Source organism: Lethenteron reissneri, chromosome 8 (genome assembly GCF_015708825.2).
Source record: "Lethenteron reissneri isolate LAM-NWPU_2019-01 chromosome 8, ASM1570882v1, whole genome shotgun sequence".
In the NCBI taxonomy this organism is placed as follows: Eukaryota; Metazoa; Chordata; class Hyperoartia; order Petromyzontiformes; family Petromyzontidae; genus Lethenteron; species Lethenteron reissneri.
Window position 1 is genome coordinate 5,254,339 of NC_083786.1, and position 129,312 is coordinate 5,383,650.

Sequence of the window (129,312 nt, forward strand, 5' to 3'; positions counted from 1 at the left end):
CACACAGTTATACACCACAACCACTACACTCAGTTATACACCACACACACCACACTCAGTTATACACAAACACTCAGTTATAGACAAACACAGTCAGTCAACACCACACACACCACACTCAGTCACACACCACACTCAGTTATACATCACAGCCACACTCAGTTATACACCACACTCAGTCACACACAAACACCACACTCAGTTATACACCACACTCAGTTATACACCACAAACACCACACTCAGTCATACACCACACTCAGTTATACACCACACTCAGTTATACACACACACAAACACCACAGCCACAGTCAGTCAACACCACACTCAGTTATACACCACACACAAACACCACAGCCACAGTCAGCCACACAACCACCACAGTCAGTCACACAAACACCACAGCCAGTCACACAAACACCACAGCCACAGTCAGTCACACAAACACCAGTCAGTCACACAACACCACAGTCAGTCACAAACACCACATCCGCAGTCACACAAACACCACAGCCAGTCACAACACCACAGTCACACAAACACCACAGTCAGTCACAAACACTACAGTCAGTCATACAAACACCACAGCCACAGTCACACAAACACCACAGTCAGTCACAAACACTACAGTCAGTCATACAAACACCACAGCCACAGTCACACAAACACCACAGTCACACAACACCACAGTCAGTCACACAAACACCACAGTCACACAAACACCACAGCCAGCCACACAAACACCACAGCCACAGTCACACAAACACCACAGCCAGTCACACAAACACCACACTCAAGTCATCTTTGTGTCTCTATAGGTTTACTATACAGCCCAAAACTTGGGTTGCATGGCCAATCACACTACTGTGGCTTGTATGTCATTTTACACTTATGAAAAGGTACACGTCGTGACGCGGTTGATGTTACACCAGTGTCTTCGAAGAGGTGTGATGTTTGGGTCTCGAATAAGGCGTCTATTCTGTCTGTCCGTGTTGTGTTGTTCCATTCTGTCCACCACAGAGTTCTTCTGGGTAAATTCCAGCATGGTGACAGCAGTGCGGTCCCAGAAGGGGGATCGGGACTTGAGCCGGCAGTAGCTGGGAACGATGTTGAGGGCTTGGTTGATGGGGTAGGTGGTTGATGGCAAGAAACGTGTAAACTCCTTTGCAGTTTACATGCGAATATTTGGTAGAGAGAGAACCACTGTTTTACACACAAGCCCACCGACTCACACAGAGAGACATATTAAAATGCAGATACAAATCACTCGTTAGACTCAGAGACTGAAATGTGCTTAAACTCAGGCCTCAAGTGTAGTGAGTTTCTCACCACACCAAAGACATAGATCCCCTGTATAGCCTTTAACAGACTGTTGGGGCAATTTCTGTTAGCGAGTACCTATGAAGGCTGACACGGCACACGAAGGTACGGCCAGCAGCACGCCCGGCCGCCTTTATCTCCCCCGTGGTGATGTTTACACCACATCAGGTACTCATTTGAGGCTGAGTCGCACTCGAGGAGGCCCATGACCAGTTCAAATAGTCGTTACTGGTGCTGGCTGTGAGCGGGATCCGAACTTGAGTCGCAAGATATAGCGCAGCACGCTAACCGCTACACTACCGCTCCCCACACAGTACCATACACCACACAGCTGCTCACAAACATTATAACACTTTAATAATAGGTTTTTACCCTTTCCACTGGTACAAAACTGACACCTTTATACAAGGGATCATGTTTGCAATAGCCACAACACAAGCAGTCAAAATGCAAACAAAAAGAAACAACTCTGATAATGATTCGCAGCATCACCTCAATCGCCTCCTTCAAGAGACACTTAAAAACTCACCTCTACAATCATGCTTTTGAGCGACTCTGAGCTTGGCTCCGCGCCTCTGAGTTGCGGCCACTACGTCTGCAAATTTGCGCGCGTTACAAATTGTACTATTATTATTATAAGCACTGTCCTTGAAGTTGATTGGTCCACACCCGAGACAGCTTTTCTTAGAGCCTAGTCTCCATGATCCCTTGTATAAAGGTGTCAGTTTTGTACCAGTTGAATGGGTAAAAACCTATTACTGTATTTTGCCACTGCTAAGGGAGACCTCATAGTGTTATAACTCTTTATTTGCTTAGCACAAGTATAAGTTGCGGTTCATGAGTAATACACACAATTAACTTCAACGCCGTACGCAGGAGACCGACAGCCGTGCGAGAGTCGCAGCCTTCTGCACAGACAACCTCAGTCGAGGCACGCCTTGAGTATGTGACCATTCTCTTGGTTCTTTCGGTAAAGTCACGTAGAAGGGAAATAATAAAATAATAAAAATAAACCATAATAAAATAATCAAAATAAACCATAATCAAATAATATTATTTCCCTTCTACGTGACTTTACCGAAAGAACCAAGAAGATGAATCCCTGCAGTCACGAAAGCTTTAAATCGAAACTGTGACCATTATTTTCTGCAAACAGCATTTAATGTGCCAACTGTGGGCAATGGCAGCTGATCAGATCGCCACCTTTCCCACTCTAGACCAAACCCAGACATTTCTCAGTCAGCCTATAGGTCTTATCAAAACTGCGCAGCGTACTGTAATACTGTTCGGCACAATACCCATACCAGATCGCGGTACTAATCAGTTCCTGTAACTCGAACACAGACGCCAATTCCTGGACTGCCCGGGTCAAACCCAGGCCAGTGGCAACTTTGGCGCCAGCTCACGACGCTCTGCTCTTGCGGCGTTCATGAAATTCCTCGCAGAGGTCAGGGCCGGCTGGGTGATCTGCTGGCTCAACTCCAAAGTCTGCGTGAAATGCGCGGCTACTCCCCTCGTTAAAGTTTTTTCAATATTGTGGTGGCGGTGGCGACTCTGGCATCCGCAGCGCAGCACTCACACCGTGGCCAGCCTCAGCTGCTCCCCGCGTATGGCTGCAGGGCACAGGGGGGGGGGGGGTTCAGGAAAAGTGTTTAGGCAGGGGGCTTGGATAATGGCGACACAGGCAGCACAGGCACCATTACATGGACGAATTTGCTTCCCGTGACTTCGAGTGAGTTCTTGCTCAAATGGACATTGAGGCAGTGCTCATCTTCTGTTTACAGCTCTAATTCAGCGGTCGAAATTCCATGCTCGTATGGTGGGGGCAGGTATATCCATAGGACAACCACCGATGGCTTCCTCACAAAAGTAGAACTCATTTGATCAACTCTCGAGGGATGGAAGATGGGCTGAGTCAAACCCCAACTGGGATTTGCCACTTGTTCAAGTCCAGGCTCAAAACCTTCCTCTTTTTATCTGCCTATACGTTTTTCCCCCTCTCTATCCTTCGGTACAGCATCTAAAAATGCAGTCACAATATGAACCAAAATTGCAACCCACGACGTAGCTCAAGACACAGCATCCAGGCTCCAGAACTCACCATTTACGATTTCCTCTTTCATTAATTTCAGCTCCTTCTTGACTTCTTCCAAAATTTCCTTCAAAACATAAAGAGATGTGACAGCTGCGACCGGCAGTCTTGGGCCAGTGGCGCCACCAAGTCACTCGGCACCAACATCGGCCATGTGGCACCTCTACTCATTGCCGGCTTTTTTTGCGTAACTGCATTAAAAACGGAAAAACCTTATTACCATCTAGATTTGAAGCTTTCGTGACTGCAAGGATTCATACTCTTAGGTTTTTTCGGTAAAGTCACGTAGGTAAAAAATAAAAATGAAAAATAACTCTATTAAATCACGACGTTTCGGAGGCAACACAAGTCTCCGTCTTCAGGTGGGACCCACTTGATACAGTAAATTTGGCTGTGACGGTCCCACCTGAAGACAAAGACTTGTGTTGCCTCCGAAACGTCGTAATTTAATTCAGTTATTTTTCATTTTTATTTTTTACCTACGTGACTTTACCGAAAAAACCTAAGAGTACCTTATTACCAGTTTGCCGCATGTACAGGAATGTGCAGAGCAATAAACATCACAAGTTTTAGCGTCAAGCGAGAAACAAAAGGAGATGCCATGGTGTTAATGGTCAATCCAGCACCCATATCTGTCGGAGAGGGGGGGTCCTTGGCTGTAAACATCTGGCAGCTCACCGGCATTGGTTGAAATCGGGGAAGGAGGCGAATTGTCTGCTAAGTTATTTATTTCGTTCATAATATCCTATACAATGGCACTGGTGATAATTTTGTGTTAACATTAATTGACATATTTAACCGAGATGCAAGAAAATCCCCATGAAGACAGATGGCATCTCATTGTCCTGTGCGAGCCTCGGCCTACCAGCTTCAGCCTCTCCAGGTCAATGCCTTCTGCTCCCCTGCGCACACACGCGCACACACACACACAAACACGTTCACATGGATAAAAACGAGCGTGAGCAGCGATGCGACACTCGCGTACATGACGCAGACGTCGCAAACGGGTTTTGATTCCTTACCCGTACCCGGCCGCACCAGGGTTGCAATCGGGTACCCGTACCCGTACCCTACCCGATACCCGGCTACCCATACCCGGCTGGGTATCGGGTAGGGTACGGGTACGGGTACCCGATTGCGACCTCTGGGATGAAGCCATGTTGCAGGCGCGGGTGGGTTGATTCTAGGAACTTGAATTGTGAGAAGAGACAAGACGTTGGGAAATGAGTGACAAACAGTTACTCACCAGTGACTCACGGCCTACCCGTACCCGGCCGCACCAGGGTCACAAACGGGTACCCGTACCCGTACCCGGTCGGGTACGGGTAGCCGGGTATCGGGTAGGGTACGGGTATCGGGTACCCGGTTGCGACGCTCGTGTACACGACGCAAGCAAGAGACAGTCCCCGGGACTCACACGTGGCTGCACTCACCCTGCTGCATCCTGCTGCTGCCAGTGCAACCGCTCAAACCTCCGGGGTGACTCTCGCCTGCTCACGAAACCACACGACAGACAGTTGTTTTTTTTCGTTGAAATATTTCAACCTGGCTAATCCCTTGAGATGGAACATCTCGTTTGCAAGGGGTCCCAGGCAAAGGCAGAAAGAAGGCAAAGGCAGAGGAAAGACAGGAGCGCACGATGGCCAGAATTCCAGATAATGCAGATTTGAATTTACTCAAAACACGTATCTGCTTCTCTCTCTGAGAAGCATCCACCAAGATTTCATAATTCATCATCAGCAGCCATGATCGATCCAATGTGAGATGAAGGCCTGACCATGCCGCCACCATCACCTCTCTCACGAACCTGCAATGGAATGATCCATCCAGCACCTGCACGTGAACTGGTATCATTGCTCCATCTCCCCGGTGGAGGTCTCTCAGATGCGTTCCATTCCAAGGCTGCCACTCCTCATCGTCCCTTGTATGTATATTTAACTTTTTCGCACCGTACATAGCCAACCCTTCCAGCGGTGACATGTCCTGCTCAACCCCACTCACTTTTATAACAGTTGGGATGATGTCTCTAACCTGCGTATGTTCTCTAATTCATGTGCTCGTTGGTCTGTCTCTCGATGAAATTCCAAGCGTGCATCTCGGCACACCTTCCAATTTGTGTTCTGTATTTTTCATGAATAGCCGCAGCGCTTCTGATTCATACGTCACAGCAGATGGGGTGCATGCCGTTGAAACGCTTGCTTTTCGAGGCACATGGCTGCGTAACTTTTCACCATCAAGCTGGGCTTTTTAAAAGCGCCCTACTCTGCCCTCGTCCGCTGATTTGTTTCATCGGTTTGACGTCGGTCAACTGCACACACGGTGAGGCTGCTGTGGGAGGTGTCCTTCAGTGCCTGCGCCTGCACCACAATGTCACACCCACGCCAGCCCACGGCCGGGGTGACTCTGCGTTTGATGACGTCGCCAACATTGAGAGAGAAGAGGCGGTCACGCTTAAGAAACTCCAACAATGAATGGCGACTGTCCACTATTGCTAGGTTATTGTAAGAGCTTGGGGAAAATAAGACGGCGGGAGGAAATTACACAGTCGAGCAGTGCGAGGGGAGATGCAGAAACAGAGTTTCGAAGACATTCGGCAAACTCAGTACACTTGTGACAACGCAGCGATGTGGACACAGGAGAATTACCGGGAGACAATGGGAGACCAGCTTCCATTGACGGCGCCGGGTCTCTCCCATGGCTTCCTGGCACTGTCTGCCACGCGGAGGAGAGGAGAGGAGAGCAGCGTCACTCACAGAGCCCAAAAAAACGGGCAGCCGCACACACTAGCGCAGCAGCCAAGCGTGGTATTGCTCCTGTTAACCCGATAACGTTGCCACTCTGAACGCCCATCGTCTACAATCCACAAAATAATCCTCACCTCCATTGTAGAGGATATTATCAAAATGAATAAGGAGACAATTCGCCCCCTTTTCATATCTGTTTTTCACACATCCTATCAGCCACGCTGCCTTCAAGGAGTGAGTTATTTCAGCAGCATGTTTTCAACACAAGCAAACACTGGTCCGTTTTCAACATTCAGTGTCTCCTCAGCAGAACCATATCCTGGTGGACATTGCCAGGTGTTTATAGCCAGGGACCCTCTCCATTCGATACGGGTCCACGAATAAGAACGATACAGTTGCTCTCTAGAGATTCGCATGAATCAGAATGAATCTGCACTCGGGTTGAGAAATGAATGGCAGGCAGTGTTACAGTGCACAAGCAGCGTCAAGTGTAGCTCCCGTAAGAATGAGACTGGAGCGGAAATAAAGCAGCAGTGGTGAGCGGTGGCAGCGCCCCACCCAGACTTCAGAAGCCAAGCAAATGCAGACGCTCACTGGGGGTGCTGCTGCTCCTCACTGCGTCCCCCCCCTTCTTCTCTTCCTCCTGTACACCCCACACATCACCTCTGGTTAGCACGGTTGGCTACGTACGGTGCAAAAGAAGGTCAGCATGCATCACGTGACACCCCACAAGTCTAGTGACACACCACGTTACCTGCGTATCGATGGTTACATTTTAACGTGCTATTTTATAGAGGGATGGTGTGTTTTCTTGGTGTGGTCTGGGACTGTTGTTTTTCTGCCTTGCCCAAGCTGTTGTTGTAACTGGCTGACCCGCCCCTACTGAACATCTATTAAAAAAACAGCTTCATAGCTCATCGGATTCCATCGGATTCCTCCAGGATAAATACAGATTCTGATTCTAATCAAGTGACACCCACACAGCACGCGGCACCCCACACATCACGCGACGTACCACACATCACGTGACACACCACACATCACGTGACACACCCCACATTCGCACGGTCGGCTACGTACGGAGCGAAAGAAGTTCAACATACACCACACATAACGTGATACACTACGCATCATGTGACACACCGCACAGCACCACCCCTATACCTTCACTCTCACTGGTGTGTGCGCTAACAAGAGTAGCGATGTACCTTGGCAGCGTCTGTTTTGTCCTTGTCGACATCGACTTTCCCTTCAGCGATCCTCCGCCTACGCAGAATGTAGACCCCCGGCGCGATTTGTCACGTATCCAAGTGGGAGGGGGGGGGGAGATGATATCGAAAGGGCTTCACCAAGCCCAGTGGCTGGCGTGGTGAAGCATGGTGAAACAATAATTGCATCATCACGGGGCAACTGTTAATTGCGTGCGTAAGAGTTGTCCTTGCGGAGCTGCCCTGTGACGGGCGTGGCGGCACGTGCGGACCGTACCTGCGCGCCAGCAGGGCGCTCATCTCCTCCATGAGGCTGCCGCCCGCACCATCGACACCGGCGGTGCCGTTGAGACGCGCAGCTCCCTCCCCCCTCTCGCACTCGGGGCCACACTCGGGGCCGCACTCGCGCTGTCACAAGGGCAAAAGCGGCGCTGGAACGACTTCTCGAACTCCCCCTCCTAGCCATTAACTCAGCGGTCCCCAACCTGAGGGGGTGCAGGCTGTGGCATGGATACCATGCAGGAGAAATTTGGAACGCACGGGGAAAGTCAGCTCCACGTTGCTGTGACAAAAACACCAATATACAATATACAACATGAAACACATGCCTCACGGGCACTGCGTTGATTAGAGGCGAGGGCACGTGACCTTTGTGTGTGCTGTGGCCTTAGTAACCTAGGGGGCACCACTGGAATAAGAAGGTGAGAGCTAAGAGGGCAGGAGCCAAGAGTGTCCTGGGCCACCAACCGACAAAAGCAATAACAGAAATAAAGCAAAACAATTAACCAAATAGAAACCAGCGCAAAAACAACAAACTACTAATTCGTAAAAGAAGAAATAGAAAAAGTACAAAAAACGGTCAGTGAAATCCAGTTACAGAAACAGCGTGTTTTAGGATGATCGTCACGCCCGTGGGTAAACGCGCATGGACACGGGGAACAGAAGGGGCCCGGCCATAAGAGCGCCCTCGCCACCCCGTGCTGCCCCGTACCATCCCGTGCCAACCCGTGCCAACCCGTGCCAACCCGTGCCAACCCGTGTCGAGGGATTCGCTATCACTCACGTGCGGAGTCCTGCGGAGCTTGGCAGCCGAGAGGGCAGATGCGAGGCTGCAGAACGGAGTCGGGGAGAGGCCGGGGGAGGTGGGGGACGACACTCGCCATGGAGAGAGGCGCACGGGCGGTGGCGGCGGTGGGGGCGGGGGCGGCGGTGGGGGGGGCGGGGGGGGCGGGGGGGCCGCAGATTGCCCCCCCCCAGCGGGGGGCTCAGTCTCCTCAGCTGCACGACCGCAGACGGGGAGCAAATGAGTGGCGCAGAAAACAGAGTGGAGTGCAATGTGACACTCTCACTTCGCAGGAGCAACATCGTCTCTGGGAAATTCCGTCTGAGTCTGGTGTCTGTGCGAGTCTGCTGTCCGTGTGCATTTGTCCCATTTTTCCCGGCGTGGACGCAGATGTTTCCCTGGTTTCGCGATCGGATGCTCACCGCAATCGGACGACGCCTCGGAGTCGACGGAGAAGGAGCTCGCAAGCCGTGGGTGGCGGATGCGAGCGTGGGCCGGGCGCTCCAGCCTCGCCGGCTCCGCTCCGTTCAGCTCCAGCTGTGAGCTCGCCGGGAGGTCATCGCGCAGGCCATCACTCCCCACGTCTTCCTCCTCTCTCCTCTCCTGCTGCTGCTGCACCGGCCTACGCCCTGCGCCGTTTGCGGTGCGTGCCATGAGTGGGCTGAAGGGCACAGCGACGGGCCCAAAGGGCCGGAAGCCTCGGGCCCTCAGGAGCGGTGAGCTCACCACGATGGGGGGGGAAGCTGGGGGCGGGGGGGTTTGAGAGGAGACGGCGGTGCGGGCCAGAATATGGGGGGCCCCTCCAACCGGCGTGGGTGAGGGAGAGCTCTGGGACCTGACCCATGGTCGGGGACCTCCGCAAGGCCTCACGGGGTGAAAGGCCGAGCCCAGAGACGTGGCGAACTTGGAGGCCGAGTGGCGCAGTGGGGGGTCCGGGGGGCCTGCGGGGCTGCAGGACGCGGCCCCGACGGAAGAAGGCGAGGGGGGTCCCCCGTTGAGGGGAGCTGAGCCACAGGGGATGATCTCTGACAGGGGGGAGCTCAGGGGGAGCTCTGTGGTGGGAGCTCTCGCCGCTGTTTACGAGAGAAACCGAAAACATTAATAATAGTGCAGCATGCCGCCCTCATTCCGTGCTATTCGTAATGCGAAAAACACCGCTTACTTTTCCGCTATCAGATGACAAACACGGTCTGCGACTCATTAAAATAACGTCCTACTCTAAATGCCAACGTGTAACATTAGACACAATATTCCGCGGACATCGCTGCTCATGGCCCCGTCGCACAAAGCGCAATCGCGAGTTAGCAGGGCTGGGCACGACGGGCGCTTACATGTCGACGTCTCCGCGCACCGCTCCCCCGACCTGGCGCCGTCCGGTAGCGACCCCGTCCCTGCCTCCCCTCCCGTAATCTGCTGCTTCCTCAAATTCTCCTTTCTCCCTGTGTCTCCATGCCTCGCTTGCTCGGGCCATCTGCTGCACGGGAAAGAGTTCAACAGCCACGGCGCAAAGGCTGTGATCACGAACGTCAACCGAACACGAAATCTTCACCCCGACTAAAACACCACCACCGGCCATGCGACACCGGGGCTCACGTTAGGGCTGGCACTCTGGTTACAGCTTAAGGGGAGTAAGGGTTAGGGTTGGGGCACACCACCCACGCTGCCACCACTCACTTTACAAACGGCTTCATGAGGATGGCCGAGTCTGAAGAGCAGCGCTCAATTCGCGGAGCTCAGCGCCACTCACGCCGTCTCCTCCGACTGCGACGCGCGCTCTCACCAGCGCTCGGTTATTTATAACCACAGACCTCACGACATGACACGGGCTCCACACAGATCACGACAGGGGCTCCCACACGGCGAGACTAATCTGGGACCGGGATGCAGACCGATTCAACAACACCGATTTAAGTGTGCGGCTTAAAAGAAAGTTTCCATTAGACGTCGCCGGGTGGCTTTGCGTGTTCAAAATGGCCCTATCAGGCCTCCGAGCCAGCAACCAACAAGATCCTGGGTTCAAATCCAGGTCTTGGTCACTCATAATGAATTGGGCTCGTTGAATTAAGCGAAGCGACCTGATGCGTGAACTCATGCACATGTGGCTTAATAGATATTACTTCGCATTATATTTGGTTTTAATTTTACTCCTTTAAAGATTTAGGTTTATTTATCCCTACGTACAGAGCGAGATAAGTTTAACATACATAGGTGTCACAAACAGGGAGGAGTGGTGGCAGAGTGGTTAGCGCACTGCACTAGAAACCCTGCAACCCGAGTTGATTCACGAACGCAGCCAACATCAGTGGAGAGATTTCTGAACCGGTGGGAACCCTCACTCAAAAGTGCACATCACTGCACAATCTCACACCTCTCCCTCACTACAAACTCTCTACGACTGTTCACCACAGCACAGGGTCCCACTCTTGAGGTCCTACCCACAGGGGCCCCCCACCCTCGGGGTCCCGCGCGTCACCTGCTGTCCCCAGGAGGAGTGCCCCCCCCTTGCGAGTCCCGGGCAGCGACGCAGCCCCGCGTGGTGGATGAGCCGCTCCGCGTCAGTGTGGGACCTGCGTGGTCACGGGGCCCTCGTCAAGTACCGCGCCACCTTGCCCACACCACCGCAACGTAACCACAACTCGCAACACAATCGCAACAAGCACGCATCTCGTCCGATAGGGCACCGGCCGCTTCGTTTACTCCCTGTGCCCGGTTCAAGCCTGGGGCTCATTTGGTTGACCAGGTCTCGAAAGAGCAGGACCAAGGTCTCATTGGTAAGAGAAACTCGGGTCACCCACAACACAAACGCATTCATGTAAACGCAATGAAGAAAATCGAAATCGGAGAAAAAACAACTGCGTTACAGAAGAAATCTTAAGCATGAATCACATACAAGGCAAAATTAAGTCAAAATTGAATGTAATTGCCTAAAAGGAAACTTCGCTCAAATTATTTTAAAAAACTGAAGAGTAGAATGAGACCTCACAAAATGGAGAACGAGGGAAAACCGTGACCCCTCAATCACAACACACTCGTCTCGCCGCAGTAGCACTCGTACGACACGGAAACCGCACGAACATCGAAACCCCCGTGGACAGGAACGCAGTGGCGGTGCGGTGGTAAAAGCACAGGGTGGAAAGTGGGAAACTCACTCATGAGCACGATGTCGGTCCTGCTGATCTTGCGCACTGGGAGCTGCTGAGCCATGGGCATTGCTCTCGCCAAGTGGGGCCGCAGTGGACGAATCGGTGGTGACGGCAATTCCGCTGTGACAGACGATGGCTCCGTGCCGGCGCGGTCAGCGACACGCAGCTGTCAAACGTCGCGCGACGTTGTTGAGCAGGAGGCGGCAGCAGCACGCGGGCGTCGGGTTACGGATATGTTTTTATGTTTTTGTGTTTTCGTGTTTTTGGCCGGGAGGGCTTTATAGGCGGCGCTACGCTGGGCGGGATGCACGACGAGCTTATTTAAGACGCGTCGCCAAAAATAGCAACGTCAGCTGCCACGGCGTGGGTTCACGCATACGTTCACTCACACGTTGACTCGTAGAACACACGTCACGTCGTGGTACACAGTTGAACTTGCAGAGACATAAAAACGATCTAAAGGAAAGAATAAAATGTACGCGGATGCTGACCGCACAAGCGCAGAACAGACGCTGCCATTGGCGCACTCCTCTGGACTCCAGGGATCGAGTCGGGCAGGTGCGGCGGTATGCTCGAAGAGACAGGACCCCCGAGTCGAGCGCCAGACAAGGACCCCCGTGTCTGGCATCGAGCGACTGGGCACGCATCCAGCACCGTGCAGCTGATGGTCTCCCAGGAGGGTTTTACACATCATAGCCCGGGACGCGTGGAATCTGGAGTGCGCCGGGTTCATGGAGCCAGAAAATACGCAGTCGACGCGATTCCCAAGGTGCAGCGGGGAAAGCGAGGGGCCGTCCTGACCTCCTACGAGCTCAGCCGAGGCCTGATGCCTTGGGCCAATGCCTCACTCAACTCTATGGAGAAACCCTCGGCGATGCCGTCACCTGGAGTGGCACACAAAGGCCTTAGAGGCAGAACATCTGAACGCGGTGCTCTCCAAGCCTCCACAGGAAGTTACTGATGGAGCTAAGTTGAAGCAAGATGCATCATCCACCAGAATTGTCTTGATAGAAAATCAGCGATGGCAATGAGCGATTGTGGTCTTATCTCAATATTTGTATTGAAATCGGTGTGAATATTATCACTGCTGGCCCGACGGTAGAGCGAGCGCGCGTGCAATTGGAAGGTCGTGAGTTCGAATCCTGTTTGGGGGTCGTCTCGGCCCATCATCTCTACCTCTGGAGTAAAAAAAAAATTCATCACGTGGGGAAGTCAACGGTGTTGCTCCGTTTGCTTTCGAGGACCTGGGCAGCGTAGCAGTTATGAGCAGCGCGCACACAGCCGCAGAAACACAAACCACGGACACGAGGACACCGGTAACCCAAGGTTTATTCTCCGGTTAAGGACAAAGTCAACAAAGCCAAACTACTGAGCGGGAACCCATAGATCCCATAACATGAGATTCATGTGCACCCTGCATCTCCCCAACCCCATGCCAGGAGCTGCCTGCATGGCCACGATACCTATGAACACACAGACATTTCTTTACTTTATTAACAGACTCATATCCCCCCCGCTGAATGAGATCAGTTACTTGTGTCACTCCGACATTACTGCTGGTCCGAGAATTAGTCCGGGATTCGTGTCCGCGTATTCGCCAAAGCAGTACAAATGGAAACACCGTAGTCGATCGATCAGCAGGTCGCATGTGCAGGGATAAAGTGTGGGCACACCCACCTCTTCCAACACACACGTCTGTTCAGCGTGGAAGAGTAGGCCAAATACCATCTAGAGATCCGTCTGGCGGAGGCCACTGCCACCAGCCGCGGTTGCAGGGCTGCACCTTTATCGCCAATGCCTTGTCGTTAAGAGGCCCCGTGAGGCGTCGCCGCGAGGGAGAGGCCTGTGCGGTCACTCACCCTGGTCCCGGTGGAAACAGCGCAGCCTCGAGGGGGGACCAGCAGGGGCGACCCGGCCACTAACGAGGGCCCTAGGACCCCTCCCCCCCTCTACGACAGTCTCGCAAGATGCAGCAGCAGCAGCAGTCTCGCAAGACAGGAAAGCGACACCCAGGGTACAAATCAACTTTAGCGCTCCGGCAATCAACTGAAACGTCAGCCGAACCGATCTCTCGTTTAGTTTCTGGAATGTGGGGGTGACGACGCGACGAGTCTCCCCATGTTGTGTCGCCACCGGCGTGGCGCTGAATTCCGCGTGGACCACCCGGCCCCGCCGCCTCCGCCCTCACCACAACCTCCTCGGCTGCTGCACCCGGATGTGGGGGTTGGCCAGGGGGTCGAGCAGGGGGTCGCTGTCGGCCGCCCCCCGGCCCAGCTGGCTCATGACCAGCAGTAGCGTGAGGAATGCCAGCAGCCCCAGCACCAGCAGCACAACTCGGCGCTGCCTCCGGGCACCGGCCACCAGAGACGCGTCCTTCCTGCGCGACTGCGGGGCCGACCGTGACCTGAATGCGTGCGGAGAAACAACGCACCGTCGCCAATTGGCAAGCGCCCAGATGCCAAACCGAGGCGACAGCCCGACAGCACGCGAAGGTGGCGATGCAAAGCACGCTCACCGGAACCAGCGGGCGAGCCACTGCAGCGCCGGGCGTCGCCGGTACTTGTCTTCGTCCGTGTCGACGTGGATGCTCGTGGATTGAAAGGGCTCCCGGGCGGTCGCGTCGTACACCTTCCTCTGCGCCGATGCCACCGGGCTCGCTGGAGGCAAACGGAGGTGAAGCAGGAGAGGAAGACGCGAGCTTAAGCCTTAAACCATGATGCCTTTCGTGGCGAATGCAGAGGCGCACACATACACAGAATTCTCTGCGTCTGGTGGCAAAATATAAACGCAGTGATTTGGAGAGCAACACTGGTTGGGCTGTGTGATGTGGTGAACATACTCTGGTGATGTAATGATGTAAGTTGTGTGGCGATATGAGTGACGTGATGTGATATGGTGCATGATGTGAGTGATATGATCTGAATGATGTGATGATGTACACCACCTGTGTGTTCGTCCCCAGGGCTGTAAGCGATGGCTGGTGCTGGGTCACCCCCGGTTCCACTCAGGGGTCCTCCATCTCCCACTCCCCGGGCCCCCACCGTGACCCCCCTACCCCCAGCCCCATCCTCAGGCTCTCCGCGCTGCTCCTGCATCGCTCTCGTTCCATCTGATGCTTTCACAGAATGCACGGCACAAACGGTTTACTCACAAGCTTCGTTATCATTATGCCACTCAGTTACCCAGAAACATTACGAGTCTCAAAGACACTTTTTCAGGAAGTTCCTGAAATATTTTGCAGTAGGGGCCAATGTTTCCACGTGTTATCCCAATTGAGTAAACTGCGGGTAATTTTTCACCATTGGGATTTTTGGCCAATACCAATTCCACTATGTGTTTATTTTTAATCATGGGATTGTTATTGGATTGCTTTGTTTATGCATGTCCTGCCGTTACCAAGTTTCTGTAACCGAGTCCCCATCCAAAATGAGCAATTATTGCCCAACGTATAAAAACCTAAATTATTGGAGAAAACAGATGCAGAATGGGGAGAGAACATACAAACTCCACATTGGGATGAGCCAGAGTTGGAATCGAATTCAGGCGCTTCTTGTTGTGAGGCACGAGTGTTCCGACTGCGCCACCGCCCTGCCGCCCAATGCTACAATTCACAATCGCTTCATGGAGAAGGCAAACGGGCGCAGGGCGATCAGATGTCCCCTCACAGACGCAGGACGAGCGTTACCGTGAAACGAGGACGATGCCGGTGGCCAGTCCTGGTAGTCGGTGACGTCGAGCTGGGCTTCTTTCGAGGTGGCCTCCGGTTCCTCGATCTGGTTGCAAGAGAGAGACTTGAGCAGCACACAGCGAGCATTTGCACTCACACCACCCTCACCATACTCACACCACACTCGTACCACACTCGTGCCACACTCGCATTCAAATCATACTTACACCATACTCATACCACAGACACCACAACAACAAAAGACAAAGATCCCCCATATAGCCTCAACATACTTTTGGGGCAAGTGCCGTTAACGAGCACCTATGAAGGCCGGCACGGTACCCGTGGGGGTGGGTGGCCAGCACCACGCCCGACTGCCTTTGTTTCTCTAGTGGCGATGTTTACACACCGCACCAGGTACTCATTTAAGTCTGAGTCGACCTAGGGGAGGCCCAGGACCGGTTCAAATAATCATCACTGGTGTTGGCCGTGCGCGGAAATCGAACCTGGCTCGCAGGGTTCGTAGCACAGTGCGTTAACCCACTACACCACCACGCCCTCCTCACAAACGCACTCGCACCACACTCATACCACGCTCCCCCTTACCACAGAGAGGCCCAGACCCGCTCGGGCCCAGTTTACGGAGCTGAGCTGAGCGCGGAGGGCCGTGGCGACGGGCCCCGCCAGGTTGGGCGACGGGAAGATGGGGGCCTTACAGCTGGGACAGCAGTACCCGGCAGGCGCCGTGTTGGGGGGCAGCTGTGCCGCCATGGTGTTCAGGCATGCCCAGTGAAACACATCTGCAACACACACGCCCGAGGCTCAACTGTGCGGCAAACAGGAGGCCCGGTGAGCTCCCGAGACGAATAATCCATTGGGAAATCTCACAGTTGAGCAGTGCAGCCCTTTGTATCGGCAATGGCCTATGGAAGCGGAGAGGGGCCATCCATAAATGACGTCACATGATTTTGGACGATTTTTGACCTCCCCCCTCAAACATGACGCCACAAAGCTCTGCCCCCCCCAAACCATATTTCCATTTAGAAAATAAACATGCTTCAAATCGCTTTAAACTATTGTCATTGTAGTGCGTATTTAATGTGGTGCTGCACTCTAATGTTGTAGGAGAAAACATTTATGAAAATGTCTATTTAATTAATTCATTTAAAGTTGCGCCTTTTGATGTGACGTCACATATCTCAACCCGTTACACATCGTCACAAATGTCCGTCCCCCCACCCCTAGGTGCGTGACGTCATTTATGGCCGGCCACCATATCACATGTAACAACCGTGGCGATGCCTTCTTCAAGTCACGTACACAGACAGAGACGCGCATCGATCGAGCTGTGGCGAATTCCAGGTTCACCGGTGCAGCTATGTCGAGGGCTCTCTGCGTGCGGACCAACACTCACCGTAGCACATGAGACGCACGGTGTCTCCGCCGGCGAGCGCCGTGCTGCACAGTGGGCAGTCCGGGCTGTAGTCGCTGTCCTGCAGCCATTGCAGGTAGGACTGCACGATGCACTGCGGAGACACAGAGAGAGAGACACAGAGAGAGAGACACAGACACACACAGAGAGAGAGACACACAGAGAGAGAGACACACAGAGAGAGAGAGAGACACAGAGAGAGAGAGAGACACACAGAGAGAGAAACACAGAGAGAGAGAGACAGAGAGAGAGAGAGACAGAACCAGAGACACAGAGAGAGAGACACACACACAGAGCGCAGAGACACAGAGAGAGAGAGAGACACACACAGAGAGAGACACAGAGCGCAGAGAGACACACAGAGAGAGACACAGAGCGCAGAGACACAGAGAGAGAGAGAGAGAGACAAAACCAGAGACACAGAGAGAGAGACACACAGAGAGAGAGACACAGAGCGCAGAGAGACACACAGAGAGAGAGAGAGAGAGACACACACAGAGCGCAGAGACACAGAGAGAGAGACAGAACCAGAGACACAGAGAGAGAGACAGAACCAGAGACACAGAGACACACAGAGAGAGAGAGATAGAACCAGAGACACAGAGAGACGTAGAAACAGAGACAGTTAAAAAAAGGAACAGGTAAAAAGAGACTCACAAAGAGGCTGAGGCACTGGGACCGCTCGGCGGAGGTGACACAGGCGAAGAGCTCGACTGGTTACCCCGCCCGCTGTATGCTGATCTGAGTAGTCAATTACCCGACCGGTCACAGACGCGGGGACTGCTCTGCTCAATGCCCCTGTTGTATCATTTGACTGAAGACTCCACTGCTCGCCAGTGCCCACCCAACACGACGCTCGCCAACGCTCCCCCCACCACCATCCCTCGCCTCACTCTTCTATACGGACCCGTGGAGGATGACGATGAGGACGATGGGGACGATGGGGACGATGGGCTGCGTCAACACTCCGCGCCTCACCCCTAACCCAGGGGGATTGGGGAGATGATTGCCACCTTGTCCACCAGGACAGGTCTGTCAATGAGGCCGCGTCTGTTCGAGCGGCGCCGTCACCTGCGACAGAGTTCAGCCCCCGCCAGCACGGAGATGCCAGTTCCGGGACATCTCGGCACCAAAACAACGACGGTCAAATCCGGGCAGGTGGCAACCTTCGCCTCACGCTCCCTCGCCTCGAGTCGCTCGCCTCTCGTCCCTCGCAGCGACCCCGTGCCACGCCTCACCTTGCCGTGGGACGCCGCCAGGCAGTGCTCGCAGACATTGACGCGGTGCTCGAAGCAGAAGAGGTTCGTGACGCGCCGCTTCGGGCATTTGCAGAGCCCCATGCCGCTCGACCCTCCACTTCCGGCTGCCACGTCTTCCTGGTGTGACGCGCTTCCGGCGCGTGACGTCGCGCCGACCCTCCACGTGGTCTCGGTGGCGCGCGTGCCGCCACCGACACGCCCACTCGGTGCAGGTGACGCCCACTCACTCATTCACTCACTCATTCACTCACCAACACTCACTCATCCACTCACTCATTCACTCATTCACTCACTCATTCATCCACTCACTCATCACTCACTCATTCACTCACTCATTCACTCACTCATTCACTCACTCATTCACTCACTCATTCACTCACTCATTCACTCACTCATTCACTCACTCATTCACTCACTCACTCATTCACTCACTCATCCACTCACCACACTGCAGGTCACGGCCACTCATTCATCCACTCACCTCACTGCAGGTCACCACCACCACTCACTCATTCACTCACCACTCACTCATCCACTCACCACACTGCAGGTCACCGCCACTTACTCATCCACTCACCACACTGCAGGTCACCACCACTCACCCATCCACTCACCACACTGCAGGTCACCACCACTCACTCATCCACTCACTCATCCACTCACCCCACTGAATGTCCTCTCACTTTTCCTTCTGCTTCTTCCCTGGCTCAGCTCCGCTTTGAAATTCCCTCCCATCGTTTATTCCCCAAACTTTTTTCACAATAACCTTGATCAATAATCTTGATTTAAAGCTTTCGTGACTGCAGGAATCCATACTCTTTGGTTCTTTCGGTAAAGTCACGTAGGTATGAAATAAAATAGATCACGACGTTTCGGGCACAACACAAGCGTCCGTCATCAGATGGGAAAGCATGGTCTGCTGCTGATGCTGACTGTTTTAAAAGGTTTGAAATTGGTGTATCCCAAGGGTCATAAAGAAGTGGCTGGGTCGAGATTTGGGGGCCTTTAAAAAAATCTCAGATCTTCAGATTGTTTCTGTACTAAAGCTACTTATGTACCAAATTTCAGCTTTCTACCTAGTCGGGAAGTACCCTAGAGGGTTTTGAGACATACATCCTTATTTACATACAGATTAAGGTCTTTATATAGAACAATGTTCTTGTTTGGACAAGGCGTGCATCCATGATGTTGTGTAGATGTAGATGTACCGATGCCGGAAACAGCGTGCTTATAATTACAAGCCTACGGGCTGCACAGAAGTCTAGCAGCCTGCTTCCGTTATTATTTAACTTATCTGGCCCATGCCTTCCGATCACTCCAACCCAGCTGTCTGCGTCATGACTCACCCAGGCATTAAAGTCACCTAACAGGACTGACTCTATCCCAAGGGGCCAGAAGGTTATAGAAGGCAGCTGACTCATCGCCCTTGTCTGCATCCCTCCACTGATGTTCATCTTCGGTGGGGGTGTAAGCAACCACCACCACGATTCCTCGCCGCTTGTTGATGGGGAGGCGAGCCCACAATAGCCTGGGACTTACAGCTTAAAAAGGAACACCCCTTCATACATGACATGGGCGTCAATGTCGGGACAATCCGGAGTGTAACGGTGAAGAAGCCGAGATCGTTGTGTACCGAGGTTGGGCGCAATGCGAGGTGGATCCATTTGGTTGGTGATGTGGCCCAACGGGTGGAGCGAGTGGCAGCTCGCAAGTGGAAGGTCGGAAGTTTATATCCAGCCCATACGAGCTGGGCAATCACGAACTCCAGCGGCAGTACAGCACCAGTGGCTGTCTGGCTTTAGTGGCAGTACAGCACCAGTGGCCGTCTGGCTTTAGCGGCAGTACAGCACCACTGGCTGTCTGGCTTTAGCGGCAGTACAGCACCAGTGGCTGTCTGGCTTTAGTGGCAGTACAGCACCACTGGCTGTCTGGCTTTAGCGGCAGTACAGCACCAGTGGCTGTCTGGCTTTAGTGGCAGTACAGCACCAGTGGCTGTCTAGCTTTAGCGGCAGTACAGCACCAGTGGCTGTCTGGCTTTAGTGGCAGTACAGCACCAGTGGCTGTCTAGCTTTAGCGGCAGTACAGCACCAGTGGCTGTCTGGCTTTAGCGGCAGGACAGCACCAGTGGCTGTCTGGCTTTAGCGGCAGTACAGCACCAGTGGCTGTCTAGCTTTAGCGGCAGTACAGCACCAGTGGCTGTCTGGCTTTAGCGGCAGTACAGCACCAGTGGCTGTCTGGCTTTAGCGGCAGGACAGCACCAGTGGCTGTCTGGCTTTAGCGGCAGTACAGCACCACTGGCTGTCTGGCTTTAGCGGCAGTACAGCACCACTCGCTGTCTGGCTTTAGCGGCAGTACAGCACCAGTGGCTGTCTGGCTTTAGCGGCAGTACAGCACCAGTGGCTGTCTGGCTTTAGTGGCAGTACAGCACCAGTGGGTGATGAGCTGGTTCAGGGTTGGTGAGGCACCGCTACTAAAATTCCTGCCCCTCCACCCCATTGCACCGCACTGCCTGATCATCTACCGCTCGCTTCTTGTTTACAAGGATCCAGTGTCGCCTCATGAACGCCAGTTAATCTCGCGACATTACAAAAAAAACACAAATTTCTAAACTTTGAACGTTTAATATTTTACAAAACATAAACATGTCATACATTGCACTCCCACCGTGAAAAAACTGAAGGGGGGAGGAGCCGAGAGGAAAAACTCAAACACAGGAACAGCAACCCCACCCTATGGTCTGGGCCATCGTGGCCAGGTCAGCCTTGTAAAAGAGTCTGTTCAGGTTCTTAGTTGGTAAGATAATTAACTCTCCGACTCAGACAGAGGAAACCCAGACCGATTACATTCTACGCAGGCCCATTGGTGTGCACCGTCCCATACGCCTTCAAAAGTTGACGCAACAACATCCTCCACTGTCGTGTGAAGTGAGACGAGTTCCGATCGGCTGGGCCGCGCGCCGCCCTGGTCACACGGCCCTCCGATTCGCACCTCCGATTATCGTCGTTGTATGTACGGTGGGAAAGAAGCTCAGCAAACGTACATACATGCCCCTCAGCCATGAGGCACATGTATGTACGGCTGGGGTACGAGGGACCCTCAGAGCACAGGAGTCGCAGTGATGGTGTTGGCGCCGTCCGTGGAGGTCAGGGAAGGTGGCCACTCTGGGGCCGCCGGCCCGCGAGCACCGACCAACGGGAAGGGAGAACCCGTGGTGTCTCTACCCAGGCCTCCACCTTCCCTCTCCGTAGAGGACGAAGCAGACAGTTTTCTTCCCGCCTCGCCCCCAGGGTTGCTGTAGAAAATGCTGTACAAGTCCTTGGCGTTGGCCGTTGCCAAGCAGCCCTTGGGTCTCTTCGTGGAGTGGGGCTGGTGGGTGTCGGTGTACGCACCGGAGGCGATGACTGGGGGTGGCTTCACAGGGATGGCCAGCACCGTGTGCACCTCCAGCTGGGTGCCCGGCGCCGATTCCTCCTCCTGCTGCCGCGCTGCAGAACTCCCAGCCTGGTCGCTTGCGGGTGCAATCTCCAACACCGTCTTCAGGTGCTCTCTTACAGGGCTCTTTGCCACGGCAACCGGCTGAGCCTCGGAAGCCTGATTGGCACCTACGGGAGGCGCCGTTAGCTCTTTATTCCCACCTTCCTTTATGACGGGCAGGGGTTTCCCTGCGCCCTTTGAGCCAATCGAAATGAACTTGTCTAGAGAAGCCGGTTTGTTCAAGGAAGGGGGGGCGACAGGGCCTTTGCGAGCGCTTACTAGAGCCATGGAAAAGTTGGGCCTGATCTTGGCCTGGGTGGGGGTGACACAGGGACCCAAGGAGGGTGTCCACTGGGCCACAGGCGCCACCAAGGTCTTCCCCGAGAGCTTAATGGAAATCGTCTTGCCGGACGGCCTGCTGTCTGCGGCCTCCTTGGCGTGGCTGGGCTCTGCCATGGCGCCGCCGTTCTCCTCCTTCCGGTCTCTGGCGGCCCCGATTTGGTCGTCCCCGCTCGGCATCACGCCCTCGGCCTTGTCCCGTGGCGTGGTGCGGTCGTTCTCGGCCCTCAGCGAGATCTTTATGGGAGCTTTGGGGCCCAGTTCCACGCCCTCCACGCAGTTTTCGTCCAGCTCGGCAAGCTTGCTCTTTTCCTCCTCCTCCATTTTCATCAGCTTCGCCTTGTTCTCCTCGGAGATCCTCCGTACCGCCTCCATGCGGTACCGCCGCTCGGTCTCCACCACCACTGCCTGTTTGGTCTTCCAGCCCATTATGCGCCGTGGCTCGTACACCCGGTTGTCCTTCACCATTTTCTGCCAAGGGCAAATGGTGGCACATTGTCCATAATAAAGTTTTTTGTGGGTTAAATCGCGTGAATATAAAGGTGTCGTTAAACCCGCCACCACCCGATACAGCCAACTATAAGGAGTGGCACATTGTAGGAGCCTCTTCTCCTCCGTTACCCAATGTGTCCCAGACATTCCACGTCGAAGCCAATGCTATACTACGTGACGCCTTTATGGGCGGCATAGCGATGCAGTCATAACACTGGGGCCTCACAGCAGGAAGCCCTAGGTTCGATTCCCGACTTGGGCACCTTTCTGTGTAGCGTATGTAAGTTTCTCCAAGTTCTCCAGTTCACTCCATTGTAAAACACACCCATTCACTATGTCACTATGCAATATTACCTGCATATCAGTCAATTGGAAGTACAACAAAGCGACATCAACCCCTCCAGTGAAAAACCTGGTGGCTTTCCTGGGTAAATAAGCAGAATACAAATTCAGATTGGACACAAACAGGGCTTACGAATGACCGTGAGACGGAGGCGCTGCCGTATGGAGCAACGAGTGGATACCTGGTAGTTGTTGTTGTGCTTCGAAGACATCACATGCTCCTTGGCAAAAGCTTGGTCCACACAAAACTCTGCGCAGAGCTGGCAGTAATACCCCAAAATGGGCATCATAAACTCCGACCCTGCGCACGCGTGCACGGAGTTACGCACCATCACCATCACAGCACTTCTGCAAGGTACACCGGAATCACGCCAAACCCGCAGAGTGACATGGCTCCTCACGTGCGCCGGAAACGGCTCCGGTTGGGTCTCGGCACCGGTGCAGGGGACCGTGTCTAAGCGTGGGCAGGCGAGCCGTGCGGCAGGCGAGTCCCATGCGGCGCAGGCGTACGGGGTGGTATGGGTGACTCGTGTGATGGTGTTTGGGTGACGCAGGTGAGCGTGTCACGGTGACTATGAAATGGTGGCGGTGAGCAAGATGCTAGGCTCACCTTTAGCTTGTGACCTGCTCTTCAGCCGAGATGGTTCCTTCTGTTGCTGCAACCAATCCAACTGCTGCTGCTGAAAGACCCATGGGTGATGATCGGGGTCTAGAGTCTGGAGGGGGGGCGGCAACGGCAGCATTACTCAGCTCACTCGCGGCATCGGCACTGGCGCATCTCAGGCTCCCGGGGGCGGGCACGGGAGCCGTGCTGCTCCAAGCAAAGTTGGGCCCCGCCGGGGTAACCGCAGCCATCGCTAGCGCTATCACGGCGCCCTCATGCTGCATCCCGCGGTTGTGCCGCGTTGCGTACGGTCACGATGTCTAAACGTTGCAAATCACCGCAATGGAATTGTGAATGCGTTTTAGACACGCTTGGCCATGAGCGCGACATCCGCGTGGAACATCTGCATTTACAAACTTCCAACGCTGTGGAATGTGGTTTCATGTGAGAATATTGGAACTCTGATGTTCAGAGCCGAATCAGTAACCGCAGACATGGACTGCACGGTGTGAGCAGAGAAATCTCACGAAAGTCAGAGTGAATTCCTGCTGCTGAAATGACCATTCGTGTAAATTCCACATTACCACGGTGGGTCAATCTCTCTCCATAGGACAACCACTAATGTCGCCCCCAGTAATACAAATACGTGCATCTGTACTGCTCTGTAATGTGAAGAAATGTCTCGGAACACGTGGTTTTTTTTTCACCATGGGATCCCCGAAATGGCAACTTGTGCTGGCAGACTGATGAGCCAGCATCAGTCTGCCAGCAGGGGCGATGATTGCCAGCTTATTCCAAGTAGGATTTTTGCATTTTGTTTTTCAAATTAAGCAAATTTGGATCCGTACTAAAAGAAATCAAGATTCAAATCAAGATAGAAAGAAGGGACATTGCAAACTGGAGATCGCCGATTCGATTCCATCTCTCAGCACGGCAGCTTAAACAATGAAGGCGAGTGTCCGAAATCTCCCCCCTCTCCTCAACCTGCTGTGACCACTCATCAGCAGGTTTAACGGAAACACCGCAGTCAGTGGATTGGCAGGTCGTGTGTGGCGTGATACAGTATGGGTGTTGCCTACCGCTTCCAACACATCTGGTCAACGTGGAAGAACAGACCAAATACCCTCTCTCTAGAGCGGCTCTGCAGAGCTCCCTCTAGTGGGGGCCCTTCCGCCAGCAGCGGCGCAAGCGAGCGATTGCAGGGCTGCACCTTTACCTTTCACCAGCTGCAGAATGTGGAGAGGAATTGGGTGGAGTTTCCGTCAGGTAAAACAACCCCAGCTTGAACCGCGTCCCGCACCCCCCTACCTGGCGATGCTTCCTGCTGTGCAGATGCTGCAGGAACTGCGACAGGGAGTCAAAGGTGACGCTGCAGTTCTCGCACCAGTGCTCCCCAGCATCGTAGCACGTGTTGAGGGCGCAAGGCAGGGCCGACATCTCCTGCCGCTCCAAGGACGACATCTCCTGCCGCTCCACGGACGACATCTCCTGCCGCTCCACGGACGACATCTCCTGCCGCTCCACGGACGACATATCCTGCCGCTCCACGGACGACATCTCCTGCCGCTCCACGGACGACATCTCCTGCCGCTCCACGGACGACATCTCCTGCCGCTCCACGGACGACATCTCCTGCCGCTCCACGGACGACATCTCCTGCCGCTCCACGGACGACATCTCCTGCCGCTCCACGGACGACATCTCCTGCCGCTCCACGACCGGCTTCTCCTGCCGCTCCACGGACGACTTCTGCTGCCGCTCCACGGCCGATATCTCCTGCCGCTCCACGGCCGGCTTGTGGTGCCGCTCCACGGCCGGCTTCCGCTGGCGCTCCACGGACCGCTTCTGCACTTGATATGCGGCACCCCTGAGCTTCACGCCCTTCTTTGGGAACGTGTTCATCTCGGCCGCCAGCTTCTTCATCTTGTACGCCACCACATCCTGCAGCTGGTTGAGCTCCAGCTGCTGCGGGATATCGTGGTTATCCTTCGCCCTGCTACAGTCCCGCAGCAGCTTGACTGTGAAAAGACAAAGATCCTCTGAGTAGACCGCACGTGCCATTCCGGGTATATCGCCATTGGCGAACACCCACGAAGGCCAACGTGGTGCTCGATGGGAGGGGTTTGGTGGCCGATACTGCACCCGACCATCTTTAGGTCCCCAGTACTGTGGTTTACACACCGCACTAAATACTCATTTAAGGTTAAGTTAACCTAGGAGAGGCCCAGGGCTGGTTCAGATATTCGTAACTGTTATTGGCCATGAGCAAGAATCGAAGCAGTATTGCTGCATTCGTAGTGCAGCACGCTAACCACTGCGCTATCGTGAACCACACAAAGATGTCCCAATACAGCCTTAACAGACTGTTGGGGCAAGTGCTGTTAGCGCGCACCTATGAAGGCCACACATACACACAACCAAATATACAGGCACACGCGAAGAGGCTATGTGTGTCCTCTAGCAGGGATTGGTTTATATGCAACAGGTGCAATCTAAGTGAGAAAACCTAATGTGCCACACGCCGCGGCCTTAACCCCATCAAACAGAAGCCCCATGTTACCAGCCCTCGGCCACTGCTTCCCTCATCCCCCGAGCCCCCACCCTGTACTTTGCCATTCATGCCCCAAAGCATGGGGCCAAATTCAAGTGGATGCGAGAGGTGACTGGGGGTAGCGCAGAGGTCGCAAACGAGTTTTGATTCCTTACCCGTACCCGGCCGCACCAGGGTCACAAACGGGTACCCGTACCCGTACCCGGCCGGGTACGGGTAGGGTACGGGTATCAGGGACCCGATTGCGACCTCTGGGATGAAGCCATGTTGCAGGCGCGGGTGGGTTGATTCTAGGAACTTGAATTGTGAGAAGAGACAAGACGTTGGGAAATGAGTGACAAACAGTTACTCACCAGTGACTCACGGTCTACCCGTACCCGGCCGCACCATGGTCGCAAACGAGTACCCGTACCCGGCCGGGTACGGGTAGCCGGGTATCGGGTAGGGTACGGGTATCAGGTACCCGGTTGCGACCTCTGGGGTAGCGTAGTGGTGACACTCGCGCCTCGCAGCAAGAATTGCCCCGGTTCAATTTCCAACTCGGGCACATTACTTTGTGGCGTTTGTATGTTCTCCACCAGTTCTGCATGGGTTTCCCCCTCGTTCTAGCTAAAAACCAAACACAATCGGGTAATGGCCAAACATCCCAATATTACCTGCAATTTGCTGAAAGTAGGATTACACACAGCAGTAACATTGTCCCCCCTCCTGCAAAAGCGTGGCAGTAGCTCTCCTTGGTGAGCAAGCGGAATTGTGATCCCGATACTGTGGGTACCTTGCTGACTCTGGAGCTTGTTCCACTCCCTCTGCAAGTTATTGAGGTGCATCTCGTCCTCGTCCTTGTCCTGCTGCCCCTTGGTCAGCACCACACACACACGACGCACGCCGTTTAACATCCACGAACATTACACGACATGCACAAAAAAAATATCCCAAAACTTGTAAAAATATGAATATGTTCTTGTTTTAAACGCAGTTGCTGAGCACAGACCTCAAGGCCTAGTGGCCACCACCAAACAGCACAATCAAAGTCGCAATATGAGTGAAACAGGTTTCTTGAATAAGAGCTTGGGGAAAAGAGACGACGATGAAGGAAGGAGTGGAGTAGTGCGAGGGATGAAGCAGAAAGAGAATTGAGGTGACCTGCAGTGTGGTGAGTGGGCGAGTGAGTGCTTGTGAAGTTGAGTCCTGCAGTGTGGTGAGTGTTGTGTTGTTGTGTCCTGCAGTGTGGTGAGTGGTTGTATTGTTCTGCTGTGTGGCGAGTGGTTTTTTTGTGTCTGCTGTGTGGTGAATGGGTGAGTGAGAGGGTGGATAAGTGGGTGAGTGGTTGTGTTGTACAGTCGGAGAGACCCAGATTGCCAATTGGAGTAGCCAGTGTTCGATGACCATGTACCGACCCATGGTGTACGGACTGCGGTGTGTGGACTGCGGCGTACGGGCCACGTGCCAGTCGTGCGCGTCCACTCACTGTAGCCGGGTCAGAGGGTGGGGTGGCCCTGAAGCTGGCCTCCGACACGTGCGCACCCTTTGAACCAGGCTTGGCCTTCGTCCTGCAAAACGCCATCGACTTCTCCGCCTTGTTGTCCACCGTCTCGATGACGAGCAGGTTGGGCCTTGCCACTGATTTCGGTAGACCAGCCAACACTCGGGACGGTGCGGTGGTGGCCGTCGGGGTCGCCGGAGCGGCCGGGGAGAGCGAACGGGCGGCCAGCTCCCGTGCAGGGAGTTGGTACGGGGGCCAGGCCGAAGCAGGGCTTTGCTGTCCGTACGGGGTCGGCGGCTGCTGCGCCACTATAGTAGCCGTGCTGCTGCCCGTGGCGCTGGGAAGCGCCGTACTCAGGCGTTTTGATTGGTTGGGATGCATGGGGATGCGGGGCACCCTCCACCGCCTCCTCCGCCCGCTTGCGCTTCACGTCCCTCCTCGAGCCCGGGCCACTCGAGTCCAGCGATGGCTCCACGTGGCTCCTGCTCACGTCGGACGAGGGTGGCTGATTCTTCACAGCTAGGACCAACTCGTCCACTAGGTCCGTTTCTTTCTTGTGGCCGATGGCCTTGAGGATGTTGGCCAGCCTGGCGTAGTCTTCTGGTGGCCGTTGGAGGGGGTCCGTTGTTTCCAGGTGGGGGGCTCGCACGCCTCCCTCGTCGTGTTTGTCATCCCCGTACAGAAACGTCTCCCGATCCTCAGCATTCCAAAACGCCTGCAGGGAGGAGACCCCGTGGAAGTCGCCGGGTCCGCGCTCCCCCGTGCCCTCCCTCTCCGCGGGCGCTGCGTCTCGCCATGAAACCGCGTCATCCTTAAACCACGAGCGGTCTTCGTAGTGACGACGCACATCGTCGTGCCATGTCGCGCCGACCTTCCACTCCTGAGAAGCACAAGGCAACATGATTCACGAGCAGCCACGTGGCAGATTCTCACGAGATCGATAGCGGCCAGGAAACAGCAGTACAGCAAATGGATTCTGAAGCCATCTGCTCAGACGCCCTAGGCTCGATTTCAGCCATGTCTATTCAGGTCGGCAACCCGAAAAGTATTTTAGCACTCGGCAAAACACAATCAGCATACCTATCACTGTGGCTACCAGTTGCGCGCCTACTCCATCTCACAGCTATCAGGAAGACATTCAGTGAGGGATCAATTCCCGCACACACTTCTGTACTCGCCGCTGCTCGCTCGCTGCGAGATGTACTCATGGTCACGTGGCTCAGCTCGAGCTTGAGCCAATCAGTTTCCTCCTCCAAAGACGAGTTGGGCGAGTGGCTCAGCCACTGCTCTTACACAGCTCACGAAATTCCTGAGCGTGGCCAAGACCGTGCTCAGAGCCGGTTCGAGTCAAGCAGCGTGGGCTCTGAGCCAGCTCACTTGAGCCAGAGGAGCCAAGCCCGAACCGAGCCGTGACTGAGAATAAGGTACTCGGGTACCACGACGCACCTGCGGAGTGCCCGTGTCGGGCTCCATGCGCCGCTTCAGGATAGATTTCTTGGGGAGCGCGGGCGCCTCCTCAGGGCAGTGCAGCGCGTATCCGCTCTCCGGCGAAACGGCGCGCGGCCGGCTCGCCCTGCTCGCCTCCACCTCCCACGCTGGCAGCCGCTCCTCGTGGGGAAGGTGCTGCTCCTGTTGATCCTTCCAAACTCGTGGCGAGTCCAGCTGCCGCTCATTGCAGTCCAGCAGGAAACTCTCATGCTCCCTGGATTATATCGACAACACCCACAACAACAGCGGCAGCACGAAGAATGTCCCTACGAGTAACAGACGCGGAGATCGCTACTGCAGGGCGGTGGTGCAGTGGAAACGCTCATGTCCAACTACAAGAAGTCCCTGAGTTCAATTCCCAACTCGGATGCCTTTCTGTGTGGAGTTCGTATGTTTTTCGCAATGATGAACAATTACACCACAATTCACATTATTGGAAAACACATTGCCACCATCGCCCCCAATGCGATAACTTGGCAGGATCCTCATTGTACGAGTCTTGAGAATCAGCAAGGCTGTTCTGAGTAAACAAGCATAACAATACAACTGTTGTGTTGTTAAAGACGACACCAAGGCAGTGATTGTCGGTGCAGACGCCAAACGGTTTATTACGGGCGTTCGCCTAGCCTTTGGGGAAGGGATAATACAAGACTTTGGATAAGCTAAATCTCCCCAGGGGAAAGGGTACTGGGAACCCCTACGCCTCCCAGGCTAACGGGCTGTTCCCACAGCGCTGAGCGATGGTTCATCCAACTCGGCCAGCCGGGTAAAGTAGCCCCCCCTAGCCTGGTGCTATTTCTCCCCTACCCTGGGTCCCCACTTCCCTACCGCTCACGAACCCGGCTCCTGGCGAAGACCCCGTCCACGTCACCGGTCCCCCCTCAAATACCCCGAGGGGACATGACGTCACTCCTCCCGAGGCGAGTGTGACATCTCGTCACCACTCTACTCCTCAACACAAATAATAAAACGGAGTGACCACGTCTCTTGAATTGAGGAAGGTTATTTTGAAAACTTATTTTGGGAAAAGAGACAAGGGGAGGGAATTCCAAAGTGGAGTAATCCAAGGGAAGAATATGCGAGGTGACCTGCAGTCTGGTGGGTGGGTGGGTGAGTTGTTGTGACCTCCAAGGTGGAGGTTCAACACCGTGTGGATGAGACAAGACATTCGGCTTGGTAGACCAAGTCCTCAAGATGGGCGGAGGCATAAATGAGTGAAGTTCACAGAAGCAGTAACCGTGGTAGTAGCGATAGAAGATTGACAAGGCAGCGACTGGCCACTAGTGAGCCTGAGGTCTGGCAGGGATCTTCAGAACTCCCAAGTTCTAAACCTTAAGAATGGACGCACACACACAGACACTGGATAGTGTGAATGTAGACGTGCGTGTACACGCAGTGGTGGCTACGCACGCCTCCTGTAATCCAGCACTGTACAGGTAGTCCTCTACTTACGATGGAGATGCGTTACGACGACCCCATCGTAAGTCGAAAATATCGTAAGTCGAAGATGGCCTAGCCTACCCAGGAGTCTTAAAGAATGGTGATAATTTAGCAAAACAGACCAATTTACAGTACCGTACTGTATAAACTATATACTGTATGTATTTATTAATTACAATACTGTATTGTATAGTAAAATGTAAGGTAAAAAAACCAAGGTAAATTCTTAGCCTACCTATATGAACTGCAATTTAATAAAGTTTTTTCAGGAAACAATCCTATCTGCTATAAAAACGTTTAACATGCACTGAACGTATCGTATCGTGGTAACCTTTAAAATGAAATCGCTAAAGCTACGTATCATACATGCATTGAACGTATCGTAACGTATCACATTGTACTGTACTCACCAAGATTCTGTCCGTCGTCTGCACACTTGAACGATGTTAGGTTGTTGATGGAAATTTTGTCGTATCGCTATCGCCATCGCAAGATCGAAATATCGCAAGTCGGACCATCGCAACTCGGGGACTACCTGTATAGGCGAGCGTTGGTGGATCACAAAAATGCTGTGAAACTCCCTTCATGGGGCCGTCAAGCAGCCGTGCCCTGGCTCGCCAGAAGGCGGAAGATACAAAAAATCCAACTCCACTTGTTCCATCAGTACGCGTGGGTTACCCCCCACACTTCATATGGGACTGCAGAGCTTGGGCGATTGTTGGAAGTGCCTGCTCACCGCTCGGCTGTTGCCTTGCCTCCTGTATGTGGTTCCTCCTCGCGCCTGTGTGATGTCCTCTCTCTGTACAAGAGCGAGCGAACAAACACCGAGTGACGCGGCGTGTTACAACTTATGGCGGTTATCATTTTATCCCGGGTGATTGTGGAGAGGGGCACGAGTGTCGTGGTGGGCGCTTGCGAGTGTGCGAAGGCGCGAGCGTCATGCACACCTGCCCAAGGCCGTGCGCTGCTCGGGGAGCCCCAGGCGGGCATGCACGGGCACCGGCCGATGGGTCGCGACGTTGGTCTGGTAGCGGTCGTTGCCGACCGTGATCCGCAGGCTCCCCTCGATGGCCTGGTTCCTGTCGTAGTGGTGCGGCGAGCGCCTCTGGGAAGCACAGGGTGACAGGGCCGGCAGGGACAACACTTGAGGAACATGCGCAGGAGACTTGCACACACGTGCTCACCGGGGGTCAGTCACCTCCTCCTTAGCACTCTTCTTTCCGTGCCCTTGCAATGACTTGCCATGTTACGAAGCTGTACAAGTTTTCATTATACTGGTAGGAACCTCCTGGTTACACCAGCCCACAGGGGATTATTGTGTCCGTCCGTCGTGCAGGGAGGGGCTGGGTGGGGAGGGAGGGGCTGAGTGGGGAGGGGCTGGGTGTGCTGGGTGGGGAGGGTGGGGAGGGGCTGGGAGGGGTGGGGGTGGGAGGGGTGGGGCTGGGTGGGGAGGGGCTGGTCACCCCGTGGTGCCCTTATAAAACTCAACGTTTAACCTACTCACACCGGCTTGTGCCCGCCCTCACAGTCGGGCATATTTGCGGAATACACCACGTCACCGTTGACCCTGGCCATTGACCGAGCAACCCAATATTCCTACCAGCTCCCTCCGCAGGAATGTGTTGATCGTTACTACCATGGGTACTGTTCGTGTGAACTTTGCTCATCGATTCCTCAATGTCGAGGACTCAGTCCACATTACAGGTCACAACTCAACCCACTCACTGCACTAGAGGTCACCACACCTCTTTGCGTCTGTCCATCGCTCTGCTCCTCTATGGAATGCCCTCACATCGTCTATTTTCCCCAAGCTCTCATAATAGCCTTGCTCAAGTCAAGAAATGCGTGGCCTCTCATCCAAGATCGTGCTGTTTGTTGCTCGCCACTTGATGGTTTGGGCCTTCGGGCCTTGGACTCCCCACAACTATGTGGATATATATTCTTGGTTCTTACGGTAAAGTTACGTAGAAGGGAAGTAATAAAAAAATTAACAATTAAATGTGGATATATCCACCAGGTTCAAATGTCAACCGGCCGTGCCCACGACCATCATGGAACTTTCCGCACCAATTCTTGGTGCCCTCATTTGCTTGCTGTCCATTTTTACATTCACTCGTCGACACGATGCTGGTGGCAGCCAGGGCAGGAGACCTTCATCCAGGCAGTGCACTGACCATGGCCAACGATGACAACAACTGTACCAGAGTTGTACACATTCTAGACTCGTTGTACCGAGACGCTCACATGCAGTCAGACATTCAAATCTGCGCGTCCCAGGCCGGCCACCTAAACAACGCATCCACTCAGGAGACTCTCTGAGTTACCAGCCACGTGGCGGCCACTCGGCAGAGACGCACCGGGCGTCCCCTTGGGGGCTCCTACCCCGGGGGGGAAGCAGTCCCAGAGCTCTCGCCCCGTGCCACCAACCCACCCCCGACTCCCACGGGTTCCCCGGGCGGCTCCGAGCCCAGGCCGGGCTCGAGGCCCGTAACCAAGGGCCTCAACTCGGCGTGGCCACCGCTGCCCGCAGGGCCCCGTGGCATCCCCGTGCCCCGGGGAGGACCAGAGGCAAGGGGACGGAGACGGACTCGGGACCCGAGGGGTATTCACGGGAACCCAAGCGGGGGGGGGGGGGGGGGGGTCTCCAGGGTCACTCAGGAAACGAAGGAGAAGAAACCGTGGGGTGCGGGGGGTGCTGTGAACCACGGAGTTTGGGAAATGAAGAGGCCCCCGTGGCCACTCGGGGCACCGAGGGGGCCCAGTGCGACTCACGGGACTCGGGGAGCGCGAGTGGCGCCGCCAGCGCTCGTGTCGGTCTCGGTGCCGCGGCCTCGACCGCGACACCGAATCCGTGGCGCCTTCTCCTCCACCTCCTCCTCCTCGCCGCGTGGACCGCACCTCGTCGGGCTCGGGCCGGTAGGGCCGCCCGTGCCTTGCGGGGTTCATGGCGAAGTCCGCGGCAGACACAGAAGGAGCAGCGCGAGGTTGGGACCTGAGAAAGCCAGCGGGGACCGGGTGGGGATCCAGCAGAGGAGACGGCGGTCGGCGGAGGCCACGACAACAGCGGGCAGGGCGTGGAGCCTGCCACCGTGTGGCGAGCAGTGGTGAGTTACTGAGGAGTGGTGGCGCAACGGTTAGCGCGCCGAGTTCGTTTCCTGATCAAGGCCACTCACCCCCCACCCTGAGGAAACCGTGGCCGTTTCACTCGCTAAACTGCCCAGGGAGGAAAAAAAACCTCAGGTGGGGAGATGTGATGCCTGGGATGAAACTTGGGGTTCCCCCAGGTATGTAGACAGGGCCCAGGTGCTCATGTGGTGTGACAGGAGGGTGCTGAACTATAAAAAAAATTAACCCGTAAAAACAAAGTTTTTCACTATAAATCCTTTATATGCGTGGCATCAGTTTTATTTTATTATTCAATTCTGTTTTTCTTGAGTAAAAGTTTCATTTTTATCACGTTGGTATTTTAAATTAAATATTTTTTTTCCTAAAAAGTGGAAAATTTTGGAAAAAAATTTTCACGAAAATAAATTGTCACGCACAACGAGTCTGTGTGCAAAATGTCAGCTCGATTGGATCACGGGAAGTGGGTTAAAAAAACGACCGAAAGATTTGCACGGTTATAAGCGCGCAAGCAAGCGAACTTAATATAAAGGATTTAAAAACAAACTCTTTCCAATGTATTGCATCAATGGCTTTGTCCATGACAACATCGTGATCTTGATACGCCAAATATGTTGTATTTATGATAATGGGACAAAAATCGTACAGAATAAGATAAAGCAATGGTATGAAAGACATTGTTTATTAATTTTATTTACCTCGGAAAACCTCAGAACTCGAGACTTTTTTCATGAGACCCCTGCATTTGGATGTACGGAAATTTTTATTTATGAATGGCACAGGGGAGGTAACTACAGCAAAAGGAAAAATCCCACAAATACGAAGTTGGGTAACACTCAAAACGTTCCATTGCTGCATTATCATCTTTTGACCACCTCGCAGCATCTTAAACCGACAATAAATACCTGATTCTGTATTCCAAAGCTGTCTTCCATTTCAGTAACAAGAGCTCAAATCCTGCTTAGATTGAGATCCGGCAAGATCGGATGCATTCAAGGTGATTTAATCATAGGTAACGTGGCAATGCGATACAACATATAAATGTTGAATCAAACCATGAGCCTGAATCGTGATAATTCACACCTCTAGGAAGCAAATCACTACCTGATAAACACAGGCCACATGTTACATAAGGTTTGATCACTTTACAAGTGTCATCAAGAATACTAAGTTTCTGCAAAAGAATTACGACATCAAATCAACACAAACTGAATACAAGTTTAATAGCTACTTTAAACGTAACAACAATGTTTGCATGCAACCAATGGAGACCAAACGGCCTATTCACATTTCATTATTATACTGCACACAGGAGATGTATATGGTTCATGAGAAAACACTCAATGAAGCACTTATCAGAAGTAAAATATTATTGTGGAAAATGTAGAGATGATTTCTCTGCAACACTCAACTCCATGCTTGACTGCCAGCTTGTGTGATTACAAATCCAAGCCGAGGGTTCATTTATTTTTTAAAAAGGGCAAACCTCGTGTCTCTTGCAGGACGGTAGTTACACAGGATATATAAATTATATTTACATGAGGCCAAGACAAATACAGGTAAACTACCTCAATATTAAATTATCTCTGTGTACATTACTTACATTTTTCAATAGCACGGTGGTGTGAACACACAGCAATAGGCAGCAGAAATGGTATTATAGTTACAAGTTTGTGTTTAACCTGGTGAGAACTCAGGAGACAGGGATCGATGGATTCGCAAAGAACTTTGGTTGAATCAATGCTGCAGAAATTATGCACTCCCAAAAGAACGTGTGGCTGATGTGATGTGCAAAAAGTACTTTATTTTTTTTATATGGGGGGACAGATATGGAAAGCAGGTGCATTGTCTGCTGATTCATTTGTAAGGGACCGGAATGGAAGGTGAATGGCCAGCCTGCACCGATCAGGGTCTTGTGTTGACATGCAAGGGGTCACCACCTGGTAGCACAGTTTCAGTGAGGTTATTTCAACTGCCCTGGAGCCTGAGTACAGAAAATAATTGTAAAATATGGCAGGCAAAAATTGTAGCAAGATCTGAAATGCCGTAAGAGGAAACGCATACAACTCGATGCAAGGTCGGTATCCGAGGGAGACTGCACATCTGTGGGCGTGACAGCGGTTGCTTGGTATTGTCTATACTATCACTGCCCCAGTAAATAAACAGCCAGCACAACAACCTCAATGTTGATTATATTTGTTTATTGTTGTTATCAATGTATTTTATATTAGTGTAATTAATAGTCATTATGTTAATTGACTGTTGGTTATCAGTTGACAATCGATTTCCAAGTGGTCCTGACCCACCCCTCCTAATTTCCCTTAGAGATTTGGAGTTATGACAAGTGTTGGTTTGCGACAATTCTAGAAATGTGCAAGTCGTTCTTCGCTCAGGCTCTTGTACTTCACAACACTCCACACCACAGTGTTGTTGTTTTTTCTGTTGCTTCCACCATAGTCCAGCAGAGTCCATTTTATAAATACCACGCACATGGCTCTGCGACTGGCATTGCACCGCAGGCGCCCTCCTTGTCCAGGATACCACGTCGCCGCTTTGTCCCACATTCCAACACCCACGGAGGTTGTGTGTTGTCCTGGATATGGGTGACATCATTGGCAAAAACGTTAGTGAATTTAAATAGATGGTGATGAAGGTTCTCACACTATGCGTGGCACACACAAGCAGACAGAATGTCAACATGTACACCGACCACAGCCCAAACAGCGCACTTCACAAAAATCGAGTTTAACACGAAATTATCTTCAGCACTGTTGTGGAGATCAGTAACAAAATGAAAAAAGCAAATAATTCGCCTACTTCCCATATATATATTCCTCCGCAAATGTTTTAAAAATATATTGTACACATCCCGCACCTCCGATTATGCATGGTTGGTTACGTACAGTGCGAAAGACGTTCAACATACATCCCATCAGCCACATCACCTTCTGAAGTGCAACATTTTTTCAGCACTGCTTCAACGCAAGCAAACTCTGGACTCGCTTCGCCATTCAGTGTCTCATCAGCCGGGTCAGGCTTGCTTAAGCCACTGCTGGTGAACTTCCAGAAGCTTATTGTCAAAGACCCTCTCAGTTGAATGTGGATCCTCGTTTGATAAAAAAAAGATATCACATCGCTAAAAAGGTTTGCAGTGATGATGATCCCACTTTCGATAACTTTTTAGCATCTACTGCCTGTAGAATACTTCATTTAACGTCTGTACTGACACTAAAGTTATCATAAATACATTATAAAGACAAGTACAGGTTCAATCTTGACTTAAAGCTTTCGTGACTGCAGGAATTCATATTCTTTGGGTCTTTCGGTAGTCACGTAGATAGGTTCAAAGAAAATAACAAAAAACTACGACGTTTCGATCGCCCGGTAAAAGGGTAAATTACCTTACCTTGCCGAGGCCTACTATCCCTGTGATACACATCGTCCTGCTTTGTACAGCTTATTGAAAAGCAGTTGCATTTAGACGCAATATACTGTGCATATAAACTGCATTTATTAAATGTATTATAGCTTTACACTTTACCGTGTGTTCATATGTATGCATGGGATGTCCCTATTAAATGGCCTGGAGGTATGGTGTTGTACTGTGCAGCTCAAGACTGTAAGACTGTGATTTAAAATGCGTTTCACCTCGCCGTTTGTGATCCCGCAAATAATATCGACAGATAACACCCGCCCCCCCCCATGTGGAATTTCCTTCACCTACTCAAGGTCTTGAGTGTGGACCCCACTGAGACGATTTTTTGTTTTAAATATATCATTTGGCAGACCCCTCGAGTGAAACGTCTTGTTTGTAAGCATGTCCAGGGTGTCAGTTTGTACACACAGCACATGTAACAACACACGTACACACATTTAAACCTGAAGCTTACATAGTCTACGTTTATACACCAGTCAAGACACATAAATAATTGAACGGTGCACACCACCTGAATCATATGGACTGTGCTCTACCCGTAACAATCGTGTTGCGTGATGTATAATACATATTTAAATTATCAGAAACTGACAACATAGTTTCGCGAGTCTGGGTGATTGTTCCATACTGAAGCAGTTCTGCGTTTCTCACGTTGCAGCATGTAACAGGGTGAACAAGATACAGATTATTGCACGCGATTCACCAGTGTGTTACATCTGTGACCTCGTGAGCCTTAACATCATGCAATGCCTGCCTTTGCCGAGTATCGCTCTACTCCTGTGGCCGTGCGGCGGCCGTGCGGCGGCCGAGTGGGGCAGACGCCACCCTCGCCGTGCTCTGTGGTGAAGAGATCCAGCAGGTTCAAGGTGCAGGGGGATGCTGAAGAGGAAGAAGGGGATGCTGACGAGGAAGAAGGGGATGCTGACGAGGAAGAAGAGGAAGACGACGCGTCCAGGTGCACCACGCTCAGCTTCTTGGTGCAGAGCACGCAGCGCCGTTCCAATCCGGGAGGTGGCTGGGGGCCCAGCATTGCCACTGGCTGCCCATCTGCCCTGCGCCAGCTGCGCTCGGCTCCGCTGTGATGGGCCAAGCGCTCACGCTGCCAGATGTTGTGGTTCGGCGCAATTGCCATGACCTGCCGTGATGCCCACGTGCTTTACCAACATGTGGTGGTACTCTGAAGCCACACGCGGCACTCCCAAATTAGTACAGCAAATTCTCTACATATCGAATGTATGTTCGCTAATTGTGTTTGCAGAGGTTTGCGGTATGAATCCAGCAGGTCACCCTGGTTAATACTGCAGTGTGGATTAACCATAAAATGCGTGACGTATGCTTCACAGTAGACCTTAAATATCCCATTCATTTTAAGAATATGCCAACGTGTGTTCACGTCATGGTCCAATTTTGAAAAATTACACAGCAATTTATTTAATTGGGAAATGCATAACAATCTTTGCTCCGACTGCAAAAACTTGGCAGAACTCTTCTCACGAAGTCTTGAGATTCCATCAGTCTTTCCTGATTAAACAAGCATGATCATTAATAATACACCCAAACGACCAAACCCCTCACCATTACCTCTCTACCTTCTACACACTCACTACCCACTTCAGCTCATCGTAGACACATTCCACAACACCTCCTCCTCCTGTCCACACCTCTTTGCAGCAGCGCCAGCTTACGGCAGCACGATAGTCCATGCGTGCCCAAAGCTCCTCGCGCCACTTGAGGAATTCTGGGAAAGACTTTCTCCAGCCGTGGCCCAGTGCCCAGGGGAAGATGTCATACTTGAACTCCTCCTCATCCTCTTCCATGTCATTGGCCAGATACCTGCACAGACGTGCAATGCTCTAGTTTTCTGCCAGTCACGCAAAATATTTTAAACAATTATTTTTCCTGTATTCTTTAAAATATAGACGCAATTATCTATTGCAATTGTCTATGTATATATACAATCGTGGGTATTTAATGTAATGTATGTGTGTATGCATGTGTTTATGCAACGGAAATCAACGTGTTGTGCTTGGTGGTTACTTGGTTCCTCAGCGTTTAGTTAAATGACGTTAATTAACGGTGTGACGAGACAGCATCGGACACATTTACTCACAGAGCCAAGAAGAAATTTGTGCGACTGTATTCAGAAGTCTTGAAGCCAGCCCTCTTGAAGTAGGAGAACACCATGGCGAGCAGGTACTGAGAAGAGCAATAACACGAATGCGTTTACAAGTCATTCAGGATAAATCAGCATAATGTACACGTGGCGCTCTCTCTCTCTCTCTTATCTGTGAATGTGAATTGCTTCACTTCAAATGTGTCCCTGGTTACCCTCCTATCTGAATCACAATGTGATGCAAAGCTATCAATGCAAATTTTGACTTAAAACTTTCGTGACTGCAGGAATTCATATTCTATGGTGCTTTCGGTAAAGTCACGTAGATAGAAAATAAAATTTAAAAAATACAAATATACAAAAAATCTTTTTAAAATATATAAAAAAAAACTCACGACGTTTCGATCGCAACACAAGCGGCCGTCATCAGGCGGAGAGACAACCACTTGTGTTGCGATCGAAATGTCTTGAGTTTTTTGGTTTTTTATATTTTAAAAATAATTTTTGTATATTATTATTTTTCTTTTATTTTCTATCTACGTGACTTTACCGAAAGCTATCAATGCTGTTCTACTCTCTTCTTGCACGTGAAAATGTGTTCAGGAACTCAATACAATGTCAAGGTCTGTTATCCACGACGTGAGGGCTTCAGGAGGGTGAGAGACCATAGCCTCCTCGTTGAGTTTAACCTGTTACACGTTTTCATGTTATGTTAAACACAACTACAGGAGATCATCGATTATCTGGCGCCTTCAGGGGGAGGGGCGCCAGATTTTCTACCTAGTAAACTTAGAAATATAATGCAATACAACACAGAGAGTCGGCTAGTGTTGACTATTATGCTAGCCGACTCTCTGTGTTGCATTGCATTATATTTCTAAGTTTACTTGGGGTTTTTTCTCATTCATTCGTACCTGATGATGATTGCTTGTGTTGCAATCGAAACGTCGTATTCTATTATTTAATAAATTTTCTTTCTACGTGACTTTACCGAAAGAACCAAAAAGTAATTCCTGCAGTCACGAAAGCTCCAAATCATGTTATGGGCCCTTGAAGTGAAAAATCTCGGATTTTCAGATTTTTCCTGTTGTGTTCCTAAAAGCTACATATGTACAAAATGTCAGCTTTCTACCTTGTCAGGAACTACCCTAGAGATTTTTGAGACATACAGATTAAGGTTCTTATTTATACAGAAAATAGCTTACTTACCACTCCAATATCGAAGACTCTGCATGGGGTGATGTACGTACTATAGTCTTGTTTCAACAATGTGTTTGACGATCGCCGGACTGATGCAGCCTTTAGACTGGTGCTCCGGCGAACGCCAAATTACACGCACTTTTGGCCAGATCGCATTGTATAGTTTTTATTACTGACGTTATTAGCCATTGAAAACGTATATACTTGCAGTATTTGCATTGTTTAAGTTATTGTATGTCGTGTATAATACTGTATATATTTGACACTGAAATAAACATGAATCTAAATACATCAGATGTTCACCCAATGCTAGGTTCTGTGGTTACAGATCTAAATACAGCAGATGCACTTACCTTGTCCGATAGTCTAAAGCAACTGTCCATCCATAAAAAGTCCTGTATCAGATCATCGTCTATAAAGGCAGAACACAAGCATCATGTCGTTGCAGCGTCCTCATTTGGACACGGTCTGGGTGTTGCAAATCATGCACCACGAGGTTTGGTCATGTTACGCACGCATTTTCCCCGACACCTTTTAACCCAAGCGCAGTTTTGCGGCTTGGGCTCCGTGTGAGAATTGAGGGGGTGCTCATCTCCTGTTTACGAGTCTCTCAATTGGACAATCTCTGTGGACAAAGTAGTACTAATTGTATCAACCCCAGAGAAATGATGGGCTAAGTCAACCCCCCCCATCAGAATTTTTACTTGCAACCTTCTGAATGGGAGCCGCTCGCTCTACTGCTGAGCCAACTTGTCAGATAAGCAAGCAACTCTACTTGCATGCTCCTCCAAGATCATAAACTGTTCAGGAGTCGAAGCTCTTGGAGGAGTGTGCTTGAAAAAATGCATTCTCAGCACATGGTCCAACTCTGAAAACGAGCACGAGATGACATAATTCCCTACCAAACAGCCGGAAGAAGGCCGCCATTTCCCCGCGCTGTATTATTAGGCTGGGGCTCGCGCCGCGATTGTTCACATGGTTTTTGCCACCGTCCTGGCGCAGACGCCTCCGAGATTGTATCGCCACGGGGAAGTACTGGCGGACGTGGCTCCGCTTGCTGCTCACTCGAGAGTCATGGAGGACTCCATGCTCCATATCACAGTGCCTCATGACCCCAGCCGGCAAGACCTGTCAAAATCTGATCGTACACCTCACCACACACACACCATGCCAACACTCCACACTCTCGCCAGATACATACCGCACACAACACTCATCACATACACACAGATGTAAAGCAAATCACAGGCAGAGAGTCCAGTTCAGATGCCCTCACCTGGCTCTATCCTCACCTGGCTATATTCTCACCTGGCTCTATCGGCACCTGACTATTCTCTACTAGTTCTGCTCATCATATTTGCAGTCCCATAAAATAAAAAGTTTTGCTTTTATTAATTTATTAATTACCTTTTTTCTGTGAAGTTAAATATGGAGAGCCTCACTAACCTTAAAGATTACACAGAAGCGGTGCACGTGTCATTGGCACGAAATAGAATATTGCTTAATCCAGAAAAATCGAAGGTGCTGCTGGTTAGCACACAGGTTCAGGGGGCAAAAATTGTGGGAAGATCAGGTGTGGCGGTCGCAGACTCCAAGATTCAATTTTCTACTCATCTAAACACCCTCGGCTCCAAACTCCACCAGAATGTCGTTTGATCACCACGTGAAAAATATAGTCGGGTCCTACAATTTTCACATCAGGGTTCTACGACACATTTGACCACTATTGAGTCGTGTAGCATAATATCGGCAAGGCTTGATTCTTGCAACTCACGACTCTTCGGGACATCGGGCAAAAACATTATCAAGCTGCAGTGTGTACATAATTATCTGGAACATGTTGTGAGAGGTACTGGAAGATCCGACCATGTCCATCCACTGCTCGCCAAGCTACATTGGCTTCTGGTTGACAAACGAATATATTACACGCTCCCTCTCATTACACAAAGTGCTTGCCACGAATGAACCACAATACCTTGATGATCTCGTTAAGGAGCATACACCATCACTCAAAGTCCGGCTATCCTCACAGTGGCTTTGGTCTAGCCATCGAACAAATTCAGTCACTGCATCGTGCGCTTTCAAATGCGCTTTCGCGGCTGTCTGCAACGCTCTTCTGATATTAGGAGGCCACTGCAGCTAAGCATTTTTACATCTAGATTGAAAACGAATTTCTTGAGAACTCTTGTTTGTGTTTAGTTTGTTGTCCTTCCTGCACATCTCCGATTAGCAGTTGGTTATGTACGGTGCAAAAGAAGTTCAACAAACACTTATGCAATTCATTGTGCACGGTTGGAATTTAGTTTGCTTAGTCTGTGTTAGCCGCTGATGTTGTGACGGGTTTCTTTTTTCATTCCTGTTGCTCTATACCCCTGTACCGTTCCCATTATGCTGCAATATGCAGATTGATTGTTCTCATCTGGCTCAACCCTCACCTGACTCTGCCGTTCCTTGGCTCTATCCTCACCTGCAACCTCTGGCTCTGGTGATCTATGGGGCAATTCAGGACTCACAAGCTCCTTCAAGACAGAATTACTTGATATTCACCTCGGGAGGTCAAAAAGGTGCGGCCCTGCAATTGCATGCCTATGACACTGCTGGCGTAATAACCTCCACAAGAGGGCATCTCTCGGGGACTTTGCTATACTCTTCAACGCACAGAAAGTACCCACACCGCAATTCTGCCACCAAATATCCGTAGAGACATGCAAACTGCATCAACCACCGAGCCCATCAACCGAGACCTCAACAACGTTCCTCGGCTCAAGTCCCAGTCCCAATCCCCCTTCTGGGACCGCACTGAAGTCGCCATCCTAGAATCTAACCCACAAGAACTCTGTGGTGAACAGAGCGGAACAACACGTACGTCCGGAATAAACGCCTCGTTCGAGACCCAAACATTACACCTGCTGGCTTTGAATTTCCTCCTGTTACATTGCTTTTATGGCTTTATTTTGGTGATTTCAAAAACGTGTTTTGGTTTGCCCATGTTTGTTTGTTGTAGTACGGAATTAGACTAATGAAAAAAATAATTAAATACAAAAGTGAAAACTAAATTAAATCACGACGTTCCGGGCGCAACACAAGCGTCCTTCATCAGGTGGGGACCACCACAGCGAAAACAGTTGCTGAGGTATGCCGAAGAGATGGCTTATTATTTTAATTGTATTATTTTCACCTACGTGACTTTACTGAAAGAGCCAAAGAATATGGATCCTTGCAGTCACGAAAACTTAAAATGTACAATTAGACTGATGACTTTAATCTAAGTTGTCTTGTGGTTGTTGTTGTTGTTTGACTTGCATCCCACTGGGATTTTTCACACAGCGTTGGTATACGGTGCTTTTTCTGGAAGTTTTTGCTGTTTTTTCCTGGATTTTTCTGTTTGCGCGTTGTCACTTTAAGATGTTTTCTTGTTCATGTTTTTTGTTTGTTGCGGTTGCACCCGATTCAAGAGCCGAATGGCTCACAGGGCTATACCAAATAAATGAAACCGAAACTCCTCAAAGACACTGGTGCCACATAAACCGCATCAGAACTTCAACAGGCTGATGTAGCACATCTCCGACATGAATGGGAAATTAAAGACGCAAGTCACAGCAAGTGTGACCGGCCATGCAAACCAAACTACCATACAGCAAAACCACTGTAGTAGTCTGCGATTCTACATTGGAGCAGCAAAACGACACGAACTCTCCTGAAGCTTCTTCTTGGTTCTTTCGGTAAAGTCACGTAGAAGGGAAATAATAAAATAATAAAAATAAAACATTATAAAATACAATTCTCACGACGTTTCGGCCACAACGCAAGCAGCCGTCCTCAGGCGAAGAACAGGTCTGTCGGAAAGAGAGCGTCTGAATGAACACCACCAGGCTTGGCAGCGTATATTTAAGCTGCAGGGTTAGAGGAAGGGCGCCTTGACAAAGTAGTTTACATATCAACAGAGGAATTTAGCATATTTATGGAAAATGCAGATATGGGATTAGTCACTACTTGTGGAATGCGTAGGAGGTGGGGGGGGTCTCAAAGTCATATTATGCTCGTGTATTATGTAGGATTAGCAGTAATACCGGGAGGAAGTAGGGTTAGTAGGATTAGCAGTAATAGCAGTAATAAAAGGAGGGAATTTTCTCCTGAAGCCCTCTTCGTCGTGGCCAGAAGACCTCAACATTGGCGCTTAACTCAACATCATATTTCTGCCACGCTCACCAGCACGCCACGACATCGTTCATCTCCTCTGCTTGTTAAGCCGGATTAATGAACAATCGTGTCAACTCGACTATCCCCCATATTCTTATTTATTTACATTTTTCTTAGGTGTTTTCGGTAAAGTCACGTAGGTAAAACATCAAAATTAATAAAAATAATAAAATAAAGATCACGACGTTTCGGAGGCAACACAAGTCTCCGTCATCAGGTGGGACAGTCACAGCCAGATCAGCTGCATCAAGCTTCAAGTCTAGAATCGATTATCCCCCCTCAACTTTCCACAACTATTAATTATCGGTCACAATATTATTGGTTCAAGAATATGAATTCGTGCGGTCACGAACGTTTTAAGTCAAAATTGTTATCGTCAAAGTTTGCTGGATGGGAGGCTCTGTCATTACGGTCTCGGTCGTCATCCTCCGGCTACCCGCGGTGTCACTTTTTTGTGGGTTCCTTAGAACTGCGAATTCGCCGTTGTGGTTTAAAGCTTTTGGGTTAATTTGGCTGCAGCAAATGTCCACGAAAAAGCCACTTGGTTGAGCGGTCACTTGTGGCGAGGACGCTCCTGAAAAAGCTAAATAGCTCGGTGTGGCTTGACCTGGTGAAACAAAAAAAAGTTGTTTAATTTATAGGTTGTTTTAGTGATTTGCCGACCTTTTCTATATTTCGCACTCTGATCGTGTTGTTTGTTCCGAACCAGAATATTTATACCGCGGGAATCCAACGAGCTATAAAAAAAACTCTTTTTTTTTACATATCCAGTAACGTTGACCCGCCCATAATGGTCATCTGTGAAAAAGCGCTTTATAGGTCATCGGATTCCTCCAGGGATAAATAAATATAAATAAATATTCCGATTCTGAACATTTACCTCAGCGCCGCCGGTACCTCGCCACTTGCTTCGCGCTCGCCGCCTGCTCCGCGCCGAATAGCCACGCCCCTAGCAACGCCCCCTAGCTACGAGCCATGAGCCTAACAACGCCCCCTAGTTACGAGTCACGCCCTCAGCAACGCCCCCTAGCTACGAGCCACGCCCCTAACAACGCCCCTTAGTTACGAGCCACGCCCTCAGCAACGCCCCTAGCTACGAGCCACGCCCTCAGCAACGCCCCCTAGCTACGAGCCATGACCCTAACAACGCCCCCTAGCTACGAGCCATTAGCCTAACAACGCCCCCTAGCTACGAGTCACGCCCTGAGCAACGCCCCTTAGCTACGAGCCACGCCCCTAACAACGCCCCCTAGTTACGAGTCACGCCCTGAGCAACACCCCCTAGCTACGAGCCATGACCCTAGCAACGCCCCCCCCCCCGGTTACGAGCCACGCCCCTAACAACGCCCCCTAGTTACGAGTCACGCCCGCAGCGACGCTCCTTAGCTACGAGCCATGACCCTAACAACGCCCCCCTGGTTACGAGCCACGCCCCTAACAACGCCCGCTAGTTACGGATCACGCCCGCAGCAACACTCCCCTCGTTACGCGCCACGCCCCCTAGCAACGCAACCGACTTTGGTCACGAGCCACACCCCTGATTACGCCCCTTTAGGCACACACCGTGGCCCTATTACGCCCTCCTAAAGTGGGCCGCCTCCCTCAGCCCCTCGGCTAGACGAAGCGAGTTGACGATCCGCCCAGCCAGCCCGAGACCCAAGCCCCTTTCACCAATTCAAACCCCCCTTAGCCTGGTGCCAACTTCGGTACCCACCCGGGCAACCCGCGCACACGTGGAGCACGAACTGCGAGTACAGTACGCACTGTACATACAACACGTGTGTAACAGAGTTGCAACACGCGCGCGCCCACGGGGCAGAACCCAAAACAAAACCCGGGCCCGACCCGGAACAGCGCGGAGCACATGGAGGCCGCGGTGCAGTGACAGCCACAGAGGAACAGCAGCAGAAGCGGCACGTTCCTCGCAGCGACACACGCGGGAGAATTTGCACCATGTTCACAAACATCTCTCACAAGATATGGCCCAAATCACCCCATCTCGCAACTCCAAATCTAAGCAGTTGCCTTGCATAGTGCTTGGATAAGTGGCCATCGTGCACGCACACGTTGTCACAGGGCTACGTGGCTGGCAATAAAGGGTAGTGGTGGCAACATGCAATGTTTCACTACGACTACGTTCTCACTCTTCAACCCACACAATTAGCGTGAAGTATTGTCGTATTCACCCACAACCCACACGCATGCAGAGACCCTCATTGTGGTGTTTGTGAGCCAGACCCTGCTGCGAGCGAGCCGGACCTCATCTTCTTGGTTCTTTCGGTAAAGTCACGTAGAAGGGAAGTAATAAAATAATATTTTTATTTTAGTAATAAAATAATATTATTTTAAAATAATATATTTATTATTTTATTACTTCCCTTCTACGTGACTTTACCGAAAAAACCAAGAAGATGAATCCCTGCAGTCACGAAAGCTTTAAATCGAAATGTATATTGTTCTGTTTTGCTAAATTATCACCATTCTTTAAGACTCCTGGGTAGGCTAGGCCATCTTCGACTTACGATATTTTCGACTTACGATGGGGTCGTCGTAACGCATCTCCATCGTAAGTAGAGGACTACCTGTACAGTGCTGGATTACAGGAAGAAGATGAATTCCCTTCTACGTGACTTTACCGAAAGAACCAAGAAGATGAATCCCTGCAGTCACGAAAGCTTTAAATCGAAATTGAGCCGGACCTCGCGAGTGAGCCAGGGTCGTGCGAGATGTGGGTCGTGCGCAACCTGAGCGTTTATTACGAGTTATTTGTAATGTTGTCACGATTGGTGTTGTCATGATTGGTGTTGTTATAACAGCATTGTTTAAACACAATGGCTAGATTGTGAAAACAGTCCGATAATACTTAGTGCCAGGCGCATTTCAGCTTTTAGCTTGAAAATGTCGATACAAAATTTGGAGTTTGACGATTTGCACCAAAAGAGTGCAGCCTCTGGCTCCGGGATAAACGCGGACAACACAGGGGCACACTTCCTGCCGTCGCAATTCTTCAAACGCATTCACCTGAAAATATAAATGACTAAAATTGTTCTTACCTTTAATTTACGCAGGACAACTAATAAGAGCCTCTATTTGCCAATGTTTAAATAAGGATAACCATGGTGCTCAAACATGTTCTAAGTTGGCTTTTTTTTACTTTTAAATCAATAAAAAGGGATATACAACATAGTACAGCTTACAGGTTAGTCATTAACTGAAAAAATATGTACATGTGAAAAAGCAGTACACTGGAGTTAGCACAGCCCGCGGGGGTCTCCACTTCAACTAACCGCACCGGCTACCTTTGATATCAACACAACCATGACAGGAACGATGCGGTAATCTTACATTGCAGAAACATTCCTGATTTCAGTCTTTGGAGGAAGTCGGGTGTGGAAGGAATTTCACTTTTCATTTCAGTTTCTGGGGGCTGCGCGCGCTGCCAGGCGGAAGTGACGGGAGACGAAGACAGCTTCTCTCTCGGCACAGCGTCCACGCGCTCATTTCTTCCTGGCCTTGGTGTGCGTGAGGATGTGCGACTTGAGGTTGGTGGACTGCGCAAACTTCTTATTGCAGCTGTCGTACGGACACACGTAGGGCCGGTCTCCCGTGTGGATTCGGATGTGCGTGCGCAGGTTGAAATCCAGCGAGAAGCGCTTCCCGCAGCCTTCGAACGTGCACTGGGAAGACACACGGAGCGCCACCACCGCCGCCCGCTGCACGGCCAACCCAGCACACGAGGCGCGACACCACGAAGGCCCTGCCGCTCGCAAAGTGGCGGCGGTGGCGCCGGTGTGTGCTGCTCACCTGGAAGGGCCGCTCTCCGGTGTGCACCAGCTGGTGCCGCTTGAGTTTGGAGCTCTCGACGAAGGCCTTGCCGCACTCGGCACACACGTGTACACGCGGCCCGTGGGTGTGCAGGTGTTTCCTCATTGCCGAGTTGTCGCGGAACATCTTGGTGCAACCCTGGGCAGAAACATCGACACCACCCCCCCCCCACCGAGTTCATCTCGCCATGACACACGAAGTCGTGAGCACAGCCAGAAAGCCAGCAAGTCCACGGATCTCTGTACGAGTCTGTGGATTTCTACGCGAGCTTATGGACGCCACAGATGCAGAATCGCACGTACATAGTCAGAGCCATGAATTTCTTCCCCACAGATGGGGTGCAATGGGTCAAGTTGCTCCCATCGTCGCATGCAGCACACACACACTCGCGCGTGTCAGGATGGAGCCCGAGTGAGCTGGAGGCTCTACCTTGTGAGGACAAGCGATTGTTTTTGACGAATCCACTTCGACGTCGGCTACTTTGAGAGGCTTCATTCTGAAAGAGATCACAGGCTTTGGATTATTAAAAAAAAACTTCACTCATGAATCTACAAGACAAAGTATTATCATTTGTATTTACACTCGTTTACCCATGAATGGCTCACCGAGTCTCAAGAATCCCTTTCCGGAGGGTCCTGCCAAGTTTTCGTAGTCGGCAGTGACGATTGCTAAGAAAAGCGTGATGTCATTTTTCACATTTGAACTCTGACGCTGGTACACAATGACCTACTCGTTTTCGAATGACGTCACATGACCTTTAATGTTTGTGGTGAAGAATCGTTTTTCTTGGTTCATATACACCACAGTTTTAACCACGGTGGCCTACCATATACAAACCGGGAACCTGGTAATGATTAGGTTCGGGTTAAGTTAAGGTAATGGTGAGGGTAAGGGTTTTACGTTAAGGTAAAGGGTGAGATGTTAACTGCCTCGCCTGGTATACAGGGGTCCTGGGTTCGACCCCAACCCTGACACCTGTATATTTGCACTAGCATAAGTACCCTGGCGTTGCCCAGGTGAAAAATATATTTCTTAATAACCTTACATATATACACAGATGGGCTGCTACTCCTGCCCCCCCCCCCCAGCCACGATCTCCTCGGCCGCTGTGCAGTAATATGTACGGCCTATAGTGTGGTGGGGTGTCGAGGCCTAGTACCATGCAGAGCCTCCGGCCTCGCCTAAATTGCCCACCCGGCTGAGGCTGGGTACCGGGGCCGTTACCCCCCCCCCCCCCCGCGCTACAATAATACTGTCTAATCGCTATAATTTTATTATCTACCGACCCTATAATAGTAATAGCACACATTGGGGTGGGGGGGGAGTGAAGAGGACGTGAAACTTTGATGAATTTACCTCAGAGTCGCGTGTTAATGCGTGCGCATATTTTTAACGGGAATTAAAAATGGCGTCCATCCCGCAGCGAATGCGTCGCTACCCGTTGCCAGGGGCAACCGCCGGACCAATCGCGTCTCGCAAATCCCTCACATTTCGTCCAATGAAACTGCGTATGGTCCGGCGACACACAGACAGACAGATAGATTTGTGATTTTATATATATAGATGTTCTCCCCGTGGCCATGTGGATTTTTTTCTGGGTTTTCTGATTTTTTTCCCCCCCACATTTAGAAACATGCATTTAGAGTATTGTCCACATAAGCCACTTTATGAAGCTATCATTTGTGGCCAGCTCACTTCTGAAAAGAGCTATATAGATTAATAGGGCCTTACCTGCTGAAATAATAAATAGTTTAATAACAGCAATGGTTATGTTAAGGTAATTGTTTCTAGTAGTGGTTAAGTTAATGGTTACGGGTAAGTTAAGGTAAAGTTTATGGTAATGGTTAGTCTTACGTTTAGGTTAGAGTGACATTAGAAGGATAGTGTAAGGGTGAGGATGAGTTGTGTGTATGTATGTTGAACGTCTTTCACACCGTACATAGCCAACCGTTCTAATCGGAGGTGAGAGTTATGGTGAGGTGTGGGGTGAAGTTAGCGTGGTTATGATGAGTTTGTGATGAAGGGAAAGTTGAGGGTTAAGCTGGGGGTTAGTTTATGGTAAGGTTTGGGTGTGTATTGAGTGAAGTTTTTGGTAGGTTTGTGGTAACTTCAGTATGAGTTTAAGGTGAGTTTACAGTGAGTTCAGCATTCAGATGGGGTAAGTTTACGCAGAGTTTGGGGTGCATTTGCGCTGAATTAGAAGTAGATTTGTCGTGAGATTGTGGCGAGATTTGGGTATGTTGATGGTGATATTAGGTAACTTTCCGGTAAAGTTGTGATGAATTATGGGTTTTGTTTGATTGCATTGAGGGTGAAGTTTTGATGAGTTTCAGTTAAGTTTGTGGTGAGTTTGGGGTAAATTGATGGCGAGCTTAGGATTGAGTTTATAATCAGTTTGGGTTGTTTTTAGCGAGATTGATGATAAGATTACGTCGATTTTGGGTTGAGTTCAAGGTGACACTATAGTTAGTGATGAATGAGTCTTGCTGCGAGCTTGTGGCCAGTTTGCGGTGAGTTTGCGTGAGCTTTGCTTAAGTTAACTGCAAGTTTGTGGCAATTTATGGCGAGTTTAGAATAAATTAGAAATCAGTTTGTGGTGAGATTGTGGCCAGTTTTGTGATGAGTTATGATGGGATTAGAGTTATTGGGGAGTTTATGGTGGGATTAAGAGTGGCGAGTTTTTAGTGGTGAACTTGCCTCGCAAACTCCGCCAGCTGTTTGGGGTCGGCGAGGTCGATGCCGGGAATCCCGGGTGCCGACCCCTTGCGCTGCTGCGCGAAGTGATGATGCACTTCGTCCACCTCGTCAAGCACCACGGAGCTCTGCGGGATCACCTCCTCCACCAGTGACATCTCCTCCATCTCTGACATCTTGTCTTCTGCACACAGGACACGGGGGATAGCCTCAAGCCTCGAACCATGACACAGGGATGACTGACGGAGAGAAACAGAGAGGAACAGGGAGAGGCTACAAACAAAACATGAGCGAGGGAGATACAGACGCGAGTACATACAGAGACAGATGAGACGGGCAGAAACAGAGAGTGACAGAGACGGGGGGGGGGGGGAGGCCACAGCTATGATGAGCCTGGGGAGAAAAGCGAAAATACAGACACACAGACGTACACAGAGAGGCCACGTGTGCAGCAGTTACCCGAGGCCCACACGGTGACGGAGAAGTCTCCCTCCGAGGTCTTGATCTGCACCTGCTTGTGGTCCCACTTGGCCGCACATTTGGCCTCGGCCTCTAGGAGGCCCCCCGCGCCGCGCTTGGCGCCGCCGGCGGGCGATACCGACGCCGAGATCTTGTTGCCGCGTTTGTGGACCCCGCTGCGCTTGAAGGCCTTGTGCTGCTCGGCCAGGGGCTCGTCGCCCAGGCCGTCGTGGCCCGCGGGCACGGGGATGAGGATGTGGTCGAGGCTCACGGCGTGCAGCTCCTCGCCCACCACCTCTTCGTGCGTCTGCACGAGGATCACCTCCTGGTGGCGGACGTCATCGTCGTCGTCGTCGGCACCCGAGCCCAGCGGCTCGAGGCCCAGAGACTCTTCGTCGTCGTCGCCCAGGGAGCCGTCGATGGGGATGGTGACCACCTCGATCTCCTGCAGCTCCACGATCTCGGCGGGGATCTCCACGCCGTCCGCCGTGATGCAGATCGTCTCGCTTGATGTCATGGTGGACATGGTGGTGGTGAGTGAGGTGGTGGTGAGTGAGGTGGTGGTGGTGGTGAGGTGGTGGTGGTGGTGAGAGAGGTGGTGGTGGTGAAAGAGGTGGTGGTGAGTGAGGTGGTGGTGAGGTGGTGGTGGTGGTGAGTGAGGTGGTGGTGGTGAGAGTGGTGGTGGTGAGAGAGGTGGTGGTGGTGGTGAGAGTGGTGGTAGTGGTGGTGAGAGTGGTGGTAGTGGTGGTAGTGGTGGTGAGAGTGGTGGTAGTGGTGGTGAGAGTGGTGGTAGTGGTGGTGAGAGTGGTGGTAGTGGTGGTGAGAGTGGTGGTGGTGAGAGTGGTGGTGGTGGTGAGAGGTGGTGGTGAGAGTGGTGGTGGTGGACCAGGTTGGTGAGTGAGGTCAAATATGGTGGTGGTGGTAGTGATGGAGATGAAGTTGCTGGATCGGAGGCAGGTGGTGGGTGAGGAGGGGGAGGTGTATGAAGTCAGAGAGGAGGTGGGTGAAGAGGTGGGTGATGAAGTCGGAGGGGAAGGAAGTGGTGGAAGAGGTAGGTGGTGGTGGTGGTGGTGGTAGATGTGGAGGAGGTGAGAGAGGAGGTGGAGGATGAGTTGAGAGTTGAGGAGGTGGGTGAAGTGGTGGAAGGGGAGTTGAGGGAAGAGGTGGAGGTTGAGTTGAAGGAGAAAGAAGAGACGGAGGAGGAGGGGGGGGGGGTGTGAAAGGGGAGGACAAGGCTGAGGAGGAGAAGAAGCCGCGTTCCGCTCGGGGCCTGAGGGCCGCGCCAGGCCCAGCACACCACTTGACGTCACCGTGACGAAATGTGACGCCACGCGACGGGCCAGGGCGTGACGTCATGTCATCGTCGCGTGACGTCACGGTGTAAACAGTCCTGCGCGCACCCCTCCAGACTCATTCATGCACCGATCAGCTCGGGTTCATCGATTTGCAGACCCATATATTGTACTCGCAGATCCATACTCACACAGATCCAGACCCATAGTCAAGGTCTCGCAAGGTGATTCATAAACTCACATAGACCACGGACACACACAGTGACTCGTCGACTCAGACCAACCCCTCACAAATGCATACTCACAGACCCACTCACAGATGCACTTACACCGAGACGCATACTTACTCACACTCTCACACACCATAATACTGGTAGGAACCTCCTGGCTACACCAGCCCACAGGGGATTATTGTGTCCGTCGTGCAGGGACGGGCTGGGTGGGGAGGGGCTGGGTGGGGGGTGGGAGGGGCTGGGTGGGGGGTGGGAGGGGTGGGGCTGGGTGGGGAGGGGCTGGTCACCCCGTGGTGCCCTTATAAAACTCAACGTTTAACCTACTCACGCCGGCTTGTGCCCGCCCTCACAGTCGGGCATATTTGCGGAATACACCACGCCGCCGTTGACCCTGGCCATTGACCGAGCAACCCAACGTTCCTACCAGCTCCCTCCGCAGGAATGTGTTCTCAGACCCATACTTCGACTGAATTGTTATAAAACAATTCTCAAGCCCAGCGAGTAAACCACTCGTGAGATTTCGCTTAATTTTTGAGTGAACTTTAGCCAATTACAACATCGCATTGTCCCACTCCCCCGATTACAAGGCCATCTACGGGAAGTTCTCCTGCTAGTGTAAAGTCAAACATGCCACGGGGGGGGAGGGGTGAAGATCTCATCCACCACCTCCTCTCATCCAGCTACTCTCACATCATCCCCCTCCTTCATCTCCACAACCTCCCTCCACCCTCGTACAAAACTGCAACAAACTCCACGAGCTTCTTAACAAACACACTTTATTGGTCAGCAAATCACCAGCGCAGGTGTCTCCCATCATAGAGGGCAGCACGTATGTAGTGACGACGTTCATAGAAGTGGCAGAATAAGTGACAGACAAGGGTGGGGGTCACGGGCGCAGGCACCACGAGAACAAGTGACTGTATACTACTTCGAGTTTGCATGTTCACCCCGTGGTCGCTTGGATTTTTCTCCAGGTCCTCCGTTTTTCCCCTTCACGTTTAAAAAAAACATGCTGTTTAGACCATTTGGCCGATACAAAATTCCACATAAGCTGCTTCGTTAATCTATCATGTGGCCAGGTCGCTTCTGGATAAAAAGAGCTGTTTAGCTCAGTGGGCCTGACCTGGTAATGAGTAAAAAGAGAGTGAGTTAAAATAGAACGCACAAAATTGTGAACACTTCAGTTCTGTTTTCTTGGTTCTTTCGGTAAAGTCACGTAGAAGTGACTTTACCGTGCTGCCTTCTACGTGACTTTACCGAAAGAACCAAGAAGATTAATCCCTGCAGTCACGAAAGCTTTAAATCGAAACTTCAGTTCTGGTTAACCGACCCCCGTGTAACGCCGAGTAAGCCACGCTCGCAAAGGACGGCCACATCTTCATCAGGTGAGGTTGTCGATGATAACGATTTAACTTATTTACCCAGAAAATGCTCAGTCTCACGAAGGTCGTGCTAATTTTTCCATAGCAGGGGGCAGAGAATGCCGTCTTTCACAATTGAACCTCATGGCGGTACCCCGGCTCTCGCATAATGTCCGTGATGCAGTCATTTTTAGTCTGTTGATGGTCGGCGATGTGGCAATCGACTCATCTCGACGAGCTGTACACGATGCACCACCACGGTGCGTACCGCGAGCGTTCAGGGTTTCGGCACAATCGTCCTCGCTGTTTCGACATCGCGGAGTGGCACTGATGTCGGATTGATTGGTTACCCCAGTTGCGGAGTTAAGTCCCAGAAATAAAATATTTAATTGCCTCGACCATATTTTATTATTTGGTACCCCGGGGTACCGCCATAAGGATCAATTTAAGAATAGTTTATGGTGGAATCACCGCTACAAGTAACCAACCACAGTTAAGTAATCCCACACTGCTGTCTGAAATCCAAGTGCAGCCAATAATCCCTGTGCTGTCTGGAATCCGGCATTACCACCAGCAATCCGTGTTGCCTGCTGTGATTCCGTGCTGCCTGCAATGCAAAACGCTGATCGAGCAATGCTTGCTAGTCGAGTTGTGGATGAATTTAGCATCGAACGAGAACCGATATCCTTGCCTAGAAACATCTAACAGTTCACTAAGTGGCTCAAGCAAGCCCAACTCTGCTGACGCGACAATATTTTGAAATCTTGTTGAAATATGCACTCCCACAAGGCCGTATGCCTGATGAGATGTGAAAAAAAATGTCCTTCATTATTTGTCTGCTTAGTGCTCTACGCCACTGCAGATTTATTTTTGCTAGAAAACATTTTAACTCGAGCAGCTTCACAGCACTCGCTCACCGCAACGAACACCCACGAGCTTCACACACACACACGAGGCGGCACGTCACTTGCACAGGTACCCCGCATCATAGAGGCCAGTCACGTTATGACGAGGTCCGTAGTAAGGAGGTGGTATAATTAACAGTTATAGACGAGGTGGTGTCACGACCGTTCTATTCTTACCAGTAACAAAACATCGGTCGTAGGCACCTATGAGAATGAATAATCACTCGCAAATATGAACATTTGGTTCCCGGCATACCGACCATTGTGTCACGAGTAAACCACGGTGGCTAAGAATGACTTAATCTTCATCAGATGAAGTTGTAGATGATGACGACGATGACGACGAAGATGACGACGAAGATGACGACGAAGATGACGAGGATGACAGTATGTGTGTGCCCACAATATTGGTAGTGGAGTTTTTGGCACGGGCGGAATTCCGGGTGCCCTGCGTCTCTGCGCGTCGCTGCCGGACTACGCTCATGCGGGCCCGGGCGACTCCCCCTCTCCGGCGTAGGGGGCAACTCGGCCGCGCAAGCGGCCAGCGGCGGTCCTCGTCCAACTCCCTCTCTGGCGCCCAGTTCAAACCTCTCGCCCGAGAAGTCGATGCCGATGCCCCTTGGGCTGAATTGGTATGGGGCACAGAGGGAGGACACAATCCAAAAAGAGAGACATTTCGACTTTGTTGTCCTGGGCATTATGAGTGATGCGTAACTGTGCGGGATGTGGTGCGCTGCGCGGCGTTAAGACACACCGAGCTGCAATCTCTCTCTCACGATCTCGTCTCTCTCGGCCTTTTTCTCCTGCCCTAGCGACTCCACCATGCGATCGATGCAATTGTCGAGGACGAGGGAGGGCGTGCTGGATGTGGGGCTTGCGCGGCAGATTGGGCACAGCTCCTTCTGCTTCAGCCACTCCTCGATGCAGTTGCGGCAGAAAGTGTGAGCACAGCTCAGCGTCGTGGCCTGCACCACCACCACCACCGCATCGCACAGGGGGAGGGCCACGCCAAACACTCTTAACCCAAACTTACGGCTCTTGCGATACAGCAGCAGGAGTGCATTCATAATAATAATGAATCACCTGTAATGTAATATGATTAAATCGATAAAACCATCCAAGCAGCAGTAACAGCAGCAGTAGCATCAACAGAAGCAATAACATCAGCAGAAGCAGCAGTAACAATAGCAACATCAGCAGAAGCAGCAGTAATAACAGCATTAGCAGCACCTGAATGAAGAGCTCGGAGCAGATGATGCACTGCAGCTCATTCTCCATCACGTTCTCAAAGGAGCAGATCACCTGCTTCTTCTCAGTCTTCTCTTGCTGCAGCGGTAACAACAACAGCAGCAGCCATAGCATCACCGCCAGCACCCTCACCACTGCAGCAGCGCCATACGCCAGGCGGTGCGGTGTTCCCCGTCACCAGTTGTCAGTGGAGTAGCGTGCATGCTGAGCTAAAGTGGAACCAGTGTGCAAAATACGTAGACTATCTGCCTCCTTCCCACATCTGTTCCTCCACATGAAGAAAACTATGTTTAGCACATCCCACCGGCCACACGGCATTCTGGGAGTGCATAATTTTATAATCCTATGAAACTGCACACAAACACCACTGTTGAAGCCACACACACGCACGTGCATGCAGTTCCCTGCCGTCAACTGCCGTCCGCACCTCCAGCTGCATCTGCTGCTCGCGGAGTGCCAGCTGGTTCTGCCGCTGCCTCTCTCTTTCCTCCGCAAGCTCACGCTGCAGACGGCGCCACTCCCGCTCGCTGCGCTCCCCCACCGCGTCGTCCTTGCCGGGCTCGCACGGGGCGGCTCCAAGCCAGCGCTTCCCTCGCTTCTCGTCGGCAATTCCCACAGGGGAGGGCCAGGGCTTCGCCGCGGGGCCGCTCCGCACACTCTCACAATCCCCTCCATGTCCTTCGCCCTTCTCCGCTGCTGCGCTCTTCAAGGTGCTTTGCGTGGGGTCATCCTCTTCCCCGCCGCCGCCGCCGCTCCGCGAGCTGCCTGGGTTTGACCTCCGAGGGAGGTCGCCGGTCGACTCCTGCGTCTCTCGTGATGGCGCATCTCCGAGCTCCCTGGCTCCGCTATCCTGGGAAGGGCCTGAATGGGCGGCGTCCATTCTGGGTTTCTTGCCAGTGAATGGCCTCGGCTGGTGGAGGACACTGCCGACCGCACACGCTTCCTCCTCACGCTTGCGTTTCTCGGGCGGTGAGCCCGAACTTGACGGCGCTGGCGACTCGGCGAAGCAAGTCCGCAGCGCCGTGCGCACCACGCGGTACTCGAACTCGGGGCTCTCCTGGCTGTCGAGGCGCACGCCGATTTGCACGGTGTCGCCCGCGGAGAGCACGCGTGGCGTGCCGGGATCAATCCGTTCCCCGTTCACGTACACGCCGTTGATGCTCTGTGAAACGCAGGCAATGCACATCGCAAATGTCTATTACTATTTATTGTTATTATGCTTGCTTAGTTTTGAAAGTCTTAATCTCCTTCAACAGATATAAGTTATAGATGATGATGATGATGATATGGTGATTAGTATTTTCAGGCTTGTTTATGCAAAGGTTCTGAAAAGAGTTTACAGTAGGGACAATGATTGCTACGTGGTAAGTAAATTGTGGTGTAATTTTTTCTATTTAGAAAATTTGGACTGACGCCAGCACAGAGTGGCCTACTCTTGCAAATTATACAGGAACGTTATTGTCCGCTGCAAAGCAGATGGCGTGTAGTGTTTTATGATTAAATACACACCAAAGTATTAACTAGGACGGACTGCCAAATTCCAACCACAAACCTATGCAACGAGTAGCGGCCAAGCCACTGTTGAGCTGAGTCATAGCCCCAGCAAAGCACAAGCGCAGTGGCGCACGGTGGGCAGCCTGGGTGCAGAGATGCTGAATGAGGCAGTATGGCTGCACCTGCAGCAGTTGCATATTTAGTAAATATCCTGTAATGAGATGAGAGCCCAAGGAGACAAATCTCTCAAGGGAGGCCTGGACCACAAGAGGCAAATGGAGCCACGCAGAACCGAGTAATACAGCACCAGTGTCATCTATCACGTGGTTCGCCCACTGTGCTATGAACCCCGCAACCAGAGTTTAATTCCCAGCACGGCGGCGAGTGATATCTGAGCCGGTCCTGAGCTACCCCTTATCAACTAGCCAGTGTGAAGACTGACATGACATTTAATTACCCAGAGGTAATTAATCTCTTATAACCATTTTATACTGGCATATCCGAGCCATGCTAGGGCCGTGCCAAGCCAGCATGGTGTGGGTCAGAAAGCACGGGTTGCTTTTCCACTGCGCACAAGCCAAGCCGTGCTGCTGACGTCATGCGCAATTCATGACATCAAGACCAGCGTAGACGCCGACGCCTACGAGCTGCGCCAACTAACGTCGCACACATTGCACAACTCACTATCCCCACCCCTAGCCCTGCTTGGCCCTAAACCAGCTTCATGTGTCTTGTAAGGCAAGCAGAGCACGATTATATAAAATGCCAGTGGAAACCCGACCGTGCTGCACGGGCCCTGCACTGACGCGTCTCGGATGCACGAGCGGGAATGGAGAATTGACGAGCGCTCTGGCCGGGCACCCCAGCACATCGGCGCCATCGTACCCGGCAATCGGTGACGCTCCAGCAGGGCTCTCGATGCGGGGAGGCTCCTGGTGCGCAGCGCGTGAACACGCAGTGTTTGCGCGACACCATGAGTGGGTACTTAAGCGACACGAGGCGCGCCGTCACCTCCATGCCACGGCCACACGCCACCTGCAGCCACACGTTCACAACGCGCATCATGACATCACAACGTGGATTTATATCCATATGGGTTGACAGTGCGGCAAGGTAGCGGCGCAGTAGTACAGCAGATCATTGATTATCCGGCTTCCAAGATAATCCAGCACGCCCTTCCCCCCAAGGCCGCCGGATAATCGATGATCTACTGGAACACTCGCGTCTCACAGCATCAAGGGTACCGGTTCGATTCCCGACTCGGGCGCATTTCTATCTTAAGTGTTTATCTTCTCCCCGTGTTCTTAAGAGTGTGAGTGGAGTGTGAGCGTTATGTTAGTGTGTGGTGAGTGTGGAGCTTTGTGTGTTCTCCCCGCAGTTTTTCATGGGTTTCCAACGGGTTCTCCCAACGTCCTCCTACAACTGCCACCATATACAATGTCATTGCCATTTACCAAACCATCCAAATGCAGGACCCTCTTGAAAACGAGAATTCAGACTCGTAACGTGATGCAGCATTAACGCTCGTTACTACAACTCAAGCTGGAGAGAGACGCGATCACAATTGTTGAGTGACAAACTCGCCCGTTACTCACCCAGGCCTCCCACATAGAGGGCAGTACTAAGACTACCGGTCAGGGTGGCCCTACTTACTACTTGCTGTACTGCCTGCCACGGGCCACCTCCGAGCCACGCAAGTTGTGAGTCTGGCGCTCGTGATATTGTCTGCGTGACCCACCAACCCCACGGCCGCTGTGCCATCACCTCACCATCATCACCACCTTCCTCGTGAAAATCATCTACTCCACGTCACCACCCTCTGCCCTTCACCACCAAAATCACCCCCGACTTACCAATCACCGCATCCTCCCCGCCATCAACATCATCACTGTCACGTAACAACATCACCGTATCACTACTACCGCCTTCAGAACTATAGCATCCCTTCACCGTCACCACGACCACCTCCAACCCACCATTATCACCACCACATCACCCTCCTCGTCACCACCACCACATTCCCTTCCCGTAATCACCACCTCGGCCATCATCAACCACCTCTCGCCGCCGTCACGAACCGCCGCCCCGAGCGCACCTCGTCTCCTGACAGCAGGATCCGGCCCTTGTGGTGGCCGATCCGCTGCAGGTACCACTCCTCCTCCTCCTCTCCCTCCTCCTCCTGCTCCTTCTTTTCCTCCTCCACCTCCTCCTCGCCCTGCGCCGTCGCCTCCGCGCGTAGCACCGCGCCACCCGCCGCCATCGCTACTCTGCGGACCCCCTTTCGCCACGTGACCGGGCCGCCGGACCACGTGACGCCGAGCGCGTTTGGAACTCGGGATGATCGATTTGGGGTAAATATCTAATTACGATTTTTTTTTCTTCTTCTTGGTTTTTTCAGTAAAGTCACGTAGAAGGGAAATAATAAAATAAAACATTATATAAGGTGTTTATTATGTTTTATTTTTATTATTTTATTATTTCCCTTCTACGTGACTTTACCGAAAGAACCAAGAAGATGAATCCCTGCAGTCACGAAAGCTTTAAATCGAGATTTTTTTTCTGACAGATATTGTGATTTGATTTGCGATTACATTTTTAAAAGTCAAGCTTCAGTTCAATATTCACTGTGTAATATATTTATTTAAATGTGATGGAGCATTACCACATGATACCATCAAAATATAAACTGCTCTGTATATTCTAATGCAAGGATGAGAACTTAAAATATATGAATTGCTTCCAACATGCCTTTATTGAGATGTTTTAATTGAAATAGAACAATAAACATAGAACAATTGTTAAGTTAAATAAATAAAGTTATAATTTAAAAAACATTCCAATAAGAAAGTAACAGGACTTTTCAAATCGCAAAAAATCGCAGCCTTTGTGATTTGCTAATCGCAGTTGCAAATTTCGATTTTAAATCGATTAATCGTTCAGCCCTATAATTGGAGCGTGCCCGATGCCACGAGCCACCCCTACCCCCTACACAAGGGGTGGGAAACCTTTTTTCTGCCAAGGGCCATTTGGATATTTATATAACATCATTCGCGGGCCATACAAAATTATCAACTTAAAAATTAGCCTGTTATATTTGGTCAAACATTTAATTAACTCACCCCTAATGCGATGGCTGGAACTGCTTCTCTTTGACGAAGCGTGTGATGTTAGCTGGTATTGATGATGTTGCTGCTACTCTCAACTGCTTTTCCAGGTTTTCTCCTAGATTTATTGAATTTCGAGTCCCGCCCGCGGTTGCCTTGGCAGGGCCACACCAAATGATTTCGTGGGCCTCATACGGCCCGCGGACCGGACGTTCCCCACCCCTGTCCTACAAGAATGAGAATCTCGATTTTTATCCCGGAGGATTCCGATGAGCGTTGAAGCTCTTTTACCACAGCTGTCAAAAGGGGCGCGGGTCAGAAAGTTCAAAGAAAACCTCCCGCCAGCGAGTTATGTTACTCACCGCCTTCACCAATGTGCAGTCTTATTGAGGGCCCTGTGTTGTTGTCTTGCTGTGGTCTGGGACTGTTGTGGTTTATTCTTGAAAATGTATGGTTATTAATTTTCGGACTTATAATACAATTTGTACCCGTGTACGTTCTTTATTTTAATTGGTAAATTTACGTTTCGTGACTCGCTGACCTTTTCTCTATTTCACAATACAATATCGCTTTTTTGTTGCCGTTGGAAACTTTCCTACGCGCCCCGCCTGCCGGACGACATCGGTGACGAAGAGCTTCGGAGCTCATCGGATTCCTCCGGGGTGAACGCAGATGGCGACGAAGTCTGTGGAGTGACCGCATGGTTTAAACGCCGCGCTTAGATCCAAAACGCGCGGGGAACCGGGCCGGTCTCTCTCCCTACGTGGTGCTCCCTCGCACGAAATCCAGCAACCCCGAGAGCCCCACTCCCACCCGTTGTCGGATGATTCGACTTTTGTCAGAAATGTCACTCACCGTTGCGTCTACGATCGGTCTCCGAGCGATCGAGAGCGTAGTACGCTTTCGCGACCAATATTATTCATAATAGTTGTTTTTTTTTAGTTAGATCGCGTTAATATAATTGCGTCGTGAAACCCGCCACCACCCAACAACAGCCAATTTATCTTCTTGGTTCTTTCGGTAATGTCACGTAGAATGGAAATAATAAAATAATCAAAATAAAACATTATAAAATAATTCTCACGTTTCAGCCACAACGCAAGCAGACCTGTTCTCCACCTGAGGACGGCTGCTTGCGTTGTGGCCGAAACGTTGTGAGAATTATTTTATTATGCTTTATTTTTATTATTTCCATTCTACGTGACTTTACCGAAAGAACCAAGAAGACGAATCCCTGCAGTCACGAAAGCTTTAAATCGAAATTTAACAGCCAATTTGTAAGGTGTGTCACGTAACCAAAACATTTCTTACTACAGGTCACCCACCATACGTCAATTGTGATTAACTGTGAGCAGAGAACCGATACCTGCTATTTTCGTGCACACAAAAAACGGCAGGATGTACAAGCACAAGGTGCATGCACATTTTGATTACCCTATGAATAACCCAACCGGTAATGTATATCCATAGTAATTTATATTCATTAATCAATCCCCCCCACCACACTTTTTTCCCTTTGGACCGGGTTGGCTCACAAGTAACATCACATTCATCTCCTCTATTTGAGAACGAAACAGGGTTTCTCCACAAATCTCGCCTGATGATGCTCGTTGTAATGACTGGCGAAACGTCGTACTCGAATTGTAAATGTAGTGTTTACTCTCCAACACATCGTGTGCCGCACTAGTAAGGAATTGTCATGTTTTGTTTAATTGACAAACCTTATTAATTGGCTGTCCAGTAGTGGCGGTTTTAACAACACATTTATATTTACGCGATCAAACTTAAAAAAAAAACTTATGGATCGAGAGCTTTGTTCCAAAGAGTCACTTCGCGGACATGTTGCCCATCTTTACGCTCAAACTCCAGGAAAATTGCGCACTTAAGTTGTCGGTTGACATTCGGAGTGGACTGAAACAAAATTTTGATTTAAAGCTTTCGTGACTGCAGGGATTCATCTTCTTGGTTCTTTCGGTAAAGTCACGTAGAATGGAAATAATAAAATAATAAAAATAAAACAATAAAATAATTCTCACGACGTTTCGGCCACAACGCAAGCAGCCGTCCTCAGGTTAAGAACAGGTCTGTCGAGAAGACAGAGTCTGCGTTGTGGCCGAAACGTTGTGATAATTATTTTATTGTTTTATTTTTATTATTTCCATTCTACGTGACTTTACCGAAAGAACCAATAAGATGGACTGAAACTCGCTGAATAAGGGTGTATGGCAGCAAGAGCAGTTTATGCGAATGCTGTCGCAAGAGGTCACACGTTTGGCGCTACGGTCCTTGGCTATGCATGAATGTCCTGCCAAGTTTTCGCAGTAGGGGGCGATGTTGCTGTGATCCCAATGGAATAGCTAATACAAGTTACTCTGCATTTGTTTTCGCGTACAAGTAACCATAGAACTCATGCAGAATTGACAGTGAACGAACAACCTCCACTCACAAACAGCAAGGCACCAGGCCCTGAAATCGAACCCAGGCGCTTCTTGCAGTGAGGTGCGAGTATCATCAATGCACTGCCACCCTGGGTCAGCAAGCGACACGCAAAGACAGTCAAACGCACGCTCCACCGTGGCGTCTCCAAAAGCAACTTTATTCGTAATTCAAAAAGCACGACAGCTCGCAGCGCCAATGCGCATCATACGACAACACGTAACACAACAGTTTGACAGCATGACAGCTCGCAGGTTTCCGTGCAGATCGCAGTGCACAGCTTGCGGCGAACAGCATGGAGCACAACAGTTTGCACTCGTAGCACGCAGCTACGATGTGCAGCAGGACGTTCGCGGGATGCAGCTTGTGGGCGCAGCTCCATCAGCAGCAAGCAGCGGCAACAACAATGTCTTCCAACAGCAAGAAAGGAATGAGCCAACGTGGGAAGAGGCACATGTGCGGCTTGTGCTGGTGGCTGGCTTGAAAATGTGTTATTGTTGAATGTGACAGCAGGATCAAATAACGAGTTCGCTAATTGGTTACTGATCAGTGTAAGAGTTGGTTCTAATAACTGGTGGGCTAGAGATAGGGCGAGAGTTTGTGTGGCTTCACACTAACCACTCTTCTCCCGATTTCAATGGATGGTCCTTTTAGTTTTTAGTCTCTTTTCATTGCTGTGTCCACAAGGCCCACACAACCACACGGCCCGCACAGAGGGCACAGCCTGCAGCCCTGCAGAGCCCGCAGAGGGTGCAGCCAGCACGGAAGGCCCCATATGTCCTCAACATACCGTGCAACAATCCACTTCCTGGCAACGCCGTGCCGTTCTCAGGCATCACGGTAAAGTCTCTCAATCCCCCCCCCCCCAACTGCCTCATGCCCAACCCCCAAAACCACCTGAATCTCCTAGATTACACACGCAGGGGTCACGTTGCGAGAACACCGTGTTTCCTTCTCCACAATCAACAGCAATTATCTCCAAGGCAAATAGAAATGTGACATGAGCAGCTTATTTTAGGCTGTTGTGTGCGGTTCTGGTTGCAGCCTGTGAGTAAATTATCATCATCCGAAAGGAAAGCGGTTTAAATAATTGTCAGCTCTTCTTCACGCCCTCCAAATAAGCTTAAACACTGGCAGAAGTGCATGAACATCGCAAATCAAGTAAAAAAGACAAGAAGCGTACGTACATCAGTGCACAACGACCACAACCGCCGCGGCACGGACACGAAACAGGCAGCGCAGAGGCCACTCACTCGGGGCCACTGGGACCCTGAGGCCACCGGAGGATGATTCGGAAGAGCGCCACACGGGTTTGGCCACCTAAGCCAACCCGGCTCAAACGGGCGGGCCTGACGCACCGCAAGCACCCCCGGCGGCTCCTTCGCTCCCCTAGGGCGGGACGGGGGACGCGGGGGGTAGAGACCCCGGGCCGGGAGGGAGGGGGGGGGAGGGAGGCCACTACTCGAGGCGGCCACCCTTGAAGTGGCGCTTGACGCGCGAGTAGGGCCCAAGCGAGTCATCCGTGATGAAGTCCCACAGCACCTTGACCCAGGAGTCGTGCTGCGGCAGGTCCTCGTAGAACTCGGGGGCGATCTTCCTCACCTGGCACCGCACGAACGCAAACATGAGTTTAAGTTCAATCGTTATTTAGATTATTCCGCTCGTTTAGCTGGGAAAGCCTCACCCAGTCTCAAGACTTCTTTTTCAGGAGGCTCCTGCCCATTGTTTGAAGTAGGGGGCGATGTTGCTGCTGCTATGTGATCCCAATTGAGTATATTATTTGCGGGAAATGTGCATCTGGATTTGTGGTCAGCACCGGTTACATTTTATTTTTACGCTCGTTATTTTGTTGCGTTTATTAACTCAATCTGTAATGGGCATTGTCCAGTGGGAAACACTGTACATAATACAACTGTATTGTCCATAATATAAGTTTTTGGGTTAGAATATGTAAATATATAAATGTGTCGTTAAAACCCGCCACCGCCCAACACAGCCAACTAGTAAGGGTCGTCACGTAAACAGAACATGCCAATTCGTCACTAGTACAGAACACATTTTAATGTTGTGGCTTGATAACCCTTACTAGTTGGCTGTGTCGGGTGGTGGCGGTTTTTAACGACATATTTATATATTCACGCGATTTAACCCAAAAACCTCTTATGGATGATATTGGTCGCGAAAGCCTACGTATTAAAAACAACTGTATTGCATGGAAACAAAGTTACCACAGGTTAAGCTTCTCTGAAATTACAGTCCCAAGTTACCACATTTAAGCGAGTTGTAAAACTCTCCATCATGCTCCGGAGAGCTCGTTTCCAGCCACTGGTTGTACAATTCATGCAGGAGAGTCTTCCTGCATCACAATAATTCGGCCGGGTGACTCAGTGGTAGATGTCCGTGAGTTCTAATGCAGGTTGGAGTGTTGACTCAGCCCATCGTTCCTCTGGGGTCGATACAATTAGTACCACTTTGTGAGTAAGTCAACAGAAATAGTCCTCTGTATGTACTTGCCCCTACCATAAGAATCCCGAATATCCACCACTGTCTGACACACTGACTCACACACCGACACAAACCCACACGAATTCATACTGGTGCTCACTCACACACTGACACAACAAAGATCCCCTGGAGAGCATTAACAGACTTTTGGGCCAAGTGCTATTAGTTAGCATCTATGAAGGCTGGCACCGCACACGAGTAAACGGGTCGCCAGAATCCTTTGTGTCCCTTGTGGCGATGTTTACACACTGCACCAGGAACTCATTGGATGCTTAGTCAACCTCGGGGAGGCCCAGGACCATTTGAGGTAATCGTCAATGGTGTTGGCCATGAAAAGGAATCTAACTCGGGTAGCTGGGTTCATAGTGCAACGCTGTAACCACAACACTACCACTTCCCACAGCACACTGAATCCATCCCAAGTCCTTCTTGCTCTTAGGCACGAGTCTTAGCACTGTACCACCCTGCCACCCACATTACGTGTCTATGTGCGAGTCTGCGCATGTGTGCTAGTATGCGAGCACGCACGTGCGAGTGTACGCATGCACGTGTGAGTGTATGCGTGTGTGCGTGCATACGCGTTCATGTGTGTGTGTGCATAAGTGTGTGCGCACGTATGTATGAGTCAGCCTGGGCCTGGCTCACCAGAGGCAGCCGGCAGCCCGGGATGCTGGGGAAGTCGTGGTGCTCCATGTGGTAGCCCACGTTGAACGTGAGCATGTTGAGCGGCCCGTAGTAGGAGTACGTCTCGTGGCCCTTGAGGAACATGTAGTGCTCGGCGATGAAGTGACCCGAGATGGGGTGCAGGCCCATGCAGAGCAGCGAGCCGGCCACCATGTACACCACAGGCTTGGCTCCCAGCAGCGCATACACCAGCGCGTTGAAGGCCACCTGAACAGCGATGTTGATGAACTCCATGTGGGTGAAGGGCTTGGGGTTGATGCAGAGTGGCCGCACCGTATAGAAGAGTGGCTGCAGCAGGATCCACACGAGCTTGCGTGCCGTCGTGCAGAAGAACCAGCCTTCGAAGTCCGTGGGGATGTCCACGTCCACGCCGTCCGCACCCAGGTAGCGGTGGTGGTCCAGGTGGTACTTCTTGAATGAGATGGAGTAGGGCAGGCCAATGGGCAGGTTGGCGAACATGCCATACCAGCGGTTCCACTGCACACGGCTGCTCCCAAAGGCCACGTGGTGTGCGATCTCGTGGATGGCCAGAGTCATTGAGTGATTGATGCAGCCTCCGAACACATAGGCCCAGAAGATGACCCACTTCCACGGCAGGTCCTTCACCAGGTAGAAGGCCACCAGCTGTGCTAGCACCATGGCCAAGATGATCCACTTGAGGCGGGGGTCAGAGCCCATGAGGGTCTTGATCTGCGGATATTTCTCTGTGGAAGGCATCAATCGGGAAATGTATGTTTTTATGTTGAACTTCTTTCGCAACGTACGCACTCAATCGTCCTCATCGGAGGTCCGGGGAAGGACAACAAACTAAACACAAAAAGCAGTTCTAAAGAAATGAGTTTTCAATTTAGACTTAAAAGTGCATAGCTCCAGTGGCTTCCTAATTTCGGAAGAAACAGCCTTCCAGACGGCCGCATCTGAAAGCGTGTGATGTGGCAACAAAGCGCGCGACGTGGTCACATAGCACTCAGCGTTTGCACACAAGCGAGAGCGTGTTTTGGGAATCACACAGCGGCACCAGTCACTGTGTGCAGGCACCGTGGAGGTCAGCTATTACTCAGTAGCGTGCCCTTCACGGTAATTTAAACACCTGGCATTAACGGACAACTCTTTACACAGCGTAGGTAAGGAGCGCTTACCAACCAACGCTGCTGAAAAGAATTGTGTAAGTAATGTGGAGAAGTCGACAAGAGCAGTCCTTAGGAGTTTTTATTTTATTTATCAGGTAAGGCCCACTGAGCTATATAGTTCTTTTTCAGAAGTGACCTGGACACAAATGACAGCTCAACGAAGCTGCTTATAGTCGCCAAATTGCTCTAAATGCATGTTTCTAAATGTGGAGGTAAAAACCAGAGAATCCGGATAAAATTTCACACGAACACGGGGAGAGAAAACACGCAAACTCTAAATAGACAGCAGGCGTCAGGGTTGGGTTTGAACCCACGATCTCCTGTATACCAGGCGAGGTTGTTAATATCTCGCCATCCTCGTGCCCTAGTTTGTGAGTGTGCAAGGTAATGACTGAGAATACTGTATGAATGGGCGAGTGAGCAAAGTGGGTGGGTGACTGGAATGGGAGTTAGAGCGTAGCACGCTGCGCTACGAGTCCAGTGACCCACGTTATCATCCAGTTAACGCCCAACACCGGGAACTTTTATCTGAACTGGTTCCGAGCCTTCCCTGGGTCGACTCGGCCTCAAAAGAGGCCCTGGTGCAATGTGTAAACATCGCCGCTATAGAGATAAAGACGGCCGGGCGTGGTTGCTGGCCACCCACCCCCTCGTGTGTCGTGTCGGCCTTAATAGGTTTTCGTTAACATCACTTGCCCCAACAGTCTGCAAAGGCTATGGGGGGGGGCATCTTTTTCTTAGGGCGAGTTGTCGTGACCTGCAGTGTTGGGGGCGAGTGGTTGAGACGTATGGGTCTCGCTTTGTCCCGAGTGTTCAGCACGGAGGCGAGGCCGTGCCACTGCTATTCAGTGGCCTGAAATCAAATGTTTCGCTCCGGATGACCGCTGCCAAGTATGATCTTGTGTTTTGATTATAGTGTGCTGATCTTAAAGGTGCATTGAAAAAATGCTATACTCCTGCTGTTATGGAGTGACTCATGCAGCCAACTATGGCTGTAAAGTTTTGTAGTACATGTTATGATCACTGTTACATTACTTTTATAGCTTTATTTTAGTGATTTCGAAAACGTTTTGGTTTAGCCATATTTGTTTGTTGTAGTACAGAGTTAGACTGATAACTTTAATCTAAATTGTCTTATGGTTGTTATTGTTTGACTTGCATCCCACTGGGATTTTTGCACACAGCATTGAATTACGGTGTTTTTTTCTGGAAGACTTTGCTGTTTTTTCCTGGATTTTTCTGTTTGCGCGTAGTCACTTTAAGATGTTTATGTTTTTGTTTGTTGCGGTTGCACCCGATTCAAGAGCCGAATGGCTCACATGGCTATACCTAATAAATTAAACTGAAATGAAACTGTGCACAGGGCACGAGGCGTGCGAACGCGAGGTGCTCGGTGGATGTGGTTCAGACTCTCATCCCCCTACACCGCCCCCCTCGAATGCTGTGCGGGAGTTCAACACGGGCCACGCGGCAGGGGCTGTCGAAACTGCTGAGACTTCTCACATTTGCAACAGTTTCAAAGGTCACCAATCGCAACAGCTTCACCTACTGCAGATTAAATTGGCTTGGGTCACCGATTGCGTTGTACAAGCCGTGACGCGTGCGGATGCATTCGTGCCTGCAATTGGGCTCCTCCATCTATCCCGAGTTGTCGCCTTCCCAAGTTCTCGCCTGGACGAGACTCAACAAGCTTCACTCGCCTACGCCAGGCTCGTGGATGCGCGCATTAACAACAACAACATCGTCGTCTTCAATCACGGTGGGACGGACCCCACGGTGGACGAGGGAATCCCCAGAGCGCAGCGATGACCGCCCGGCACCGGCAGGCACCGACCTCCTCCTCCTCGTAGCCGCGTCAACGGCGACTCGAGTGGCCAACTGAGCTGACTCAGCGGGGCAACTCCCCTGCCACTCCCGAGAGCCAGGACCCCCCCATTAGACCCCCCTCTAGAGTCAGACCCCCCCCCCCTCCTAGACACTTCTAGAGCCCCCCACCACGATAAGCAGAGCCCGAGACCCTCAGCTGAGCTCCCCCCCCCCAAAGACCCCCTCCTACAGCCAGACCTCCCCAGCCTTGCAATGTGAAACAACCCAGAGACCCCCCACCCCGCTCGCCTCACGGGCCCGAACCCCCTAGACCCTCTCTAGGGCAAAACCCCCTCTAGAGCGAGACCCCCTTCCCACCCGCCTCGCCCCACGACTGCCCCGGGCGGCTCCTCTAGTCGCTGACCGGGGAGGCCCCCCACGTTCGCAGGAGGCCACGGAAGGCGCCGCTCGGTGCGAGTCGCGGCCTCGCCGGCAAAAGCGTCGTCCGCGTGTGTCCCATCCCCCCCGCGCGGAACCTCGCTACGTACCCAGTATCTGTCGGCGGCGGTCGGCGTGCGGCTGCTCCGTGTAGCTCCACGTGAAGTCCGCCGAGCGGGAACGCGAAGCGCCCATGGCGGAGAGCGGAGAGACGCGGCGGGCGGCGGCGGGGAGGAGACGGGGGCGGAGTGACGTCACGCGGTGGGCGTGGCGGGGAGGAGACGAGGAGGAGTGACGTCACGCGGTGGGCGTGGCGGGGAGGAGACGGGGAGGAGTGACGTCACGCGGTGGGCGTGGCGGGGAGGAGACGAGGAGGAGTGACGTCACGCGGTGGGCGTGGCGGGGAGGAGACGGGGCGGAGTTACGTCACGCGGTGGGCGTGGCGGTCTCTCGCGAGCCACGTGACGCGGGGGTCGTGGGGGGGTGGGCACGGAGGGGAGGGGTGGGGGCCTGTGGTGAGAGCCACGGGGGGTCAGCCACGTGATGATACCGGGGGCGGGAGAGGGGGGGGGCACGTGACGATGCCGGTGGGGGGGAGAGTCACGTGACGACGCGGGGGGGAAGAGGGGCGGGGCGAGCCACGTGACGATCACAGCCGAGCACGTGATCGCTGATCCATCTCCAGCATGCCGCCCGTTAGCCACGAGGTGGCGTCAACGTCAAACCACGGTGCTTGTGCCAGGCTCGGTGCACTCTGAGCTCACGTCAAGTGTCCAAGGCTCGCTGCTGATAGGGACAGGCCCAGGTGCCATGGGCTGACTGCCTGAGATGACTGGCAGATGCACCACCTGTGCCCCCCACTGTGCCAACTTGCTGCGTCCGTCGTGAGCGTCGCTCCTGCGCCCTCTGCTGTTACTCCTCACCTCTCAACTCTCCTATCGTTATTCCAAGCACTCACCACCACCACCCACCTCATCATCCCAGCACTCACCACCACCACCTACCTCATCATCCCAGCACTCACCACCACCACCCACCTCATCATCCCAGCACTCACCACCACCACCCACCTCATCATCCCAGCATTCACCACCACCACCCACCTCATCATCCCAGCACTCACCACCACCACCCACCTCATCATCCCAGCACTCACCACCACCACCCACCTCATCATACCAGCACTCCTCACCGCCACTCACTTTCACCAATACATTTCACAGGGGCTTATCCACGCCTCCCATGGTGACACAGTAATTAATGGGCCCATAATTAGCCCCTCACATTAATCCTCAGCGAATTGCTACTATTCGGAGACGCGAGTGGATCAAAGTGGCGAGGAGTGGAGCTCCATTCGTGGTCGCAAGAGAAACGTGCATCCTGGATTTTTCTGTTTGCACAAAGTCACATAGTCACTTTGAGACGTTTTCTTGTTCATGTTTTTTGTCTTTTGTTTGTTGCGGTTGCACCCGATTCAAGAGCCGAATGGCTCACAGGGCTTTACCAAATAAATAAAACTGAAACTGAAAACTGATTGCAACCACCAACGGTACAAACCGGCCACGTGGCTCCCTGGTAGAGCGAGTAGCTTTCAGCAACCCTGAAGGTGCGAGAGTTCAAATCCTGGTTGGAGCAGATGACTCGCCCTATCATCATCCCTTCTGCCGGGGTCGATACAATGAGTACCAAACCATGTGGGAAAACAGCCATTGTTCTAGAGGGCGTAAGAACCCCCGCCATAGGAATGCGGAATTTCCACCACCGGCTGTGCAGGCCAGTAACCAGAAGATGAGCACCAATGAGTCAATGGTCATTTAAGCATAAAATCGCTTTGACTTTTTAATGAAAAATAACCTCGCGCACAAAGCGACACGCGCAACGCAGAGCGTGAAATAATCGGTGAGTGCCGCGTAGGGCCGACCAGGGGACCGAGCGTGGGCCCGTGGTGGTGGCGACGGTGGAGGTGGAGATGGAGATGGTGGTGATGGAGATGATGGTGATGCTTATGATGCTGGTGAATGTGGCACTCGGAGCTGAAACTGAGACACGGTGCCTCTGCTCCAGGTTTCTGCAGTGGAGTGAGATGAGAGGGGAATGCGTGTGTGCGTGTGTGTATGTGCGTGACTGCGTGTGCGTTGATCACGACGTGAAGGACCACGGCTGCACGGAGGTTGCGCAGCGCTCTCCTTGCTACCTGTGCGTCACGAAGCTCAACGCACGACAGGCACTCTAGGGGGTGCTGTAAAGTATCCGTCAGACAACTATAAATATCTCAGCCAGTCCAAACTACGGCAGGCGAGAGGCACGTGGAGCCACTCGGGGAAACGCGGAGCCACTCTGGGAGACGTGGGGCCCCCGGGAAGACGCGGGGCCGCGCGGGGCCCCAGGGACCAGCCTCCTCCTGCCCCAAGCCCCGTGTCGCCCTGGAGGACGGAGCCAGGTGGAGACCGAGGACGCTGTCCCCCAACTCCGACTCCTCACGGGGGCCGCGGTGGCGACGTGGAGCCGCTCCTGTTCAGAGCTTCCCACCTCCTCCTCCTCCGACGGCCATTGCACCTGCGAGGAGGAGGAGGAGGAGGGACGCAAGGCATTGGGACGCGACGCATGGCGAGTCCAGGGTCGCCGATGGGTTAAGAAAGCGCCTGCACTCTACGTCCACATCCCGCATGCTGCACGCTTCACGAGGGGGCAGCGAGGGAGCAGAGAGGTGGAGAGGGGAGGAGGGAGGCCATGCCTGTGGCAGAAAACGAGGGTCTGTCAAGACGGGCACTCAGCTAGGACATGAGAAGAAAGATTGGAGGTTTTGGCATGAGACACTAATGATTGTGTTATTGCTCTGCTTGTTTAGCCAGCAAAACTTCACTGAGTATTAAGAACCTTTTTCAGGAGGGTGCTGCCGGGTTTCCCAATTGAGTCATTGGCAATGTAATTTTTCAAATTTGGACCGTGACTCTAGCACACAATGGCCTACTCTTATTTTAATAATGTTACGGAATCTTTAACGTCCGCTGTGAAGCATATGGCGCCACGTATTCTAACAGCTCATACCGCAGTAGAGTGGGGAGTGGTGGCGCAGTGGTTAGCGCACTACACTACAAACCCAGTGCCCTAAGTTCGATTCCCATTCATGGCCAAAACTGGTGACAATGATCTGAACCCATCTTGAGCCTCTCCTAGGTCGACTCAGCCTGAAATGAGTACCTGGTGCTGTGTGTAAACATCGCCTCGAGAGAGAGGCAAATGCAGCCGGGCGTGGTGCTGGCCTTCATAGGTGCGACTCGCTAACAGCAATTGCCCCAACAGTGTGTTAAGGCTATAGTGTGTTATTGTGCGTGTGTGTGCGGGCGCAGCACCTGCACGTGTGTGGGTTGAACACGCGGCCTCGCCGCCGGCACCGCGCGTCTGTGGCTTTGCACGCGCACTGACACGTGCGTGCGTCCTGCCGGTAGAGGTGCGCGTGGCGGGGGGCACAGGGGGGGCACCCGGGGGCACTGCGTGGTGGCGGGGTGGCAGCACAAAGAGCACACTGGTATCACGATTGCGTGGCTGACAGGAGAGATCCGCGTGGACCTGATCGGTCGGCTAGGTCCCGTAACCGGCCGGGTCATGGTAACGAGAGGCGACGCGAGGTGCCGATGCTCAATGGAGGTGGCACTCATCTCCTCTTCACGCCCCTGCAGAGCCAGTGGTGGGGAAAAAAATCCACATTCCTCTGTCGCCTGTGACGGGGGCGAGTCCATAGGACAAATGCTGTTAAATTCGCCACAAAGTGATTCTTATTTTATCGACGCTGGAAGAAGGGTTGATGGGCTGAGTCAACCCCCCGCCCCGACCTTTATTTGAACTCTTGACAATCTTGTTGCTGCGAGTCGATCTGCTCTAACAACGACGTCAGCAAACCCCACACACCACCTCCCGTCCTGTGGTACAGGTGCAAAGCAGTGAGGCTTTCTCAAATGTGTTCGTGTTGCCCCATCGACCGAGCGATAGCCCTGAAGACGATTTGGTAGAGCCATCGTTCTCTCGTCCCCGTTCTAAATGAGAAAGCGCGGTGGAATGGACGTCGCGCCAGGCTAGGTGCACTCACCTGCTCGGCGGCTTGCGGCCGTGTTTCTTCCGCTCTCTCCGGACACCCGGCTCTTTCTTCCCGTTGCGACGCGGTGTCCGGCTGCGAGCGAGCAGAGGGACACACCGAGACTCTCGTGAGTGTAGCGCGCACGTGCCCCGTGACGGCCGTTAACCACGACCGCAACGTTCACAACGGCCACGGAACCAAACAAAACCGATCGGAGCGACACGCGCAGGTCACGCACCCTCACCTGTCTGGCGCCGGCTGCTGCTGTGACGGCGGTGGCGGCTGCTGGGCGGGCTCCCTGCGAGGGAGAGACGCGAGTGAGACGAGAGGGGACCCCCTGCAGGAAACTCGCACTGCACGCCCCTTTACCCCGCATCCATGTGTGTCTGTGTATGCGTATATGTGCTCACGAACAGAACTTGCCCCAACAGGCATTGTGGGCTATGTGGAGGGGGGGGGGGGGGCCTTTGTGTGCGCGAGTGTGTGATTGAGTGAGTGGGTGAGTGCTTATGGCCAGTTCTGGTTTGGCGGCGGAGGTTTCACTCAGAATCAGTTGAGCGCCATTATCTTTTCATCGGTTGCACACTGCTGTGATGAAGCTACCTAGTATTTTGCTCCACAAGAAGCTCCTAGTCTTCTCAGCCACAGCTATATCCTCCCTTATCTATGCTTGTGAAACGTGGACCCCTCTGAAGGAACATCTGTTCCGGTTTGAAACATCCAGGCTGGTCTGCTTACGATCCATCCTATAATTAACCAGACTGGATTTCGTGAGGATGGGATTGTGTCCAAACATTTGGACGCAGTCCCATCAGTGAGCTCCTCCAGTAGGCAAGGCTGCGTAAGCCCACATGCCCAGCCACCGCATGCCCAAACAGCTTTTGTTCGGCTGAACAGATGGAACTAAACGGATGCACCACAGGCGAGAGAAGAGATGAGACTGATGTGGTACAGGAGGATGTGGAGCCGATTGGACTTGCCGATGACTGGTAACAGCGGTGTCAAGATCGGCCTCGATGGAGGAAGCTCATGAAGAATGCTACTGGGCAGTCGAAGGCAGTCGCCTTCCATCAACAACGGAGGATGGAGGAGTGACGCTCATAACAACCAACGAGCGGAGCAACGGGCAGCTAAAACGCAAGTTGGCACAATGGGGAGCACAGGCGGTGGATCTCCCTGTCATCTCAATCAGTCAGCACCTCGATGTGTACCTAGCCTGGCACAAGCACCGTAGTGACATCATGTTGTTCAGTGAGTGAGTTTGATAGGTGAGTGAGTAGGTGAACGAGCGGTCCGCTCACCTGCACTCGCACGCCGTGTGCTCCACAAACGTCATTTCCTCCAGGCGATGATCCTGGAGCGGCCTGATCAGCAGCACCTGGGGATGACACGAAACGGGGTCAACGGCACGCGGTGCCACACCAACCATCCAAACACCCAACCTTCCCACCATCCAATCACCCATCCTTCCAAATCACCCAACCTCCCCCTTATATCAACAAGCAGACAATTTGCCTCCTCCACATACCTGTCCCTCTACAATCAGGGGTGGGGAACGTCCGGCCCGCGGGCCGTATAAGGCCCACAAAATCATTTAGTCTGTTCCAGCCATTACATTACGGGTGAGTTAATTAAATGTTTGACCAAATGTAACAGGCTAATTTTTAAGTCGATAATTTTGTATGGCCCGCAAATTATGTTATAAATATCCAAATGGCCCTTGGCAGAAAAAAGGTTCCCCACCCCTGCTCTACACAAACAAAGGTATTTTTGCACATTCTCTCACAAATCATGAGCGCGAATCATTTGTTACACAATACCTGCCGATGGAATCGGGCCGCTCGCGTCAAATCCAAAGCGCCGATCCATCACGGTCATGTTGACTGCGCCACAGTGCAAAGTGCCGCCTCGCTGTGTTCTTCAGTGTCTGCTGTCCCCTCTGAAGTAGGGCCCTTGCCCAAAACGTCAGCCTACCGCATGTGTTTTGTTACAGAGCTGCGGGCTCGTGGTGGTTGGCGCTAAATGCCACCGCGGGGGCGAACATTGAGGCGACGATCAACAATGTTAGAGCCAATCAGAATCCTCGCCTGTGGAACAGCCTGTCGGGGGATCTGAGGGCTTCACAATCATGAAGTTATTTTACGTTAAATCTTAAAACTTACTTTTTTAGACTTGCTTTTACTTAAGATTATTTGAAAGTATTGTTTTTTATTAGCAATTCAAAATGCGATTTTGTTTTGTCTGGAAATTGCTTTTATTGTTCTTGCACTTTAGTCTTTTAACAATGTTTTATTTTACCTGTACAGCACTTTGAATGGCTTCTTTTGCACGAAATAATGCTATAGAAATAAAGACTTGATTGATTGATCCTATTTCATTATTGCTGCCCACGCCTTCGTTTTTCACTTAGTGTTCCTGTTCCCCCCGTAGACTGGAGTATAAGCACATCACGAATAACAATAGCGATAGGTATACTGGATGCAGTGTGCCGGATGTGAAACAAAAATACCACATCTTTGATGAATCACCGGGGGGGGGGGGGGGGTGGATCTCGGGGGCCCTGCCGTGCGCCCCTTCTCACCTGCAGGGTGACGTTGGCCGTGGCCGTGGCCTCGCATCGGGCCGACTCGTCCCCGCAGCAGCCCGAGCAGCGGCGCAGGGCGACGCACGCGGGGCGGAAGAACCACTCCACGGCGCCCGGCCGCTCCGAGGCCACGGACACCATGCGCTCCGCGGGGCGGCACTGCGAGCGGCGCCACACCTCCTCCAGGCGCACCACTGGGTGGTGGAACATTCGCCGTTACACCGGCCGTGCGTACGCTCAGAGACACGCGCGCACTCGCCACGAGTAGACGAGCCGAGAAGATCCGGAGCTTCGTCTGACGCGACAGGCCAGGCAGCTTTCACACAGTTAGTTACGCAGACCATGAAATGTCGCCTGACCGATGCGAAAGTGAAAAGTCCTCTGTTGCCAAACCGGAGCTGGTCATAAGCACCATCCCCATGTAAGGGTACTCCTCGACTCTCCAAAACTGCCCCTTCACTCATGGGGAGGGGAGGTGGTGGAGTATTTGATGACAGCAGAAGAGTCTCGAACTCTTTCCCAGAGTGAGCAACAATTGCCTTATGATCAGCATACTTAACATAATTGACCAATCGGGAGCCACATCCCTTGACCACACTCACGCATCGATCAGCCGCCCATTGTATTTGTACCAGATGGAAATTCTTCTGGTACAACCATGGAAAGCTTCGTGAACTACATGGTCAAAGACGTTAAACAGTGTAGGGACTAGAGGACATCGCTGTCACACCCCAAGGTGAACAGTGAATGTCTCCCAATTCCCGGCTATGCAACTTTACCCAAGGCCTGCGCACCATCATGAAGGCCCTTAAGGATTGTGAGCAGGTCAGGGACCCTGAAAGCATGAATAATAACCTAGATCCCTGGCCTATTGATGGTAGCATAGGCCCTGGCCAGGTGTGTACGTACATGTGTGCACACACCTGCGCACTCACCTGGCAGGGTGAGTTGCGCCCTGTGCCGCACGCGGCCGAGCCCCGCCTGGAAGTGACACAGGGAGCACGTGAGGTCAGCTGGGTTCGTGACCTCCCTCGTTTCACGCTGCCACTCGCCAGTCTCACGCGTGAGCCGTGGTGCGCGTGTGTAGTGTGCACAGTTGCAAGGTCACACAGAAGAGACTCATTGTGACCACACCAAACCGGGAATCTCTGCTTCTGTGAACTGGCACGGTCTTTCAAAATAATAATGATCAGCCATGATCGATCGACTGCTGGATGAAGGCCTCTCTCCCCAAGCCACCACCACCTCTCACGATCCTGCGATGTGACGATCCATGCAGCACCTGCAGGTGAACTGATTTAATTTATCTAACTCCCCCGTGGAGGTGCTCTCAAACGTGTTCCATTCCTAGGCTGCCGCTCCATTATTATTTTTGGCTATGGTCCCTTCCAGATGTGCCGTGTCCTGCCCAAGCCCCACTCACGTCTCTGAACCGTTTGGGTGATGTCTCAAACCTGCTGCGTACGTTCTATAATCCACACGCTCCTGTATCTGCCGCTGTATCATTCTCGACGCGAATCTGCGCACGTGTCAGTGTTTGCTCTGCGATGTTCAGCTATGACTGCGCGCGTCTGAACCATACCAGCGCTGAACTAATTCAGCCAAACGGACCCGAGTCTCAAACACACTTGCAGGAGGGTCCTGCTCCATTGGGATGTTTGGCTATGAGAGTTTGGACTCATGCCGGAGGAACCGGAAGAAACCCCACCACGCGGACACGGGGATGACGCTCAAAGGTCCACACTGGCGTGTTCGTACACCCATTTGCGGCACTGCCATCGCCTGATCGTCTCGCAGCTCAACAGAGAGTTTCACAAATCTCTGTGTGATCCACAAACCCCTGCCTCCCAAGCGCGAGTGTCACAGGCGTGCAAAGCCACCGCGGCCTCGTCAGGAGCACCCGTGTGCGGCCAGACACGAAAATGATCGATCTCGACTGTGCTTCATCACACTCTGTAATTACAGTCTATGTGCAGTCTACCCCAATGTTTGTCGCAAATAGATTTTTTTTTGGGTAGATGTGAACCCCTCTGATGAACCCCAACGCGGCGTTCACGTCGATTAATCACCAGGGGCGCAAGGCCATATTTCAACGGGGGGGGGGGGGGGCTTTGCAAGATACCACTGTGGGCCCCCCTCCTTTCTCCCGACTCACTCTTCCTGAAATAGCTGCGAATGTTTTTAACCTGTTTACAATGTTAGGCTATAACTATATATATATTATTATAGCTGCACCGTGTATTAGGTTTAGAGGTAGACAGTCTTACGGTAACGGTATTGATTAGAATAAAAATTGTAAAGGTGCAATACTCACAATTAAGTTACCATGCGTCTTGCTTTCATGCCGGTCAATCGGTTTAGGATTTCCTCAAAGGGGGTGGATCGCCCAACCCGATTCTCTATTCGGCTTTGGTCCAGGGGAGACCGCAGGTACATTTTTATAATAAAAAAATTCTATTAACATGTTTTTACTTGTTGTGGCCGATTGGGCCCCTATGCGTCGCGTAAAGCTGCCGTACACCTCCAAGTTGCGCCCCTGCTAATAAACCAGGTCGAGACCGCAGAGAGGCATGCTCTGAGGGCTTACACCTGTGGAACCTAATTTGCCAGAAGAAAAAATATGATAATTGGTTGTTTACCCTTTTATCTGGCAACAAAACTGACACCTTTTTTACAAGGAGTCATGTTTGCATAGACCACAATACCTGCAGTCGTAATGCAAACAAAAAACACAACTCTGATAATGTGCACTGTCCTTGAAGTTGATTGGTCCACACCCGAGACAGCTTTCCTTAGAGCCTAGTCTCACATGGACAGTGCATACATTATCAGAGTTATGTTTTTTGTTTGCATTACGACTGCAGGTATTGTGGTCTATGCAAACATGACTCCTTGTAAAAAAAAGGTGTCAGTTTTGTTGCCAGATAAAAGGGTATAAAACCAATTATCACGGCTTCCACCTGGTTCAATGAAGGAGCTCTCTGCTTTCTCCTCGTCTGACACAGTCGGACCCGGTTCATATTTAGGCAAAGCGTTTTGCGGCTGCTCAAATGAGCAGCGAGGCATTGGTGCGTCGCGGTGGCGAGATGTTAACTACCTCGCCTGGTCTGCAGGTCGCGGGATCGATCCTGACGCCTGTTGTATATTTGGAGTGTACATGGTCTATCTCCCCGTCATCGCATGCATTTTTCTCTGGGTCCTCCGGTTTTCCCCTCCACATTTATAAACATGCGTTTAGTGTTTGGCTGCTACACATTTCCACGCGATAAGCTATCATGTGTCCGTCGCTTACGAAAAAAGAGCTCGCTCAATATGCCTTACCTGGTAAAATTGAAATAGTTTAGTTTAAATTAAAAAAACAGTTTCGTTTAAAATAAAAAGTGTAGTTTACTTTCAAACCTCAATACAGCCATCCAGAGACAGTGGCGAAAATTCCGCGGTCATATGATGACGGCAAGTCGATCTAAACCACAACCATTGTTGATCTTCCCCACAGGATGATACACTACTTTATCGCCCCGGAGAGAAGTATGATGAGCTGAGTCAACACCCCCCAAACCCGGCTTTGAACTCGCGAAATTCCAATTACTGCGCGCCGCCTCTCGCTCTCTGGCGTTAAATATCTCCGGAATGAACCCGCGCGTTATCGTCTTCTCGGTAACCACACACGGCACAAACAACTTGGCCAGCGGTGGTTTTCATGAGAGCGCCGCCGTCGTCGTCGTGCGTTATCCCATCACCAGATGGCACAGATCACGCTCCCCACCCACGCTCATTAACCACGTTCATTATCCACGCTCGTTTGCCCAACAGCAACCACGCGCACCTGTGCTGTGGCCGCGAGCAGCAGCAACAGCAGCAGCACCAGGGGCCCGTGGGCCCCGTGTCGTCTTCTCCACATGGGGGGCCGTGCCCCCCCCCGTCCGCCTCCAACTCTCGAGAAGCGGGGTCGCTACCCCGCGGGCCCCATGTGGACCCTGGGGCGAGTCGGTGGAGTCGAGCAGGGCACCCGGCGTCCCGGCGAGACGAGGGGACAGGTGGCGACTTCTGATGTTGGTGGCGATTCGGCGTCTGGGGGGGCCGCCAAAACGTCCCCGGCGTGGAGGCGCCGTTCTCGCCCCGGTCTCCTTCTCCTCCGCGTCTCCCAACTCACGTCTACCGTGGTCGCCTGGCGCTTAAATAGCGGAGCGAGTGGAGAGGCGGGGCCCGGGGTGTGGGGGTCTCACACCCTCACCTGTCCAGAGAACCCCAACAATTCCACCCCCTCTCTAACTCGCGCAAGACAAAGATCCCCCGTATAACCTTAGCGGACTCCTGGGGCAAGTACCGTTTGCGAGCACACTTGACAACACACGAACACGCTGGCATACCAACACTGACACACGAAGACGCTCGCACATTGACAAACACACCACCACACGCACACAGACATACCGACACTGACACACGGACATTCCAACACTGACACGCGCATCGACACGCGGACAAACCAACATTGACCAACACACACACATTGACATACGGCTACACCAAAGATGACACCATGACACATTAATAGTTACCATGCAGTCAGACACCAACACAAAGACACGAACGTATTGAACAGACAGTCTCGCAGACGGACACGGTCACCCACACCACACGGTGACACACCAACACATTCCGACACACTCCCATTCACAAACACAATAGTACACACAAAAACAAAGACCTCCCGTACAGCCTTTAACAAACTTGGGGCAAGTGCTGTTAGCGAGCACCTATGAAAGCCGGCACGGCACACGACGGGGTTAGTGGCCAGAACCATGCCCGGCCGCCTTTGTCTCCCCAGTGGCGATGTTTACACATCGACCAGATACTAATTTCAGGCCGAGCCGACCCAGGTGAGGCCCAGAATCGATTCAGATGATCGACACTGGTTTTGGCCGTGAGCGGGAATCGAACTTGGGTCACCGGGTTCACATTGTAGCGCGCTAATCACTGCGCCACCGTTCCCCACACGCAGGCACCAGCACTTGACGCTCGCGCACACTCGCGCACACTCGCGCCCCTCTTCCACTCTCGAGCGCTTCTCACGCGCCCAGCGCGGCCCCCACTCCACCGGGGGGTCCAGGCTCCACGCCTCGAGGGCCCTCGACCGCGCAGCGTCCCGGGAGGCCCCACTACGGGTAGGGGGTCGTCGTGGTGGCGAGAAGAGGTTTTGGTATTAAAAATAATGCGGCCCGTGGCTCCAGCATTGAGGCCAGGAACCAGAGGTCGCAAACGGGTTTTGATTCCTTAGCCCGTACCCGGCCGCACCAGGGTCGCAAATGGGTACCCGTACCCGGCCGGGTATCGGGTACCTGATTGCGACCTCTTGGACGAAGCCATGTTGCAGGCGCGGGTGGGTTGATTCTAGGAACTTGAATTGTGAGAAGAGACAAGACGTTGGGAAATGAGTGACAAACAGTTACTCACCACCAGTGACTCACGGTCTACCCGTAACCCGTACCCGGCCGCACCAGGGTCGCAAGTGGGTACCCGTACCCGGCTGGGTACGGGTAGCCGGGTATCGGGTAGGGTACGGGTATCGGGTTCCCGTTTGCGACCTCTGCCAGGAACCTTGGGGTCAAACCCCGTCAGGTCCTAGTCGCCGCGCAACAATTGGGACGACCTCTCGCTGCACGGGTATCATTAGCGTCGACGTGCATGGAGGCAACATCGTAAATAAGCAACAAGTCGCCTTCTTCCCAGATCACCACAAGGAGGAACGGGGGTCGATGCGACTCCAAGCCCACGCTGGAGCCACTTTGGCCATGGAGTCTGTGATGTAGTTGCGTGGAGGAGCGTGTGGAGCCGCTGCTAGGAGGGGGGGGGGGGGGGTGGACGGGACATGAGAGGAATTCCTGGCGTTCCGTGCGGCTATCGGGCCCACATCTCCACCCGCAGCCGCTGATTCAGGCAATTGTGCACCTGCCAGCGCCCGTGTTATCACGCCGCGCAGAGCCACAACACGGTGGGGCCAGCACCATCCCGGGTCCCCACCTGCGCCTGCCGTGTAGAAGCCACGGACCGGGGTAGGAGACGGCTCCCACACCCTTCTCCCCAGCCCTGCCCGGCCCCCCCTCATCCACACCTCCACACCTCCCACCATTACACGTCGCTTATCCAAATTTGATACCCGGCGAAATGCGCCCGGATAAAGCCATCACCCCTCATATCCCAACAGCACAACGCGCACGTGGGTGACGATTTTATTCATGTGCGGAGAGAGAGCGTGAAGAGACGCATGCTTAAAATTACACCGAGACAGAGCGAGGAACACATGCATGACCAAACACACGCACACGAGACGAATGAGATTGTGGATTTGGGTCGGACACACCGCGATAAGGGACGACTATGGTTGAGGCTAACAATAGACTAGCAGCTGAAGGACAGGTCGAGCCAGAGAGAGAACACGTCTCCCTCCTCGTGGAGATAGAGCGATTGGAGGAATCCATCTGCGCGCGACTTGTCGCGTAGTGGAACTGCGGGGGACGGCGTTGACTCGCGAAAGGTTTTCGACCAGCAGTGGATTGATCGTGGCTGGTATTTTTTTGGGTGCAAAATGTGGATGTGAAACCCGTGTCCGAGCGGTCGCGAGCAGAGCAGCGTCACACCGGCGTGGGCGAGCGCCTCCGACCCGAGTATGCGTCAACCGAGCGGCTGGGTGCACGGGAGGAAGCGTCACCGCCTCTGCGTTGCACCCAGGGCCCTTCTCTCCCTTCTGTCGCTTGCAAAAGGGACATTGCTGTGCATCACCACGCCATGGGCAGTCACGCTCAGCATTCGTGCTTGACAACAAAGACAAGAACGCACCGAGATACACTATTTGGCAACAAAATCCGCCAAGACGTGTGGTTCCAAACCAGCCTGGCAGCCTCACCGTGACATCACCGACTTGTGGACCAGCATCAAGGCTGTTGTGAAGCCGATATCTTGGACCCAAACAAAAACTCAAAACAACGGCCCGCCCGTCACCCCACCTGCCAGCCAGGGCTCTCCGGTCGGTGATGTAATGTTGTGTGGGAGGGGAGTTCTGCGTTTGCCATCGCTCACTCCCAGCTGCCACGAGCGCCGATCTCGCTGCCCACACGCCTCTTCTGCACTTACACTCAGGGCATGCCTGGCACACGCGTGCGCGAGGGGCATGCCTGGCGCACGCACTTGGCACAGACGCGGCGTGCTTGGCGAACGCGCCGATCGGTCCGCGCGTTCACCGGGATTATTCTGGAATTGTGCTAACAGACAGCGATGACTCTGCTGCGTGTCCCTACATCTCAGTCAAGTCTGACGGATGGCGCAGGGGCGTGGGAACCGTGGTGACTCAACTTTCGAGGAACAAGCGCGTGGCCAAAAGATTTCGTGAGCGCGCGTCATCACGCCGGGGGGACACGGGGGGCTGTCTCGCTGGCGCCCGCACCACCCACGCCAGTGCCTCGTGGTTGGCCGAGGGAGCTGGATCACCGTCACGTTGCGAGAGGAGTTCTGTAGAGAGTACGAAGCCACCTTTTCTAAGTGCACAGAATTATTATCGCACCGACGCAGAGGAAGATATTTCGCCGGCACCCGCGCCACCACATCCTGGCAGTGCCGTGCCGCTTGCTTGGCCACACGGTCACCACGGCCGCCCGCGGGGTGAAATCTTCGCAGTCCTCTCCACCGCGAAACACGACCCTCCACCACACCCGGCACCAGCGGGCTCTTTAACGCTTTACACAATCAACACGTTCTCCGTTACGTAAACATCTGGTAATCGCGCCTCGTGCCAATGTTTAATTTGCGGTGCGCACATTCCCACCGCCCGCAGACGGACGCCGTGGGGCTCCGCGTGCGACTGTTCGCGTCACGGCTCAGCGACCGCTACAGTGGCCGAGCGTGGAGAGACGCGCGATGTAACGCAGACCCGGCCCCACAACAACCCTCGGCGAATGCGGGCCCCTCCACGCGCGCTAGCGCGCACACATAGCCCGAGAGATAACATCTGCTCAGCGGTAAGCACGCCGCTGTGAGCTCCACCTTGTTACGCATCCGAGATCCACGCCTCCACTCGCTCTCCCGCGGACTCGTCAAACGCAGCCGCAGGTCCCCTGGGCTGTCAACGTCTCCAGGACACCTGGGCCTCCTTCTTCTGGGCAGCTGTGGGAGTTCTGCGACACTGCTCGCCACTTCAAAATAATCACGCTAATGCACAATCATAACAAAGCCACCCGCAATCCATGCTAATGTTTCTGTAACATAACTTGACAGTTTGTAAAATATCATATGTGAGCCAACTTTCGTTACAGGAAGTACATTTGACGTAATATTGGCTTATGTTTTGTGTTCAGTTTCGAATTTTTTTCTGGAACAATGTTATTTTTGCTCTTATTGCTATTGTCGTCATTATTGGACTTGTTTTTGTTATTGCTTTTATCTTGAGTTCTCTGCTCGTTACACAAAATCGACGTGAACCTCCATGCTGCACCGTCACCATGACTACACTGGGCAGGTGATTAGGGGCCGATGAGGGGGGGCACGTGATGCCCCTGGCAGTTCCCACGCCATCATGATTCCCCCTGCAGCTCTGAGCGCACTCATCGACAAATATCCCCCATAACCCTTTGCAGGAGGTTGGGGCAAGTGCTATGAGCGGGCGGTGCGGCAAAACGTTGCTTGGCCACCTGTCTCCCCAGACGTAACATTTAGAGTGCATCAGGTACTCCTTTAAGGTTGAGTCAAACTAGAACCGGTTTGGATATCTGTCACCGCCAATGACGGTGAGCTGGAATCGAACTCGGATTCCCGGTTTATAGCGCAGTGCACTAACCACTGCGCCACCACTCCCGACACCGAGACACGCCAACGCACAACACGTACATTGTGCACGCAAAACAGATGCGCACGCACTCGCGCACGCAAGCAAAGGAACGCTTACACACGGCGCTGTCACACACCTGCGCGACACGGCTCGGTATCGGCTGGGAGATCAGGCGTGGTGCAGCGGTGGAGCGCCACGCGGCCATGCCGGCGCTCTGTGCGGCGGCCTCCACCGCCCCCACGCCGACAGCCCCCGCTTGCAGGAATTCACAACAAACGCGAGACTTGAAAACACGAGACCCGGCGCTCGGCCCGGAGTCTCCCTGCCTGGGCCCCCCGGGGGCACGGGGACACAGGGACACGGGCGGGCCCTCGTCACACACGAGCAGCGGAGGGGAAAATCTCATTGCGGCGCATTCACGCGAACGGCTCCCAACGCGGCACGGCGCGTCCCGCGGCAACGAGGGTGCGGCGTACGGGCCCACCTTGTGTCAACGCGCTTCTGGATGAGGGTTGTAGGGGTTATTTTTACCATACTTCACCACCCTGGTTATTGCTGGTAGGCGAAGGCAGGGAACACAGGTGTGGGAGCAGAGAAGTAGTCAATCGTTCTCAACGCCGCCACGGGTGGAATGTGCGGAGAACGTTGGTCGGACAATTGCCGAGATAGGCATTGGCGTGGTCTCCACGAGTCCGGCGGCCAAGGGGAAGAAGAGAAGACCAAAGTCCAGATGGTGTTGGAGGTCACTGCGTGTCGACTGTGTGGCAGCTACGGAATCTGGCGGAGGATGTGTCGGTAGGGAGGTGTGCGGTGGTGGCACCAGCGGCGTCGGCCACGATGACTTCTCGATCGGGATTCGATCCGAGTGAAATCGGTGAATGTTTTCACCTCCCAACTTTTACGAAACCATGGGTTTTAAACTTGGGAGCTCAGCCCACACCATAGTCATGGGGCAAATGTCCACCCCTTATCAGTGCCTACCTTATTACAGACCAATTCAGACTTTATTGGTCACCCCGTGCCCTTATAAATCTCAACGTTCATCCTACAAAGTCCAGTCACAAGGGAGAAAAAACTATAATATATATATTTTTTTCCCATACTGAAACGGCTGTACGCCGTATGAACCTGAAAAATAAATTTCCCTGTACAAGAATATGGGTAAACAGGTCTGGGTTTGCATGCTTGAATGTGGCAGCCAAACTTGGTTAATACTGTTGTGTATTAACCGTAACATACCACGCATCGTCGGCTTCGCCAGGAGACGTCAAAGATCCAGTGACGCCATTACGTGCCTGCGTCGCTGTCCAAATGTGCAAAATTTGAAAAATGACACGGAAAATTAACACGTAGCAACCATCGCCTGTACTGCAAAAACTTGGCTGGACCCTCCTGAACAAGTGTCTTGAGACCCAGCGACGCTTCCCAGGGTAAACAAGCATATTAGTACATTAGCTGTAATAATAACCTTGAATAATACCGTAGTAGTAATTCCTAGAGCGTGCGGGTCGCACCCAACGTGGCAGCAGCGCACAAATGAGCCGTGGGCAGCCCCCCATCACCCTGCTCCCCCTGACGTCCCACCCCCCTAGCCACGCCCGGATTAGCGAAGCGACAGGTGGCACGGGCACGCGGGTCTCCTGCAGATTCCTCTCGCCGCCGGGTCCACGGCCAAATCTGCCGTCACCACCTGCCCAAAACAGCCCCCGTGAAACGCGCAGCGATGCAGGAGGGAGCCGTTCATCGCGGCGTTTAGTCACGCTCCACAACACAAAAACTAACCGAGCGTTCCGCGCCCTCGCCCTCCGAGCCGGCGTCCGCGAGATATGCGGTGTGAATGAGGCGGCGAACGCGGGGCGAGCGGCGGTACCTCGGCTCGCGCGGTAACGCGAGCCGCCGTCTCGGACGGCCCCGTGACGAGCACCAGGCCCCCCGTCTCCACATCTGGAGCGGCGCCAGAAGGGAGCGGCCCGCTCCGCTCGCAATTCTCGCGGCGTCTGCGAGCACAAGCATCTCCGTGTCACGGCGCGCGCGTCGCAGTGCGTGTGCGGGGCGTGTGTCGGTGCCTGCGCCCGTGTGTGCAGTGTGTGTGTGTATCCCAGTGAGTGCGCACGTGTGCAGACTGTGTGCATGTGCAGTGTGTGCGTGTGTATCCCAGTGAGTGCGCACGTATGCAGAATGTGTGCATGTGCAGTGTGTGCATGTGTATCTCAGTGAGTGCGCACGTATGCAGACTGTGTGCATGTATGCGGGCTGTGCGTGTGCACCCAGGGTGCGTGTGCGTCTCAGCTTATGTACATGCCAGTATGTACGTGTCCGCGCTGCATTGTGTGCACGTCCCAGTATACGCATGCAGTGTGTCTGTGTGTGACCATATGACACATTAATTATTGGAGTGACATCTGAACTGGTGCCAGGTTGCCCCAAATTCAACTCGGCTTCATACGAGTTCCGTGTGATGTGTAAATATCAGCACTGGGTAAACAAAATAATTTGCGTTGTCCACCCAATACCTCGTGTTGTACCTCCAGCCTTGATAGGTGCTCCCCCAAACACCACTTGCCCCAATAACCTATGCAGCCTCTACAGATTAATATCTTTGTACCTGCTAGCAGTGCATACCCAGAGGTATGAGCACGGGAGATGGTGGGTGTGTGCGTGCGTAGTGTGGTGGCGCAGTGCTTAGTCCAACACCAGCGACGAATATCTGAACTGGTCCTGGGCCTCCCCTAGGTGGACTCAGCCATAAATGAGTACCTCATGTGATGCGTAAGCATTGCCACTAGGGTAACAATGGTGTTCTGGCCACCCACCCACTCTCGTGTGCAGTGCCGGCCTTCATAGGTGCTCGCTAACGGCTATTGCCCCGAGTCTGTGAAGGCTTTACGGGGGATCTTTGTATTTGTAGCGTCCTTAAGTGATATCTGTGTGGAGGTGTGCACGTGCAGCTTTGTGCGTGTTGTGGTGGGGGGCACCAACGTGGGGGGCCCGCGCCGCCGTGTCGGCGTTGACAGTGCGCCGATCATCGGCGTGATTGATTGCCGCCTGGAAAGACACCACTCGCTCAATCGGATGGAATTAACACAATGAGGCGAAGCCGTGCCAACTTTCTTTCGCGGTTATATTTACACGGCCTATTATTACGGCGCGGCGAACAATCAACGGTGGCTGCACCTCCTCATAAGGGAACACTATGTAAAAACACCACAAATAACCGTGAGCCGAGCTATCAAATGAAGATGGACAAGTACAAGCCAACAGAATGCGCAGACAATTTTAAAGCGAGCGCTCGCGTGCGCGGGATATAATTAGCGGACGGAGACGTGGAGGTGCGTGGTGGAGGGCCGGCGTGCCAGCGCCGACATCTGTTGGTGCGGCGCGGGGCCCGGCACGCAGGAATGAAGGAGACCCCCCCCCTCGCCACGACGCGCGCCCCCCCCCCCCACCCATCCGACACAGCCGCGCGTCTCTGAGAGACAAAACCTTAAGGGATCGGTGCACTGGCTTGGCGTGACTGGCACGGCACGCGTGACATCGGCTGAGCCGCGTGCAGAATCACGACCGCGAAGGTGATGGCAACCAGACCCCGGCAGAGAGCAGCAGCGATGCGTCGTGAGTCAAAAGGGAGTTTTATTGACAGGTGGCGATACGCCAACGCGTGGACGGTACACGCTACAGACGACTACGTCACAGTTCAAGCAAGGGTGCTGAGCAGCTTTACCAAGGAGCTACGCGAGCTGAGAAAATTTAAATACAAAAGAGGCAACCGGAGGTTCGTAACAAAATACCAGAAAATGGCAACACGTTGAGGTGAAGAGTATTCTTTATACATACAGGCCGAGGCGCACGCAGTTTGGTTTTGAAGCGTGCAACATCGTTAGTTATTCCATAATGAGTTCAAACTTCTCTGCTTCATCGAACTCGGCATTCATCTGTGCCGCCAGCTTCTCAAACTCCCGCACCTGAAACACACGAGGACTGGAGTCAGCGGCCAGACATCGCAGCTCAGAGCCCGTGCGCCACTTCCATTCAGCCACCCGATGCCACAGCAGGCATTGAGAGCACAATAATAGGACATCCACCCAATACGTAGGTTTCACCTTAACATACAGGTTTGCGTATTCCAATATTACGATTCATAATTGATTTGTGGTGAGGCCACGTAATGATCTGGCAAAAGTTGGTGTCGAGAGGAACCCTCCACCACCCGACACAGCCAAGCAGATTAATTGTCGTGCGTCGTACAACCATTTAATGACGCGCCAACAATTATTGTTTCAGCTCACACCTAAGTTGAATAAAAAACCTAAATCAAAGTTAGCAACTTGATACAAATCAAATTCAACTCGTTTAGAAAACAATTAGAAAACCCATCACAGCATAAAATAATGTGTGGGCTCGAAACAAATCGGTGAGTGGCAATGGGCATCCCCACAGTGTGGAGGTGGGACCTCTCCATGTATGAGGCTCTCAGAGGGACAGGGCAGTCGTGAATATGACTGTTCTGTACTGACGAGTCCCAACGATGGCGAACTTCAGGCGTCTGTTGGGACGGCCACATTTATTAACTCTGAGCTGGTGACCTAAACGATTCTATGGCCACACACTCGGCTCTTGTCTAGAGCAGGTTGAGGGTTCTAGATTTGAAGCTTGAGGGTTGAGGGTGTTGCAAGTGCGCCGCGGTGGTCACGTGGCGTGCATGTGGGGCGTTGGGATGGGGGTGGCGCCTGCCTGCCGCGTGTGAGCAGCGCGCCGCTGCGCGACGTCACGCACCGACGGGTGCCGGTGCTGAGCCACTCACCCCAATTTTGACGATCTTGCACCGTTTCCGCCGTGCCTTATCGTCGCCGAGCTCGATGCCTGGCAAACACTGCTTGCGCTTGCCGGGCGAGGCCTGCTCCAACGAGGTCTGGTCCAGCGCGGCGGAGAGATGCTGCAAGGTCTCCTGGGGCACCAACCGCAAGGGGGACACGTCCTCCAGGGGCGCCGAGGTCAGGAGGCTCTCGAAGCCGAAGAGGGAGGGCCGCTGGGACACGAAGCCCTCGGTGGGGGTAGACGTGTGCGAGGCCCGGCGCGACGGGGACTCGGGCTCCGGGCGAAGGCGGGTGTACGAGCGGCGCACGCGCTGGGACATCGGGGTGGTCGCCGCCGGTGCCTTGGCCCCGCCGGTGCTCAGTGGCGACAGGACGCGGGTCTCCATGGCGCCAAGCCGCACGCTGCGTCGCTTGGGCGACAGAGGGCAGTCGGATTGGCTCGAGGTGTTCTCCGAGTCACCGTCGTATGGGTCCAAGGTCTGCGGGACGACACAGCGGCAGAACCTTTCAGCTCGCACCACAGCTGCAGGCTGGGATTGTCAAGGGCAAGCCAAGCAGGAGTGGCTGGGTGGCTCAGAGGTCACAGCACTGAACCCACATTGCGGAGATCCTGGATCCTCAAAGGTATCGAGTTGATAGTCTCAGCCTGGTCACCTATTAATGCATAACATTCTATTTGATTTTAATTAGGATGCATTTCAACTCTTATTTAAATATCGATTAGCTTTTCATACAACAAACCTCGCTCTCATATGCAGGGGTAAGGGATGCCTCCTACTCATTATGTACCAGAGGTCACTCGAAGGGGTAGCTCTGTGATATGTGCTGCCATGGGGCGTTGCCCAAGAGGAACACTCGCATTGCTATATTAGATTTCGAAATGGATTTGTCTCGTGCTAGGACATCAATAGCAAAATCGGGATACAATTGTGGGTAGAAAAATGACAAACAAGACGGATTCTCATTGCCATAGTCACAGACGCAGGGGTGGACGCGCAGCGCTCACCTTGTGAGGTTTTGAGTCCTTGATGAGGTCGCTGGCCTGCAGGGCAAACACAAGGAAAAGTACATTTTAATAAAACGGCCAAGGCCCAATTGCAGTGATTTTCACACACGCTTTGTTCTCAGTGATATCAGTGGGGCCCGAGTTTTGCGCGACCTCCGCTCACCATCGTCTTCCTGGGAGCAAACTTCTTCGGGGCCGGAGATGGGACAGCTGCTGCTTCTGCCTGCAATGCACACAAGTGGCACACCATCGTAGTGACACTTTACTGCAGTGACACAAAACTATAGTGTGACACAGGATGAACCAAGGGTTGATGTCCAGTCGGGCGGTGGTGCTGGCTATGCAGGTGTCCACTGGAGCTATGCACTGTTAAATCTAGATTAAAAACTAATTTATTAAGAACGGCTTGGTGTTTAGTTTGTTGTCCTTCCCCCGCACTTCCGATTAGCACAGTTCGCTACGTACAGTGTGAAAGAAGTTCAACATACATATTGTAATCGGCACTGTGGAGGCAAGGGGAGGTGAATAACACAAATGTTGTGAGACTCCTTTCCCGTGGGCGTCGAGGTGCCATTCTCGAGCTTGCCAGAAGCTGGTCTTGTAAAAATGTCGACTCCACGTTTTCCACCCAGACGGGATGGTGTTGCCGCGTTGCACTACAGGTTTTCCCTGGGTGCTCCGGTTTCCTCCCAAATGTAAACACGGACTAACTGGCTGATAACACGTTAATATAATACAGGGCTGCAGAGCTTGGGCAGTTGTTGGCACCAGCTTACCACATGGTGTTGCCTTCCCACTCAGCGGTGGTTCCTCCTCGCGCCTCGATGCCGCACTCTACCCGAGTGCGTGAATACTATGTGGTGCCGCGTTAGGTTGCTATAATTAATTACACTAGATCATATACAGACAGAAGATGTCCATCTATCACGATCTTCAGCGTATCATATGGAGGGTCCCGTACGAATGCCTCCCCCCCCACACCCCAACCACCAACTGATCAATTTTCTTTTCACCTCTTGCCTTGCAGAGCCATTTCATCCATTTTCCCTTGCATCCATTATTTTCTCTCTCTCAACATGAATGACGCGCGATCATTCGCTTTCAAAATCTGCAAATGGAAGAAGGGGGTTTAAAACCCAGCGGCCTCGTGAGTTCATCGGCAGGGTTGGCCCGCGAGCCACCGCTGCGTCCCACCGTGAGCCAGGCCTCACCTCCTTGGCTCGGAGGAGTCTTCTCTTGCTGTCGGCTCGAGTCTCGCGGCTCACGTCCATATCCGAGCACGAGGACATATCCACTAGGGGAGCAGAGGGACGCGCGCACCATTCAAAAACCACACCACCAATAGTAAAGGTTAATTTTTTTTGGGGGTTAGATCGCGTAAATATAAATGCGTCCTGAACCCAAACACCATCCGACACAACCAATTAGTAAGGTATGTCCCGTAAACGCAACCTGCCAATTAATTTTATTTCGAAAAGTTAACCGGTTTGACCATGTTTGTTTGTTGTAGTACGGAGTAAGACTGATGGCCTTAATCGAAGTTGTCTTATGGTTGTTGTTGTTTGACTTGCATCCCACTGGGATTTTTGCACACAGCAGTTGGTGTACGGTGTTTTTTCTGCAATATTTTGCTGTCTTTTCTTTGATTTCCTGTTTGCACTCAGTCACATATTCACTTTAAGATGTTTTCTTGTTCATGTTTTGGTTTTTTTATTTGTTGAGGTTGCACCCGATTCAAGAGCCGAATGGCTCACAGGGCTATACCTAATAAATGAACTTGAACTAGTTACTCGTTCAGCACACCGGTGTGTTGGAGAGTAAACCCACAACATTTGCATTGAGTACGACGTTTCGCTGGTGATTACAACCAGTTTCAACAGGCGATTTGCCAGAATTGTGAATCCTTGCTGTTTTGGTTTTAAATAAAGAGAAAAGGTGATGTCATCAGTGAGCCTATCGTGTGCGAAGACCAGGGGGGGGTCAATGTACATACCTGTCAACCCCCTTATCAGTGCCTACCTTCATTACAAATTCAGACCATATTGGTTAACCCGTGCCTTTATAAATCTCAACGTTAATCATACGAAGTCCCATCACAAGGGAGAAACACAGACAATTGTTTTTCCCGTATTGAAACGGCTGTACGCAGTGTGGACCTGAAACACTGAACAAGCATTCGGGTAAACCGTATGGGTTGACAGCTATGAATGTACATCATTCAAATTACAATGGATTATGTTAAACCGAGAATATGCAGGACCTATTACCGGTTGGATTAGTCACAGTTAATCAACAAATAACCTGAATATGCATTAAGTTAAACGGTGTATTACTTAATACAAGCAACGCCGAGCCTAGAGCAATCAGAACGGTTAAAATAGTTTTTTGACAGCTCTGAATTGCCAAATATTGTAATTAGTCTCGGCCACCGATTACTTTTACACGAAACATCACCACCAATCAGCATCAAACTGAACGTCCTTGTTGTTGACACGCGTTGCGCCCCTGCCAACAATTGATCTGCATTTATCTTCTTGCTTTATTCGGTAAAGTCACGTAGAAGGGAAATAATAAAAATAAAACATAATCAAATAAAATTGTTTTTCCGACAGCCCTGTTCTTCACCTGAGGACGGCTGCTTGTGTTGTGGCCGAAACGTCGTGAGAATTTTATAGTTAATGATTATTATTTAATTATTTCCCTTCTACGTGACTTTACCGAAAGAACCAAGAAGAGGAATCCCTGCAGTCACGAAAGCTTTAAATCAAAATGTATCTGCATTGTTTTTTTTTATCCGGGCGATGTTAATCTTTGTCCCCAAGACGCTCGGAGGGAGCGGTGGTGCAGCGATTAGCGCAGCGCCACGAACCCGGCCACCCGAGTTCGATCCCCGCTCACGGTCAACCCCGACCGACGATTATATCCGAACATGTCCCGGGCCTCCCCTAGGTCGCCTCGGCCTCGAACGAGGTACCCTCGATGCGGTGTGCAGTAAACGTCGCCACTGAGAGAGACAAAGGCGGCCGGGCGTGGTTCTGACCACCCCGTCGTGTACCGCCTCGGCCTTCGGAAGCGCTCGCGAACAGCACTTGCACCGGCAGTCTGTTACAGGCTACGCGGAGGAGGGGAGGGGAGTGGAGGGGGGTGATCTCCATCTTTGTGAAACGCGCGTGTACCCGCCGTGGTGCACGTGAGGGCGGCCGCACGGAGCAGACCCCCGGGACGCACCCGACTCCGCGGGGCCCGAAGCGCCGCCGCTCTTGGCTTTCCGTCTCGTCGCCATGGGGTGGGGGGAGGAGGTGGCGGGAAGGCGATGAGAGCTGCGGGAGGAGGGCGGGAAGGAAAGGCGGGAAGAGCCACGGGCGACAGCGCGAGTGGAGACGAAGGCGGAAGTTGTTTCAAATTTTGCGGGAGGGGAAGTGACGTCACGTAACCGTGGCGGGGAAGTGGCGTCATTCGTACAGAGGAAGGAATGACGTCATTCATCCAGGGGAAGGAATGACGTCAATCGTCCAGGGGAAGGTAAGATATCACGCAGCGTGGGGGAAGTGACGTCACGCACAGGTTGAATGACGGCACGCACAGGATGAATGAGTGACGGCACGCAACGGGGTGACGTCACGCGTCCGTTCAGTGTCTCATCAGCTGTGTCGGGTCCACGTGGTTCACGTGGACCAATGTTGGTGAACTGACAGATGATGATAGGCGAGGACCGCTCTGTTAAGTTTGGGCCCGAGTCCAACTCAAAAATCGACAACAAGAAACTAATTTTGATTCAAAGCTTTCGTGACTGCAGGGATGCATATTCTTGATGATGATTGCTTGTGTTGCAACACAAGCAATGATGATGATTGCTTGTGTTGCAGTCGAAACGTCGTGAGAATTGTATTGTTTTATATTTTTATTATCTTATTATTTCCCTTCTACGTGACTTTACCGAAAGAACCAAGAATAACAAAAATACAAGATTAAAAAATAACAACTTTAATTTTACTGTGTAAGTAGCCGTCCATAAATGACGTCACGCACCTGGGGGGGGGGGGGGTCAGACATTTGTGACGATGTGTGACGAGGGGGGGGTTGAGAAATGTGACGTCACATCAAAATGCGCAACTTTAAATAAATATAAACAACACGTTCTACTTAATTAAATAGACTTTTTAATAAATGTTTTCTCCTACAACATCAGAGTGCAGCGGCACATTAAATACGCACTACAACGACAATAGTTTAAAGCGATTTGAAGCATGTTTTTTTTTGGGGGGGGGGGCAGAGCTTTGTGACGTCATATTTGAGGGGGGGTCTGACTTTGTAACGCCGTGTGACGAAGGGAGGGGGGTAAAAAATCGTCCAAAATCGCGTGACGTCATTTATGGACGGCCCCGATGACCCACTGAGCTATTTATTTTTTCAAAAGCGACCTGACCACAAATGACAGCTCAACGAAGTGGCTGGCTTATTACGTGGACATGTATAGCAGCCAAATACTCTAAAATCCATGTCGAATTCTAAATATGAAAGGGTAACAAGTATAACCCGTAAAAACAAAGTTTTTCACTATAAATCCTTTATATGCGTGGCGGCTAGAGTCCTCTCGTCCTCTGGCTTGAGATGGCTGCCACCTATGGGTCAGATGATTGTCTGCCAGTATTAAGCAATTGGTAATTCAATATTTAATTTGTCTCGCACAACGAGTCTGTGTGCAAAATGTCAGCTCGATTGGATCACGGGAAGTGGGTTAAAAAACGACCGAAAGATTTGCACGGTCGTAAGCAAGCAAGCAAGCACGCAAGCACGCAATCAAGCAAGCAAGCGAACTTAATATAAAGGATTTAAAAACCGGAGGACCCGGAGAAAAATCCACGCGACCACGAGGGAGAGAGGCGCCAACTTCAAATAACCAGCAGCAGGCGTCAGGGTCGGGATCGGACGACCTCCTGCGTGCCAGGCGAGGTAGTTAACATTTCGCCACGGCGGCGTTCTGCGGCTCACGGGAGCTGGAGAGAGGAGGACATCACGTCGCCTCCACCCCCATCACATGAATCGTCTACGACAGGCATATCCAAAGTCCGGCCCGCGGGCCAATCACGGCCCGCGGTCAGATTTCATCCGGCCCGCAGCTTCGGTCTTATAATGTGTAAGTTATGGCTCGCCAGCTCTGTCAGAATAAATACATCATAAAATTCATGGAAATTTAAGGTATTCTATACAGTTTGTTCAATGTTATCTGACTGAATGAAAGGCAGAATTGCGTTTTTAAATCCTTTATATTAAGTTCGCATGCTTGCTTGCTTGCGTGCTTGCTTGCGCGCTTGCTTGCTTGCTTACGACCGTGCAAATCTTTCGGTCGTTTTTTAACCCACTTCCCGTGATCCAATCGAGCTGACATTTTCCACACAGACTCGTTGTGCCAGACAATTAATGTTCGTGGAAAAAAATTCCCAAAATTTTACACTTTTTAGGCAAAAAAAAAATATTTTACATATATTCAAAAGAACTCATTCTTGGCTTTGGCTGAACGTCACAGTATAAAAGCCCAGAGCGTAACCCCTCCACAGGCCGTGGCGGAGTAGCGCAGTTGGTAGCGCCCTCGCTTCCCATGCCAAAGGTCGCGGGATCGATCCCTGCGTCTTCCACAGGCGAATATATCTTTAAATCCTTTATATTAAGTTCGCTGCCACGCATTAAAGGATTTATAGTGAAAAACTTTGTTTTTACGGGTTTACGTGTTAGAGTTGTTCACGTCTGCCTGAGTGGCTTATATTTGGTTACATTGTCATTTGAAAAATAAAGGTAATTGTGACAATGAAGTTGTTTTATAACAGTGTGTATTTTCACGTAACTTTTGTGGTTAAAAAAATGTCAAAAGGAACTATTGGCCCCCGGGCATCTTCACTTTATCAAATGTGGCCCTCTATTGCAAAAAGTTTGGACACCCCTGGTCTACGACGAGTTACTGAAGCCTCTGCTCTGCCTGCAGATCACGAGTAGTGGAGACCGGCACACAGGAGTTGACTCTTGCTAAACTCGCTTCTTTTGCCCGTCCAAGGACGGGTGTATGTTGCAGTAAATCTGAAAAATTCAATAGAAAAATTGTTGAGTTCATGATTATTAATTAGGGGGGGGGTGCGGCATGTGGAGTGACGTCACCCGTTAATGGTTATTGTGGAGGGGTGCGGTATGTGGAGTGACGTCACCCTTCATGATTATTAATGAGGGGGGGGGGTTGCCCCATGTGGAGTGACGTCACCCGTTAATGGTTATTGTGGAGGGGTGCGGTATGTGGAGTGACGTCACCCTTCATGATTATTAATGAGGGGGGGGGTTGCCCCATGTGGAGTGACGTCACCCGTTAATGGTTATTGTGGAGGGGTGCTGCATGTGCGTTCGTGTAAATTTCCACGCGTGCATGAATATTAATTAGGGGGGGGGGCTCTTTTGCAGTGACGTCACGCACGGATGTAGCACGGCGTAGATTTATTCTTGTACCGTCACTTTCTGTAAACGAACGTCATATTTGAAGCGACTTTGCGTAATTCATTATTTAATTCTGCTCAACCTTCCTCTGCGTTCGTGTAAAAATTCATCCACTCGTGAATATTAATGAGGGGGGAGGGGCTCATGTGGAGTGACGTCACGCGCGAGGATGGGCCTCATGTGGAGTGACGTCACAGGCTCGAGCATGTCTCATTAAGCCGTGGCCTCGTGGGTTTATAATGCTCATTGGTTTTATTTTTATTTAGTTAAATTTTATTTTATTTCTACATACGTGACTTTACGTTATCCCTCCAGGTGTCTTTCTGTGTGTGCCTCTCCACGTGTGTGTATGTCTCTTGATGTGTTGTTACTCTGGTTGTCCCTCTGTGCTGCTCAAAGCATCTTTCCCTGTGTCTTCTTCTCTGTATGTATGCATCTCTGCTACCTTGTACCTCTCGTATCTGTTCACTCTGTCGACGTTGGTAAGTTCGCCCAGAAGTTGAACACGAAATTTAGCAGTCTTTTGAAATACGTGGTCAACCAGGTTAGTGTCTGACTGTTGTTGGCCTACTGGTTTTGAATCACATTGTTTCTAAGGTTTGTTGAGTTCTCATCTCCCATCTTCTTGTTGTTTGCCTCCGTGCAGTTTACCGTTCTCTGTGCTGTGTGCTTGATGTCCCCCTGCTCTGTTTTGCCCCATTTCCTCCTGATGATGATCGCTTGTGTTGCGTTCAAAAAGTCGTGATTTATTTTAATTTAGTTACATTTGATTTGATTTCTACATACGCGACTTTCGATTTAAAGCTTTCGTGACTGCAGGGATTCATCTTCTTGGTTCTTTCGGTAAAGTCACGTAGAAGGAAAATAATAAAAAACATAATAAAATAAAATTCTCACGACGTTTCGGCCACAACGCAAGCAGCCGTCCTCAGGTGAAGAACAGGTCTGTCGGAAAGACAATTTTATTTTTATTATTTTATTATTTCCTTTCTACGTGACTTTACCGAAAGAACCAATGAGCACAATAATTTCTGCAGTCACGAAAGCTTCAATCCGATGTCAATGTCCATGCCACAGACTCGGAGCGCTGAGCCGACATACGGCCGGGACATGTGGTTTGAAACCCGCGTTTAAAGGGACGAACTCAACATGACAGTGGGGCACACTAAGTGCATATTTTCACAGGAATCGTTTAATTTGTGATACAAACATGAAACTTGCCAGATATTCACAATGGTGCGTGTTTTTTTTTTCTAAAAAGGCAGCCACGAAAAAATATATCAGTGGTGAACATCTTTGATGTTTTTCTTAAGTAACCACAGGACACTCGACAAATGTGACGCCTGTATCACCGAGGGTAGTTCGTGATTATTCGATTTTTCATGTCGTCTGCGCCACTAAGCAGCGAACGCCAATCGGCTTTTACCATGGGGGAAACGGAACGCCAGGTTTCAACGTAGTGCAGCTAATTACGTGATCGATCCACTGCTGGATGAGGACTTTCCCAAGCCGCAGCCACCCTCTCACGATCCTCGTGTAACAATCCATGCGTCTTCTGCATATTAACCGATGTCATCGCTCCATCCTCTCGGTGGACATCTCCGATACGTTCAAATCCACAGCTGCCACTCCCGTTATTATTCTTGCCCGCCGTCCACCATCCAATGTTCATCCCATTCAAATATTCCCCTCCTGTGAACATTCGTGAGATAATTGCTCTCACTTAACCGACCACTGAACAGCTAGCCCCCCTCTCCAGGCTCTCGGTGACCTCGCGATCTCTGCTGACCAGTGGGTCCACGTCTCTGCTGCCGCTGGATTTGTCCGTGGGTTGACGCCACTGATGGCACCATGCTGTTAAACAGCCTGTAGGTGGAGTGGTGGAATTGGTGGTGTAGCTGAGTGCAGTGCAGCGGATGAAATTCGTGGTGTCGGAGATGCAGTGTTGCAATTAGCGTAGTTAAAAGTGTAGTGTTGTGGTATAGTTAGCAGTGTTGTTGGCCATGTCGTGTAGTTGATAAGTGTAACGGTGTAATTGATAGTGTGACCGGTTTTAGTTTATAGTGAAGCGGTGTTGTTGATAGTTGACCGTGTGTAGCCAGCGTGGGGGTTCCCGGAGTAAGGGAGGCGTCACGACTGCGGTCCTCATTGTATTTTACAATATTTACACAGAACACGACACATGCTGTCGGGAGGCGCGCTGCCCCCACTCCACTGTGTAACAGAACCCCGACCCTCGCCCCCTCCACGACCCCCGCAAAGCGCATTCAGTAGTGTGTGGAGGTTGCGGGGAACATGGTTGCACGCGTCAGCGCGACCTCCGAGAAACGTTATGTACATTGCTATGCTATACAAGCAGCCCCCTCCCTCATCCTCCTCCCCGTGAAAGGGGTCCCCGGGGTCAATGCAGAGTGCAACCGAACTCCACCCTCAAATTTACTCAGTTCAACCCAGTCAAACTCAACTCATCCCTAACTCAATCCAACTCGACCCTAACTCAATGCAAATCAATTCCACTTAATCCAACCATCAACTCCACCGAGCTCAATTCCATACAAGTACTCAACTCCACAAAACTCAATTCAACTCCACTCATCGCTCAACTCCACCCAACTCAACCCTCAACTTCACCAAACTACACTTCATCTCAACTCCCCCCAGCTCAACTCAACCAAATGCAACCCTCAACTCCACCCAGTATGCAGACTACAGCCCCGCGCAGGCAGGGAGAGGAACGTGGGGTGGGGCGCGAGTGAGGAGGGAGACCTGGTCCATGTGAACACCACAAGCCGGAGGCACCGAACACTGAGGGGCCATACATCACAATAATAAAGGACAAGCAGCGTGTGCACGGTCACCACCAGACAACCAATGCTACCCCAGAGCCATAACCAACCAGCCAGCCAGCCACCACCAGTACTAGCTATCCCACTGATTAAGACCAACTCGCCAGACACAAGTGGCCATCCCGATGATCATAACCCAGATTAAACGAGGCAGCCACGAGTACTCGTCATCCCACTGATCATAATCCTTACCAACGAGCCAGCCACCACTAGTGCTTGCCATCCTACTGATCATAATCCTAACCAACTAGCTAGCCACGAGTACTCGCCATCCCACGAACCCTAACCAACAAGCGAGCCACCACAAGTACTAGCCATGTCATTGACCCTAACCCAGATTGAGGAATGCAACTTGATTCATGTCTATTCCTATGCCCATGAAAATGGAATAAATTACTCATCTTCACTCATGTTGTACGAGTGGACACGCTGCATTACTAGTAATGTAAAGAAATTCATGCATTCTTGAACCAAACCGCAACCCTAAAGTGTGATATTTAATTCATGGGCTCCCAGCACCAGTGTTTCACCAGGCTCCACTTTCAACTTACGGTTGCTTTCGGTAATTAGTGTTCACACTGCCAGCCACCCAGGGCACCCAGGCCACCACCTATGTGGACCCAGTCCCCGCCTCACCTGAGCCCACACGCGCCGTGTCTCACGAGGCCTCCAAATAAGGGGAGTTGACTCGTTCAAATGCGGAAATAATTATTGCATAAACCAGGACGCGAAGGTAGTGTGTGTGCGCGGCCATGGGGACGGGATACGTCGCCCACCCCCAGGCTGCATGCGTGCAGGGTAATGCGCGCGTATACTGCATATACTGTAATATAGACTGCGTGGTACGTGTACAAAACGCTTTTGCCGAAGAGGAGAGAGTTGCCTTGGCAGCCGATGGCCTTGGTAGAGACCTGACCACCGACGTGGAGGGCTCCCCACCCAGCAGAACTTTTAGCCATATGCCACTGCAGCCACGCTAGCCGTGCGAAGCCGGCGAATTTTACTGACTGCACTTATAAAATTATAACTTGTTACATGTTTATATATTACACTCCAGCAAAGTGCTCGGATTTATACTTCTCAAGTACACCTGCCACCAATATTAAATATTAGAGAGCTCTAAAACATATCGGCAATAAAATTTTCAACAAATCTATAACTTTGATAGACCTTACGCTTTGGCAAAAGGTGTAAATAAACTTAAAAAAACGAAGCGTCTGTGTGGGGGGGGGCGGCGTGGGGGCCCTGCACGTTTCTGCGTCGTCATGAACGGCGGCTGCGGGCCCTGGGGGCCCCAGTCCCTCCCGGGGTTCGGCCCCATCCAGGCATCTCGGGGACCCGTATAGAGAGGGGCCCTGTCTCCCCTCGCTTCCGCAAGTCACTTGGCACCGAGCGGAGGCCCCGTTCCGGCCCCTTCCTATACGGTGGCGGCGGGGCCCCCCGTGTCCCCCGCACTCCGCTTATCACGGGCCCCCCCCAGGTCGGCGCGTGCGCCGTGAGGCCACTTCCCTCGTCGTTTCGTGAGCGATTAGGCGCAGTTCCAGTGGCAAGCGAAGCTCCGGCAGGGCCACATCGGGAAGGGGGGGGGGGGGCTACGTGGGGTAGGGGGGGGCACACGAGGCCCCAGGGCCCTTCCTCAGAAGCTGTTCTCGTGTCCTGCCAGGATGTACAGGTTGCTCTGGGCGACCGGGTTGTCTGTCGGCCGGCTCTCGAGCACCACCACCCTGCTGAGGTATGCGGCACACGCACCGCGACGTCACAGCGCGCTCCGCAACGCACCACACGCGTCACATCACACCACACATGGCACACCACACAGAGCACATCACACTCCAACCACACCACAGGCAGCACACCAAACCACACGCAACACACCAGACCAAACAGCACAAAAACCCATACAGGATACCCAACCAGCATGCCACCCAGCACACCACCCACCACACGGCTCCCGGCACACCGCGGGAGCTCACCTGTCTGAGCCCAGCATGCGGAACACGCGTGTCTGGTCGCCGATCTCCTGAGTGATTTCGTTGGTGCGGAAGCTGCGGCCCTGCATGCCATGCTTCCAGAACGCCAGCACGCTGTCCTGCAGGCATACTGTGCACAGTGGTGGTGGCACAGCCGGTCACACCAAGGGTCATGCAGCGAGTTATACAGCGGGGGGCACAGCGGGGGGCACAGCGGGAGACAGCGAATTACACAGCGGGTCACACAGTGGGAGACACAGCGGGAGACACACAGAGTTACACAGCAGATGACACAGCAGGTGACAGCAGGAGACACAGGGAGTTACACAACGGTTCACACAGTGAGTTACACAGCGGGAAACACAGCAGGTTACACAAGAGCGGGAGACACGGCGGGTTACACAGCGGGAGACACAGTGGGAGACACAGCGGGAGGACAAGGCGAGTTACACAGCGGGTTACACAGCGGGACACACAACAAGTCACACAACGGGTCACACCACAGGCCGTACAGCGAGTTATACAGTGGGACACACAGTGGGTTACAATGGGTGTCACACATGGGGTGACACAGCGGGGCCGCGTGATGCGTGCTGTGATGCGTGCTGTGATGCGTGCCGTAAGCTGTGCCGCATCTTACCGATGCAGTCAATGCGGAAGTTGAAGAGCAGCTCGGTCGCCATTCGGCGACTGGACTTGAGGCGTCCCTGCAGATTCACGATCTGTACACACCCTACACACAAACGCACGCATTTATACACACGCACACACATCACGCACACACATCACGCACACAAAGATCCCCCGCATAGCCTCAACAGACTGTGGGGGGCAAGTGCTGTTAGGAAGCACCTATGAAAGCCGGCACGGCACTACGCCTGGCCGTCTTTTGTCTCCTGAGTAGGGATGATCACACACTGCACCAGGATCTCATTTGATGCTGAGTCGACCTCGGGAAGGCTCAGCACCGGTTCAAATATTCGTCACTGGTGTTGGCCTTGAGCGGGAATCGAACGCGGGTCGCTGTATGTTGAACTTCTTTCGCACCGTACGTAGCCAACCAGGCTAACCACTGCACTACTGCTCCCTATTATTCACAAAACGTGAGGACAGACACGTGCATGGACATGCACGTGCGCACACGTGCATGAATGCATGGCAGTCGTGTAAAGGGAGGGCTGGATGAAGGATGATGGGAGGGAAGGGGTGGGTGAGCATGAGAAGGGAGGGAGTGCACTCACTGTCAGTGCACACCAACAAAGTCTCCTTCTCCAGCTGAGTGACGTGCACGTGCTCCAGGGGTGCGCCGCCTGCATCCCAACACAGCGTCACACCGGCACCGCCTCACTCACGCCTCCACGCACACACACACACACTCTTCCACTCCTCCACACACGTTAACACACCCCTCTACTCCTCCACACACATTCACACACACACCCCCCTACTCCACATACGTCCATACACATCCCTCTAATCCACACACGTTCACACACACACACCCCTCTACTCCACACACGTTCACACACACACACCCCTCTACTCCTCCACACATGTTCACACACACACCTCTACTCCTCCACACACGTTCACACACACACCCCTCTACTACTCCATACACACACATATCCAGATCACGTCACCACGGCCGTGGTGCAGGAGGTTGGCCTCGTACCGGTGCTGGTCTCGGTGAACCAGGAGGAGGCCGAGTTGAGGTTGATGGTGTCAAGCCGCACGGCCTGGCCGGGGTCGGTGCCACGGCTCACCGACACGCACACGAGCGGGAACTCGTGCTCCGGCACCACGAGCAGCTCGAACACGCGCAGTGGCACCGGCAACCGGAACTCAAAGTGCTGCTCACGCAACACACAGGTGTACACAAAGACCCCCGGTGTAGAGCTTAAACAAACCGTTGAGGTAAGTGCTGTTCGCAAGTTGCACTTACGAAGGCCGGCATGGCACACGAAGGTGTGGGTGGCCAACACCTCCGCCTCCTTTGTCTCCCTAGTGGTGATGTTTACACACTGCACCAGGTACTAATTTAGGGCTCAGTCAACCTAGGGGAGGCCCAAGACTGGTGCAGATAATCGTCACTGGTGTTGGCCTTGAGCGGGAATTGAACCCGGGTAACCGATTTGTAGTGCAGCGTGCTAACTGCTGCACTACCACTCTCCACGTATGTGTGCACAGGTGTACACGCACGCACGTGCGTGAGTGACGCATGCACTCAACCGCTAAGGTGGCGGCGCTGGGGAGATTTGCGACCTCTCACCTTGATGAGCATGAAGCGCTGCATGGGCTCGTACCACTGCAGAAGTATGATGCCCGACTGCAGCGCGCCGCACAAGTACTTGTTTCCAGTACTGGGGTTACGCACTGCGCTCGCACACGCACACAAAGACAAAAATCTCCCATATAGCCTTTAACAGACCGATGGACTAAGCGCTATTAGTGAGCGGCTATTTAGGTTGGCAAGGCATACGATGGGCGCGCCGCTCACACCTCACCTACGCAGCACTTTTGGCAGCCTTTGGTGTCCTGGAACTTGGTCGAAACGGCAAATTTCCTGCACGGAGACAGCACAGCCAGACGAGACCAGTTTGAGCGGTGTGTCACGGGTGAGGCACATGGGGTGGCGTCAACGAGTTGTGCGGCGCGAGGCTGCCTCCCCGTACCGTGGTATGATGCGGTCGGGGAGGCGGTGTGTGGGGATGTGCACGGGAAGGCTGTGCTGTCTCCTCGCCTGCTCAAACAGGCCGAGGAGGCTGTGCGAGTAGAGCTGGGACGTCTTTCCTGCACGCACCGCCACACGACGCACAGCAACCACGCACAGCAACCATAGCCCCCGTAAGGAACCCGCCACCGCACACGCACACACAACCACTATAAACAACCAACACAGCCACCCCAAGTTCACACACAACCACCTTACAAAGCCATCGATGCGCAGTACTACCCGAAGCACTGCAGTAGGGAGGGGTTAGATCTGGAACTCCCTTCCCCCAGTCACCCATGTTGCTGGCTCCCTGCCCCTGTTCAAGTCCATGGCTCAAGACTCCTGTCATCTGCCTATGACCGCCTCTGTTGAGAACATAGCTCCCCCCCCCCACCGACTCAGCCTGTGCAGCATGTTGAGATGCGGCTGCATTTAGATGCTGCCGTATAAACCGAGTATAAATTGTAATTGGAGCACTTACCGCAAATGGACATGAGCACATTGTTGACGACATAGAGCCAGCAACAGCGGCGGGGGTAGAGCTGCAACAACAAGGACACACAGAGTCACAACAACCCTCCTACCCCCAGGTGTTTTCTGCTGGTGTGGGGCAGTAATGGAGTGTTGGGCTGCGTGCGTGGCGTGTACCGTGGTGCATGGTGCGGCGTGTGCTGGGTGCGTGGGCCACCACCTGCTCCATGCTGGCCTCGTGCAGCTCGTTGAGGTTGAGGTTGTAGATGCCCTCATCAGCCCCGAATATGAGGTGCTGGTCTGTGGACACAATGACGCGACTCGCGGGATGCTCTTTCCAACGACCGAACAGCAATATCTAACGTCCGCTATGAAGTGGATGACGCGGAGTACCACCATGGGTATTACACACGCGCCAGAAGTGACTGGTGCGGCCGCCGGATTTGAACCGTGAACCCTTGCAATATGCGGCGAAAGCTCGCCCACTGGGCCACGCCACCGCTCAAGTAGCCAAGTGGCCGGCTGACGCGCCATTTGTTGAACAAGTGTGGAGAGGTATCCGGAACCTGAGTCCAGGTAAAAAGCCGGGTAAAGAAGACCTCCTCAGGGTGGTGATTGTGTGCCGGCTGCCCCATATGACATCATTACAACTGATAATTGGTTCTTTACCCTTCTATCTGGCAACAAAACTGACACCTTTTTACAAGGAGTCATGTTTGCATAGACCGCAATACCTGCAGTCATAAATACAAACAAAAGACATAACTCTGATAATGTGCACTGTCCTTGAAGTTGATTGGTCCACACCCGAGACAGCTTTCCTTCGAGCCTAGTCTAGGCTCGAAGGAAAGCTGAGACTAGGCTCGAAGGAAAGCTGTCTCGGGTGTGGACCAATCAACTTCAAGGACAGTGCACATTATCAGAGTTATGTCTTTTGTTTGTATTTATGACTGCAGGTATTGCGGTCTATGCAAACATGACTCCTTGTAAAAAGGTGTCAGTTTTGTTGCCAGATAGAAGGGTAAAGAACCAATTATCATATTTTTACTGGCAAATGAGGTCCCCATAGTGTAGATCATTACAACTGTCTGCACCACAGCAAAGGTTCTCCCGAATTGGAAATATGCCCTGGTGGTGTCCCCCTTTGTAAAGAAGGCACGCGTGCGTGCGTTACCGCGAGTCTCGGGGTTGATCCAGGATGACGCACAGTTGATATGGAGTGGGCAGCCATTGAACACCTTGGAGAAGCATGCGCCCATCTGGGAGGCAAGAGAGAGTGCAAGTCGCCAATCAGCACCCAGCACAGCACCGCCCTCTGTCCAGGTCCCACTCACTCACCCACGCACTCACTTACCAACTCAACAACAACAACCGCCATTCGCCACTAAGTGGCGATGACGTCACCACGACACTTGTGCCAGGCTATGTTACACGTTGAGGCCATGTGAAGTGTTAAACGCCCGCTGGCAGAAGGTCACGGGGCAGACCCAGGTGCCACGGATCGACTGAGATGACTGGCTAATGCACTACCTGTGCCCCCTACTGTGCTAACTTGATGTGCTTTAGCCACCTGACGCTCCGCTCGTTGTTGTGAGCATCACTCCTTCCCCCTCCGTTGTTGTTGGAGTGCAACTGCCTCCAACTGCCCAGTAGCGTCCTTCACGAGGCTCCTCCACAGAGGCCGATCTTGACACCGCTGGTACCAGTCATCGGCAAGTCCACTCAGCTCCACGTCCTCCTGTACCACATCACTCCATCTCTTCTCTAGCCCATGCCGCGCCCGTTTAGCCCCCTCGATACGGCCGAACAAAAGCTGTTTAGGTATGCGGTGGTTGGGCATGCGGGCTACATGACCCAGCCAATGCAGCCTTGCCTGCCAGAGAAGCTCACCGATGGGACTTTGTCTAGATCTTTCGAGGATATGTGAGCTCCTCACACAATCCAGCCTGGTTAAACCCAGGATGGATCGTAGGCAGGCAAGCCTAAATGTTTCTAACCGCCGAAGATGTTCCATTAGGGGGGTCCACGTTTCGCAAGCGTAGAGAAGGGAGGGAATCACTGTGGCCGAGAAGACCTGAAGTTTCGTGCAGAGCGATAAACCAGGTAGCATCCACACAGCGTTACGCAACTGATGAAAAGATAATGCCGCTCGACTGATTCGGAGTTAGGAGACCTCTGCTGTCAAACCGAAGCCGGTCATGAGCACCTTGCCCAGGTATGGGAAACTCTCCACTCTCTCCACAACTGCCCTATCACCAATTGGGAGTTGTGGGGGAGGAGTTTCCGATGGTACAAAATACCCAGGCAGGTGCTTAGTTTTGGTAGGGCTGATGGTAAGTCCCCACCTCTGAGAGGCAAGCTCCCACTTACCAACTCACCCACTCACTTACCCACACATCCATTCATCGACACACCCACTCACCAACTCACCTCACCGCACTGCAGGTCACCTTATCTTTCCGCTTCTTCCCTCACACTGCTCAACTTTGGAATTCCATACTCTTATCATCGTCTCTGTTCCCGACAAGCTTTTACGATAACTTCACTCAATTCAAGAAATGTGTATCACTCTTATCTGTGATAGTGCTGCTTGTTGCTGGCCCCGTGACGATTTGGGCCTGTGCCCAGCTACTGTGTTTAAATGACAATGATGATGAGAGAGACTCACGTGCACTTTCGGAGTCGGTGGGAGCCCGTTGATGCTCTGCTTCTGCAGGACAGAGGTGGGGGGGGGGGTGGCGGGGGGGGTTAAGAGAACCTGGGTGGGGGCAAAAGCCCCTGGTGTCACAACCGTCCTTTACAAGGCGTTCAATGCCACCTATTCCGCTCACTTGGGCATCCATTTTGTCTTTGTCCCCTCTCAGAGTCCGGGGGGGCACGGTGGGGGGCACGGAGGCCCCCTGCGAGTCCCGCTCCACCTCCACTGCCGCAGGCGACGCCCCCCGCTCACCGTTGGGCAGCACTCCGTTCGCTGCACGTGCCACAAACACACGTGTCGCACGCACGTCACGCAGGTTCCGCACACACAACACAGCATGCACACACAACACAGCATGCACACACATGAGTCACCACAGGGCTCAACTCGCACCACTGCATCCTATGCCGGCTGTGTGTGAGGGAGGGAGGGGGGGAGGGAGAAGGGGAGGGAGGGTGGGAGGCTTACTGGAGGTGTCAGGGGAGCCCTGGGGTGCGAGCTGCGATGGCCTGGGGGGAGCTGCCCCCACGGTCGCCGATTTTTCCTCTCCCTCGACGGAGGTTGGAGGGGGCCGGGGAGGTCCTAGCGGCCGTGGTGGGGGGCCGCCCCGGGGGGAAAGGCGGGGGGGTGGTGGCCGTGGAGGAGGGGGGGTTCCGCGCATGCTCCCCGTGCCCCCCGGTGCCACGCTGCGGATGGTGGCGCACCGCTCCTCGTCCGGTGTGCTCTCCTCCGAGCTGCCGGTGCCACGCGCCTGTGGGGGAGCACACGCGGCGGTGCGACATCCCCATCACACACGGCGCCCAACAGCGGCACAACCATCAACGGCAATGACTCGGTGGCACTTCACAATCATTATAGGAGCGGTGGTGATGGTGGTGTTGCTGATTGTGGTGGTATTGAGTTATGATCTGGTCAGTTTCATCGGTGAGCTTCTCCGGTAGCGAGGCTGCGTTGGCTGGGTCACGAAGCCCACATGCCGAGCAACCGCATGCCTAAGCAGCTTCTGTTTGACCGGAAATATGGGGCTAAACGGGCACGGCACGGGTTAGAATAGAGTTTGACTGATGCGGTAGAGGAGGATGTGGAGCTGAGTCGACTTGCCGATGACTGGTACCAGCGGTGTAAACATCAATCTCAATGGATGAGGCTCGTAAAGGATGCTACTGGGCAGTTGGAGGCAGTCACCTTCCAACAAGAGCGGAAAGTGGAGGACCGACACTTACAACGCGTAGAGCGCTGGGCGGCTAAAATAGACATTTGGCACAGTGGAGAGCACAATTGGTGCATGTGCCAGTGATCTGGATCTGTCCCATGACCTCCTGTCAGCGAGCCTTTAACGCTTTTCATGGCCTCAAGATACACGTAGCCTAGCACAAGCGCCATAGTGACATTACCGCCACTTAGTTGCGAACGTCAGTTGTTGTTATTGGTTGTGACGGGCGGTGTAGGTGGTGATTGTGGTGGTGTATTGAGTGGAGAGCCGGGGGCTGTACCTTTGTGGGGATGGGTGGTGGTGGCGCCCGCTTCAGGGTGCAGCTGGAATCACACGCACCACACGGATTCGCGGTCAGTGTCGTCGCAGTGAAAGCGAATCAGCTGCTCCCTCCTGCGACTCTACTGCTCTCGTGAGTCATGCAAACGAGGCTATCCTGGCCTCTCCAGTTCTTGCCTCGTTTATCAAAATCAACTTGAACCCAACACAATTCAATGCACCACCAACACTCCTCTGGCCCGAGGCTCCCACAAAAATACTCGACGTTAGTCACGACAGTGGAGGTTAGAGGTTAGAGGACAACTTACTGTTCAGACTCATCATCGTCATCCAGGTGTGTCATGTGACCCCTGGAGAGGACACGGGGGGCGGGGTTTAGGGTTAGTGCGAGCAGCCTCACGGCTTCCAACGGCTGTTAAGGCTCCTCACCCCCAACCCCCACTGCGCACTCCACACCACAGCCAGCACGATTATTTAGGAAGCAAAGCGTAATCTGTGGACAACGCGTCGGCGGGATGGTGACGTCGTTAGTGAGAGCGAGAAACCCCGGATCTGAAAGCCTGGCACTGTACGCAGGGGAATGATTAGGGCGGGCGTAGCGTGGATCTTGTACCTCTGCTGTAACTCCTCCTCCACAGACTTGAGGAGGCTCCTGCCAGGGAGGATACGGGGAACGGGGAGGAGAGGGCAGGGTAGGGTGGAGGGGCGGGGCAGGCACAGGGAAGGGCAAGGCAGGGGAGGGCAGGCGGTCACCTCCGATCGGTTGAGGTGTAAAGCATCGTCAAAAGCTGGTGCAACACAAGCCGCTCCCCCGAGTAAAGGAGACTGCTTGGAGACTAGCTACGTTGCGGCAGATGCGGGACACTGGGGCCTACAGCACGGGCGAGGTGGTGCGTGGCAGCGTGTGAGGACGTGTGTGTGTGAGCATGTGCGAGGATGTGTGCGAGCGTGTTTGAGGGGATGAGTGCATGTGAGTGTGGGGCGCGGGCGCGAGGATGTGTGTGTGTGGGAGCATGTTAAATGCTAAAAGGCATATTTTTATGAGTGAGGGAGCGTGTTCGCGAATGTGTGCATGCATGTTGAGTTTATGTGTGCGAGTGAGGGAGTGAAGATTTTAGTGCGTGAGGCATTGAGGGTGTGTGTGTGTGTGTGCGAGATCGAGTGCAGGGGTGTGAGTGGCGGAGTGTGAGTGAGTGAATGCGGGTGCATTGCGGATCCTCACTTGGAGGACGTGGGTTCCTTGGGGTAGGTTGACCACCCACTGCCCAGCTCATACTCCTCCTGCATGTCCTGAAACGCACAAAATACATGCACACACGCAGGGACACGCATGCGCACACACACACACGGACACACGCACGCACACAGAAATGCGTGCATGGACACCCGCAGGTATGGAAACATACACAGGCACACACACGAGGACAGGCCAACACACATACACGCGCACACACGGACACAGAAAGCATGGAGTTATCCACAGGTACAAAGCGAGGGCCGCAGCACGAGCAGAGGAACCACCGCGTGCATTCGGCTCTCCCATCGCTCTGGAGGCTGGCACTTCAATCACCTCACGATTCTAGCAGGGAGGAGGGCGGCCTAATGAAGGCTGGAGCCCCTCCTCCAGGCCAGTAATTCTCAACTGCAGTCATTCCGACCCCCTCTAGATAAGGGCCAACGCATTTCAGGAATCGAGCGAGGTCATAACAAGAGCTTGGGAAAAATAAACGATGAGGGAGAATTCCAAAGTGGAGCAGTGCAATGGAGGAAGCAGCGTTGTGACCTGTAGTGTGGTCAGTGGATGAGTGAGTGAGAGAGTTGTTGTGACGTGCAGTGCGGTGGTTGAACAGTGTGGATGAGATGAAACAGTCGATATCTTTAAGTCCTCAACATGGAATCAGTAACCTTGTTAGTACCGATATAAGAGTGATGAGGAGATGCCCGACTGCTGCGTGAGCGAGTGACTGGAGTGAATCAGTGAGTGCTGGGTCATCAATTAATCAGCGACTACCTCACTCTGAATCTATCTGGTGCAGCGAGTGCTCCAGGTCACATTTGACAGCAGTAAGAGTTCAACTTGCGACGTGTTTTTGTTCTCTGCGTTGCAGTCGTAAATATTCAGGGGGTGCACAGTCAAGAGATCAATTGCAAAAACAGCCAGGGGACAGAAGTGGGTGAGCACGCAAAAATGGACCCCGCGTGGCGGTGAGCTCACGGGCCCACGGACAGGCGGACAGACAAACCATGCACACAAATAATGGGAAACGGAGATGGGCAGTGAAGTGCACACGTGGACGCGTGGCTGTGGCCACAGTGCCGGGGGTCGCACACAAGCGCAAAGCTCGGAATGAGACGCAAAATAAGCGTGGGACGGGTGCACGCACGAGACGCACGAGACGCATGGACACACAGACGGAAAAGAGGTGTGCGGTACCAGGAAGGGCCGTGCCGTGAAGTACAACTCGTCCGCACCCTCCTGGCCCGCGTGGGGCTGACTCGCACAGACACATGCACACATATGACACAGACACACAGAGCAGACACACACAAAGGGCAGAGACAGACGCACACATATGCAAACACACGGAACACAAATACACAACATACACAGACACACACAGAAGGCAGACACACAACACAAAAGACACCACACCACCCCACAGGGACACACGGCAACACATGGACACAAATACAAAACCGTACACAAATGCACACTCCCATGCTCGTACACACGCACGCACGCACCCACACACAGGCACGTGTCACGAGTTATCTTGCAAGCGGTGTCGCTCTTCGTGCATCCCCAGCGTGCGTGAGTTAGGCTACAGTCAAAGTTGGAGCTGGCAGGATGCGTTAGCAATGAGTTATGCGCCACGCGCCGGGCTCATGTGTGCGTGTATACATACACGTGTGCCGTGTACGTGTTGCCGTGTGTGTGTGTGTGTGTTGTGTATGCGCGTGCGTGCATGCATGTGCGTGTGTGTGTTGGCTGTGCGCGTCTGTGTGCATACCACCGCAGGCTCCCTCCGCCACCTACCAGGTCGTGATGTGGCACCGTCTCTTTCCTCAACGGAGGATCAAAGGTCACCTGGTCAACTGACATATGAGGAGGAGGAAGGGTACGCAGGGAGACAGTAGCTGAGTGGCGGTGACCCGGAACGCGTCCTCACTGCTCGCGCACCTCCCACTCCACCTCCTTCAAGGGGTGCGGTGACCCAACGTGGGCTCATGAGTTGTGAGGTCCCTAAACGGCTTCGGCCCTCCCTGCTGCCCTGGCTGCCCGTTGTTACTGAGCCCCGGTTGGTCCCCGGTAGAGCCGCGGTTGCGGCAAGAGTCGCTCTCTCCCTCCCCCCAGTGTCTCCCAGCCCTAACTCCCCCCCCAACTCCCCTCTGCTACCCTAACGTAGTCGTTAATGTAAGTCGCCCAAAGAGGGCGTTCACCCAAGGAATGGAGCAGTAAAATCATCTCAAATGCGGATACTGGAGTCATATCGCCGAATCATGAGAGATGGTGGCAGCTTGGAGAGGCCTTCATCCAGCAGTGGATTGATCATAGCCGATTGAATTCAGAAGCTTTATAAATTATAATTGTTGTGGTGGTTGTGTAGCGTGTCGGGGTGTCTCACATGTGATCTCGGAGCGCGTGCGCTCAGCGCGGTCGTGCTTGTTGTTGGAGGGGATGCGGCGTGGCACCACCAGCGCTGGCTGCACACACCCACACACGTGAACACACAATGATGCCTCATTTAGCCTCAACATACTATTGGGGTAAATGCTCTTGGCCAGTACCTATGAAGGTCGGCACAGCATACGAGGGGATGGGTGGCTAGTACCACGCCCAGCTGCCTTTGTCTCCTGAGTGGCGATGTTAACACACCCCACCAGGTACTCGTTTAAGGCTGGGAAAACTGAAGTACGAATTAGGACCAATTCAAATATTTGCCACTGTTATTGGTCACAAGTGGGAATCGAACTCGGCTAGCCGGTTTCATAGCGCAATGCACTAACCGCTACACTGTCACTCCACATGCACTTCCGCTCCCCAAACGCACACAACTCTGTAATACAAACACGCAGGCAGCACAGCAAGAGGGAGCGGTGGCCGTCATGACACAAAAGGGGGGATTCAAACCCGACGTTCCATGTGAATGATGAGAGAACTCATCGCAGCAGGAGAACGTGTCGTGCAGGCCGCACACAAACTCAATGGCGCGTAGCAGCGCGCTGCTCACACGCAGCAGGCAGGCGCCACCCCCATCCGCACGCCCCGCATGCACGCCACGTGACCACCGCGGCGCACGTGCAATGCTCTCAGCCTGCTCCAGACAAGAGCCAATTGTGTGGCCGTAGAATCGTTTAGGTCACCAGCACGGAGGAGAGTTAATAAATGTGGCCGTCCCAACAGAGGCAGCGATGAAACAGAGAGACACCTGCGGTTTGGTTTCATCTTCATTAGGACTCGTCACTTTTACATCTAGATTGAAAACTAATTTCTTGACGACTGCTTTTTGTGTTTAGTTTGTTGTCCTTCCCCCGCACCTCCGATGAGCATCGTTGTCTACGTACGGTGCGAAAGAAGTTCAACGTACATACATAGATACACGAGTACAGTAGTCAACAATGTTCACCGAGAGAAGGTGGCCATCGCATGAAGGGATGGTCATCGTGAGCAGGGGGATAGAGAAGGGGGCTGCCATCAAAGGCGGGGTTGAGAGGGGGCATCACGAGAGAAAGAGATGAGGGGGAAGACGTCGTGAGACTGGGAGCGTTCACAGTGCCGGCAGTGACGAGGGAAGCGGCGGCGTTAGCGTTACTCCACCCTCAGTGCAGCCCCATGGGTGGCGAGTTACGGGTTACGGTTACGGGTTAGGGGTTATGGGTTACGGGTTAGAGAGTCATCACTGCTGCAAAACACAAATCAGCTGCTACCTGCAGAGTAGGGGGGGGGCCGCTGCTCTGCACAGTGACGGGGGGGGCTCCAGCAAAGGCGAAGGGCCCCCCAGGGTTGACAGGTCCTGGGATGGAGGGCGGATCCTGAGAAGTAGGGGTCCCTGACAAGGTAGGGGGTCCTTGCAGTTTGGAGGGCCCTGGAAGGGCAGGGGCTCCTTGTGTTTTGGGGGGGCCTGGATGGGTAGGGGGTCCCTGTATTTTCGGGGGGCTTGGAAGGGTCAGGGGACACTGTATTTTGGGGGTACCTGGTAAGGTAGGAGGCCCTTGTATTTTGGGGGCTCCTGGAAGGAGAGTGGGTCCCTGTATTTTGGGGGCTCCTGGAAGGATAGGGGGTCCCTGTATTTTGGGAGGACCTGGTAAGGTAGGAGGTTCCTGTGTTTTGGGGAGTCCTGGAAGGATAGGGGGTCCCTGTATATTGGGGGGTCCTGGAAGGATAGGGGGTCCCTGTACTTTGGGAAGACCTGGAAGGGTAGAAGGCCCCTGTGTTTTGGGGGGTCCTGGAAGGAGAGGGGTTCGCTGTATTTTGGAAGGACCTGGTAAGGTAGGAGGTTCCTGTGTTTTGAGAGGTCCTGGAAGGAGAGGGGGTCCCTGTATATTGGGGGCCCCTGGGACGGTAGGGGGCCCCTGTGTTTTGGGGAGCACTAGGAGGGTAGGGGCTCTCTGGGCCTTGGAAAACACTACCAGGATAGTTGGGCCTGGAAGAGTTATGGGTCCCTGTTTTTTGGGAGTCCCTGGTAGGTTAGGGGGGGGCTGTATTTTCGAAGGCCCCGTAAGTGTAGGGGGCCCTTGTATTTTTTGGGGCCCTGGTAAAGTAAGGGGTCCATCAGTTTTGGGTGGCCCTGTGAGGGTAGGTGGCTCTTGTATCTTGGGGGGTGCTGGTAAATTATGGTGTTCCTGTGTTTTTGGGGGCCCTGGTGGCGTGGGTGCTGCCCGAGTAGGAAGAGGAGATTTGAGAGTTTGGGGGCCCTGGGTTGGGGCCCGGAGTGTCGAGGGGCATTTGGGGGCAGCAGTGGAGGGGGTCTTGAGGGTTGGGGGGCCTTGAGGAGTGGGGGGGACCTTCACCAGGGAGAGGTTCTTGCGCTGAGAAGAGATGCAAAGTTGGAAGAAGTACAGACACATGTACACACACACACATGTACACAAACAGGTGCAAACAGACACATGTATGCACACACAGGTACACACAGAGACGTGTACAGACATACAGAAACGCGTGTTGATGCGCAGGTGGAGGCACAAGCCGGGACACACACACACGCAGGCGCATGGGAGAGGATATAGAAAGTAACCCCAGGAATATGGGGGTGGAGGTTCGGGGGCAGAAGGGGGGGATGGGAGTGAAGGGGTGTGGGGGTAGCTGTGTGGGGCACAGGAGTGTAAGGGACCTGGTAGTGGTGGGGGGTACAAGGCTGTGTGCGTGGCGCATGCGGAGAGTGTGCGGTGAGCGCGGCACCTCAGCGTCCTCGTCGTCCTGATCAGACGCGCTCTGTGCCGTGTGGTGCTGCTCGGGGTTGCTAGCTCTCTCCAGCAGCTCCAGCGCCAGTGCGCGGTTCAGTGGTTGCTGGAAGAAAGCGTGCTGTACCCGCACAACGCGACACACCGCACACACCGCACACACCACACCGCGCGCATCCCATCAGCTCTGCGCCGCCGCCACGGCAAGTGCCCTCCCGGCCCCGTGTGCCGCCCCCGTGTGACATCGGCTTTACCGTAAGCAGCTTCTCCGCCGCGGGCCGCTTCTTGGGGTTCTTGGTGAGCGCCAGCTTGATGAAGTTGTGAAAGACGGGCGACCTGCACACAGGCACACAGCCGCCTCGCCGTCACGCGACCCGAGCCGTCACGCTGTCCGCGCCATCAGGGGAGCTGCATGGTCATGGGAGCAGCCAACAGGGGGCAGCACCGTCCTGCAATGGCGCCAAACTCAACAACTGCATAATCCTGGCACGGAACGCATCAGCGATGACCGCCGGGCTCAGCAACTCTACAGATTTAAGCTGTGCGCTTTCGATGTTGAAACCAAATCCATATTTTCAGTCTGTTACCCCAGCTTCACACACTACCATCACCACCATTACCACACGTTGTTTTTCATATTGCGCATTTCTAATTTACCCCCCCGGCAGCATAACAAAAGGCTGCTTAATCTTAGCTTTCTTATCTACTTCTGCCCCCTGCATCACAAAGCTTCAGTTTGAACTCCATGCGTTGCCTCCCAGCGCCCCCCCGCCCCGTGCTTCACAACGTTGCCTCCCAGTCCACAGCCCGCCCACACACTCACCATGGCCCCTCCCCTCCCTCCATCCCCCGCGACGATATAATTCCTCGTCACAGCCATCTCTTAGACACACTTAAGCGGTTGTGCTTTCGCTACGTTGTCCCCACCTGAAGGACGCTTGTGTTGTGCCCGAAACGTCGTGATTTAATTTAGTTTTCATTTATTTAATAAAAAATGTTACCTACGTGACTTTACCGAAAAGAAAAATAAACCCAAAGAGTATGAACCATGACCCCAGACCGATTCTCAACCGCTCATCGTACCGCTTGTCTCCACAAAAAACTTGAAGTGAATTTCCTTTAGTATTGGTTGAATGCAAGAAAACTCTGGATTGGTTTCGACATGCATCTCTACGATCGCCAATGTCATCTCATCGCATGACAACAAGTTCCATAAAAATGCCGATGATACACAATTGCACACCTGCAGTAAAGTAAAAGTAAGATATGGAGAGCCTTGGTAACCTTGAAGATTGCTTAATCCAGAAAATTCGAAGGTTCTGCTGGTTGGCACTCAGGTTCAGGGAAAAAAATGTGGGAGGATCAGGTGTGATGGTCACAGACTTCAAGATTACATTTTCTACTCATCTAAAGACTAGAATGTAATTGTATGACCATGTGCAAAATATAGTAAGGTCCTGCAATTTGTTTTTCAGGGCTCTACGAAACATTCAACCACGATTGAGTCGTGGCAAAGGCAACACGTTGCCATGTAGCGTCGTATTGACAAGGCTCAATTATTGCAACTCACAACTGTATGGAAAGTCTGGCAAAAACATAACCAAGCTGTAGCGTGTACACAATTCTTTGGCACATGTCGTACTGCAAGATCCGACCATGTCCGCCCAGTGCTTGTCCAGCTGCATTGACTTCCGCTTGCCGAATTAATATATTATATGGTCATGCTCATTTCCACAAATGAACCAGAATACGGTGCGAAAGAAGTTCAACATAAATACATACATTCAATATCTCATCAACAGAGTCAGGCTTGATTGAACCAATATTGGTGAACTGCCAGATGTTCATAGGCAAGGATCCTCTGTGTTAGATATGGGTCTTGGTTTTATACACATCTCTATGATACACACCAATTTATACACACGTTGAATAAACATTGATGCAATGTTGAGTATATGTGTGTGTGAGTGCAGGGAGAGTGTGTGAGAGTGTGGGGAGAGTATGTGAATGTGTGTAAAGGGTGTGTGTGGAGAGAGAGTGTGTGAGAGTGTGGGGAGAGTGTGTGCAAGGTGCTCGCTAACAGCACTTGCCCCAACAGTATGTTAAGGCTATATGGAGAATCGTTGTTTTTGTGTGCAACGAGAGTGTGCCTGAGTGCGTGTTTGCGATGAGTGACACTGCTGTAGAGATGGCAAGGACTTTACCAGCGACCCTTGTCCTTTAGTTTCGGCGGCTGGTAGCCACTCTTTGACATGAGAAAGAGAACCCTGGAGAGGAACAGAACCACAAAAGACATCACGATCACAACCCAATCTAGAGGCCGACCAAAACTGAATTTCTGGTTTAGGCCGAAACCGAAACCAGACTGAAAGATAAAATTGACTTTCGGCCGAAACCGAAGCCGAAACCGAAAGTTTAACTTCACTTTCGGACGAAACCGAAACAGAAAGGTATATAACCGAAGTTAACGAACACAAGATTTATGAAATACTGTACTAGCTTTACTACCCGGCTTCGCCCGGGACTTGGATTCACCACGGCCGGTCGCCTTTGTCTCCCCAGTGGCGATGCTGACACACCACACCACTTACTCGTTTGAGGCTGAGTCGACCTAGGGGAGGCCCAGGACCGGTTCAAATAATCGTCACCGGCCGTGAGCGGGAATCGAACTCAGGCCGCCGAGTTCGTAGCGCAGCGCGCGAATCGCTACGCAGTCGCTGCCCCGCCCCCCACACACACAGGCTAAAGACAAAGATCCCCCGACTGACCGGCTGATAGACTTAGTACTCGCGTTATATTCTAAAAATAGATCTTCGGTTGACGACCGAAAGTCAATATCAGTTTCAGCCGAAACCGAAACCAGACCGAAAGTAAAAAATTGACTTTCGGCCGAAACCGAAAGTTAAAAAATTTACTTTCAGCCAAAACCGAAAGTCTGCCGAAAGTGGCCAATTGCCAACTTTCGGCGCTGAAACCGAAACCGAATTTCGGTCGGCCTCTAACCCAATCACACGCCAGGGGTCACCTGGGATAACTACGGGTGGCCGGTGGTGGCGGGGGTGGGGTGGGGGTGGGGTGGGGCTTGGTACCTCATGGGGTGCAGGTCGAAGAGTGGCGGCTGCAGCTCGGCGAGCTCGATGGCGGTGATGCCCACGGCCCACACGTCGCACTGCTGGTTGTAGCCGCCCTTCCTCTCCACGGCCGCCACCTCTGGTGCCATCCTGCATCATTGCAGCAACACACACACACCATCATTACAGCAGCAGCACATTACGGCGACATCCAAATACATTATCACAGCAACACCCACAATGGCTACACGCCAAACCAACACCCACCCGCATGAATGGCACGCATATCAGCCGCACCCCAAACATTGCTACACCATCAACCACAACACCTACACATCACCAACTATGCACACAAGCACCTACACTTACTCTGCGTTACGCACATGCAAATATACAGCTAGACTGTTGTCGAGCACCTATGAAGGCCGGCACATCCCACGAGGGGGTGGGTGGCCAGCACAATTAGTCTCCCCACTGGTGATGTTAACACACCACACCAGGTATAATTTAAGGCGAAGCTATTCCTCACCGATCTTGGCCATGAACTGAAATCGTACTCAGGTTGCCAGGGTCATAGCACAGTGCGACAACAGCGCCACTGCACCCTAACTCACAGCCACATGTACAGTTGAACAAAGACAAATATCCCCCGTATAGCCTTAACAGACTGTTGGGGCAAGTGCTGTTAGCGAGCACCTATGAAGGCCGGAACGGCACACAAGGGGGTGGGGTAGCCAGAAACCACGCCCGGCCACCTTTGTCTCCCCAGTGGCGATGTTTACGCACCGCAGCAGGTACTAATTTGAGGCTGAGTCGACCTAGGGGAGGCCCAGGACCAGTTGAGATAATCGTCACTGGTGTTGGCTGTGAGCGGGAATCGAACTTGGGTCGCTGGGTTCGTAGCGCAGCGTGCTAACCACTACATTACACTACCACTACACTACCGCTCCCCACAGTTAAACACTAGCGCACACACACACGTGTACAGTCAAAATGCATGCATGCCTTCTCAAAACATAAACAGCCGGGTCTAGCGAGGGCCCCAGGGAGGCCTGGCCTTGGCCGGGGCACGCTGCTCACCAGTACGGCGTGCCGATGAAGGATTTCCTTTTGGCAATCGTCGCAGTTATTTGTGCCGAAACTCCAAAATCAGCTGAACACAAACAGAGAAAAACAGTCACGTGTGGCCAGTCCCAGTGCGAGTGGGGGCACAGGGGTGTGGGGGGCACAGGGGTGTGGGGGGCACAGGGGCAAAGCCTCCTCACCCAGCTTGACGTCCCCATGGTCCGTGAGGAGGATGTTGGCTCCCTGCAGGAGGATGCACGGAGACACACGGCATTACTCTGGTGGACCGACACTGTCATTGCAATTACGTTCAGTTACCCAACAAAGCCCGCTGAGTCTCAAGAGGTTTGAGGAGGGTCCTGCCGAGTTCTTGCATTCAAAGGCAAGGACTCTGCATTTTCCAATTGAGCAATTGGCAGTGTAATTTTTTTAATTTGGCAAATTAGGTTCCTTGACACTGGCACAAAATGGACAACTTTTCTTTGAATGATGTCACGCGATCTTTTACGTCCCCTGTGAAGCAGACAGTGCATAGTACTTTACGGTTGCTACACACCGCAGTATTAACAAGGGTAACCTGCCCGAATCAAACTGCGAACCTCTGCAGCAAACGAGCTACTGCTGGGCCGCGTCACCGCCCCACAGCGGGAAACTGCGCATGGAGACCATCAACCATGCACTGCACGCTCTGCAGGCACACGGAGGTGCTGTGGAAATTATGAATTGCGCGTGCGTTTAGCCTACCTTGATATCGCGGTGCATCTTTCCACGACTGTGCAGGTACGCGAGGCCCTGCAGCGCACACAATGACACAACCATGAGCGCCGTGAGCCCGCGTTCAACGCTTCCTTCTCCGATCAATCGTCAACACACGGCGGGGTAGTGGCCATGGGATCCACACACAGCATCTTCATCAAAAGCCAGGGTCTATCCACTGCTGGACGAAGGCCTCCCCAAAGTCGTCGCCATCTCTCACGGTTCTGTGATGCCACAATCTATCTCATTCCTGCACATGGGCTGATGATTTCATCGCTCCGTCTCCATGGTGCTCATCCTTTCGAACGCGTTCCCCTTTGTCTGCGATTCCATCACCAGCCTCGTCACCGACCCCATTCTCACCTCGAAGCTTCCTGTCTGAACCCACTTCCCCTACTAACTGGCTAGTGTGACATCTGTGATTTGTGTTTGTTCCCTTAATGGGAGTTCCCCTTTCTGGGTCTCAGTAGAACTCCAACATTCACCTCTCCGTGCTTCTTCGCACACGTACGTAATTAATGTCCACGTTTCTAATCCATACGTCACGGCAGGTAGCATAATGCACTGATTGAAAACCTTCACTCTAGGCACATTGCTGTGTTTTTTTTCATGACCAAGTTCAGTTTTCGAAAACTACTCTCACTGGGTCTCATTTGCCCCAAAAGTTTGTTGAGGCTATACGGGGGATCTTTGTACGTGTCTTTGTCTTTTGTATATGTGTGCTTGTGCCACTGTGCTCGCATGTGTCCAACCTGCAGCGTTTCCCGGCACATGTAGGCGATCTGTGGCTCCAGCAGAGGTCCGGTCACTGGAAACCAACACAGGTGTCGGGATAACGCACCGTGTCAAGTCCAGTGGACTTTAAATGAACACACGTCCCAGCGCAAGAACCAGTCGTTGTGTGGCTCACCATGGTAAATGTCCTGTAGAGAGCCTCCCCCACAGTACTCCATGCAAATCCACAGCTTGTCACGCCTGCACCACCAGCACAGCACACATGGCCGCTTGCTCACACACCGCTCACATACACATGCACACTGCTCACACGCACCGCTCACGTACACATGCACACTGCTCACACGCACCGCTCAGACACCGCTCACACACACACTGCTCCCACGTAAACCACTCACACACACAGCTCAGACACACTGCTAATTCACTCTACTCTTGAGGCACAGGCGGTGGTGCTCAAGTGCCAGCCAGTCAGCTGTGGGGCTGCGCCAGTCAGCACCCACCTCAGGTAACTGCCGAAGTATGCGACGATATTCTGGTGCTTGCACTCCTTCATCATGATGATCTCTTGCTGGATGACGGCAAAGTCATCTCCTGCAGCACCCGGCAGAGGACACGGAGCGGAACACAGAGCGACGCGTCTCGCGGGAAGGGCTCGGCAACAACGCGGGTTCGCAGCCTCGCCCAGGCCCCAGCTCACGCCTGCGTGCTATGGCGGTGGAGCCATTCGCACCTCCTTGTGGACCGCATGTCATTCTCATTTCTGCCCTGAGTGGTAATCGGGACCCCTGCCCCACCCCAGGACCCCCACCCCCCTCCCCCATACTAAACAGAACCCGGCTCAGGGCAAACGCAGTCATGCCGCCGCAGTGACTCGTCCGCCGTGGTTACGCAGCATCCACGACATCTGATCGCTCGCACGCCAGCCGCATTCCTCGCTCATTCCTCCCTCCTCCAGGGACGGGCCCCGCGGCCCCGCGCTATTCCGAGCACCCAGGAGGAATGCCGGGGCAGCGAGCGGTGTCACCTGCCGCACGCCATCCCGGCCACACCTGCCCAGGGTGGCTGCAGCCCACCGGCCCCGGGCTGGCCCTCCACTTGTGCCGATAACGTGACTGACAGCAGCTGAGGAATGTGGGTGATGGCTCCTGGGCCTCCAGAGGATGGCGGGGGCCGGGGTACGGTGCGGGTCTCATAGATGGAGGAAGTGCGGGTAGGAGGAGGAAGTCACGTGAAGGAGGGAAAACACGGGCAGAAGTGGGAAGCACGGGGTAGAATTGGGAAGCACGAGGCAGCAGGAGTGAGATGTGGGCAGCAGGGCAAACGGGCAGCCTCACCCTGCTCCAACTTGATGACTTTAATCGCTGACAGGTCTGCCGAACGCATGTTCCTCGCCTGGAATGTACACATACAAGCACAGACACACATTAATACAGACACACACACGCACATGAATACACACACAGACGCAAACATACGCACACATAAATATATACACACATACACACATATACGCACGCAGAACCACACATCGTCTTATATAATAGGGACAAGTGTTGTTATCAAGCACCTGTTGATGTCAGAAAGGCACATGAAGGGGCTGGTGCGGCTGACACCCCATTCAGTTGCCTTATATACACATGGACAGACACCCAGACACAGGGACAGACACACCCAGCCACACAGGGACAGACACTCAGGGACAGACGCACATTGAGGCACAGACAGAGACACACACGGACAAACACAAAGAGACACGGACACATAACAAAGACAAAGATCCCCGTATAGCCTTAACAAACTGTAGGGGCAAGTGCAGTTAGCGAGCACCTATAAAGGCCAGCACGGCACACGAGGGGGTGGGTGGCCAACACCACGCCCGGCCGTCTTTGTCTCCCTAGCGGCAATGTTTACACATCGCACCAGGTACTGATTTGAGGTTGAGTCGACCTAGGGGAGGACCAGGACCGGTTCAGATAATCGTCACCGGTGTTTGCCGTGAGCGGGAATCGAACCCGAGTCGCCAGATTCGTAGCGCTGCGCGCTAACCGCTACACCACCAATTCCCACGGACATAACATACATAACATACACAGTCACACACACACACAAACGTAAACATAGACTCGGTAAAGACAAACAAGTACAGACATGGGCAGAAAAACACGTAACAGTCGCACTCTGCAGGAAACACAAACACATGGAAATAACTGAACACACTAACACGGGTTCCCCCCCATACGGAGTCAAACCCATGTCCTCGGCATTGGCGGCGGCTTCCAGACCTCAGGGCGCAGAGACATCGTGGTGACAGGAGGAGACACGGAGGCAACGATAAGCGGAGAGACGGAGACGAGAGATCAGGAGACACAGAGACGAGAGATCATGAGACACAGAGACGAGATCAGGAGACACAGAGACGAGACGACAGGGAGGTAGAGACGGGCAGAGACTCGAGGAGACATTCACAGAAACAAGGTCTCAGGGAGACAGACGAGGAGACATTGGGGGCAGGGAGCCAAGCAAGAAGACGGGGAGGCGGAGAAGCAGACAGACAGTGAAGAAGAGACATGGTGAGTGAGGCAGGCGATAGACAACACAGAGACACGGGGGGGCAGGGAGACACTGAGACGGGGGGGGGGGGCAGGCAAGAAGATACACAAAGAGAGAGAGACATCTGTCCACAGCAAGACGACGAGACAGAGGGTCTAGAGGAGACAGCGAGGGGACAGGCAGACAGCGAAGCGAGGAGACAGGCAGACAGACGTCGTGGCTATCGGGGTAGACGGGGCCCGAGGCCGCAAAGCCTCGCTCTGTCCTAGCGGCTCCGCCCGGGTCCGCGGTCACCGCCCCCCGCGGGAGACCGCGGAGTGCCCCCGGGCGCCCCTCACCTTGTAGACGTCGCCATAGGTTCCGCTGCCGATCCTCTGGATGATCTCGAAGTCGTCCTGGGGATTCCGCCTCGAGATGTCGAGGCCGCTGCGCGTGGCCCCACTCATGGCGGGCGCCGCGCCGAGATGCGCAGAGGCAGAGCCGAGGACGCGGGGCCCTCACGGCCTCACGACGCCCCCTGCAGCCCGAGAGGGGCCGGGGTAGAGGGGCCGGGGGTGGGGGGTGGGGGTGGTGGGGGGGTGGGTGGGGGTAGAGGGGCCGGGGGTGGGGGTGGGGGTAGTGGGGGGGGGGGTGTAGAGGGGCCGGGGGTGGGGGGTGGGGGTGGTGGGGGGGGGGGGTAGAGGGGCCGGGGGTGGTGGGGGGGGGTAGAGGGGCCGGGGGTGGGGGTGGTGGGGGGGTGGGTGGGGTAGAGGGGCCGGGGGTGGGAGTGGGGGTGGTGGGGGGGTGGGTGGGGGTAGAGGGGCCGGGGGTGGGGGGTGGGGGTGGTGGGGGGGTGGGTGGGGGTAGAGGGGCCGGGGGTGGGGGTGGGGGTAGTGGGGGGGGGGGTGTAGAGGGGCCGGGGGTGGGGGGTGGGGGTGGTGGGGGGGGGGGTAGAGGGGCCGGGGGTGGTGGGGGGGGGTAGAGGGGCCGGGGGTGGGGGTGGTGGGGGGGTGGGTGGGGGTAGAGGGGCCGGGGGTGGGGGTGGGGGTAGTGGGGGGGGGGGGTGTAGAGGGGCCGGGGGTGGGGGGGTGGGGTGGTGGGGGGGGGGGTAGAGGGGCCGGGGGTGGTGGGGGGGGTAGAGGGGCCGGGGGTGGGGGGTGGTGGGGGGGTGGGTGGGGGTAGAGGGGCCGGGGGTGGGAGTGGGGGTGGTGGGGGGGTGGGTGGGGGTAGAGGGGCCGGGGGTGGGGGGTGGGGGTGGTGGGGGGGGTGGGTGGGGGTAGAGGGGCCGGGGGTGGGGGTAGTGGGGGGGGGGGGTGTAGAGGGGCCGGGGGTGGGGGGTGGGGGTGGTGGGGGGGGGGTAGAGGGGCAGGGGGTGGTGGGGGGGGTAGAGGGGCCGGGGGTGGGGGTGGGGGTGGTGGGGGGGTGGGTGGGGGTAGAGGGGCCGGGGGTGGGGGTGGGGTGGTGGGGGGGGGTGTAGAGGGGCGGGGGTGGGGGGTGGGGGTGGTGGGGGGGGGTAGAGGGGCCGGGGGTGGGGGTGGTGGGGGGGGGGGGGGGTAGAGGGGCCGGGGGTGGGGGTGGTGGGGGGGGGGGTGTAGAGGGGCCGGGGGTGGGGGTGGTGGGGATGTGGGTGGGGGTAGAGGGGCCGGGGGTGGGGGTGGTGGGGGGGGGGTGTAGAGGGGCCGGGGGTGGGGGGTGGGGGTGGTGGGGGGGGGGGGTAGAGGGGCCGGGGGTGGGGGTGGTGGGGGGGGGGGGTGTAGAGGGGCCGGGGGTGGGGGGTGGGGGTGGTGGGGGGGGGGGTAGAGGGGCCGCGGCGGGTCGGGGGGGTTAGAGGGGAAGGGGTCGAGGGGGGGTGGACAAGGGGACCCGGGAGGGGTCAAGGGGGAGGGGTCGAGGGGGAGGGGTCGAAGGGGGGTGGACACGGGGCCCCGGGAGGGGTCGAGGGGGAGGGGTCGAGGGGGGGTGGACAAGGGGACTCGGGAGGGGTCGAGGGGGAGGGGTCGAGGGGGAGGGGTCGAGGGGGGGTGGACACGGGGCCCCGGGAGGTGTCGAGGGGGAGGGGTCGAGGGGGGGGGTGGACAAGGGGACCGGGAGGGGTCGAGGGGGAGGGGTCGAGGGGGAGGGGTCGAGGGGGGGGGGTAGAGGGGCCGGGGGTGGTGGGGGGGGGGTAGAGGGGCCGGGGGTGGGGGTGGGGGTGGTGGGGGGGTGGGTGGGGGTAGAGGGGCCGGGGGTGGGGGTGGGGGTGGTGGGGGGGTGGGTGGGGGTAGAGGGGCCGGGGGTGGGGGGTGGGGGTGGTGGGGGGGTGGGTGGGGGTAGAGGGGCCGGGGGTGGGGGTGGGGGTAGTGGGGGGGGGGTGTAGAGGGGCCGGGGGTGGGGGGTGGGGGTGGTGGGGGGGGGGGGTAGAGGGGCCGGGGGTGGTGGGGGGGGTAGAGGGGCCGGGGGTGGGGGTGGGGGTGGTGGGGGGGTGGGTGGGGGTAGAGGGGCCGGGGGTGGGGGTGGGGGTGGTGGGGGGGGGTTGTAGAGGGGCCGGGGGTGGGGGGTGGGGGTGGTGGGGGGGGGGGGTAGAGGGGCCGGGGGTGGGGGGTGGGGGTGGTGGGGTGTAGATGGGCCGGGGGTGGGGGTGGTGGGGATGTGGGTGGGGGTAGAGGGGCCGGGGGTGGGGGTGGTGGGGGGGGTGTAGAGGGGCCGGGGGTGGGGGGTGGTGGGGGGGGGGGGTAGAGGGGCCGGGGGTGGGGGTGGGGGTGGTGGGGGGGGGGTGTAGAGGGGCCGGGGGTGGGGGGTGGGGGTGGTGGGGGGGGGGGTAGAGGGGCCGCGGCGGGTCGGGGGGGTTAGAGGGGAAGGGGTCGAGGGGGGGTGGACAAGGGGACCCGGGAGGGGTCGAGGGGGAGGGGTCGAGGGGGAGGGGTCGAAGGGGGGTGGACACGGGGCCCCGGGAGGGGTCGAGGGGGAGGGGTCGAGGGGGGGGTGGACAAGGGGACTCGGGAGGGTTCGAGGGGGAGGGGTCGAGGGGGAGGGGTCGAGGGGGGGTGGACACGGGGCCCCGGGAGGTGTCGAGGGGGAGGGGTCGAGGGGGGGGGTGGACAAGGGGACCCGGGAGGGGTCGAGGGGGAGGGGTCGAGGGGGAGGGGTCGAGGGGGGGGGGTCGAGGGGGGGTGGACACGGGGCCCCGGGAGGGGTCGAGGGGGGGGAGGGGACACTGGGCCTGAGGATGGTCACAGGGGCCCCGAGATGAATGCAAAGGTGGTCGTGGTGGTGGTGGGGACGAGGGTGGGAGAAGACACGGGGGTCTCGGTAGGGACGGAGGCCAAAGGGTCCAAAAAAGTGACGGGAGAGCCTGGGACCCCTGTAAACGCAGGGACTCCAATAGACGCAGAGACCACCCCCCGCACCTCACCCCGACCTGCACACACTGCACCTGGGCCCCCAGGGCAGGCACCAGTGATGACTGTTTGCCAGAGCGAGGCTGCCCCATGCTCAACAACGGGCAGGCTGTCTGAACAAGTCCGCCCATTCCAAACCACGGTTGCGTCACCTGTGTTGCACATGCCAACAGCCCTTGGTCAACCCACTGCTGGCTGCGTGCTCCATACGCAATGCGGGTCGTGGGGGTCGTTCGAGATGCTCCCACCACGCAGCAGCGCACGGCCGTGGCGGCCGAGCAGTATCCAGGACCAAACACGCGAATTTTTCTAGATTTGAAGTTTTCGTGACTGCAAGGATCCATATTCTTTGGTTCTTTCGGTAAAGTAACGTAGGTGAATTTTTTTTAAAAATCACGTTTCGATTGAAACACAAGCAATCGTCATCAGCTGTGACAACCACAGCAAGAACATTTTTACGCGTATTTTGCTGCACTGCCCACGATGCACCATAGCGGCACCAGCTGCGCACGTGGCCAGCTGTGCATGTCATCTCATCCAGGCCGTTTCGTCTCATCCCAGTGATCGGCCACCACACACTGCAGGCCACAACAACTCGCTCGCCTTGCCACACACAGCCGACTCACCGTCTCACTCACCTCACTTCTCTTCCAGCTTCTTCCTTCGCCACTGCTCCACTTTGGAATTCCTTCCCATCGTATCCCCCCCCATCGTATCCCCCCCCCCCATATTAGTCAACGTGACCTGTTATCTGACAAGTTTGATCGTGCTGTTTGTTGCTGGCTGCTTAACGTTTTATAATAAAATCTATGGTCAATACCTGCTCAGCTTCCGACATCGGGCGAAGTCGGGCGCATTGCAGGGTGACTTTGTCATTGTCGCGCATCAACCTCTGGAGTTTTACAACACTCGAGTGCAGAGTCGGGCTTAACGATTTGGGGAAAATATCTCATTGCGATTTTTCTGACAGATATTGCGATTTGATTTCCGATTCAAGTCAAGCTTCAGTTCAATATGCACCGGATAATAATTTGTAAACATGTGATGGAGCATTACCACATAACATCAAAATTTGAACTGCTCTATATATTCTAATGCAAGGATGAGAACTTAAAATATGAATTGCTTCCAACATGTATTTATTAAAATGTTTTTTTTTAAATTGAAATAGAACAATCAAATATAGAATTGTTAAGTTATAATAAAAAAAATTTACAATTCCAATAAGTAATAGGACTTTTCAAATCGCAGCCTTTGCGATTTGCTAATCGCATTGTTTCAAATTGCGATTTCCATTTGAAATCGATTAATCGTTCAGCCGGAGTGCAGAGCACGGTGTCTTCTACCGATGTCATTCCTGTTGACGTAGAGAGCTCAAACTTACCACATCGTCCACTCCGCTTACAACTGGAAAAACCTGAATACCAATTTTGTTGATTTGGGTCCTAAAGAATTACAGTGACTGGATTTAATGATATGGGGCAGCAAGAATTTGCAAGTTCCAGAGTTTTTGTGCTTAACATTGACACGTAACCCCCACTGTCAGTGGACCAAGTAGATCGCCTCGCGCGGAGT

The 129,312-nt window shown here is 53.1% G+C and overlaps 9 protein-coding genes and 1 pseudogene across 26 annotated transcripts; all 10 read right to left on the bottom strand.

Moving 5' to 3' along the window:
- Nucleotides 1–2,339: 2,339 nt before the first annotated feature.
- Nucleotides 2,340–12,620, bottom strand: LOC133360331 (WAS/WASL-interacting protein family member 3-like). 5 transcript variants are annotated; one of them, XM_061579000.1, is made up of 13 exons: nt 11,576–12,620; nt 10,900–10,993; nt 9,758–9,897; nt 8,849–9,499; nt 8,427–8,641; nt 7,641–7,771; nt 7,364–7,421; nt 6,750–6,798; nt 6,057–6,123; nt 4,845–4,901; nt 4,277–4,313; nt 3,421–3,478; nt 2,340–2,932 (listed from the first exon to the last, which is right to left on the bottom strand). In XM_061579000.1, exons 1-13 carry the CDS (start codon nt 11,634–11,636, stop codon nt 2,895–2,897), a joined length of 1,656 nt encoding a protein of 551 aa, XP_061434984.1. In that variant the 5' UTR covers nt 11,637–12,620; the 3' UTR covers nt 2,340–2,894. The 5 variants fall into 5 exon arrangements, 4 of the variants coding, with proteins under 4 accessions (XP_061434984.1, XP_061434973.1, XP_061435001.1 ...); XM_061578989.1 differs by having other exon boundaries at nt 9,758–9,900; XM_061579017.1 differs by lacking the exons at nt 10,900–10,993; nt 11,576–12,620 and adding an exon at nt 10,101–10,836 and having other exon boundaries at nt 2,341–2,932.
- Nucleotides 12,621–12,880: 260 nt separating this feature from the next.
- On the bottom strand, nt 12,881–18,075 carry ZFPL1 (zinc finger protein like 1). 2 transcript variants are annotated; one of them, XM_061579200.1, is made up of 7 exons: nt 17,907–18,075; nt 16,651–16,762; nt 15,843–16,036; nt 15,255–15,342; nt 14,514–14,678; nt 14,085–14,226; nt 12,881–13,973 (listed from the first exon to the last, which is right to left on the bottom strand). In XM_061579200.1, the coding sequence occupies exons 1-7, from the start codon at nt 18,006–18,008 to the stop codon at nt 13,754–13,756; spliced, it is 1,023 nt and encodes a 340-aa protein (XP_061435184.1). In that variant the 5' UTR covers nt 18,009–18,075; the 3' UTR covers nt 12,881–13,753. The 2 variants fall into 2 exon arrangements, with proteins under 2 accessions (XP_061435184.1, XP_061435175.1); XM_061579191.1 differs by having other exon boundaries at nt 14,514–14,684.
- Nucleotides 18,076–20,569: 2,494 nt separating this feature from the next.
- Nucleotides 20,570–27,778, bottom strand: ZNF318 (zinc finger protein 318). Of its 3 annotated transcripts, none has more exons than XM_061578888.1 (6): nt 27,198–27,778; nt 26,505–26,574; nt 24,487–25,196; nt 23,185–23,290; nt 22,757–22,875; nt 20,570–22,211 (listed from the first exon to the last, which is right to left on the bottom strand). In XM_061578888.1, the coding sequence occupies exons 1-6, from the start codon at nt 27,591–27,593 to the stop codon at nt 21,024–21,026; spliced, it is 2,589 nt and encodes an 862-aa protein (XP_061434872.1). In that variant the 5' UTR covers nt 27,594–27,778; the 3' UTR covers nt 20,570–21,023. The 3 variants fall into 3 exon arrangements, with proteins under 3 accessions (XP_061434872.1, XP_061434871.1, XP_061434864.1); XM_061578887.1 differs by having other exon boundaries at nt 26,505–26,577; XM_061578880.1 differs by having other exon boundaries at nt 26,505–26,583.
- Nucleotides 27,779–35,443: 7,665 nt separating this feature from the next.
- SPDYC (speedy/RINGO cell cycle regulator family member C) lies at nt 35,444–45,452 on the bottom strand. 6 transcript variants are annotated; one of them, XM_061579249.1, is made up of 7 exons: nt 45,110–45,452; nt 40,915–41,197; nt 40,366–40,424; nt 38,810–38,895; nt 38,361–38,532; nt 37,454–37,834; nt 35,444–35,856 (listed from the first exon to the last, which is right to left on the bottom strand). In XM_061579249.1, exons 2-7 carry the CDS (start codon nt 41,120–41,122, stop codon nt 35,737–35,739), a joined length of 1,026 nt encoding a protein of 341 aa, XP_061435233.1. In that variant the 5' UTR covers nt 41,123–41,197; nt 45,110–45,452; the 3' UTR covers nt 35,444–35,736. The 6 variants fall into 6 exon arrangements, with proteins under 6 accessions (XP_061435233.1, XP_061435240.1, XP_061435224.1 ...); XM_061579256.1 differs by having other exon boundaries at nt 40,915–41,150; nt 45,093–45,452; XM_061579240.1 differs by having other exon boundaries at nt 40,915–41,162; nt 45,093–45,452.
- A 127-nt stretch (nt 45,453–45,579) lies between these two features.
- On the bottom strand, nt 45,580–52,476 carry LOC133360453 (transcriptional repressor protein YY1-like). The gene is made up of 5 exons (XM_061579169.1): nt 51,191–52,476; nt 50,735–50,915; nt 48,467–48,533; nt 48,017–48,175; nt 45,580–47,889 (listed from the first exon to the last, which is right to left on the bottom strand). Exons 1-5 carry the CDS (start codon nt 51,714–51,716, stop codon nt 47,710–47,712), a joined length of 1,113 nt encoding a protein of 370 aa, XP_061435153.1. The 5' UTR covers nt 51,717–52,476; the 3' UTR covers nt 45,580–47,709.
- A 1,004-nt stretch (nt 52,477–53,480) lies between these two features.
- On the bottom strand, nt 53,481–59,983 carry LOC133361715 (E3 ubiquitin-protein ligase rnf8-like). The gene is made up of 6 exons (XM_061580717.1): nt 59,819–59,983; nt 58,609–58,758; nt 56,657–57,391; nt 56,212–56,307; nt 55,736–55,946; nt 53,481–55,605 (listed from the first exon to the last, which is right to left on the bottom strand). The coding sequence occupies exons 1-6, from the start codon at nt 59,981–59,983 to the stop codon at nt 55,280–55,282; spliced, it is 1,683 nt and encodes a 560-aa protein (XP_061436701.1). The 3' UTR covers nt 53,481–55,279.
- A 3,417-nt stretch (nt 59,984–63,400) lies between these two features.
- LOC133360507 (sphingolipid delta(4)-desaturase DES1-like) lies at nt 63,401–70,088 on the bottom strand. The gene is made up of 3 exons (XM_061579281.1): nt 69,937–70,088; nt 66,414–67,156; nt 63,401–64,865 (listed from the first exon to the last, which is right to left on the bottom strand). The coding sequence occupies exons 1-3, from the start codon at nt 70,019–70,021 to the stop codon at nt 64,722–64,724; spliced, it is 972 nt and encodes a 323-aa protein (XP_061435265.1). The 5' UTR covers nt 70,022–70,088; the 3' UTR covers nt 63,401–64,721.
- Nucleotides 70,089–72,163: 2,075 nt separating this feature from the next.
- On the bottom strand, nt 72,164–77,608 carry LOC133360556 (vascular endothelial growth factor A-like; annotated as a pseudogene).
- Nucleotides 77,609–88,918: 11,310 nt separating this feature from the next.
- Nucleotides 88,919–94,506, bottom strand: CDCA5 (cell division cycle associated 5). Its single transcript, XM_061579340.1, is given in 7 exon segments — nt 88,919–89,268; nt 90,108–90,599; nt 91,127–91,162; nt 91,290–91,349; nt 92,338–92,420; nt 94,303–94,318; nt 94,320–94,506. Coding segments are annotated over 7 exon segments (858 nt in total). The 5' UTR covers nt 94,410–94,506; the 3' UTR covers nt 88,919–89,187.
- Nucleotides 94,507–98,777: 4,271 nt separating this feature from the next.
- Nucleotides 98,778–124,922, bottom strand: LOC133360164 (mitogen-activated protein kinase kinase kinase kinase 3-like). 6 transcript variants are annotated; one of them, XM_061578770.1, is made up of 34 exons: nt 124,720–124,922; nt 123,166–123,223; nt 122,332–122,422; nt 122,004–122,068; nt 121,846–121,901; nt 121,082–121,129; nt 120,538–120,580; nt 120,353–120,425; nt 119,291–119,422; nt 118,406–118,468; nt 116,456–116,537; nt 116,200–116,322; nt 114,726–115,826; nt 113,423–113,501; nt 112,834–112,892; nt 112,231–112,287; nt 111,019–111,086; nt 110,410–110,448; nt 110,105–110,146; nt 109,798–109,840; nt 108,773–109,055; nt 108,438–108,577; nt 108,275–108,316; nt 106,781–106,865; nt 105,827–105,906; nt 105,617–105,677; nt 105,095–105,212; nt 104,927–104,985; nt 104,692–104,795; nt 104,095–104,272; nt 103,661–103,729; nt 103,060–103,152; nt 102,423–102,549; nt 98,778–102,176 (listed from the first exon to the last, which is right to left on the bottom strand). In XM_061578770.1, the coding sequence occupies exons 1-34, from the start codon at nt 124,825–124,827 to the stop codon at nt 102,086–102,088; spliced, it is 3,960 nt and encodes a 1,319-aa protein (XP_061434754.1). In that variant the 5' UTR covers nt 124,828–124,922; the 3' UTR covers nt 98,778–102,085. The 6 variants fall into 6 exon arrangements, with proteins under 6 accessions (XP_061434754.1, XP_061434785.1, XP_061434773.1 ...); XM_061578801.1 differs by lacking the exon at nt 114,726–115,826; XM_061578789.1 differs by lacking the exon at nt 112,231–112,287.
- Nucleotides 124,923–129,312: the final 4,390 nt, after the last annotated feature.

Coding starts and splice junctions, on each gene's coding strand:
- LOC133360453 (XM_061579169.1), bottom strand. CDS start 51,716: ATGTCCACCATGACATCAAGCGAGACGATCTGCATCACGGCGGACGGC. Junction 50,916..51,190: donor CGTCACCGTGTGGGCCTCGG/GTAACTGCTGCA, acceptor TCCTGTGTGCAG/AAGACAAGATGTCAGAGATG. Junction 48,176..48,466: donor CAATCGCTTGTCCTCACAAG/GTAGAGCCTCCA, acceptor GTTTCTGCCCAG/GGTTGCACCAAGATGTTCCG.
- LOC133361715 (XM_061580717.1), bottom strand. CDS start 59,983: ATGGCGGCGGGTGGCGCGGTGCTACGCGCGGAGGCGACGGCGCAGGGC. Junction 58,759..59,818: donor TCCTGCTGTCAGGAGACGAG/GTGCGCTCGGGG, acceptor GTGTGGCTGCAG/GTGGCGTGTGGCCGTGGCAT. Junction 56,308..56,656: donor AGCAGCAGATGCAGCTGGAG/GTGCGGACGGCA, acceptor TTACCGCTGCAG/CAAGAGAAGACTGAGAAGAA.
- LOC133360164 (XM_061578770.1), bottom strand. CDS start 124,827: ATGAGTGGGGCCACGCGCAGCGGCCTCGACATCTCGAGGCGGAATCCC. Junction 116,323..116,455: donor CGGCGGAGAAGCTGCTTACG/GTAAAGCCGATG, acceptor GTGCGGGTACAG/CACGCTTTCTTCCAGCAACC. Junction 104,273..104,691: donor AGCGCTTCATGCTCATCAAG/GTGAGAGGTCGC, acceptor TTGCGTGAGCAG/CACTTTGAGTTCCGGTTGCC.
- LOC133360507 (XM_061579281.1), bottom strand. CDS start 70,021: ATGGGCGCTTCGCGTTCCCGCTCGGCGGACTTCACGTGGAGCTACACG. Junction 67,157..69,936: donor CCGCCGCCGACAGATACTGG/GTACGTAGCGAG, acceptor TGCCTTCCACAG/AGAAATATCCGCAGATCAAG. Junction 64,866..66,413: donor CGGGCTGCCGGCTGCCTCTG/GTGAGCCAGGCC, acceptor GTGCGGTGCCAG/GTGAGGAAGATCGCCCCCGA.
- ZFPL1 (XM_061579191.1), bottom strand. CDS start 18,008: ATGGGGCTCTGCAAATGCCCGAAGCGGCGCGTCACGAACCTCTTCTGC. Junction 16,037..16,650: donor CGTGCGTCTCATGTGCTACG/GTGAGTGTTGGT, acceptor TGTGTGTTGCAG/ATGTGTTTCACTGGGCATGC. Junction 15,343..15,842: donor CGGGTCTGGGCCTCTCTGTG/GTAAGGGGGAGC, acceptor TCTTGCAACCAG/ATCGAGGAACCGGAGGCCAC.
- SPDYC (XM_061579249.1), bottom strand. CDS start 41,122: ATGAGGCACTGTGATATGGAGCATGGAGTCCTCCATGACTCTCGAGTG. Junction 40,425..40,914: donor GGCCTTCTTCCGGCTGTTTG/GTAGGGAATTAT, acceptor CTGCCTTTATAG/ACGATGATCTGATACAGGAC. Junction 38,896..40,365: donor GCTTTAGACTATCGGACAAG/GTAAGTGCATCT, acceptor TGCTCTTCTCAG/TACCTGCTCGCCATGGTGTT.
- ZNF318 (XM_061578880.1), bottom strand. CDS start 27,593: ATGCATCCCAACCAATCAAAACGCCTGAGTACGGCGCTTCCCAGCGCC. Junction 23,291..24,486: donor ACAGCAGGAAGCATCGCCAG/GTAGGGGGGTGC, acceptor CCCCCCCTCCAG/ACTCTAGACCCCGATCATCA. Junction 22,212..22,756: donor AGCACAACAACAACTACCAG/GTATCCACTCGT, acceptor TGCCCTTGGCAG/AAAATGGTGAAGGACAACCG.
- LOC133360331 (XM_061578989.1), bottom strand. CDS start 11,636: ATGCCCATGGCTCAGCAGCTCCCAGTGCGCAAGATCAGCAGGACCGAC. Junction 7,772..8,426: donor AGCTCCGCAGGACTCCGCAC/GTGAGTGATAGC, acceptor CCCTTGTGACAG/CGCGAGTGCGGCCCCGAGTG. Junction 4,902..6,056: donor TGGTCTCCCATTGTCTCCCG/GTAATTCTCCTG, acceptor TTTCGTGAGCAG/GCGAGAGTCACCCCGGAGGT.